This window comes from Psittacula echo (genome assembly GCF_963264785.1).
Source record: "Psittacula echo genome assembly, chromosome: 3".
Taxonomy (NCBI): Eukaryota; Metazoa; Chordata; class Aves; order Psittaciformes; family Psittacidae; genus Psittacula; species Psittacula echo.
In genome coordinates this window covers 18,530,485-18,673,338 of record NC_137736.1, presented here as the reverse complement: position 1 = coordinate 18,673,338, position 142,854 = coordinate 18,530,485, and the positions used below count along the sequence as shown (strand labels likewise).

The window sequence follows — 142,854 nt, the reverse complement described above, 5'->3', positions numbered from 1 at the left end:
CTTACTCCAGATGAACATGCTTTATTTTTCAGAATCAGTTACATACTCTTCAAACAGAATGTAAAAGAATATTTTACTACAGGTTAATATCCTGATGTCATAGACTACATCAGCAATGTTGTTACCACAGTCCATTGTGTTTTCATGACCCTTAAACAACTATTCTCCCAGCCAAAGCTTTTGTAGTGGAGAATAGTAACACACAATTCAACAATATGACTACTATCCATGTAACAAGAACAAAAATACACATTAATTTTGTAATGTGCATGCAAACCCAGGATGACTTTTACCAATGACTGTCTGGACTGAGTGAGCTACCCTAATAAGAGGGCACAAAGTCAGGCCTGACAGAATCTGTTAGATGTCTCTTTCACAAAACCAACTCCTTAGCTCAATTACCTGTAACACCCATATGCAGAGTGTTATGCATATGGTGTTATGGTTATGCACCCATAAGCTGCTGTTACTTTTCACCACATGAAAATTACATGTTTAAAGCTCCCAGACTGCATCACTCAAACTCAGCTCAAGAGCCACTGTGCCTTTACCTGGTTTTACTTCCCCTTGAGAATTTTGTCATGCAAGTGAAGAGAATTCTATTCCAATTTTAACCCACCATTTATGCCTTGCCAGTACTATTCCTTGCACTTAAGAAGTGTGCTAAGGCTGTAAGTCATCATCTTTCCCTCACCTTTACTTTTCTATTAAAGGAGAGAAGCATTACTGCATTGTGCTTCCTAGACAGAAATTATATTTCAGGAGATCAGAGACTCAAACTGCAAGACCACGAGGGAAGCAGAGCTCCAAACCAAATGAATTTTCCATCATCCTGCAACAGTTGTTAGGAATTCCTCTCAATATATACAGAACAATACTATTAAATGAGTTACATCAAGTTAGTGTACTCATTATGTAAGTTTCACAGTTTTCACTGCCGAAACACCACAGGTTTTTGGTTACTAGGGCAAGACAGTTACTGCCCTAGTTAACAGCCCACTGCCTACCTGTAAGACTACCTGTAACTAGGTCTTCCATAGCTTATGTACTATTTTAAGATACTGGTGATAAGGTATAAACATGCCATGGAACTCTAACTCTGTATTTCTCCATTTCTGCTCAGATTCTTCATCTCAGTCTTGAAGATAAACAACATCTTAAACATAATAATAAATGCTCTTTGGTTTGTGTACTCTAAATATGAACAATAATGAATTCTCTTCTTCGCAAGAACTGAAACATGAAACTTTCACTGTAACACCAACCTCTGGAAAGAATTCAAATATACAGTTCTATACGTTCTGAAGTATCAATGCAGCAAGAACTGTCAATTAAGAAACAAACTTTTAACAACTCTATTCCAATGCAGAGAAGCCCTTACGACTAGTAAACCAACATTCTTACTTGTTACAACATTCCCAGATGCTTAATTGATACATCGCAGGCTTAGATGCTTATTGCCCCTTACCTGGTGGAATTTAGCAGGCAGAACAGAAGAACTCAAGCAAATCTAGTGATACAGGTAAACTTAGGTAAGAGGCATGAAAATAGTTCAGTGATCCTGCAATACTGGAAGAAGGGCGTTAACTGGCCTCACAGCAACTGGCCTTTTTTAAATATACTGATCAGCATGCTCAAACTTATTCATAAATGTGCTGACCTCTTATTTTGAGTGTGTTGTGTTTGGGTTTGGCTTTTTTTTCCTGCCCTATCATGCAGAAGAATGAGCTACCTAATCTTCAGTTTCAGTTCCTACAAGGAATGCAATAGCTATCTTCTCACAGTTAGTTGCTATGGAAACAGTATTTTACAACTGGACCTCTGTTGGAACAAAATGTAGAAACAACTAAAAAAAAGTAAGCTCTTGTTTCTGACAATCAGTTGCTTAAAGACACACAGACTAAGGACAAGGCTCAGACAACAGACAACTTTTTGGAACTAGTTCAACACTTATACCTCCATAAAATGAAACAACTAACTTATTAAGGATACTTCAGTCTCCCAGTTTTTATGTGCCCTCAAATAATTTATGACTGGTATCTACCCAGCATGACTAAACTTGTGAAGTTATATCTGCAGATTCATATATCTGCTGGAATTTGATATTCCATTCAAAAATACCCGTAACACCTAAACTTGTCTTCAGTCTCTAAGTTTGAAGGACATACATTGTTTTAAAACAAAAAACTGATGCAAAAGAAAAATAAAATCTATATTGTACTTGCTCCTGATGTATATAACCTGTGCCTCCAAAAGAACATTAGTAAATGGACACATTTGCCACCACATTTCTTCCAAGGCATTTCATAGCAAGTCTCTCTGCCTTGAATGGCCACTCAAATTCTTTGTGGCTAGAACTGGCAGATTACAGCAAACCTTCAAGACTGTTACACCTTTTATTTCCCCTGTTGCAGCCCTTCCTACGTTCAATGCTGCCACCCTACCCTTCCCCTCCCCATCACTTCTTGGGGAATAAACTGTTACGAAATTCTGTCTTCCACATGCAGGAGAGGGCAAGGAGGTTATGAAAAAAATAAAGCACTGGTTTAAAGTCACACAGACCACTAAGAATTCTTCTAAATCCAGTGATATTGACTAATCAATCTTGAATTTGAACTCCATCCAGTAAGAAATAGAACAAGTATGGCATATATTTTTAAAGAGAAGATACAACTATCAGGTCGCTTCAAAGTAAGTCTTCCTGTAGATAATGAGATTTTTGTTGTCTTTAAATCTGGTCAATAGTTTTACCATTCTAACAAGAACTTGAACTGTCAAAGTTTGCACATAAGATGAAACACTACAAACTGGAAAAAACTGCTGGTTATCTTAGGGAAACTGGAAAAGTAGAATTTACAGCTGTCCTGGATGTAAAAAAAGACCTTCAGTTACTGAAAGGCTTGGTTAGATCAGATGCACTTTTCAGCAGTCGAGTAATTCCTCTTCCTCGCATGGTGCTTGTTCCATAAAGGGAACAGGTCTTCACACCACATGGAGAGTCACCTATTAAATTAAATACAGTTTGTAAATCAAATCAACCTTCAAAGCTTGCATAAGTTAATGGACTAGTACTTCATACGCTGCGGAGCTGAACCTATTCAGCAGCTCTAATACGAAAAGTCAGAGACAGGAGTTGTCTCCTCTATGCACACCAAGACCATGAGAAATCATGATTTTCAGTTGCAAGAGTTTGAATTTGAATTAAATTATCTGACACTACAGCGTCTATTTCATATGCAAGGAAATAAGCTACAAGCTTAGAATTGTTATAGTTATTTGTCTTGCAAACTGGATTCTGTCCCTCTGAAGATTAGCTATGAACTACCCAGATGAACTGAGCTCATGTGCCTTCCATTAAGGAAATTTCATCTCTAAAAACAAGACTTTAAATGAGCAGTCTTGATAAACTAAGTTATAGCTGAATACTTGCAACAAATATTAGCTGAGCCTTCACATATAATTATTTGAGAGCAAGGAGAGCATTTTAAAGATGGCCCTGCCTCAAAGCACCTAAGCATATAAGAATGGACATCATATAGCAGAAAAACAAGGGGGTATGAATCAGAGAGTGACATTTATAGGAAAACTACATTTTAAGAGACCTTTTTGACCCTAAGATGGTGTCCGATAAGAAAAGGGTAACTCTTTCTGTCTTCAGAAATTCAGTGAAAGTCATATTCAGGAACAAATGCAGCTTATGCAGAGGTGTTTAAGCTTTATGTCACTTACAGGTAACATCTAAGCCCAGGAACTTGAAAAAACATCAAACGGATTAAGTTTAAATACCTCTTTCCCCTTATAAATGTGAAAGTATCAAACTCACAATTAGAAGGGACAAACTCTTGATGCTGACTTGGAGAAGCAAAATGTTTGTCACATGCAGGACCCTCAGCCTTCATATTCTGTATGAAGAAATAAACATTAATCTATGTGCCTTTTAAAATGCAGCATACACAACTATCCATGAAACCTACCAATTACAGTCAAAACTCACAAATACTGACCCAGCTAGTGATTATTTTAATTTCATTAGTCTTACCAATATATGCCACAAAAGAAGCATCCAAAGAGAAAACAGCTAAGCTAAAATTGGCAAATCTGAACACTTGAGTTAAGTAGGAATAAAACAGGGTATCAGTTTAAAGAATCTGACCTGAAAACGTCCAGCATCCAGTATCACCATCTTGGTATTTGTGCTTTCACCATTATCAAGGTCTTGAAGAGGCAGGTGAGCTGCTGTCAGTGAGACTCCATATGCACCAGCTAAAGATTTACTGATGCAGTAACTTTATGGAGAAAAAAAAAGAAAACAAGAAGAGTTTAGCTAAGAGGGCTGTAATGCTCATGTACAGAAGTACAGCATTTTTAATTCTTCAGCTGGCAAACAAAAGCAACCCCAGATGCACAGAGCAGGAGCTAAACAGTTACCCTGCATCCTTCCAAGGCCACTAGCCTATTCTACAGCTACACGTGAAATTAAAACAATTGCTTCCCCACACTATCAAATGCAGCCAATTAGAAGGGTGAAAAGCAATATTCTTTTCGCAAGACATAGCAGTACATAAAAGGCTTCCAAATGAAAGACTATTCATTATCATTTCCCTCAAACCACTGCCGAGTGTGATCTTAAATTGCATTTCCTTGTGTCCCAACTATTTACTTTCCCTTTCCTCACACCTGAAAAATTTTAGAACCTTATGTATTTGTATTATATGTAAGGCAATATAAAAGTTCCTGAAGTAAAGATATACTAGAAAATACTGAAAATGTCTCACCACATACAGGTATACTAAACCTCTACAGAAACTCAATGAATTCTAATGTAACTGACACTTCTCTCAACTCTCCAATAGTAAGTGGATGTCCTGGGTTCAGCAGTAGCAGTCATTTTTCTCCTTCTTAGTAGCTGCTGCAGTGCTGTGTTTTTGACTTTCAGCCTGGGAACAGCGCTGATAACACCAATGTTTTTAGTTGCTGCTCAGTAATGTTTAGTCTGACCAAGGACTTTGTGAGTCTCATGCTCTGCCAGGGATGAGGGGAAGCCAGGATGAAGCAGAGACAGGACACCTGACCCAAACTAACCAAAGAGGTATTCCATACCACAGCATGTCATGTCCACCATATAAACTGGGGGAAGTTACCTGGAAGGGTTAGATCACTGCTTGAGTTGGGCTGGGTATCAGTCAGCAGGTGGTGAGCAGTTGTATTCTCTTGGTATTTCCCTTATCATTATTGGTGGTAGCAGTAGTGCTTTGTGTTACACCTTAGTTACTGGACTGCTCTTATCTCAACCTGTGGGAGTTACATTCTTTTGATTCTCCTCCCCATCCCTCCAGGAGCCGGGGGGAGGAAGGGGGGGAAGTGACAGACCAGCTGCATGGCTGGGCTTAAACCAGGACAGTGGAGGTAATGAAAAGATGACAAGAGTGATGGATTAGTATCACAGAGGTTACATTACATCTAAGTGCTAAGACTCACAGCATATTGCTAAGCCACATAAACAACAGGTAAAGTTAGAACAAAATCTTGAGAGTGAAGGGAATAAATGAAACTCAAGATCTAGAACTACAGTGCTCCAGGCAGTCAGAGAAGCCAGAACCAAAAAAGTGCCTCTGTACTAGAATAAAAAGTCATCATAGTGGAGATAAGTCCTTAGCAATACTTACACAATCTTCTTACAGGATGCCAAAGCACAGCAGAGTATGTCATTCTCTTCATGCCACTTGCACCTACATGAAATGAAGTTCAGGCTTATTTCAGATGCATCAGTATTTTTAGTCAACATGAATAGCTGGGTCTGGTCAGAAGAAACAGGAACAAATAATTAAGATTTTTGTCTCAGTGACCTTACAGTACCTTTACAACTTCACAGAGGACCAGTACTCAACAAGGAAGCTCTAAGTGGTTTATGAAGAGTTAAAAGGCATGCATAAAGGCAACCTGCTTCATGCTGAGGTGGGAGGAAAGAGAGGAGAGAGAACCCTGTAAGACAAAAGGGATTTAAAGGTAACAATTTGAAGTTTCACATTAATGTGAAACCGTTCCTTTTAGTATAAGCACTTCATTTTCCTCTCCAAATGTGTGTTTTAAAATACATTTTCCCACTCTTGAGGTTTCCCTCCAATGTGAAGATACTCATGGAAATGGAAAACTACCTGTCTATAAAAAGATAGTGTAAGAACTATTATCCCAATGGATCTTAAAATCCACACTGTAAGGAGACTTCAAACAATAGCATTTTCTTATTTTAATGATCTACTACATTTTAAGATCAAATTATTGGTTCTTACAGTAGCAGAGGAAAAGTTAAAGCATATTTCCAAGCCAACTGTGTCCTGACTGAACACTGCCCTGAAACACCACAAGCTACATACCACTTAGTTGTACGATACAGAAGAATCTGAGAGCAGGAAGAGCTTTACTGTCCACGACACATTAAAAAAAAAAAAAAACAAAAAAAAACCAACAAAACAAACCCCAAGAAAAAGCAACACCACAAAAACAAAAAAAAACCCACCAAAAGCAAAACAAGAAAACAAACACACACAGAAAAGTCCTAGAAAGTAAATATGATTCCAGATATGTAACAAAGAACACTCATTCTGAAAGAAAAAAAGATTGAACATTTAGGCTTGAGAACTTGACTTATACCACTAGCAAATATATCTTGTCCCTCATCACAGCAGCAGCATGAGGCATTTGATACATAGTAACAGCCAGGTCTCATCCAAGTTACACTTCTAAGAGTCTCAATCTTACAACTTTCATGATTTCCAGTTAACCACCACAATATATTTTATTTCCATTTTGACCCCCTCCTTTAAATTAGGGCTCAGACTCAGCACTAAAAAACACTTTACACTTCTTTTGGGAAAGAATATTCATTTCCAGTTGTACTCATGATGTAACAAGAAGGATTCAAAGGCTTGCAGAACATTCCACCCTTGCAGTTTACAAGCTGTACCGTAGGGCACCAGGACACACCAGGCTAATAGATGCTTCCACAAAGAAGAACACAACATACCTGGTATTACTGGAGAAATCCCACAGGAAGGCATCCAGTTCTCTACACACCCAAGTCTTGGATGGCTCCTTTTGGTATTTCTTCTGGTGCAGCTGTATTACTAGGTCCTCTACATCAAGGAGCTCCAGGTGGCTCTCAATGCCTATAGCTCAGAGAACACCCAGGTCAAGAGAATAGAAGTCAGTGAAGGTATAGTGGAAGGTGTCCCGGCCCACGGCAAGGGGCTGGAACTAGATCATCTTTAAGGTCCCTTCCAACCCAAACCATTCTGTGATTCTATGAATATTCTTCTTAGCTTCACTGTTCATTGTCCAGCCTCTTACCAAAGCATCAAAGATCTGGTAAAGCTTAAGAAGTTATCCCACCAGTGGTTTCACTAAAACCTGGCTTCTTAGCAAAGTGGGCCATCTTATATTCCCCTAATTTCTCTCCACCTCCATAATAATGTTATCCTGCTTGCAAGCTAGCTCTCCTCAGAAGCTGTTAGCTTTGCCATGTGTTGCTATCTGCTCACATTCACAATAATCTCACTGCCTCTAGTGCTCCTTTAAGTGGCTGAGCAAGAAAAGAGTATATATTCTCCAGATGTGTTCATTTAGCCAGTAAGCTGCTCATGCTGCCCTTTTACTATCACTGATGGGGAGGAAAAGAAGAGGAAGCAGCACACAAAACAGTTCTAGCTATCAGTACCAGCTTCTATGAAACCTTTGAGACCCCAAGACTTTTGACAAATACAGCTATCCATGAGTACATAATCTCTCTTTGGGGACAAGGATAGAAGGGGGAAGCCAAAAATGATTCATTTCCCACCTGTGATGCTAGCCATTCGATTGAGACACCAGCTAATTCGGAACCTGTCATTAGACTAGAGGAAAGAAAATTTCAGCCATGTTGAAGAAGTACAGTACATAATTCTGACATTTGCAAGACTTCTGACTATGTCTGAAAAGGTCCCCTCCAAAACAAAACTCAATGTCTGTGGGGCTGAATGTACACTCTTCCTGAAAATCATCTTGAAGAGGAACCAAATACCACAGAGGCTTTCCAACCAAAGCCCAGGAAAAATTCCAGGAATTAAAGGTTAACCTATAATACATCCCTTAAGTGCTCTATTTTTTTTTTAAATGTGTATTTTTTTCAGAGCCCAAGATCTTGACCCTCCCTGCCTTTTTAAGGATATTAGGCTTAAATAGAAAAGATAATATAGCTACTATGAAGCTTAAAACAGCTCTAAGTCCTAACATTTAATTTTGCTCATTGGCAAATTAAACTTGAGCAAAAATTAACATGTATTCTCATGGCAAAAGGCAAAAACATCCCTTAAAAAAAAAGTAGGACTGTTTGACTATTATTCAGCACAATCAATTTAGTGTTGATCTTACAAGCCTTTAACCCAAGTCAGAACAATGTTAGAGACCAAGTGAAATGCTGATCAGTAAACCAGAGCCAGAAGTGCAGGCTGAAAATAAGGCAGAAAATTAGGTCTCTGCTTTATGGAATTGGGAAGCTTTGGAAAAAGAGTATCCTTTCCCATTCGTGGGCACACTGACTAGGTTTTAGAGGGGTATCTTCTTAGTCATCCAACAAAAGTGAAATTACAGGTTTTGATTTAAAGCATCTTACTTTGACCTTGACCATACCCTGCAGTAAAAGCGAGGCCAAACACCTCTGGCTGGCTGGACAAACTCAAGAAGTTCCCATAAGACAACCGCATAACAAGTACGTGGAAGATGAAATCCAGATATAGGGATCTTGTGAGTGGCATCACCTGGTAGGACAAAAAAAAATTACAAGAAGTCCTGCTTCCTTAAATGATCAGAGCTCCCCCCCCACTTTGTACCTTTTTATATACATACATGTATACACAAAAGCACACCTCCTGTGCCCTACAGGCAGGGTCTCAGATTAAGCTATTAAAATCTGCTTCTTTCAGCAGAAGACTGCTGGGTGTGGGCTGTGAGCAAACACGCACACACTTACCCCTTTTAAAAGTCCACTATCTAAGTGTTTGATATACGAAAACATAGGCCAAGTTTGTTCCCTTTATACACAACAGGAGGAAATGTCCTAATAAAACAAGCTGGAATCTATAAACACTGAAGAGTCACAAGGGAAAGAAGGCAGGCCAAGCCAGACAGAACAAAGTTAAAAATACTTTAACTTCGTCGATACATGTAGAGCTGCAAAACACAAGTTCTATATACAAACAAGTATCTTTGCGTTAACCAATTATGAATTAGCACTTCATGCTGAAGATACACACATGGACTATCAAAGAAAGGATGCTCTGCTCAGATAGCCTTGAAAGCTTTTGAAGCCATACAAGGTTGTCCCATTTAACAACATACTGCAGTTACTATTGAATTAAAATAGAAAGACAGAATACAAGTAGCTGCCATTGATATAACCATTTTGGGTGTGTGCTCTGCCATTTGTGGGTACAAGAAACAGAAAAGGTGAGTGTGACAAGCTGCTCTGTCACTCCATTTTCTTCGAAACTTGCCAAGTTCCCAGCAGGAGAAACTGCAGGCTCAGAAGACATGTGGATACAGATGAGGTAAGCCTGTACACCTCTGCATACCATTCTTTTTCTCCAGTGATACTCACTAGCAGCCTGGCAGTGGTACCGAAACCCACATGGTGGTACTTCTGCAAAAGAGCAGGGGAGACGGAAAAAACAACCACCATCATCCAACATCCACTATGAGAGATCCTTAACTCTGAGCTAGACACCATAGTTTCATGTACAGAAAGGAACAACTTAACCTTCCCTTATGGCCTTGCGAAAGTGCCACAACTATTTTTGGAAAGGGTTATTTTCAATTATATGCATTTAAAAAAACAAGTATATTGTATAGTGCGTGTGTGTTTAGGTCAAATCAAGACAAACATGCATTGCCATGAAATAAAAAGCACAAACATCTGAATGTCCCCCTGGATTTATTCTACACTTTTTGAAGCTTCCTGCATTCCTGATGCTTAAGTCCATCTCTTCAGGAACAATCAGCACAGCTCTGATATTTTAAGACGTCCAACCACTTACAACCAAAGAATAAAGCCTATCTTAATACCAGAAATCTAATCTGGGCAGTAGTAACTGACATTAGAAAACCTCCCTCTCACCCCAAAGCAACATGAACTATGTCTTGTCTCCCTTCCTTGGAACTCACCTGGCTCTATGAAGTGATGGAAATCAGCCATTATGCCATCCTGCAGGGAGTACTTGACACACCCAATCTCACAAGGCAGGAAGCGCTGTTCACAGTGGGATGGCAGCTTGCCATGGCTGTAAATGTTCAGGAAGTAGAAAATGTCTACAAGTACAGCTGAAAGGGAAAAAATAAATTCAAAAGAGCCACCAAAAGTTATAGCAAGCCATTCTGGCCACACCTCATCCAGCAACAGTTTCAGTGTGCTTTCTTACATGAGTGTCTGAAGGAGGGTAATGACCAAGTAAAACACACGAGCTGTGTGTTCCTCTGTATTGCAGGCAACGTAACTAATACTTATGCAAGAGTCAGGCATCTTGATAGCTCTGGTATATCTTCCATAGATGCTCATGTGTGTAGAGACAGGGGCAGAATAAAAATTAAAATAAATAAAAGCACTTAAAATTAGACCCCAAACCCACAAGAACATTGAGAGGCCTGGAATCCAACTATTGCTTTTCATGACAAGTCTTTTCACCCTTTAGGAAAGTAAGGTGGGGGGGACGGGGGATGGGGGGGACAGACCAAAACAAAAACCAAAAAACAACCCAATCAGAAACTACAAAGCAGCCTCACAAGCCCAATTCAGTAATTTACTCAAGTCAAATGAGCTGATAATATTCTGGGGTAGGAGGAGATAAGAAACCTGCCAATTAAAAAGATTGCTTCTGGTCTGCCAAAAAAGCTCCCAAAGAAGGCAGCAAGAACACCCAAGGCAAATGTTAATAAATAAATTTATTATTTACTAATTTAAAGAGCATCCAACTATGAAAAATATTTCACAATACAGCTTAATCCTTCTCTTTAGGAGCATCACCTAGCATTCTCACTGAAATTTAAGGTAGCTGTTTAATCCTTATGCTTAAGCTCTGCCTCTCATCAAAAAATCCTGCATTTCTGTTCCGAGTTCAGCAGTAGCAGTCATTTTAATCCTTCTTAGTGCTGTGTTTTCGACTTTAGCCTGGGAACAGTACTGATAACACACTGAAGTTTTCAGTTGTTGCTAAGTATTGCTTACTCTGATCAAGGACTTTTCAGTCTCATGCTCTGCCAGTGAGGAGGGGCACAAGAAGCCAGGAGGAAGCAGAGACAGGACACCTGACCCAAACTAGCCAAAGGGGTATTCCATACCACAGCACATCACACCCAGTATAGAAACTGAGGGAAGTCACCCAGAAGACCCAGATTACTGCTCAGGTCGGGCTGTGTATCGCTCAGTGGGTGCTGAGCAATTGTATTCTCTCCCTTTGTTATTTCCCTTATTATTATTGGTGGCAGTGGTTTTGTATTATACTTTGGTTACTGTACTTACCTCAACCCATGTGATTTACATTCCTGCGATTCTCCTTCCCATCCCTCTGGGAGTGGGGGGAAGAAGTGGGGGGAGTGAGCAAGTGGCTTGTGTGGTTCTGAGTTACTGGCTGCATTTAAACCACAACAATTTCCTACTGAATAATAGAGATCTGTAACTGATTTTACACAGAAACAATACTTTATAGATGCCTGACTTTATGCCACTGAACACCAGCTATAATAAGCTTGAATGCCGGTGGTCTCTTACATTGGTCTTCAACTTCACAAGCTGTAGGGTCATAGGAAAGATAGCTCTCCTATCATAGGAAAGAGAGTTCTCCAGAGTCTGAACTGCCTTCCTTGTGAAAAAAACTCATATAGCTACAGGGAACCATACAGGAGTTTTACTGAAAAATATTAGGCCGCAGCATCATAAAACACATCTTGGTTACCCTTTATCATTATACCTCTCATTCAGTTTTAAAGATCAATTGTGCCAGCTCAAGCCATGACCAACCCGATCAAATCTGCATCACAGTGACAGGGGAGCATAACCTCTGGCAGGTAGGCTGCTAACAGGTACTACACTTTTTATGGAGCTCTTTCATGCTCCTCCATAACCATAACAGGAATACAGTTCATAGACGTCTCGGGTAAAAGGCTTGAGCTGAGTCTTAACCACACAGCAGATACAGCTTATATGAACTGGCTGTTTGACTTACCTTGTAAGCATTAGCATTTAGCATTTACCATTTTTCAGACTAATGTAACATTAATTGGGGAAAAGACTACAGATATGTTAATTACTCAATTCTAATTAAAACATCCATTTGAAAAGAGGGTAACAGATAAAAAAGGTTTCATTTTCCAGAGTTCTTGCAATAAGGAAGCAAGCCAGGACTGACAAAGTACATATCCCCTCTTCTAGTCTCCCAAAGAGGGCAGGTCATGATTTTATTTAATACCTCTACCATACAAATTTTGAACTTTGATATCTAACAACTCTTCACCCTTTAATACAGTTACAAGTATAGGTACAGGTTGTACAATAGGTACAACTTGGATTAAGCTTCATAAGTAACAAACTTCTATTATGAGTTGAAGAATTATCTTTTTTTAAAAGCTTTTAAATAATTGTAAAGAAACTATTAGTGGCTATACTCCCATCAAGCTAAAAAACAGAGGCTAGAATTATTTCAGAAGTGGGAGGTGGAGCAGGGACAGACACACATTTATTTGCACTGACTTCCCTTGATACTACAAAACGCCTTTTTACAACAGTAGACCATTAGTTTAAAACAAACAGCTGACACAGATGGTTACTGGCAAAATGTAAACAGCCTTTGTATAGGTACCATTGAGAGTATCTACAAAGGGCAAGCTTTAATCCACCAGGATTAACTACTTTAAGATTACTATACCCTGATCATTCTTCCAAGACATAACAGAGGCATCTGGAAAAGTCACACAGGGCATCTTTATGGTGGGGCAAGCAGGAACTGGAGGAGACAGATTACATGTCTGAAAAAGATTGAAAAATAAATAATAAATAATCAAGACTCCTGGCACCCCATAAAGTCCTTCATCTCCTTATATTAGAGAAAAATATAACATCCACTAACAGCTATGATTAAGTGGAATGGTCTGCAGTTTATATATAAGCTGTAGACCAGGAAAGCATGATTTCTCATCTAACAAAAACTGAGATATGTGTCTTAGTACCTCAGTCAACTCACTACAGCTGGAAAGAAAAATGTAATTCCAGGGGGGGCAGGAGGGAAGGGAGATTTTGTTGGTTGAACCACTTGTCACAGGCAAGAGACTTCTCAAATTACAATTTCAAAATTTTTTCTGTAAGGTTTATAAAAAAATTTGGCACATGAAAGTTGCCTTTGCTAGGAATCAAATCAATGGAAAGCTGATAAAACCTGGAGGAAGTAATCAGATTGCTCCAGCACAGAGCAAGTATAAGGGGCACATATGCCCATGAAGCATTGCAAATCCACGTATGAACAATCAGCTTTTAAGAGGACAGAACGGATACATGGCAGGCACAGAGAATTCAATTCAAGACCCCAACTGGGAGTAACATCTACATCTAGGTACACTAATTCCAGATGACCACCTCAAAGTTTGTTGCTTATCAGTTTGAACTATAAAAAAGAAAAAAAAAAAAAAAAAAAAAAAAAAAAGAAAAAGACAAGATTAGTCTCATTCAAGTAAGCTTAAGTCGTCTCAGAAAGATGACCAAGACCTTTCACTGCACAAAATAACTGTGGCTGTCTACATATAAGGGTGTGATTAATACACTGTGATCACATACAATGTTACACATGCACACTTCCCTATTTCCACTGACCAGCAGTAAGGATGATGGTCTTCGTTTTGGTAAAGTAATTATTTCTTTCCATGATTATAGCTTCCTAAAATGCTACAACTTGTGGAAGGAAACACAGAAGCCTCCATTTATGACTTAGTTGTCATTTCATGTATCTCCCATATATGAAAATGGAGCTTCATTAATTACATTCCCCTAGCATGGTAAGTCACACAGCAGCAGTCATGCTTTAAACAACTCTTTTCCAACCAGGCAGGCCTCCAAAATCTGAAAACATTGCCTAACATCTCCCATCTAGTCTAGAATGATTAATTTGACTAATTCAGATTTACTAGTTACTCCAAATGACAATCATCCTGTCATGCTTTTAGCATCATATAAGTGTTTTAAAGTCCCAAACTTTGCCACCACCAGTAATTAGTAGTTCACAATTAGTATTAAGTAACATGGGAGGAAGAAGTAATTGCAATATTATCCATTTACTCAATTGTGGTCTTTCCTTTGACACACAAGGTTTTAGACTGCCAACCAAGACTGGAATAGAGTGAGGTTTCTGACACTTCACATAGTTCAAACCCACACACCTTTTAAAGACAGTAAATAGCAGAAAGGCTCTTCTCACCACAACCTAACATCTTAACTTGTTACTTCTACATTGTAGGACTTTGTCCTCCACCATTGTTTTACTACTCTCTTCATAATCAAACCAACCTTAAAATAATAGAAAGGCATAATCAATCTTTTTGTGCATAGCAACATCTCATTGACCTGATCCACCACAGCGCCAATCAAGAATGCCAAATCCGCACGTGGTTTCAGACTGTCAAACAAGAACAGCCTAAATTAAGGACATCCATGAAGCAAAAGCAACATGATTCATACTGATTTACAGTATTCCAAATCAATTAAGAAACCCCAACACTGCAAGTCAGCGACTGCAAAATATCAAAAAACATAAAACTAAGTTGTTAGAGACTACATTTTACTTTGTAAAAGAGCCCAAAGGAATAAGCTATGCTTGTTTAAAATGGTATAGAACATCCTCACCTTCAGTTCAAACCAGAACATTTTTCTGCATAACCTTCATAACAGCATGGACTACCACAGCATCCATAATCTCCAGAGACTGAAGGCTATGGAGAGCAGGTCTTCTATAGCATCATAGCTGACCAAACCCCAACCCCACTCACTCCCCCTCTTATTTGGCTACGTTGCAGGGTGTTCTTTCTCAGTATTTACCTCTTCCACTGTCTTCTGAGAGCATTTCTTTCCACTCAACTTACGAGCCTTCTCTGCATATGCCATCTTTTCTTCCATAGTCAACATCTTTAAGGAAAACAAATTGGTAAAACACATTTTTACTGTTGCCTCCTAGCAGTCCCACAAACCAAAAAATTCCATGCAAGAAATTAATCGTGCATTTCCAAAGGGCATTATCAATACTTGGCAAGAAATACCAACTACTAACAGACCCAACCAGTGGCATAACAAAGCCATAAGCTTCGGTTTGAAACACCTAGCAAGCATATGCATTTGAAGCATTTTCAGGTGAGGGCAAACTAGCACTCCTCCACCACAAACAAGAGGTCTTCTGAAACACCGCATTCCAGCCAGGGATGCCAGTATCTAGTGTACTCAACACAGAGCTGTGCTTCCTGGCACACCCCTGCCGCTGAGGGGAGGACAGCTAAGCTTACCTCCAAGAAAGGCAATTTTATCCTCCACACAACCTACACAGTAGCACCATCACACAGCTCCACCTTACATGATGGGTGCTGCTTCTGTACCAGCAAGAAGCAAGCGAGCTACTAAACCCACAGTCCCCGCACACCACACCCAGGACAGAACAGCTCTGCAGGCCCTCCCATCGGTGCCATCAAGCCGCATTAACTCAAGGCCGTTCCCCTCACCGCCCAAGCCTGGGAGCAATAGGGAATAGCGTCAATGACACAGGTCACGGGCAGCCTACGCCGCTGCAGCTCGGGCAGCTGTTCGCTCACGAAGAAACAGTACGGGCTCATAAAGCCCTTACGGCGTGGCATGGCGGTGACCCACCGCCGGCCTCCCAGCTGGCCACGCTACAACTGACCCGCAGCCCGCCTCCCGGCAGGGGGACTCTTAAGCAAGCGCCGCCGGGGAGGAGCAGAGGTGTGCCCGCCCTCAGCTTTTGGCGGCAAAGGGAGAGAAACTGTTACATGGAGTTCCTCTCGCCCGCGGCTGGGGGCTTCACTGTCACCTGAAGGTGATGGGGAGAAGGGCGTGGCGGGGTTGCTTGTTTGGGTTTTGGTGTTGGATTTTTGTCGTTGTTGGTTTTGGGTGTGTGTTTTCTTAGTTTTCATTTTTAAATGCTCTTTGGGTGCTGAAGGATGAGAAATACCCAATGGGAGCTTGCATCAAGTTTTCTCAGACATACACAATGCAGGGTCCCTAACCTCACAAAATGGCAGTATACTGATTTTTCAAAGTAAAAGGGTCACGCCCCTCGGTATCCTCTCAATCTGAATAATGCTATGTATTAAATTTAGTAAAATCCTTACAAACAGTGACTAAATTCATTTATGCAGATAGATATGTTCATAAAATCACAGGCTGGTTTGGGTTGGAAGGGACCTTTAAGCGCATCCAGTTTCATCCCAAAGGAGTAGCTGTTGTTCAAACTTATATCTTTGGCTTAGCTGATTATGTTTGTCACTGCTGGAACTGCTGGTAAGGTCAGATCAGATTCCTCTTGCATCTCACTTGCAGCTGGTTCCTCTGAGGGTTAAAAATGCTGGCACTGTCTTATGAAGGCTATTCTGTCTTGCTCAAATCCAGTAAAACAGTTTGTTTTATGTTTGTGAACCACTGACTGAATTTGCCATTAAACATAAAGGAGAGATCAATGGCACAGCTACAGGTTGGGCAGAGAAGAGATTCAGAGCAGCCCTGCAGAGAAGGACTTGGGGGTGTTGGTCAATGAGAAAATGAACATGAGCCGGCTTCAGTGTGCGCTCGCAGCCCAGAAAGCCAACCGTATCCTGGGCTGCATCAAGAGGAGCGTGACCAGCAGGTCGAAGGAGGTGATCCTGCCCCTCTACTCTGCTCTCGTGAGACCTCACTTGGAGTATTGTGCGCAGTTCTGGTGTCCTCAACATGAAAAGGACATGGAACTGTTGGAACAAGTCCAGAGGAGGGCCACGAGGATGATCAGGGGACCGGAGCGCCTTCTGTATGAAGACAGGCTGAGAAAGTTGGGGCTGTTCAGCCTGGAGAAGAGAAGGCTGCGTGGAGACCTCATAGCAGCCTTCCAGTATCTGAAGGGGCCTACAAGGATGTTGGGGAGGAACTCTTCATTAGAGACTGTAGTGACAGGACAAGGGGTAACGGGTTAAAACTTACACAGGGGAAGTTTAGATTGGATATAAGGAGGAAGTCCTTTACTGAGAGGGTGGTGAGGCACTGTAATGGGTTGCCCAAGGAAGTTGTGAATGCTCCATCCCTGGCATTGTTCAAGGCCAGGTTGGACAAAACCTTGGATGACATGATTTAGTGGGAGGTCTTTTTGCCCATGGCAGGGGGGTTGGAACTAGATGATCTTAAGATCCTTTCCAACCCTAACTATTCTATGATTCTATGATTCTGTGACATTGTTGAAAATGTATAAAATCGTTATGTAAACTCAATGAGAACAGGGAAGGATTTTTAAAGTCACTTGTGAAAAATCATTCATATTCTGGTCCAGTTCCTGATACATGAATGCTAAATCTCTTGAGGAGACACTGCAAGAAACAACTTTTATCTTGGCAGCACAAACTTCTGCTCAGAGTCTAGTTTTTCAGGCAGAAAGGCCAGTATTTACTCTTACATTTCTCTAAAAGTTGTTGTGAGGAGTGCATCTGTGCACATTTGTTTTACTTTCCGTCACACCGTGTTCTTTTCTCTCCTTTGCAGCTTTGAGACCCACCCTTCAGCAGCCGTTCCTTTTAAAGAAATTTAGGTAATGTGTTCATCAACTGTTTGAAAAACATAAGGCTCTAGTAATAGCTCTCCTAGGTCTAGAGGTGTGGTTGGAAAATAAAATTCATAAGCAGCAGAGAGAGAAGGGATGTTTCTAGTGGGATGTGGGGGAGAGATAAAACAGGGAACAGATCATCTTCAGATCACCATGTCATCAGCATTCTTCCCCAGGGCCCTGAGGAGAGCCCAGTGCCTCTGAAGGAACTTGTGTTTTAACTCTTTGATTCTCTGCTTCTCAACTTAGGTGGAAAAGGAGATCTCTGTCCCATTTATACCAATCTGTAAATAACTTTTGTAACACTGGGGTCATTCCAGCAGATAAAAGCAGTATTTATATATTACTTTTTTTTTTTTTTTTTAAAGGCACTCTATTAAATTATTTGATATGCCAACACTTAACTCCTAGGTACCCGGCCTTGGTGGAAAACAAGGACATGGCTGTGATAACCGAGATGTATGTGAGCCTTCGACTGGGTGCTTGTTAGATATTTATGTTCTCAGGACTATCTGAGCATGCAAAGAAGGAAAAGTTTAAGTGTGTAGTCAATTCTGACAGTACATGTGAGTTTTCAGTCTCAAGCTGCTGCTGAATGAAGGTTTTTTAAATTGCAGTTCTAAATGTTAGGTACCATTTTTCAAAGTCTTCTTTTGGATCTGGCCCTATGTAGGATGACCTGGGTAATTAGAGACTTTTCAGACTGATAGGAATCCCAGGCAAAAGAATAGAATCACTGATACAGGAGTTGTTTCAATAATGAATTAACGTAATGAATGCCAATAAACATGATTTGCAGAAAATAGATTCTGTTGCATTTGTTTGTAATTGTATCAAAAAGATATTGTGTGGTTACTAAAGGTAATGCATTCAGACACATGAGGCATGTGACTTGACACAATACTGAATCAACTGAGGAATTGTAACAGTGCCTGGGATGCTCTTTCCAGATTAGGTGTTTGCTCAAGAATATAGAAAAATAACAAGTCTGTTGAACTTCCAGAGAGAATGCTAAGGGTGCTTTGATAATAACCTGATGTTAACTCTGTTCAGAAATGCCTTAAGAAGGCCCTTCCATCTAGATTGACAGTACTAGAAAGTGAAGTTAGTTGAAATCGGGCAGGGTGAGGTCCCCTCCAACCCAAAGTATTCTGTGATTCTAGTTGTAACAGATATGCTGTAGCTCAAAAGGGATGTAGTGTGGCAAAGTGATGTGGCCTGTTTTATTAAGAAAGCTGGATATATGACAATAACAAATACCCAGTTTGTGAATTCCAGCTCCCTGAAGGTATTTGTGCTGCCCACAGTTTCTCTACAGCCAAACCCATAGAGGATTTAACAACTCGTTATCTCCTTGGTTATCTGTAGATATGCAGTTTGTCTTATTCCTGTTCTTTGTATTTTTGCTTATGGTGACACACACAAGAGCTGGGATAATTTACTTATGATCTTATGCTTATACGATAACTTCACAAAACATTATTGCTGATGTGCACTTAGTGTTTTACTTAAAATTTCAGGTTCTCTCTAAAAGTGTAGCAAAGGGACTCTGTGATTTTTGGTGTATGAAAAAGAATCAAGAGCAGCACAGGAAATTTATACAGAGGAGTGAACACTACAGAAAGATGCTGGGAGGATTTTTTGTTTGATTGGTTGTTTTGTTTTGTTTTCTGATACTGAATTTATATTACAGGCTCATTGGAATGAGAAAGTAGAATTTCTCCATTAAGTATTCAAAACATTTGGTACAAACATCATGGTTAAGAACAAAAGCAGTTTATGTATCCATATCACTCACTCCCGACATTAATGGTAAGTAAAAACTCTGTATTATTGTGCTATCAAATGTAGCCAGGCATCTCAGAAAAAATAACATGCCCAGAGGGTGCATATATTTCAGCAATATCTTCCTGTGAATCTATCAATGATTAATAAGAGATTTCAGTGTAACAAAGTAAACAAGGAAAAGTTTTAGTTAGTAGCTATTCTGAAGAGACTCACTAAATGCTATGATTTGATGATCATAATAGCTTAATAGCTACTGTAACGTGCTGGTCTCAGTACTAAATCAAACGAGCAGTGTCTAATGGCTGAATGTAGTATGACATCCCAGAAAGCTGTTGAAATCACTGTTTCTATGGAAATTTCTACAAGGGAAATCCAGGGGGCTGAATGGATTTGCAAAAGTAGGCATAAAGAGAAGTATCTTAATGGAGTGTAGAAGGTTTTCAGGGATGTTGCTGAGATGTGTCATTCAGAGTGAGGTGTTGGTGTAAATTATTCTAACTGGTAATTTAAAAAGCTGATTCCACTTATCATGATAAGGTCATTTCCTTATCAACAGAGGAAATGACCACAAAAGACCCATGCTAGTAGATGAAAGGAAGAAGGAGTGAAGTAGTACGCAAGAGTCAGCAGCTGCTACAGCATGAACAAAAAGTGAGTTTGTGTCCATATTGTTCAGCTGAATTTGTTCATGAACGCATTGTTTAGAGGTGAACTGATCCAGATAGAGCCACAGTATCACTTATATCAAACAGTGCTGTAGCGTGGTATGTTTCCAGTTCAGTCTGGGGATAAATTATGCAGGACAGGCACAGGGAATTTGGCTGTTCGGGCTGTCAAGTGACTGAGGGAGGCAAAGGCTGAAGTCTACCAGTGTGCTGTTTTCAAGGGACAGTGAATCCCTGCTGGGCTGTGGCTTGAAGCAATCTGGCTAATTGCACAGAAATTTACCCACCCTTTGAAGGTGAAACTGGGCTAACTGCAGCCCTCCTAACTAGTGAAAAGGAAAGACAACATCCCAGCATTAACTATTAAGCCAGCTCAGATGTTGCAATACTCAGATCAAAGGTCTACAGAGATCTGGAACATCTATTCAGGGCTCAGGTATCCATCATATCTGCATATATACAAATGACAGATCACATCAAGTGAAAAAGAACCATACAGTGAGTTTGAGTATGAAAATTTCAAAGCAGCTATAAATCCAATTTTACAGGCAAAACAATGGTGCTTCCTTCTATTTAAAATCTTTCCTTCCTTTGTTGTGAGTCAAAAGTTTAGCAAAAGTGATGTATGCCAAATTTATTTGCAAAAGCTGGAGTAGAGTAAAAAAACCAACCAAACCACACTAGGAGTAGTTAACAATAGTGACGCACAAGGGATTGTACTGCTCCCAGTCAGATCATATCAACATCAGGACTGTCGCAGGAAACTCTGGATCAGGTCCTGGCCAATTAAGCTGCAGAAGGTCAAGGCACCAAGATTTCACTTGAAGTTTTAAGGGTTATCAGGAAAAGTAGTTATGGGAAAGAGAGAAAAATAGCTTTGTGTTCACCTTTCAGCAGTCAGCCCATACAAATCTTCATGTATTATAGCCTATAGATCTGTAACAGTGGAGAGGCATGCCCTCAACTGATGCAAAGGATCACAGCTCCATCCAAGTTGTGTTTCTGGAAGTTGAAGCTGTGGCCCTGCCATGAGTTTCTGCTGTGTTTTCCACCTGCAAGTACGCACAGAGGCAGTGGGGTGTCAGATCACTATGTGCTGAAGGAGATCAGCTCTCTGTGCTGTTGTGTATGTATATTCTTTAGCATAACAGAGTCTTGGTTCTTAATAGTGGCTTTTTGCCAGTGCTGCAAAACAGTTAAATTCATCATGTATTAGGTCAGAGGAACACCAGGACACTGATCGGGGTGTAGGGTTTTGTTTTCTTTTTTTTTTTTCAAAGCAATGTTGAATAAAAACAAACTTCTATGTGAAAAGTATTTTTAAACGACATTGAGTAGCACTGAATAAAACACTTAAACCCAGACTTGCTGCCTAGGGATTATCTCCTTGCTTAATTCCACTTTAACGCTATTAACAGAGGGACTGCAACTGTTCAAAACCAAGTAAAATGTTTCAACACATCTTTTATCATAGCAAACATGCTGTTTTCCTTTTTCACTCAGAAATTATTGATCTATTTTTATTCACACTTTGGAAATAAGCTTATCTTGCCTGTAGAGAGGTTCAGTCTGAAAGGCAAAATTATGAGAGATCTACAGGCAGTCAGAAAATATTGGCTAGAATGCCAATGGCTTGTTCAGTTTTACCGCCAGCACCCCTGTGCACCCTGCCTTCAGCAGTGGGACACAGCTCTAGGGCCCAGCTTTGCGTTAAAAAACCAGAATCTTAAAATCTAGAATAGTTAGGGTTGGAAGGATGTTAAGGTTGTTCATGTTCTTTGGCAGATGCCAGATGAGAAGTTGAAGACTACTCCCACCTCTCAAGGGGCTCACTGGCGCCTGCAAAATCCAAACACTAGCCAAGTGCCTGAAAAGAAAATGCCAGAAGATGAAAAACATGCAAAGGGAAGCTGTGCTGGATGCTCTGAATGGTGGGTGCCATACTGGAAGGTGCTTCTCTGGTGCTGAGCCACCGAAGAGCATGTTGCTATTTAGCCAGCTCTAGGCCTATGGACAATTCCACTTCCTTATTTTGCTTTCATAGGAAGTTTAGAGGTTTTAAATATAGTGTGTGTGTATACATGTGTCCACTGTGGCCAGGACCATTTTATTTCACCGCCACATCCATCTTTTTAAAAGTGATCTTCCTCAGCTGTATTTCTTGTTGGTTGTGCCCTTCCTCCAAAAATACTTCCACCCCCTTCCAGCATCATGGTGGCATGAAAATTTAACACCCCACAACTTGGCTGTCTGTCGTTAACAGCCAGAATATCTCCTTCTCAATTAAAATTATATCATCATAAATGGGTTGGGTTAGAATCATAGAATCGGTTCGGTTGGAAAGGACCTTAAGATCATCTAGTTCCAGCCCTCCTGCCACAGGCAAGGACACTGTCCACTACACCAGGTTGCTCAAAACTGTATCTTAATCTAAAATTACAGTAATTAGTTGCATCAGTGCCTATGCTGAAAGTGGAATCCCCAGGGAAATTCCGAATTGGAACAGTCTACATTCATTTCCCAAGGCATACATTAGTTAAACTCAGGGAGGACGGATGATCGCAGTGGACATTTCCCGGAGTTCACTAGTGAAGTTGTAAACCGGGACGGGGCAGGAGCGAGGGGCTTGAAGTAGTTGCAGAGAAACGTGCCGGTGTGCCGCCAAGCCGAGGCAAGCTCCGGCCACCCCCCGGCAATCGCAACGAGCCTTTGCTCGGGGAAGCACGCTAGGGAAGCAGTTTCGGGAACCCGCCCCCCGCCCGGCTGAGCCCCGCCGCCGCGCTGTCCCCGCCTGCCGCGGCGCTCGGACAGCGGCGGGGCCGGCCTTGACAAGTGCCCCCCCACCCCGTCGCTGCAGGGGGCGGCAGCAGGGGAGGAGCGGAGGCACACGGCACGACCGCTCGCCGCCAGCCCGGCCGGCTCTGAGGGGAGGTGGCTGCGGGCGCGCCGCCGGGGCCGCCCCCTGGGCCTCTCCCACCGCCCCTCGGCATGGTCGTACCCGCCCTGGTGCGCCCCCGCTCCGCGCTTGCTTGCCGTCCGCCCGTCCGGTCGCCCGCGCCGCTCGGGCCAGCGGGAAGATGGATGGCCACGTCCTGGGCTGGATCGTCCTCCTGTGGCTCGCAGGTAGGGCCGGGGGCTGCCGGCCGCCCGTGTGCGGTGGCCCCGACGTGCCTTGTGCCGTGCCTTGGCCGGCGGACTCTCCGTCTTTCTTTAGGACGAGAACGGGAGGTTTGGGAAGGTGCCGCGGCAGATTGTGGAGGGAGCCGGCCGGGAGGGCTTTTCGGGGGCATCCCGCCGTGCAGTTTGCGGGCACTTCGCGGAGAGCGCTGGATTCGCTGGGGCTGGGGGGGCAGCCGGCGCCTCGTTCCCAGGCGGAGGAGGACGGGTCCGCGGGGCATCGGCGCTGCTGCCCGTGGGGGGTGGTTGGGCCAGTGTTTACCGCGGCGCTAAGGGAGAGCGGAACGCTCTGTGGCTGGGAAGGTGAGAGCCAGCCCGGGAAGGCAGCAGGAGAGCAGGGGGAGGCTGGAGCGTCCTTGGCTGCGGTGCAGGGGGGATGGCGACAGCCCTCGTCTCCCACGCCGGGCCGGGAACAATTGCAGGAACTTTTCCTTTCCCGGTGTTTTGGACGCACACTGCGTCTGACACAGGTGTGAGAGGAGGGGGTGGCGGGAGGGGGTGTGCAGAATCCGGCTGTGCCAGCGATGGTGTAGTGTGCACAGCATAGGCCTTTGAGCGCAGGACTGGACTGCCGCTCGATAGCGCAGCTTGCCGGCCACCTCCTGCCCAGCTTGCTCCCAAAGAGGTCGGGCAAGCGTTTCCTAAGCAAGGAGGAGGGGAGAGGGAACAAGCTGGAAAGGGGCTGGATCTAGAAACTGGATAACAAGGAAAAGGGAGGGTAGGGTTTATGGCAGAGTAAGAGCGGCAGGGCAGGCGGGAATCAGAGAGAAACAGGATTTGCTCACTCCTGTGAGCTAGTGCAGCATCCAGGAGCAGGAAGCTTTAGGAAAAGCTGCAGCAGGCTGGTTTTAGGCAGGCAGGTTACAGACTGAAAGAAGCAGTAGACACACTTGGATTAAGTGGCATTTATTTCCACCACCGCCAGTGTATCCCACAAAACGAAAACCAACCAAACAAAAAAACCCCAGCAAACAAAACCCTCAGCCTTTTCCCTCTTCCTATTCATATTTAGGATTCACAAGCAGTAAATTTGGCTTTTAGTCATAACACCTCTCTCCCACCGCCCACCTACCACTTTCCTTGCGTTTGCACTCTGAGTCATCTTCAACACCACTGCCCGCCTACTGCACCCTTCCAGGGTCTCATGGCCTCATCTGGGGCTTTGGCAGCTCCCAGCTCATTCTCCTTCCTTGCCTCTCTCCCTGCCTCCCTCCCTGCCTTTTGGCTGCTTCCAAACGTATCCCACTTCACTTAGTTGATCTGTAGTCCAACCCATCCACAGCTACCACTCTTTTTCTACTAGCCATAGTGGTATGCTGATAAATAACATAGGGGGACTGGTAGGAGGAGTACAGGGTCAAGATAAACTTGACATTACATTCCTCCCCCTTTTTAACGAGCTTCATTATCTGGACATGTCTGGCTAGATCAGGACTTTTACATCAAGCTGAAAGGCTGCGCTGTTGACACCTTTCTACCTCCATTAAAAGTAGTTAATGATTACTGGCAGCTACCGCTGTTTGGAGCATGCAGAGAGGGGTACCGCTGCAGTAGGAAAACCTTCCAGTTTCCTCTAGTCCTGAGCTTGGAGACAGATGTGCCTGGTGCTGGTGCTGTCAGCCGCAGGCAGGCAAAGGCTTCTGGAAGGCAACAGGTTAGCTGCAGCCGTGTGCTGAGAGATGGAGGCAGCCAATATGTGCTTGCTGCCCTCCAGCCTCTTGCCGCTGCCGCCCAGCGATGGAGCCCGCGCTGCTGTCCTCTTCCGTTGCTGGGAGAAAGCAAACAAGTAAAGGTGTGTGTGTGAGTGTGAGCATCTTTGTGTGTGCACAGAAAAGGGAGAGAGGCAAGCAAACATGGATTCAAGGTTTTCCTCTCCACAGTGGCTGTGTGAAGAAGTGAAAGGTCTGCAGCAAGGTAAAGAGCCCTAATCCAGCCCGAGTGGTACACTCCACTCTGGGAAAGAGAAGTGGGGGTTGGGAAGTGCAGGGGCCAGGCTAAAACACAGAGTAGAAAATGGGGAGGAAGCAGGGAAACAAAAGGCAGCGCGAAAGAGGCTCTCGCCCCCTTCTCTCCCCTCCTCCCTCCTTGAGGTGGACTGAGAAATGTCTAACAAGCACTCATAGTTCCTTTCCTCCCAGCATGAATTCTTCTCAGTTCTTGGTTTGTCTTTAATTTTTGTCTCCTGCATTTATCTTTCGTTCGGTTGTGTGCATTGTGACTTCTTACTGGAATTTCAAAAAATTCTGTGTGAGTTACAGTGGTTTTGGTTTGGCTTCTCATCCTCCTGCCCTGCTTTCCCACATGCCTAAAGCTGGTGCTTGAGTAACAACAGCAAAGGGATGGTCACCCTTTATTCCTTCCTGTGGAGTGACACAGGTTTAAGTATGTGTGGGACTGTGTTCTCATTCTAGAAAAAGAAGGTACAATTTGCCAAGTATCCTTAAGCTCCTGTATAAAGCTGGTTCCTGTAAATCACCAACTGCATCTTGATTTTGGAATGAATCCTCCCCTCGTATTTACCATTATTCATATGAATGCTGCAATTCCTAATGCATTTAAAACTAGAGAGAAGTGAGGACTCCAGTTTTACCTACAGAACAAGCAGAGCACATTTTTTTTTTCTGGTTCATGACTCAGGATAAGCTTGGAAAGATGACCCTTAGAAGACTGTCCACATTAAAATGTGATCTTCTCTTCCTGTTAAGCAGTTTTTCATCAATGCAATGGTATACTACAAAGGTGGGTAGATTTACCTTTGCTTTCCCAGCCACAGTTTAGGAAAGCAGGCAGAAGGGGCATGCTGAGCACAGTTGTGCTTTGCTGTTTCCTGGCCAGCAGAACAGACTCCTTGGGAAGACAGGGAAACGGATGGACTGTTTTATCTGCCTTGAGTTAAAGTGTTCATTTGACTTCCTTGACTGGCTGCACACAGCATGTAACTGGGAAGAAATCTCATACTTTTTTTACTTTTTATTCATTTGAGATCACCTTGAGCAGGACTGCCAGCAGTGGAAGTCCCAGTGCTATCCTGAAGACAGGCTTGGTACTACAAGGCTTGGAGAGACTCTTCCGATTTCTTTCTCAGTAGTGGTGACCAGTTGCTGAGTGATAGTTTTGGGAGTGATTTCTGGGATGCTGAACCAAGTTTGAAACTAGGAGTCACTTGACAATTCTAACAGCTTTTCAGACAAGGTGGATTTGATCTGACGGCCAAAGCTGAGATAATTCACCTGAAAGCATCCAGGGTGACTTTTGTGAATGTGTGAAAGGGGCAGGTGGTTAAAGAGTATAATGAGTGCAGGAAAGCTGGTGTAGGGGCCCCAGTACCTAGGAAAGCCTGTGGAATGTCCTGATCTCTTGGGGAAGCCCTTACACAGTTTATGACATTTCAGGGCTGTGTACTTCCTTGTAGAAGTCAGCAGCATGGAGGACAGCATCACAGAGAATGGGGAGAGCAAGAAAAGCTTGCTGCAGTCAGTTCAAAGAATCTGGGCCATGTCCTACGTGGAGTGTTCTGTTTTGAGGTTCTATGCTGTGAGTACTGGGTGTGCAAGGTTGTGCTTTTCTCTGAGTGCTTTGGTTTTTCCCCTTTCCAGGTTAAGCAGGTAGGGAGCTGAAATTTTTGGTTTTGCTATGGAGCTGTAAAAAGCAGTGCCATGCTTTCACCTCAGCTGCTGCTGACCTAGTTAGGCATTGGTTTCTTGCTAGCTAAAAAAGTTGACAATTAGATGCCAGGTTGCTAAGAACACAAGTCTGATAGGAACCAAACCAAGGCATCCAATTAATTTCCCACAAGCCACTCAACATAATCTGATGGTGATAGCTTTCGTTGATAAATTGCATAGATTGGATTTAGTCCAGCATGAGTAGGCAAGAATCCGTACAACACAATCTCAGTGATCCCACTGGCTCTCCAGTCACCTGTTTACACATCTGTTTATCATCTCTTGACTTTTCGAAGTCCAGATCTTCCATTTCCTGATCCACATTTGAAAAGTGTGGATGGTATGCCTGTATTCAGCAATGGGGGAAAGGACAGTTTTAATTTATGCGTAGTAGCCAAGGTGCAAAAAACAAAGATACAGCATCTCCTAGCTCAACAGTTTTTGTTTGGGGAAGTGATACAAACAACCCTAGGAGCACTACCTCTTACCAATGAATGTATGCTTTTCTGCCAAAGCCGTTAGGTATAGTCTAGGGATAGTTTTCCAGAGGTGTGTGGCTGAGGGCACAAGGACTTCCATTCTTTGTGCACAACTGCCACTCCTATCAAGAAAGTTGCATAAAATTGGGGTGTGTAATTTTTGTGGTTTCACAGCATCAGCTTTAGTGCCTTAGGCAAGTGATAGAATGGGCCAAGTAATAGCAAAGAAAGAGATAGGATGTATCAACAGATATGGACACCCGTGCTGACCTGAAGAATAATGTGTGCTGCCTTCTCTTGGACTCAAACCTTACATGCTAGAAGGATGCAGTCTGAGACTTGTTACAGTGTTTGACCTTGCCATTATTTACAGGGAGTAGTGCTTCTGATCAACTGTATTCTAACTACATCATCTTTAAAGGTTCCTTCCACCCCAAACCATTCCATGATTCTTGATTCTATTGAAAAAGGCTAACTGAAGGTTTTGAAGCTCAATCTTCCTAGGATTCAGCTAGCTTCAGGGAGGCTTCTGCAGAGGGCAACTGAAAAGCAAGAGCCTAAGTTATCACCTCTCAGTTGCCTTCTCTCTTTTGCTTGTGGAAGGCGCTTATGAAGATCATGTTCACAAGGCTCAAATGTGCCCGTACCAATATCCCCTCTATAATCACTTCCTGGAATTCTCTTTAATCACTAGTAGAATGTATTAGTGATAGCTTGTGTGTAATGTTGATTGCATAGTTTGAATGCATAATTTAAGGACAGTTCAGGAAAAGAATCAGAGAAAGGAGACAAATATACCTTGCCAATGAGAAACAGACAAACCCCATGTAATTATGTTTCTGAAGCGTGGTTATTTTTAAGCTCTTTCTCTGGGAGTGTATGCACATGCACAGATACACAAATCGGTGGATCCTTTTATTCTTTGAGAGGAAGTATATCTGTTGTTTTTAAAATGCACTTGATTAATATTTGCAGACCTTTCCCTGGGGATTTAGGAGAACAGAAAAAAGGTAATCAAAATTGTCATGCATTCATGAGACTACTCTCATGATTAGAGTTAGATTTTTCTTGTGAAACTTCAAACATCATGGAATTCACAATGAACAGGTTGCTTCTCTGGAGTGCAGGAAGTACATTTCCATGATGCTTTTGAAATAAGGGCTTATCTTGCTCTGGCTCCATTAGTCAAAACAGCACAGCACAATTCAGTTTCTTTTTAGTCCTTCTTGTATTAAACTAGACAAAGAGGTACCATGGTTGTAAATCCACCATCTTGTCTTCAGGCAGCTGAATATCCTGGTGGCCCTTTTGATGGATGCTGTTGCAGCAATGACGTACTACATGAGTCGATTCTGACAAATTTTTTTTGACAGAGGAAGTAACAGGTGTATAATTTCCCAGTTCAGCCATAATTATATATAATTTGACTTAAATAGCGTTTCCACTGCTCCAGTCTCTCAATCTGAGGCACTGTGCTGCTCCTAAAATACTACATCTGGAAAGAATCTGAAAATAATACTTCAAATGTTAATAAAGAGCTTGGGATAGAATATAGAAGATGCCAGATAATTCACTGCACATTTCCCAAATGATTTTGGGTAGAAAAAGAGTTTCTGTGTTTTCCCAACTGCTTTGCTTTTCTTGAAATAGATATTCACGTGGGGGTGGGTGGGGAAAGTTAGATGAGAATTTGCTAAAGCTCAGCTAATCATTTAGTAAAGCAGTCCCTGGCTTGCCAAACTCATAAATCTCATTAAGATGGAAGGAGGGCTGTGGTGCATAGTTAGCTGAAAGCACTGTGTTTAGTAAGCAGCATACTTTGTTCACAAGGGAAAGATTTAAATATTCACTGTGTCACTCTTTTGTCCCTGAAGCTGCAGTAACGTGATGAGTCACTTGATCAGCTCACATCACAAGCTGGCTTTGGCCACAGACTGCATGGGATCAGGCATGGAGTTGCCAGATGCAGGTCTCACCTGGACCCATTTGTTTTTCAAGGTGCTCGTCATGTGTCTTGCATTCAGATACAACCTGGGAAGCACAGGTCTCTGGAGAGGAGAGAATAAGACAACATCAGTACTTGGTTCACCTTGGGAAGCAAGTGGTGACATTTTCTTAGTGCCGTGTAGCCCCCATGTTTCTGCACCTCTAGTCCCTGGGAAAAGGAGTTATCTCTACGTGTTCCTCGTGAAAGTGGAGGAGCTGCCTAATGCTCCTGTGGGAGCATCTTGTTGGGACCTCAGCTGTGTTTTGTGGTACTCTGGAGAATGCCCACACTTCATGGTGTTTGGATTTGGGTCCAGGCACTTCTGGCAGAAGTAATGCCATCTCTTGTGCAGCTTTCGCACGGCATAAGTACGATGTGCGTAGTGTAATGCATCCCCGTGCAAACGCCATAGCACCCTTCTGCACTGTAAGCCTTCACACAGCAGTCCCCAGGGTCAAATCCTGCCTAGATCGCCAAGTCTTTGTTAGTATCAGTGACTGTCTTGCCTCTCTGAAGTGTGCTTTCCACTAGGTTCTTTCCATACTGTGTTTTTATCCCCTGACTTCATTGTGATTTATGGTTTGGACACTGATAATTTGTTGAAATAAATATTCATTCTTGGTCCAGCCTCTTAACTTTCCTTTGATTTTGACTTCTGATCATGAATCTCTTTCTTGCTTTTGCTTTTCAGGTCTGTGGCTGTCTCCAACTTGATCTTGTCCCTTCATGCTGGCTGTTATACCATTGATACATTTATTGCTCTTTCTCTGCTTTAAGCTCCAGTGCTTGAGTCTACACCTTTTTTTTTTTTTTTCTTTTTCCCATCCCAAATATATCTCCTGTCATATCATTTTCTTTTGCCAACTTCCATCTCCTTTTCATCCGTGCTTTCTGGAGCGGGTGGTTTATTTTTGCTGACTCTATTTCCTCTTCTCTCTACATCACTTCTTAATCTGCAGCCTGGCTCCAGCCCTTCAGAGACAGCCCCTCCAGAGCCCTTCTTCAGCTTCTTCCAGCTGAACATAAGCTTCTTGGTTAAACATGACATTCCATGATTGTCGCCCTGCCTATCCTTCTGCTTCCTATACTTAACCTGATACTTACTCTTCTTTCTCTGCTTTTGCCCTTCTCTGCTACTGCTTCCCAACATCAGGAAGCTTTTCTTTGTCCTGTCTTCTGATTCCTCCCTTAGCTTCCCCTAAAATCCATCAGTCTCTCTTCATGTTGTGTGAACACATTCTTCTGCTTCATTCTCTCGAATGTTTCCTTGTGTCTTGTCCCCTTTTTCACTGTGCGCTGCTCTGGGCCTTGGGGTGTGTGGTAATTGCATGTAGGGAGCTGCCATCATCATTTTCTGTACTGAAACTGGATCCCGTTTCTCCTATGAGCCTCCACCATCAGGTACTGCTGCCCCTCAGCTGCAGAAAATGCCTCTGGTTACAAACTTCCTCTTAGTTGCTCTCTCCTTGCCCCTGGGCTGGGCTGTTTCACAGGCCTGCACATCCCTGCTTGGGGAAGTGTCAGGATGTATTCCAGCATGTGTAAGTGCTCTCAGTCATTGTTGTGCAGCACAAGGAGGAGGGAAGCAATGCAGGGCATGCATGCGAGGTTTTGGCCGTTCCTCTGTGGGAGAATGAAGTACCTCATTCTCCCGAGAGCTCTATGCTGGCCTTGCTCTTGGCTTTTCCCTAAGCTACCCAAGAATGTAGGAGCATTCCCATGCATCTTCTCCAAGGCTTGAATATGTTAGCTCTGGGCAGCAGCTGTCCTGTAGCTGGTAAAGATTGGGTGTTGAGATCCATCTCCTCCTTGGGAATGTGAAAAACTTCAGTGTTTGGGCCATTTTTCTCCGCATCTCCCACATGGAGCAGTTTCTCTCAGTGCTATATGCCAGACCTGGCAGGAGCTGTGCAATTCTGGATCCACTCCTTCATGCACCTCTAGAGTTCGGCAGAGCCAACACCACCAGCTGGGCACCACTGCACCACGGGCCAGGAACTGCATGCTGCCTGACTTTCAGAGAGGAGCTGTGATGCAACCAGAATTGTGAGGGAGGTGACTTATTCTGCATTGGGATTGCTGTGAACTCAGGATCTGGCCCCTTGGCAGACCTGCTGTAGAAGCAGAGTGTGGCCATCCCTAAAATACCTCTTCCTTGTCTGTGTACCTGCCACAGAAGCCATGAGTCGTCATGCCACTGTGCTAGCGTATCTACAGCGCATAAGGATATTTACATTTGAGTGTTTAGCCCCATTGTGCTGTATTTTTCCCTGTGGCTGTAGCTATGAAAAAAGCAAACTTCTGCTGCCAACACCCATGCTTATGTACCTTGAGGAGTTTTTGCACCCTAGCACCTGAAACAGATGGATAGTTTAATTTTATGTACATGGGGAAAATGGTGCTATGATAAAATGCAGTAGCTTCCTCTTCAGGTAATGCCAAGGCATATGACACTCATGCTTTTGTCTTTTAGCTGAAGTGGAAGGCTTGCAGGTTACCATGCCTGAGAAGAAGAAGGTGGCCATGTTGTTTCAGCCTGCTCTGCTTCGCTGCCATTTCTCCACTTCTTCTACCCAACCAGCTGTTGTGCAGTGGAGGTTCAAATCTTACTGCCAGGACCGAGTGGGAGAAGCTTTGGGAATGGCGACTTCTGGTTTACAAACGATGAGCAAGAGGAACCTGGACTGGGATCCCTACTTGGACTGTGTGGACAGCAGGAGGACAGTCCGAGTTGTGGCCTCCAAACAAGGATCTGCTGTCACTATAGGGGACTTCTATAAGGAAAGAGACATCAGCATTGTCCACGGTAACTCTTCCACCCCAATGATGCTTGATGGGAGTTAGAATGGACCCTTGGCAATTTGGGATACTGGAAGCTGGCAGTAAAATTGTTCAGTTCACTCCCTTAGAAAAGCTTGCTGGATGTCAGACGTTTAGGATTTAGCCAACCAACCCTAGACCCAAAGTTCATTTCCTTTGGTGCATCCCTTCATCTGACTTCATGTTGCTCTCCAGCCCTCACACAGTATTCTTTTCCCTTTGAAGAACAGGTTTTTATTTCTGGCTTCTGCATATTGCTCTCTACATAGATTTTCCTTAACAAAGGGGGACCAGCAAGAAAGGTATAGATTCAGTCTCCATGCGCTAGGTTTCTCTTCCTTGCAAATTTCACTGATTTTTTTAACCAGTTCCTAAATAACAAGGTTATTCTACATCTCATATTTGCTTAACTCTGGACTTCACTAGCTCATGCTGTCATGAACTTAAACCCATACAGCCTTCGGCAGTGTGAAAGGAAGAGTTTTTCATGGGGTGAAGTTGGGTTGGGTGGACATGTGGGGTGCAGGGTCCTTTAAACATTTGGTCTCAAAGGATGTGCAGGAAACCATGTCCCTCAAAAGCACAAGGCTTCTGCTTGGCTCAGGAGACCACCAAGCCAAAAGTAGAGGCTCCCTTATGTGCAGAGCATATGATCAGCCTCAGCAAGTGAGAGTGTTTTCCTTTGTCTCCATGTAACCTCTTCAGCAGATGACTGAAGTGCTGTGGAGGAGATATTGTCTAAGCACTTCTTGCATGGCAAGAATACTGTTGGACCCCAAGCTCAAGTGTCAGGAAGGACAGAGAGTGACACTAGTTATCCCTTATGCTCTTTGGACTTGCAGAGTGGGCTGTCTCTTGTGCCGTTACCTGCCTTCCCGCTTTCAGCCACAGAGTCTGGAGCCTGTTGTTTTTTTTCCTGAGTACTGTGATATTCTGGATAAAGTTAACCCCCCTTCTTAGTAAGGAAATGAAACGGATTTGGGACACAGAGACAGACCTGGTGCTTTCAACACTTCACTCTTCCCATAGGTGTTGGAAAGAAAGCCTGACTTTTCTTTTTTGCCTTTCAGATGCAGACCTTCAGATTGGGAAGCTGATGTGGGGAGACAGTGGGCTCTATTACTGCCTTATTATCACACCGGATGATGTGGAGGGCAAGAATGAAGAATCGGTGGAGCTGCTTGTGCTTGGTAAGCCTTCTTGTCAGGTTGGTTTTTCAGCACATAGGTGATATATCTTTCCTTCTGCACTCTTGCTCTCTTTACATATCTGTGCACCATATTACTCTGGGTGTAAGATCTCTGTAAAACAGTACTTTCACCATTGCCTTGCACCCTGTGCAGTCATTCACACCTAGGGTGGCAAATGCTACCAAACCAGAATAGTAATGTTTACACCCACATTGCTCACACATTACACCGGCATAAATGACTACAGCAAAGTGCAGGGCTGTGGAAAATCAGAACCCTTGTTCTTAAGGCATAAAACAATAAACTTGCAGCAAAGTGAACATTTGAGTCAGAGTCTCTTAAAAATAGACACCCAAAAGATATCAAATTGTATGCTTTTTGCAGTCTTTTAACATTTCCGTTGCCCACTCTGCTGACCTGTGAGGATGTCAAGAAGCACTGTGTTTTATCTGCTTGAGTGTGTCAATTTGGGAGTTCTTTGTCTCTCCGTAATTATACTTGTTCAATTAGAGGTGTAGTTTCATAGCCACCTTAATAAGGTCTAAGCTGGTGCTGCCACTAAAAGGACCTGTTCTCCCTGCAGCATGCTTGGCTCCGTTTCTGTTAAGCTCCCTTGAGCAGTATGGTGAGCAGGATCAGTTTCTTTCAGGTTTGCAGGGTTAGCTTTCAGTGATAGCTTGCACAGTTCATCTCACTGTAAAGATCAGAAAAGCATCCATTCCCACTAGGGCAGAAAAGAGGAGTGGAATGGGCCTTTCAGGGACATTGGTTGACACTACCATGAGCCAGCTTTAGTACTTTGCCCCTAGACTGCCCCAGGAGAGTAAGATGAGTTTTTCCCAACTTACCCTAAGTCCTGCTGACACCAGCATTTGTTTGGATGGTTCTTGGGTCTACAGATTCTGTCCATCTGTGAAGGAAAAAGCTTGGGTCTGTAGTGTGTAGGTGATACATAAAGGCATACTACAGAACATGTCTGTCAAGCGCCCTTACTCTCCTGGCTAGGGTCAGAGTTTAATTGGCATTTATGCTTGGAGCTGTAGTTGTCATCTCAAAGTAAACCAGATGGAATGGGTGAGTGACTATGACAGTACCGTCATCACCCCTTATTCTTTCAGATGTCAGTCAAGCTGTGGACAATTGGAGAATGGGTCCCTCCAGAAAAGTGTCACAACCCTGTCTAAATCCACGGTGTGACTGTGAATCATATGCTAGCTAATAACAGCCCCCAAGACTGAACTGTGTTAGTTCAGGTGAGGTTCTGTCTGCCAGGTGGCAGTTGTAGCTGTTCCATAGCATCTCCAGAGGAGCTGTCTGTGATGGCTGCTGAATTTTGTCCCTTCTTCACCTTCCTGTACAGGATTTGGTGTCTTTCTCTTCTGTATGTCTGCAACTCTGCTCAGATACCAGTGATGAAACAATGCCATGGTAACAGGAAGAATCTGTTTTTCAGTGTGTACAGAATACTATGTGGGGGGAAAATAATGACATCGTCTCCTCTCCTTGATGATGTCACTGGCCCCAGTTTGCTGTAGTTACAGTGGGGGAAACATGTAGCTTAGGCTGTAGCTTGACCACATCTGCTTTTCTGTTCAGCTTGTGGGTCTGACCCTGTGCTTCGTGCAGCACTCTGCCAAGTTTGGCAGCAGCGTGAAAGCATACTTTGTTCTGCCTCATGTTGCTTGGTGCAGCTTGTGTGTCTTTTCCTGGGTAGTGTGTATGGAGGCAACATTCCAGCTCTCAGAGTGATTCCAGGTTACCTACCCATTCTCATCCCTTCCTTCATCCCTCCCTTCCTGTTCCCACCTTGATCTTTCCCATTTCCCTTTTCCATTTGCTCTTATTTTTTTCTTTCTTTTCATTTACCTCTCCCCATTGATGGCTAATGGAGGAAGCAGCCAGTGGTGAAAATACCATTTCTTAACATTCTGGCATCTTCTGGGACATTTTTTATTCCATCCAACTGCTTTGAGGGAGGCAGTGAGTACAAATGAAGATTGGAGCAATTCCACAGTCCTAAGGGACATGTGATAAAAGGGTTTTGTTTGATGTTTTGCTGTTTGCTGCTCTTTGGGTGAACCCAAACTCCCTGTTTGAGCAGTTGGAGATGTGGAAGGATAGTGTCTGCAAGATACACTGCAAGATACGACTACAAGGCCCACAGCACATTGCTGTTTGTTCCCTGCTGACAGTGGTCTTTTGAATATAATTGACCTTGCTTGTTTTGGAGCTACTGCATGACTTAAGCATAGATTAGAACATTGAATAGAGCAGAGGTTCATGCTATCAGTGGGGGAAGACAGGAAAATCAGAACAGAAAAGGAAATAGGAAAGCATCCCTTGTGGTTTCATATTAATGCCAAGTTGAAAGGTATGTTTAGGTTAGACAAGATCCTGCTGGACAGGGCAGTTTAGTATCATGTATTAGAAACCTTGAAAGGTCTGAGAAGCAAAAATGGTAGATACCTAATACCATCAACAAATTAGTGGAAATTTGCTTATCTAGAAGTGGAGGATCCTGCTTTTTACAGTGAATTACACTGTTAAAATTGATCAAAAGTCGCTTTATTCACAACTTGAGGCAAAATCTAAAACACAAAAAAATTACAGTATTCTTTTTCTCTGAGGGAAGCAATCACAGAGATTTCCACTGCAGTCTTTTAGTGTCCTTCACTTAAGTTGGCCTGGGTCACGATGGGATTGCATGTTGAATTTTGTTACCTGGATATGTGATGTTGACACACAAAGCCGTTGGACAACATCAGAGAATCCCATGTGCTGTCTTCATTTCAGGCCTATTTCAGAGAAGCATATAAGCATTTATTTATATCCATTTGTGCACAGCAAGGCTGATAGGATTTATAAGGCATAGCTGATATTAAGCATGTGCTTATGTGTTTTGCTGAAAAGACGATTCAGTAGGTTTTGCTTAGTCAGGGATTTTAACCCTCTCTAGTGGAATCAGTGAAGGCAAGGGAAGAGGGGTGGTAACCTCTGTGCCTCAGAAGCACAGAAGGAGGCTGACTGGTAGTGAGCCTCCTGCAGAGTAAGGAAAAAAATTAAACTAAAAACTGTTATCACACTTTTATAAAATATTTGTATTTTGGTGGTATTTGGAATCTCCAAACAGGGTCTAGCATGACTGATAAGAACTCTGCTTCTGCTGCAGCAGGACTAGACTAGTACGCCGCTCAACAATTCCACAGCAAGAGTCAGGTGATGCTCTCTGCATTTGTGTGTTCTACTAGAAATGCAGAACCCTTTACTGACATTACAGCTGGGCCAGTGAATCCATTTGAAACTTTATTAATTTTTATTTTTTAAAACTTAATTAATTGAATCAAAAAGGCTGAATCTTATTTTTAAGGAAGTCTACATTTCCATCTTAGTAGCTAGCAGCTGTGTGTCCTGCTTCTTGAAACACAGTGCTATTAATCAAATTGTTTTCACAGCCCCTGTGTTACTGCTTTTTATCTGAGAATGTCAGTGAGCTTCAGTAAAGTTGTTCATTGCAGCCTTTGTTGAAGGGAACTGCAAGCGTACCAGTGCAGTGGATGCTGGGTGCCTGGAATAACCTCAGAATCAGAAGTACAGGTCAGTGGATACCTCATCCTGGCTTCATGTGACACAGCTCACATCAGGAAGCAGACTATCTTACTTGCATGGGATTGTATATAACTCAGTAAGCCTTCCTGAGGGCCAGAATGTACTAATCAGGTGAGGGTCCTGTGAAACAGCTATACTGCTCCTTCGCAAGCTGGTACAGCTACGGAGCAGTGGCTGTTAGGTAGGCACAGCTGACTATCCTGAAATGCATAGGTCTGTGCAGGGTTGGCATTATGAGATTCTACACAGCTTAGACATGCTTCATGAAACAGGCTTCATTCCCAAGGACACGTCAAATTCCTGGAAGAGGCAGGAAACTGATCTGTTAATCCCAGTTGTTGGTTTGATACTTTGGTTAGGGATCCATGTGCTTTGCTAGATGGCTATTGCCTGCTTGTTTTTTCCATCCAATTTGACAGCTAATACTAACATAAATTATATATTAGTGAAATATTATTTGATAATCTTTTAGAAGCTTCAGCTTCTGCCTTTGTTAGGCTTTAAATAACAGCAGTTAGCACTTGAGGCTTTTGTTAATTTCTGGAGTCAGCTAGCACTTAACCTTGGTAAACCCGCATCTTTGGTAGCTTGTGTTACCAGCTAATATCTACGGAGGCTAAACCCAAAATCTATTAAGTCTAACACCCATAGGTAGGGAAGAATGTAGATACATACACAGCATATTGCACAGTAATTAATGTACTAATAGAGACATGTGTTGGCTTTCAGAGAGGATAAATCTCTAATGGGACGTGTGTGTATGGTGTGCAATGCTAATAAGGCAGTTCTTACTCAGCAAAGTGACTCAATAGCTGGCATAAAAATAGCCAGGTTTGAAGTCTCTTGTGTGCCAGGAGAGCCTGTATTATAAAAGTTGATGTGGTTTTGGAGACGGAAAAGTCCTTGGCAGATTTTTCCCTCACAAGAGGTTGGTTTTAGGATTTTTCTCTGTTTTACTGAAAAGCTGCCAGTAGCATCTGAGCCAGTACTTGGTCACAGCAGTTGGCAGGGATGTCAGTGCTGTTGGCCATGTGTTGGGGATGAGAGGAACAGGTCTCGGCCAGCAAGGTGTGTGTAAGCAACTTCACACTGAGGGCTCTCCAACCTTGAGCTGTGCCTTCGTCACCAAGGTCAGGTAATGCCAGCAAGGGATGGAAGTGGCATGGAAGCCCTCCACTTAAAAATCCAGGAAAGGCTTTTGTGTCCTCCCAGCCCCAAACTGCAATCCTGTCCTCACTGGGCGCCGCTGCCCTGCCCAGGGCCACTGCACTGCTGCCTTTGTAATCCCCCTTGTCCTGGCCCAGCCTATTCCTAGTTATTTATTTCACACCATTTAGGAGTGCTACTTGTTGCCAAGGTTTTTTACCCCCCTTTTCTTGCCGGCAGCAGCCGCATGCTGCTCACAAAGGAGACTGGCATGATTTAAAGACCTCCATTACCAAGGTAGCCATGGCAACAGCCTCCTCGGAGGTCTTTGTTGCCTGCTAAAACTTTGATCTCCAAGATGGGCTGCTGCTGTTTCTCCTTCCAATTGAAGAGAAGGATGGGAAGAAAGGATAAAGTTTACTCCAAGCAGAGGGAGCACAGAGGAACTCATTGCAGAGCCGTGCTCTCCCAATAAATCTCACAGCAGCTTCCGTGAAAAAGTATCTGATTTACAAGGGACACACCTCCTCTGCTGTGCTTTCCAGCCTCCCCTCAGGGCAGCGTCCTGTGCTGGGGCCTCTTGCTGTGGCACAGCTGGCAGTTTTCCGCCACTAAGGAAGAAATAGTTCCCTTTATAGCTGCTGCCTCCTGAGGTCCCAGTGCTGCTGGTATGGCTGTGGAGGCAGCCCTGAGTAGAGAGCCCAATTCAGCAGTTACTCCCATATTAACCCAATATTTATCCCATTTATGCAATTGCCAGTGTTCACCATGTTCCTGTATTTGCCCAGTTGCTGTGTTCCTGACTGCACCTGTGCCATCTTTATGCATGCCATTGTTTCTTTTCAGCTGCACCACTTACATACCCTAATTATTTTTGTGTCTCTTCTCTGCAGACTTTCTGCTAATTGTTTGCTTGACTCCAGGTCCTCCCTTCATCTGCTGCTATTTGCTTCTCACTCTCTCACCCACCCGCCTCCTGTGTATTAATTCCTGTCCTCAGTTGCCTCTTCTGTATCCTTGCACCTCTTGACGGTGCTCTGCACCCCCATAGCTTTTCCTTTTCCGTTCCTCCAGACCTCTGCTGCTGCTCTCTGCCAGGGCAGACTGAGGGCTTGCAGTCTTCCTTGAACTTCAAGGCTGGCCAGGGCCTCGGGTGTGCTTTGGGTGCCCAGTGAGAGGCCACTGTGGATGGGTAAAGCCCCAGAGTGGCATGATAGGAATAGAAATGGGAGCATGTCCCACATCCATGATGGAATGAGGAAAAGCCCCTGGTGCTAACAGAGCTGCCTGGGACAGCTCTGATAAATGGTGCCATTGTCTATTCTGTCTTTCTCCTGGGGGGTGTGACAGCTCTCACAGAGGAAATGTAGCCCTTGCAGGTGGGAGCACAGAGCTGCAGCCTGTGCCCAGCCATGTCTTGGGGTGCCTGCAGTCTTCTTTCTCAGGTGGGCAGGGCCGCTGTGCTGAGGTGGTGAGGTGAGGTGGTCTCTTGACAGGATGTTTTCCTAACTTGTTTTCTCCCACCAAATGCTGTCTAGCCTCAGCCCTCCACCTTAAAGTTTCCTTAAAAAAAATAAAACAACCAAAAGAAAAGTCTGGTGAGCTTAATGCCCATGCAGGGAGCAGCCTGACTATAGAGAGCCACTGGTAGGAGGCTGGCCATGGGCACTGGTGGCGTTTCAGCCATGGCTCCAAGAGGAGGCCTTGCTCACTGAAACCCTGCCCTCTGCCACAGCTTGAGGCACTGTGCAACCCACTATGGTGCCATGCTCTGCTGTACTCCACTGGCTACTGCCTGGCTTTGGGGTGTGCCATACCCATGACGGGCTTGCACAGAGCAGCAGCAACTCTTGTCTCCCCCAGAGCTGCCCTGCCCCTGAACACCTGCTGTGGGCAGACTGGGTGCTTTTTCTCCACTTGTTGCTGGCAGCAGCAGTGGCAGGAAAGTCGCCTTCAATGAGTGTCACTGTTGGGAAGCCTCCTGTTGCTGTGACAACCACAGGGTAGCCGTGGCAGTGTGTGTGCAGCCTGTTGGCTTTACCCACTAAGGATGTGGGGAAGGGTTAGTGAATTAATTGAGGCCAGGATGGAGAGGGGGGAGAGTTGGGGTGTGTTGAAAACTGCTGGGGGCACGCTAGTGCAGGGGCAGGCTTTGTGCTTGCTGGCTGTTGGCTGGGCTAGTCGAGGTGGCAGAGTGCATGCTGAGCCATGGTGGTGTTTACTCTTGCCAAAGGCCCTCCTGGGCTTTGTGCATCCCCTGCAAGTGAGTCTGGGCCCCCCAGTGCTGTGTGAGCCCCTCTGATGGGGCAGGGGGAGCAAATTCCCCAAGCAGATACGCAGCAGAGCTGAGTGAGGCTGCAGAAGCTGGGAAATACTTGACTGCTCTAAGATACCACAGAGGAGCTACTTTGGATGTCTTTGTAATGAGTTACCAAGTTCTCAAGCACTGTTATTTTTGAGGGATGCTTCTTTGCCCTTGAACATGGGGTTCCTAAGATCCAGCACTAGCAAGGGTTGAAGCTTTTTGGGTAAGTTCAAAATAAAGCAGGCACATAATTGGACTTACGAGATAGAGCTTCTGCTCTTTATAGGTGTCACTCCCTTACCTCTCATACCACAAATCCCAGCCTAAATTAGCTATATACCTCCAGCTATTTACCCACTGGCATCTGCCTTCAGGAGAGAGCTGCATGTGAGTTTGTGTGGAGATAATAATGCATCGCGGTCAAGCTGTGTGCCTTATGTCTGCATGAATGTGGTTCATATGTACACTGTTCACATGTACACAGAGGCCTATGAAGAATTGCATGTTTGTTTGTGCATGCTTGGAAAGTAAGGAATGTATTTAATATATGCATGGAATATAATTTAAATCTAGGATTCTCTGACACAAGGCTACATTTGGTGCATGTGTTTGGAGCCCGCTTGTGGCACCTGAGACTTAAGCCACGTGTGTATGTGCCTATATCTTGAGGGCAGAAAGCATACATAAGCATTTTCCCAAGCTGGTTGTGAGCGGTTTGGACACCTGATGTTTCCAGAAAATGGACTGCAAAGAATGTCATGAAACTCTTCATATATGTAGATAAAAATGTAGTAGACTGATGGAAAGAGTTCTCCTTCAAAGTAGTAAATGAGGAGCAATTATCTCAAGGATCACCATTGTATCTTTTGCTAAGGCTTCAGAAGCACTTCATCATGATGGTGTTACTGTGAGTACTGGACAGATTCGATGAGTTGCAATCAGTTGCAGAGCACTCCCTGCATTCAGAGCATGTTTATTGTGGTTCCAGTGGACATCCTTGTGCATTTTTGATCTCTACAGAAGCTCTGCTGAAGCACTGAGTTAAAAAAGGACAGTAGGAATTTGATTATAGTATGCTTCAAGGACAGACTAGATGCCAGAGAGCTTGGGATCCAGTTCATCATTTTGTCTGAGTGCTGCTTAGTGCAGGACCTGGAGGTAGCACTTGACCACTTTTGCACTGGTTTACCCTTAGCTGCTTCTGTTATGTTATACCCACAATGTATGTCTCTCTTAAAAGCGCAGTTCTCCTACCTTTTGCATATCTTTATAAAAGCCTAGCATGATCCTGATGCTATATGTGCTATATATGCACATAGGGCTGTTCTGCTGATACACACCTGAACACTGTGCAGGACATTTGCTGTACGTTAGAAATATCCCAGACATACAGTGCCAAAAGAAACAGGCACCAAGCTGCCTTTGGGCTTGCATTTTGTTTGTGTTCAGTTATAAATTAGGTTTTTTTTTTCTTTCCTTTTGCAAAGCAATTCCACAAATTTCAACATGGATCCTTCCCTGGTTGGTTTGCTTCACTTGTGGCATGGTTTAAGCCAAGCCAGTAACTCAGCACCACGCAGCAGTAAAGCCAAAACACATCATGACACCAGCTACTGGGAAGGGGAAAAATAATTGTTACAGCTGAACCCAGGACAGTTTGAGAGTTAACATTATATCACACAATCTCACCAGGTTGCTTGTGCATCTTGAAATCAGTAGCTCATACTCACAATCATGCTTCAAGACCCCTTTCCTGGAGGTGTTTCTGCAGTTGCAGAGCCCCACGTGGAGAGCATCACCCACAGGTGTTGTATGCATATGGCTGACTTGTCAAGAGCCTTGGGTTAAAGATGTTTCACAGCCATCCAAACTGCATCAGTTCATTTTAAAAGTAAACTAAATCTTTTGGTTTGAGGGCTGTTGTGCATTTCCAGGAGCTTTTTGCATGTGTAGGACGTAACTCCAGGAAGATGTTACTGTGTAATCGTGCTAAGGAGACCTCCCTCTTCTTGTCATTTTGTGCCTAGATCGGAGAAGCTCTGTTCAAGATTCTTTTCCCCCAGCTCTGCTGATAACGATAAAATGCAAGGACACAGAAATGGCAGAAACCAGGCATCAAGCAGGATGACATCTGTGGTTGATAGGATGCACACTTAACAAAGTGCAAGTGGGCTGATGAGGAAGGGGACTGGAGGCTAAGACAGGGGTTGGGGAGTGTGTATTTCTTGCAGTAACCTATCTCCTTGTTCTCCTCCTTCTGTCTTTTCTAGGCAGGACAGGGCTGCTTGCTGATCTCTTGCCCAGTTTTGCTGTGGAGATTATGCCAGGTATTCAGTCATTTCACCCTTCAGTCACCCAGTCCTCTGTCATCTTGTCTGTTTATCCCTCTGCAGCATCTTTATGTGGTGTACATTTCACTCTTACGTGTGTTTTATCTGGGGAGAAAAAGATAAAAGCTTATTGCTTACTGGGAAAGTGTGTTGGGTTTAGATGTGAGGGAGCTGATGCTGGCACTTGGGGGAGGAATGTCCATGCTGGGATCCAACATACAGAGATGGCTGATGTCATGCCAGGATCAGTGCGAGAGCAGAAATGCCAGAGCAGTTGAGGAGAGGTTTTATATCAAGCTCTCTGCTCCCCTGCTAGCACAAGGGTAGTGCTGCTCCAGTCTGCAAGGTCTCGGCAGCCTTGTGTGCCTGTATGGCTTTGTACATGAGCTGCTCCTGTGCAGTGGTACCTTCTGCTTCCCAGATCCTATCCTGCGGGCACTGATGGTGACACACACACTGTGGTGATCCTGCCACAGATGGTGGCACAGGAGGTGTAGAAATAGAGCAACCCATCAGCGGCATAGCCCCTCTTGTGCTGCATGGCCAGAGCATCATCTAGGTAACACTAAGTGGTTGGACCAGCCATGAAAGCTCTGTGGCCATGATAAATCCCTTGCTAGCCAAACTAATGAGAGCCACCAGTTCTGGTACTCTTTGCAGAGGAAACAGTGATTGTGCTTAAAAGGGAAATAATGTCCTTGAAGGGGAAAAGCTGTGAGAACATTTAGCCCTTGAGTCATCAGATCATCCCCTGACAGTGCCCAGAGAGTGCGTCTTTCACAGGTTTGTGCAAAAATGCAACTCCACATAAATGTATGAAGCTATTTTCAAGTCTGTCCCGAGATGCAAATGGAGAGAAAGCAGACACTCACCCATCTCCAGTATAACCCAAAGCTCCCTAGAATTTCAGCATGGCAGGAGAGGGATTGGTCTTTCCAGCATAGGCAGAAGTTGATTATCTGTTGCCTAATACTTCCTTTTTTTTTTCCCCCTCCACTATTTGCAGTTTTATTGAATGGGTATAAAATTCATGCTATTGGCCATGTAGCTTTCTGGTACTCTCACTGCATGGGTATAGACAACAAGAAAGTGGAAAAGGCAGCAGCAAAACAGCGAGGACACTTAGCATTTCAACTTGATCATTATCTGAATCTCAGGGTTACACTGTTGTTTCTGGAGCTGGCTGGATCTCAGTTTTGTGCATGAAGAAGGAGCCAGCAGGCTCTTTTGCTGTTTTCTTAACCTCACCAGAGAAACCAGTGGTCTAATTTCCTGTGAAGCGAAATCCTTCCTGATTCATAGGCCCTTATGAGTGGGACACTTGATTTCAAACATGCACTGCAGTGCTGTGCAAGTATCGTGCAATGCGCAGTGTACGTACTATCCTGACCTTTTGTACTCCTAGAACGTGTTCAGAGAGATCACAGTTACACTTACGATGGATTTGCTGTTTGTGTTTTTTCCTCTGCCAGGCTTTCATCCTTATGGCGTGATTGTGAACTGTTCACTAACAGTTCTGGAGATCTGACGTCTGAGCTTCATTGCATAGCTGTGGCTGGCCACTTCTGTCATGCGATACTATTTCACCACCTTCCTTATATCAGTGATGGTTGTAGAGAACAAGATGAGAACATGACAAAAGAAAAAGCCACCGAGCTGTTGCCCTGCTCAGATTGGTATATATTAGGAAGTGCAGTACAGAATAATATGGCTCGCTATCTTGATTACTATCCCGAGTGTCATTAAATTTATCCTTCCCATAAGCTTAGCAAGCTTAAGGGTAGTTCAGGTTTGGCATTGGATCACTTGCTTTGATGTGCTTCTTGTAGCTTCCACCTACATTACTTGTAGCCTGTTTATGCCCATTTATATAAGACCTTTAATACCTGGTTTTCCTCCTGGTGTTCATCCTCCTAGCATATTAACAGGCATCAGCTACATCTACTCTCAGCCCTCTTTTTAATAGACTAACACAGCAAGCTTTAGCTCTCCTGCTGCCAGGCAGGCTATCAAGTCACTTTATCCTCTCAAATCCCTGCTTTGCATCAGCTCCAACCTGAATTCATCTTTTCTTGTCCAAAGAGCTGTATAATAACATCAGTAACTTCAGATGAAGTTACATGGAGGCCTTGTATGAGGGCATTAGTATTTCCTTACTGCTCCTGGAAATCCTCGTCTGTTGGGTGTAGGAGTACATTTGCTGTTTCTGTGGCTGTATTGCCTAAGTGGTTACAACTGTCCTATGATAGACATTGGGTAATTTCTCTTGGTTTTTATTGTTTCCAACTAACAAAACCATGTTTGGAACACAAATTGTTCTGAATCTTTGAACATGTGACCTTGAAAGTATTGCTGTATGACTTCAGATTCAATATATTGCTGCATTTCATGTTTCTTAGTGTAGGCCTAAGGACAGCTGTCTCTGTAACATATCCCAATCTTCATCTTTAATGACAATGCTTTGCTACCACTTACCCTCAAGATACATTGATACATTCTTATTTTCTGTGTCAAAGTCATTCATGAAGATATTAAGATAGCACCTAGAACCATCACTTGAGGAACTGTATAAGTGATCTCCTCTCAGCTTTTACTTTTCCATTCATGAATGCTTCCCTCCAGCCATTTCCTTATTCAGTAGCTGAACTTTTCTCAATATATAGTAATTTCACCCCAAAAAATTACTCCACAAGGTCCAAAATTATCTGTAAGTTTAAATGAAATTCATCTGTTTCAGCCAAAAAATAAGTAAAATATTCAAAAAATATAAAACATTTCACTTGACATTTCTGAAGTATTTCGATTTGTGAATGCCAGATCTCTCACTGTCTTTTTTTAAGGGGAATTTTAAGTTCTAGATTTAAAATGGCTTTTAAAAAGGGGAGTTGTTTGTAAAAGAGTTAAGGAAAACTCCAACAAAGCAAAGAATTTTACTTTCATTCAGACAGAATGCTGTGGATTAATCAAAATTGACATGTATTATTTTTGCATTTTACTAAGAACTAGAAAAGGAATCTGGTTTGATTGTTCCAAGTGAAACATTTTTCCTTGGCTTTTCAGCTTAGCGGCACAGGTGAGAGGTGCACTATTCTTCCAGCGTGATTCTGTACTCACATTGTAATCCTTGTATCAATACCTCTTCATCTAATGATAATGTACCAGGAAACCCCTTAGTGAATGCTAGACTTCTGTTTGGTATCAGTGTTCTGATGCTTTCTTCCCACTGGGGTGGGTGTGGGGATAAACCCTACCCTAGTTCAAGGCAGCCCCACTACTTTCTTTGCTTTCTCACCATCTTTCCATGGTTCGTTTCTAACCTGGGTACACCTGGAGTTCTCCCTACCAGCCCTCTGACTTCTAGATAGGTTGGTGCATCTTTCTAATGAGTTTAAACCAACTCCGGGCCTCCTGTATGTTCCAGGTCTTGAAGTTCCTTTGCTGGGATGTTTTCACCAACCATTTCGCTTATCCACGGAATTCCCACATGGCAGTAGGCACAGCTCTGCACGCCATCTCCTGCCAAGTGTGGCGGACAGCCATGTGCAGGGTTGGGAGCTGCCCCAGCAGCCTTATCTGCTCCCACTACAGCTGCTGCCCCTTCCCATTCAACCCCATCCTGTTTTTCGTGGACCAGCTCTTCTGTGGTTTCATGCGTTGAGTGTTTTTCAGCTGCTCCCTTTTGGGGCCTGGCAGATAACATCTGAGGCTTCAGCAGGGGATAGAAAACATGGTTGTTAGGCTTGCTGGCTGGCTGCAGCACCTGAATAGGATGTTCGTTTGGCACATTGAAAAGAATAATTGCCTGTGTGAGCCCAGTTGCGAAGAGGCAGGCTTGGCTCATTTACTGGCCTATTTATAGCATGCTTTGCACCAGCGTTTGTCCCATTAAAACTAGGATGTGGGTAAGGAACAAACACACAAGCAGGACATGAACATGGCAAGGAAGAATGAGGCTTTGACGAGATCCAAACACTAATGGATGTAGTGTTTTAGTAATGGAGCATATCCTGCAGTATTTGTGCAGGTCTTCTGTGGGGTGAAGGGTTTCTGTGCTGCGGAAGAGCAGAGCTCCTGCCTCTCAGCCAGCCAGAGACATTGCAAGGGACCATTCTATAGCTCCATTTCTCACTATAGTGTGCCATTTCTGCTTTGACACAGAGGAGGATGTAGTCCTAGACCCACAGGGAGTCAGCTTCTGTTATTCACCTATGTGTTTTGCACTTATGCTCTCCCCTTTCACAGCAATGTGCAATTCTGTAAGTATCTTGTTTCTCCCCTTATTTTCCAGAGTGGGTCTTTGTGGGCCTGGTGATCCTGGGGGCATTCCTGTTCTTCCTCCTGGTGGGGATCTGCTGGTGCCAGTGCTGCCCACACAGCTGCTGCTGTTATGTCCGCTGCCCCTGCTGTCCTGAGTCCTGCTGCTGTCCCCGGGCCTGTGAGTGACCCTGTCCAAGCCTGGTGCAAATCTTCTCCTGTGCTACTTCTGCTCCCTGGCAGAACAGGAGGAGAATCTGCTTAACATTACTTCCTTTGCCCTGAGCACTTTGCTTGACTAAAGAACTAGTTCTTACGGAGTGAAGCATCTGACCTATTGCTTAATTGTTGAGCTCTCAAAGTTAATTACAAATGTAATTCCCCAAGCCCTCTCTGCCTTGCCTGCTGTGCCTGTTTCTCCAAAGTGTCATGCTCCCCTTCCGGAGTTGTTGTCGTGTCAGTGAATGTTGCGGGTCAGAGCTAAAAGCATCCTGGGATGTTTCTTCACAGCAATGCAAAGCAGCTGCCCTCTACAACAGTGCAAAATCCAGATGACCCAGCAAGGTTTCTGGTCAGGCTCAAGCAAATATGTCAATTTTCATAAGCCTCATCCCTGTTGTTTGAGTCATCAGTTGTTTTTAAAGCTGAACTAAATCATGTCAGTGATGATGCCAGCTCTAACACCCTGAATTTCTTTCAATTGCTGGGCATCTTGCAGGGCTCATCTGACCTGCTGTGTGCATTTTTTAAACTCCCCTCAGTGCCTTTTGAGGCTTAGAGAGGTTCAGATTGGTCCTTGTAATTTCATATGTCCAGTTGTCTCCTGCTGGGCTGTCACCAGTGTTGGTGATGCGCAGGTTTCAGCCATATGCTGTGTGGGTCTGTGGTAGGCCAGCGTGGTGCTGACTACTCTTCTTTTTCTTTTTCAGTGTATGTAGCAGGCAAAGCAGCAAAAGCTGGGTACCCTCCTCCAGTCTCTTCCATGCCAGGTGCATACTACATCCCCACTGTTCCTGTGACTGGTGTCCCATCTCCTGCTGTGCTGATGGATAAGTCGCACCCTCCTCCCTTAGCCCCAGGTGACACCAGTGGAGGAAGCCAAAATGGTAATTTGCAGTGCAAGGCATAACATTCAGTCCTCTTACCGGGAGTGGGGCTGGGAAAGGGAGGAATGATTGTCATTGATAGAGTGGTGTGAACAGGAGAAACACAGAGAAACTGCATTTTAATCCCGGCTGTCACAATGACATTTGCATCTCTTAGGGCCACATGGTCCAACTTTTCTAGTGCCATCAGCACAGTGCCAGTTTGTGGGTGCCTAATCAGGTGAGCAGGGAATGGGAGGCTCAAGTTCGTAACTGAAACCCCTCTCATTACTACTGCAAATGTTTACTAGTGGAGGACAAAAAACAATTTCAGGGGAGCAGAGGCAGTGGCTGTTTTCTCTTTAGAGATGATGTTTTGCAGGCTGCTTTCTTTTGGTAAGCTGTTCTTCCTACTCTGCTTGCCCTCTGGCAGCAGATCTTGCTGAAGTGTGTTTTACTGTCCCCATGGCATTTTGGGTGCAGGGATGTGCTCCCTCGGTGTTTCTCCCTAAGAATATTTGCACTGGATCCCCTCCCCTGTCTTACAGAAGTCAGTAGGTCACTTTTTGTTCAGCCTTTGTATTTAGAAAATACGAGTGATAGAAGACTTCTAACTAGAAAGGAGTTGTGGATAAATGTCAGGCGTAGGGTGTAAGTATGACGACTCTCTTGGTGAGGGTCACTTCTCATCAAGGAAAACCAGGGTAGCTGTTTAGCCACACGCTAGTTCTTTAACGCTAGCATTTCAGGATCAGAGTGGCTGTCTAAATTCAAACATGCTACAGCAGAAAGTGACTCTCACCAATGCAGTCACCATACTGACACAGTATGTTTGCCATTCATCCAGCCACATGCTTGGTTTCAAAGCACTACAGTAATTATAGTTTGTTAAATTTTCTCATGACAGTGTGATAAGACACTTCTGGAAAGACAAAATCAAGTAGCATAATCAAATAATTAAGCTTTTGGAACAACCCTGTGTATTATATATACAGTATATGAACCTTCTGGAATTGCAAATAGTATTTTCCTTTAACAGTCATACTTTCCCCCCCCCACTTGAAATCAAAACAGAGCTGTGGAATGGAGCATTTCGAAATAGGAAATAAGTCAATCACTGATACAAAGCACAACGTATCCAACTCAAAAACCTTTGTCAGAAGATGAGAAATGACAGCCCGATGCTTATTTCTTTTTTTCTCCTGTGAAAAATGTCACTGCATGTAGAGTGTGGGGTTGGCCATGGAACTCCAGGGATTTTTTTAAGAGTCAGATCACAGCCCCAGTCTTGTCTGTGCTGTACATTACTAGCAGAGCACAAATGCAGAATAAGAAACTGGATGTGTTTGGTAATCAAATGAAATGGCTCTCAGCATCCCATTACACAGATAGATGCATTTATTATATAGTCCACATCAGCTGGCTGGGCTTAATCACTCAGCTCAGGACTTGACAGGAAATACTATGTATTGCAGAGAAAAAAGCCATTATTATAAAGCTTTATCTCTTGTGGCAAGACATCAGATGTTCTTCAGCTTTTTATTTTTAATTAATAGTTTTTGCAATATTATGGACAAACCCTTCTGGACCACACACCTATTGTTTTAAGGTGTTCCTTGAGCTGTGGAGCTAAGGAAGGGTGATACCCTTCTTAAGGCCCTTTACACCACCAGAATATCCCCTAATTACAGGCTGTAGCAGAGAAAGCATTACGTGGCTTTTCCAAGCTATTTATTTGCTTGTTGGCCAGACAGGAAGCTAAACAAAGCAGGTAGTGACTGGGTTTATAATAAAGGCCTTTTCTCAGGAAGAGCACTAATTATGGTTTCTGTGTCCCCCACATAGCTGATGTAGGTCTGATCTGAAATTTGGCATCTTTGAGACTTCAACCTTTCTGTTAAGTTTATTTAAAAAAATGGGGTCAGAAGTGCTGGAGGACAGAGATTGGATGATTCTCCAATGCCAGGCTACAAAGGACAGCCTTTGCCCTAGATAGTTTCTGTGCTTAGAAATGACCCTTTTGAGGTGATACAGTGAGCAAACATAGGCATGAGGATATTTAGAAGATTTGTCTAGGGTTACATAAAACCCATGTGACAAAGCTCCAGTGAAGCCTAGGAACTCTATCCTAAATTTAGGTCTGAACAGGATAAAAAGAACCAAAAACTTTCATCTTTCTTTAGAAGAGTGTTGGGAACACATAAGCTAGGATGTATGCTCTGTCTATTTTAAATGCAGTAGTTACCTGAAGACTCTTGCGTAGATTCCTTAAAACATGCACGCAGGGAAGCTTTTGATCAAAGAAGTGGACTCCAGACCTTTCATATGGAAAGCGTATAATGATGAGACATCATTTACTTCCTAATCACATTTGTCTGAAAAAAAATAGCAATGCTGTCCTTTCTGGGGAGGGAAGCAGCTCACAGTTTTGGCTGACTTGGTTCCACCCACAGAAGAATAAAGAAAGTGTCTAGTTAAATACAAATTAAACATCAGAAATTTGTGAAGTGTTCAGGAGAAGAAGATATGGTCTAACAGGGAAAAATGTTCCATTCCCTTTGACTTCAGTGAATAGTTCTGGACAAGTGGTTAATGTCTCTGCATCTTTATTCCCTTATAATTAAGATGGGTCTAAAAATATTCAGACCTTATTAAAGGATTCTGGCAATTTACAGATGAAGAAGGATGTGAGGAGGAAGCAATAGTATCTTTGGTTCTCACATAAAGGAGTAATAAAGAGATTTAGGAAGTTGAACATTCAGTTGTGAAAAGTAATAGATAAACGTGGACACAAAATATCCTTCATCTGTCATGGAAAACACTTTTTATGAGCTGTTCGTGGTCATCTTTGCAGATTTAAATTTGAAGTTAATTTCTAGATGCTTACAGAATTAACCAATAAATTTACTTGCCCTTAATACACAGCTGCAATAGCAAGTCGAGCATGAAGCTAGCATGAAACCTAGCTAATTAGAGAAGTCTCCATCAGTTCCAGGAGCTATAGATGCTGCCCCAGTAGATACCTGGCACAGCCTCAGCATGAGTAGCGGCTCTGGGGAGACGGAGTTTGGAAGCTGCCTGTTCAAGTTCCCAAAAGGTTGTTAGTAGGTCAGAGTAATTTCCAGCTGATGCTTGTTTGCACCCCTGGGTATAAAATAGTGGCAGCCTAGGCATCCTAGTAGACACATTAGAAGAAAGGATATTGGGAGGCTCCTTTCCTAGCAAGGTACGAGACAGAGGTCAGCAGTGACGGTGAGGTGCTATTGCTTGCAGAGTGCAGCTGGAGTCATCACTTCTGAAGTCAGTCAGTCCAGCCCCTCTTCATAGCAGCAGCCTCACTCCTAAGAGACTTGATGGTCTTCCACTTTGGAAGGCAGAGGCAGGGTTCCTTGTGTTCTGTAAATCACTGTGTGCATTTGCAGTCATTGTGCACACATTCGTGGGGATAATAAAACATAGCAAAACTCAGACTGCTGTCAGCTAAGCTGTCTGGAGAGACTTTGAAAGCAGGACCCCGACAGACCCATATTATGTTTTAACATCTAATACCTTTCCCAAATACACATAGACAAGGTAGTATTTCAGGATGTAGTTACTTACCTTACACGTGCACAGTCAAAACCCACAGTAATGCAATTTCCTCCTGAAGCAATTTGTAGGATTATTACAGGAATCATTCCATCCATTTCATGGCACAGCCGTTTCTGAAGCAGGGCATGGTTATTTAATAGCACATGCACATGCAGTTTCGTACAGAAGGTGCCTAAAAATACCTCTGCCAAGTCCTTGTTCAGCCCACACAGTGCATACTATGCAACGTACCATCAAACCCATATGTTAGTAGCTTAAAGTATCGGAGTGTGGGATAAAACAGAAAAACCAGGTTGGTTCAAAACCACTGTCCAAGTATTTAAATCGTGCCACAAGAGGAGCACTCATGCAACACTGCAGTATTCACACAAGGGAACATTATAACCCTATGCAAGGCAGACGGGCTCCATTTTGTAGTGCTAAGTGAATTGTCCTCGAGCAGTTTTTTAACGAGGCTGAATCTGAGGCTTGTAGTACTGGTTTGTACTTAGACCTGTGTTTCTGTCAGTCTTAAAATAGCCTCAGGCTGAGATTTTTCTTAAATAATCTGCTATAAAAGCCTTATTTTCTTCAAAATCCTGATAGGTGGGGTTCTGTGCTTGCTGACTATAGACCTGCCCTGAGATAGTCAGGCTCTTCATAGGATTAGCAGGCAAAGTGTGCATGGAGCCAGCCTGCTGGAGTAAGAAAGAGCTGCTGTGGCTCCAGGTGTGTAGGAGCTTCTTTTCTGCACTCAGGAATGTGGGAAAACCAAAAGAGCTGCCCAGACTTCCCTGCAAATGGAGTAATCTCAGGAATCAAGTACTTAATATATGTGCAAAACACACCTTTTCTATTAAATCAAGCATGTAAAGAACACCAGAGTAGGCAGCTTCAGTTACCCAGTGGTCTGGTTGGCCTCATCATTAGGTTCAGCATACATCTCAAAGCACTGTGATGTACTTTATGGGACTTCCTGTGTTTCCTTCTGTATTCTCTGGAGCTTCTCCTACCACATGCTCTTCAACCTGCGTGAGCCGAATTCATAGGGATGGGAGGAGTGGTCTGCCGAGTGATAGCTCCCAAATGCTCAGCCACCTGCTTCCCCTGCAGACTGAGAGCTTACAGCCCCTGATGCGTAGAGGAAGCCTCATCTTCTGGGACTGCTTCTCCCATACCATGACGAATCCTTTCTGGAGTGCTGAGGAAGGGGAAATGAGTGCTTTTCTTTCTGCCATCCTCTGGGGGGGGTGGAATCACTCTGTGGCAGTGACACCACTTGATGCATTTGATTGTACAGATTGGGCATTTCCAAATCATTTTTGCTGTTACTGCAAACTTTATAAATGATGCAGCTGCTCACAGCTACACATCCCACGTTACAGACAGATTTCTTCTGAAGCAAAGACTGACTCAGTCTGTTTTGGAAGATGCAGCCTACCTGCCTGCAGGCATGAGCTCAACTGTAGAAGCAATATTGTCAGAAAGTCTCCTTGGACTTAAACGTGTTTTCCACTAATGCTTTTCTTTGTTCTCTAGCAGTGTGCAAAGGTTACAGGATCCAGGCTGACAAGGAAAGGGACTCAATGAAGGTGCTTTACTATGTGGAGAAAGAACTGGCTCAGTTTGACCCAGCTAGGAGAACGATGCGAGAACGATGTGAGGAACAAGCATGGTTTGATTATTTGTTTTTCTCACTGACCTGAAAAAGTGTGCATACTCATAGTTAAAAGTTCACTGGCTTTGCCTTAGAGCCATCCTCTAGGATATGATGTCCAGCATATGGTACTTGGGGCAGTTGAATAGATGCCTGAATAGATTTCAGGCATCTGCAAGTCCAGTATCTGAAGGGGGGCTAAAGGGATGCTGGGGATGGACTATTCATTAGGAACTGTAGTGATAGGACAAGGGGTAACGGGTTCAAACTTAAGCAGGGGAAGTTTAGATTGGATACAAGGAAGAAGTTCATTACTGTTAGGGCAGTGAGGCACTGGAATGGGTTGCCCAGGGAGATTGTGAATGCTCCATCCCTGGCGATGTGCAGGGCCAGGTTGGACAGAGCCTTGGGTGGCATGGATTAGTGTGAGGTGTCCCTGCCCATGGCAGGGGGGTTGGAACTTGATGATCTTAAGGTCCTTTCCAACCCTAACTATTCTATGATCCTATGGTTCTATGTTCTGATTTTAAAGATTTGCTGCTTACCTAATCATCACAGAACAAATAAGGTGAGAGATACCAAGATGCTCATGAAAATTGTCTACGTGGATAATTAAACTTTTGAATCATCAACATCTGCAATGCCTTCTACATCCTGTGGTGTGATAATAGCTGGGATATTGTCTTCACACCTTCTACGTCCCTTACAGTGTGGTGACTGTAAATTCCTAATATGACAAAATAAGAGAGGGATGATTCTGTTAAAAGCATCTTTTGTGGGCTGCAATAACCATGGTGTGGTTTGGAGGATGCAGAAAGGTTGTTTGGAGTGGCTGTTGCCCTGCAGAAGGAGCAGGCACTACAAGAAAGATCCGAGAAACTAGGGGTTCATCAGATTTTGTGACACTGGTCAACATAAGATCAGAGGTGGCAAACACATCAGTACAACAGCTTGGCAGTCGGACAGGTGCTGGTCAAGGGCAGGAGGGTGGTGAATAGGGACATGATACAAACTCAGAACTTCTGTGTGGACCTCCTCACTGTCTTCTGATAGCCTTTTGCAAGCTTTATTTCCCTAAAGAATGGCTGAGGCTGCACTGAATGGGTGTCAGAGTACAAACCCAAGTGACGATCTTTCCACATTAGGAGGCAGAGGTGCAGTGGTGGGACAAGGTGTGTGCATGAGGAGGGCTTGCACTGCTGATTGTTATCCTCTAGCTGTTCTGTTGGAGGAACAGGCTGGGGGCTCAGTTCCCCCAGCAGCATCCGACTCATGCAGAACTAACCCACATTAGGCACTGGTAGCAGCTCATTTAAAACACGTGTGAGATCCTGCAAATCAATGAAAGTGTGTTAGGGAATGACACTACCTCAAAGCTCTGTACAGATTAGGCATAACTAACAAATTATATATACTTCTAAAACAGTCACTGCTGAGCACACTGTATTCTCCACCCACAAGATCTACTATAAAAAGACCTCTCCAGATTGGTATGTCAGGCCTCCAGATGTCAATGTGCTTGACAGGGTACAGACTGACAGTGATTCAGACAGTCTCTTACTTTTTTGTTCATCTTTTTTTGAGGGGGTTGGGTTTGTTTTAGCTGTGCAAGTCAGGCCAAATCCAGAGCCAGCCTGTTTTATACCAGGAAAGGAAGAGGTGGCACAACTGCTGTGATGATATTCCACCAAGCTCAGTGCCCACCTCACGAGGCGGCACAGCTCTCTTGTTAGTGAAGCAGGGCTAAGGAGGGATTTCTACATGAAGGTTGGACTGTTATCTGGAACACAGCCATCTGATGCGATGTGTGATGATCTTAGAATATCTCACCTGGCTGCCAGCTACCAATTTAGAAGACCTGTAGGTCTAACAGCAGCTCTATGTCCAAACTGAGCCGCAGGAATCTTGGGCAGGAACAGTCAAGGGTTTGGAGGAGGGCCTGGGATTCCATTTTGACTTCTTTCTAACAGGGCAGCTCAGCTTCTTTCTGGAAAAGCTGCATCTGGGCTTACCACAGTGTTCCTGTCCTGTCCTCCCCTCCCTTCTCGCACATGTTATCAGGTAAAACCTATCTCATTTATTTTTTGTAACATCCCCTACAGATAACAACACCATCTCTGAACTCAGCTCTTTGCATGAAGAGGACCTGAACTTCCGTCAGCCCTACCGTCAGTCACGAAGGAAACCTCTGCCTCCTGCCGGGGACCTGGATGGCGATGCTGAATATTGGGCTGGAGTAATGGGTGGGGGCAGCACGTCCAGATCACAGGCTGTCTCTGATTACAGAGATGAGCGGGATACTTTCTGGCACAGGTGAGGAGCACCATGTTGGGAAGCAGCTATATCTGGGTAAGTAGAAAGGAGAAGGGACAGATGGACTGATAGCTCTTCTCAATTTCCTGCTGCTCCAGTTCTGCTCAGCAGGACAGAGGGTTAGAGAGAAACATGAAATCTGGAGATGTCGCTAGATGAGGTCAGAATGAATCTGATTCCCACAAGCCGGCTGAAGCCTACCCAGCTGGGCAAAGCTAGGTACCAACCCCATTCCAGTGGGACGTAAAAGTGAGATCAGTAGGAAACCAAACCACCCTTCCCAAAAATGCTTTCTTGAGATTTGTACCTGATCCTTCCAGCACTTCCTAGTGCTGATGCACTGATTGAGAGTCACACCCTGGTGCTTTGGTGCAGCAGGACCTGTATGCCAGGCCTGAAGGACTGTCACTCTAATGCCTAGAAGAGATACCACATCCTTCGCTCACATACCAGCAGCCCAGTCTTCTGAACAAAGTGTCAGGGATTTCCTTCCCTAAGTACTGGACTATTTTGCTAGTTTGGTTTCTTTAAACCTGCTTCAAAATCACTGTGCTGTGAGCTTTTGTAGCTGGGCTCTTGGGTTTTCCCAGCAGGACATACACCTACAAGCTTTGGGGCCAAGGAGAAATAAGTCCAGCCCTACGTATTGGAGGACAAGGAGGTGCACTCTGGGGTTAATCTTGGGTAACATTAGACATGTACAGTCCGAGCTATCCGCGCCAAGCTGCTTTTACAGTCAGCAGAGAGAAGCAGGGATTTTGAGGATGTGATGCATCTCCCTACAGAAGATGATGAAAACAGGTCAGATGATTCATGCTCCAGGAATGCCTGTTTTCTCTCCATTGCCTGTGAAGGCAGCTGATGAGATGAGCGCCGCTGAATCCTGCCTTCTAACACTATCTCTTCTCTCCACCAGCCAGCAGAGATCCAAGTCTGAGATGTTGTCCCGCAAGAGTTTCTCTGTGGGAGTGCCGGCTGTCTCCATGGACGAGCTGGCAGCCTTTGCAGAGTCCTACAGCCAGCGGATGCGGCGAGCCGACAGCCAGGAAACACGGCGCTTCGAACGCTCGGAGTCACATGGCGGCCGCAGCGGAGGGCTGCCCCACCAGGATGGCTCCATTGAAGAGTACTACACCAAGCGCAGCAGAGGGAACCGGGAGCCGCTGACAGACTCGGATCAGGGCTGGTCATACAGCCCACCCCGGAGACGGGCCCATGAGGAGAAGCACCTGCCCAGGCTGGTGAGCCGGACGCCTGGAGGGAGCCAGAAATATGATCACTCGTACCTCAGCAGCGTGTTGGAGAGGAAATCTCGGAGCTACGATGAGAGCGGTGACTGTAGCGAAACTCCCTCGAAGCTGAGCTCGCAGCCCAGCCAGAGAGGAGGGGGAACATACTATGCCTGGTCACCACCCTCTACCTACAAAGCCGAGAAATCTCAGCAGCAGCCACAGCAGCCGCCATCATCGCCTGAGCAGGAGGATGAAGAGGACACCCTGCCCCCGTACAGTGAGAGGGAGCTGAGCCGAGGCCCTTCATATAGGGCGAGGGAGCAGGCCTACCTCAACGCCTCTGACAAGAAGAGGAAAAAGGACCCCAAGAAAACAGTGAGGCCGTGTCTGGTGCTCCTGATCCAAATAGGCTGAGCAGGGAGCCACCAGGCAGGAGTCACTAACCAGAGTTTATGGGCAAGGGGGTTCTGTAGTCTGAGTGGGGAATCCCAGTTGAGGGGCATCACTGTGGGAAGAGGGCTGTCACTGTGGGTGTAGGAGCCCTACACAGGACTTCATGATGGAGGGGAGAGCCAGATTGCCTGGGTATGGAGAGGTAAGGGATGTTTTTGGCATCTAAGGCCTGGTAATCCAAGGAAGTAGCAGTTCATCTAGTGTTTAGGAGAATCATGGTAGGGAAGGGGACTTACCTGGGGCTTACAGAAATCACAGGGCATTGCTTTGGCCTTGATCCTTATTAAGGAAGAGTTGAGAGGCTCTGTTGTTCTGGACTGGGACAGGGCTAATGGCAAGGCATGGTGTAAGAGACCTTGTCTTTCTGAAAGGGGTGAGATGACAGACTCCTGTGGGCACATACCCATGGGCATGCGTAGGGGCCATGCTTGCTGAAGGCGTTCCTCGCTCAGGATACCAGCAAGATATCCTGCCATAGCCCACGCTAGTGAGGACTGATGAGTTCGTGGTTTTTGGGGAAGGGGAGCTGCCCAAAGTCTGCTCCATGAGTGAGACCTTGTTGCTAGAGCAGCTTGGCTGTTAGGCCTCAGCTTAAGTGACACTTGTGAGAGAGGAAAGGGGTGTGAGAGGACAAAGCTGTTGCTCTTTTGTTGTGTCTCTGTCAAAGCTACGTCTGTGTCTTTGTGTTCCATGGGTGCTTTCCTGCTGACTTTAATCTTCTGTTTTTCCTCTCAGAACGATTTCCCAACAAGGATGTCCCTTGTGGTTTGAAGTTGTTGTGGACATGTCATGTTGATGGGCTGGATACTATGAGGTGACTGCAATGGAAAAGAGAGAGAGCAACAAGCAAGACAAGCCTCCCGTGAACCTGTGCAGCCATTGGCCATGGACTCTGTTTCTATTGTTTGTCTCATCGGGGGAGTAGAGGCTTTCACAAGAGACAGACTCCCATGAACAGTACTCAGTCTCAGAGGCTCTGTGAGTCTGCCAGGGATATGAGGCCAGGGCTGTCTTTGGCACCCTGTTTTCCAGTGCACTCCATTTTGTGCTGGAAGGCAGCCACATCCCCACTGTCCCTGCAGCCCTGAACTACAAGTGAGGCTGCCTGCGTGCCTCTTGCCCTGTCCTGTGTGCAGAGAGAAGCTTTTGCGCTTAGCTCTTGCTCTCTCTGTCTCCTCATTTCTCTGTTTGCATCAAAGTTGTCTCCATACTTGCACTTAGAGCCTTTTCTGTATCATCCCCATGTCGGGAGGAAGCCTTGTTCTTACAGCTGCAGGCTGCCTCCAGCTTGTCTATATTGTGAAAGAAAATGTATATCCTTCCAGACACTATAGATAAGGACTGGTGAGATGTTACTTTGGCAAGGGCTGAACAGAGAGAGAGACAATTATGGGCTGGTTAGTTCAATATATTTAGTTCTGTTCATTGTGTGATGAAAGTTGCAGGTGAGATTGATGTATTATTTTGAAAGTGGATCAAAGTAGCGTTTATTGTGAGAGCATGATGTGGTTTTCCCCCCACCCCCAACTTTGTTTTGTTTTGATACTGTTACATTTCTTTGCAGTCAAGCTATGACCTGTAGAGCTTCAAGCTAGAATATCTACTCTACCATACCATAAGCAGTGCTCTAGCTTTGCTGGCACTCTGCTTCCAGCACCACCAGACATCTCTGCATAGCAAGCTTTTGTTTTAAAGGGCCTTTTTGTTTTAAAGAAGCTAAAAGGAGAAAGTCTCAGAGGGCAGCTGTCTCCATTCTGTCCTACCAGTATTACTTTTTTCTGGTCATTGTTCCCAGACACTTAAAAGAGTAGTAACAGCAGTGAAAAAAGAACTAACACTGTGGATGAACACAAGCTTTAAAAGTCACCTTTTTCACTTACAGCCATTTCATTTACCTCAGTTGTGACTGAGATGTTAGTGGCTGTTGTCTCAGGAACAGCTTAATTTCAAAGTGAAGTACTTCAAACTTGAAGCCTGACGTTCTGATTTACATTCGGTATACTGCAGCCATTTCATTAATTTTTAGCTGCTAACATCATAACGTGAAGGAAGATGATGGGAATATTTTAAGGTCCAGTATCTTGATCCCTATTATATCTAGAAACAACTTAGTGCCCTACTGTGTTACGGACATTGTCAGCCTACGAAATGCCATTTCTGTTCTTACTGTGGAAATCTGGCGAGCTGTCTGGCCTCAGGTGCTCATTCTGGCAACACTGGTTTGAACACAAGATTTACTAACATCATTGCAATTCTCCATTAATTTCTGTATTACTCTGTTGCCAGATCAGTTCACCACGAACAGTCAGGGGAAAGGAAGACTAATCTTCATAGAGTTGATGACAGTGCAGTCTTCATGCTAGAAAGTGAAGTGATGAAAAACTGGCTTGCTTGTCCTGTGCTCCTCTTTACATCCAGTTATAGTGATATAATTGTGAAGTAATTGTGCATCCAATTACACTGATGACTGTAATTTTGGAAATCCTAGTCCTGGGACTTACAGGCCACAGGACTAGAAGTCCCTTCTAAATATAGATAGCTGCTGTATGGTCTCCCCAGAGCCGCCTTCTCTCCAGGCTGAACAAGCCCAACTCTCTCAACAAACCCAACTCCTGTCTCCATAGGAGAGGTTCTCCAGCCCTCTGATCGATTTCTTGGTGTCCTCTGGACCCGCTCAGGCAGGCCCATGTCTGCCTTGTGTTGAGGACACCCAGAACTGCACACAGTACTGCAGGTGGGGTCTCACAAGAGCAGAGTAGAAGGGGTGATTCACCTCCCTCTACCTGCTGGTCACAGTCTTTTTGGTGCAGCCCAGGACATGGTTGACTTTCTGGGCTGCAAGTGCATATTGCCAGCTCATGTCCAGTTTTCATCCACTGGTACCCACAAGTCCTTCTCCATAGCGCTCCCCTCAATCCCTTCATCCCTCAGACTGCACTGATATAGGGGATTGCCCCGACCGAGGTGCAGGATATTGCACTTCACCTTGTTGAACCTCATGAGGTTCACATGGGCTCAGTCCTCAAGGCTGTCAGGCTTCCTCTGAATGGCATCCCTTCCCTGCAGTGAATCAGCTGCACTGCTCAGTGGGGTGTCACTTGTAGACTTGCTGAGGGTGCACTTGGCTCCACTGTCAGTCATTAACAGAGACTGAACAGTACCAGTCTTAATACAGGTCCCCCTTGAGGGACCTTGCCGTTAACTGCAACTCTCTGGATGTGGCCATTCAGCCAATTCCTAATCCATCTAATAATCCATTCATCAAACCCGTCTTTCTCCAGTTTACAGACAAGGATGTTGTGTGGGACTGTGCCAAAGGCCTTACAGAAATCAAGCTGGATGACATCAGTTGCTCTTTCCTTATCCACCAGTGCAGTCACGCCATTGTAGAAGGCCTCCAGATAGAGAAGCACTATTTGTCCTTTGTGAAGGACTGTCTCTGATTGCCTCCCTGCCACCCACATGCCTTGACATAGCTTCCAGGAGGATCTGTTCTATGATTGAGAGGGTGGTGAGGCACTGGAATGGGTTGCCCAGGGAGGTTGTGAATGCTCCATCCCTGGCAGTGTTCAAGGCCAGGTTGGATGAGGCCTTGGGTGGCATGGTTTAGTGTGGGGTGTCCCTGCCCATGGCAGGGGGGTTGGAACTTGATGATCTTAAGGTCCTTTCCAACCCTAACTATTCTATGATTCTATGATTGTACTGGACATGGAGGTGAAGCTGATCAGTCTGTAGATTCCAGGGTCCTCCTTTCTGTCCTTTTTAAAAAGTGAAGTTTTCCTTTTTCCAGGCACTGTGGGCCTGACCGCCTGAGAATGGCATAGCAACTACATTTGCCAGTACATGCCATATATATCTACTTGTATTTTGTCTGGAGAGACTAAATTTTAAGTATTTCATCTTTTCTCATCTTTGATACATGTTCCTAGGAAAATCCCAGCACAGTTAAAAAGAGGTGGTAGCCATCTGAGGTCTCCATGGCCTTGAGAAGCCTACAGAGCTACGCTACACACTATTTTAAATTAAACACTTCATCCCAGACATACGATGATACTAGCAGCAAGAAATGATGGTATTTTGTTAGTCTCAAAACCTTGGGAACCCTATGCCATGAATTTCAAAGGAGCTTAGCGTGCTATCTTTTCCATCAGACATCCAGCAGACCCAGGAGACATTTTACACAGAAATTTGAAAGTGCATCTGCAACAATGACTGTATCAGTAAGGCACCAGAATGGTGATTTAATAGTCTCTAAATACCTGTATCTTTTAAATCACACTGAAAGCCAGAGCGTCACAATCTCCTCATGTCAGTTATGTCTGTCCCTTATCTCAGTCACTGTAGTTTATTTGATCGAGCCCTCAGGAATCAGTTGTGTGTATTAAAAATACAAGCTTTCTCAGTTTTTTGAATCAGTTTTGTTTGCTCAATGCTGGTACTTTAGGGCATTGTGTACACTATGCTTTAGAAGTTGCCATTTATGTATTTAGCTTGTAAATAAGTTGTTGCAAGCTAATTCTCTTCAGAAAACTATTTTAGTTGTAGAACCAAGTGTTCGTAAGAACTTTCTGACATTTCCTTTAAATCCAAGTACGTGGAAAAGTATTGAAGATTTTGGGATGAGTTTTACCAGGTGATAAAAATTTCAGCCTCAAAAAAAAAAAAAGCAGCGCAGGTCTTAATTCCCTGAAGTCAGATGTGGGCACCACCCATTAGTTGGCTGCACCTCGCTCTAACATCACCAATTTCTTATCTCTCTGTGCAAATCTGAAGGACTTTTCAGTTACTGATAGTGTCTCCTCAGGCCATCTTTATTTTTCTTATTAGAAGTGCATCTGCAGCAGCACTGAATGGACCAAATAAAAAAGCGAGGGCTGAGGCAGAGCAGGGCTTCCACCTCTATAGCTACGCAACCCTAATGAGCTGTGTGACTTTGCAGCAGAGGGGAGCCAGAGGGCCAGAGGCTGAAGGAGAGCCTGAGAGAAGCCTCTTTCAGACAAGAAGTGATGGTTTGTGCCCGTGCCATATGGTTCAGAACATCTGCAACAGTGCTGGCACTGGAAGATAATGAGCCTGGTTATTATGGGGACTCATGATAAATTTTCCAGTGATAAGTTTTTATTGCTGGCCTAAAATTAAACCCCTTTTCATACAGGATATGGGTGTCTGGGTCATGTCAAGGACATAAATGGTTTTGTAGCCTTAAATTGAAGCATCGCGACAGTGACTTGCTACTAAGACAACTGAGGTGATGAGTAAATCCCATAAAAAAGAAAAAAAAGAGCCCTTACAGCAACAGCAGGATGAAGCATCAGCCTTAAGTTTGACTGTGCTGTCAAAAGTGGGATCTGGCCTACTGAAAAAGTTTTGACAGAATGGGAAGATAAATACCGATAGTAATGACTCCCCAGCAATCCCATTATTCCTTTGAAGTACACTGTAAAAATTCCAGTGTGTGGCTTCAGTGGAAAATTAACAAAACTATGAATACTTCAAAATGTTGAGAAACTGCAACATCTATCATCTGAGACAGCCAGCCAGAATTATTGAGGTCCTTGTGCTGGCATACAATATAGAGGATTGCAACTGTAAGCGTCTCAGCCTTCATTAAAACAATTAGGTCAGCGAGGGCCACCTCCCCTTCCCCACAGCCAGTGCTGGCAGCAGTGGGTGCCAAATTTCCCTGGGCTCCTGCCCTGATGTCTGGATCTCCCCTTGTAGCTCACTGAATTGGGGTTTTTATTCTGGATTGTGACTTTGGGTGCCCGTTGCCCATGGATCAGCGGTTGCACACCCATTTCCTGACCTTTTACAACCACCCCCTTCTAAATGGGCAATACCAGTTCACCTGCAACATAAGATAAATGGTTTTGCAATCACCAAAGAGGTTTTCATATGCTGATCCTCTCTAGAGCTACCTAAAACTAGCCAGAGAAATCTGTGGGAGGGAGTAGCAAAGAAAGTATCAGGCATTGTAACTGGCCCTTGCAGGGAGGAGAGAAGGGCCATTCTTGGAGCATTTTTCTTCAGGGGATTTCAGTATGGGTAACTACACATGGATGCCACCACTGGGCTGTGACCAGCTTCCTCTGCCAAGAGAGTGATCTGATGCTGCACAGAAGAACTGTGCTTGGTCAAGTTGCCAGTTTTCTCCTACAGTTCCAGGTTGTCTTGAGCAAAGTAACTGCCTACTCTCCACATGCTTGAAAAGGACTCTTGTCTCTTTTGCACCAAGGTCCCTCCCAAAGCTGCTTCCCTGACTGAAGAGAGGCAGGACAGCCTCTGCATCTGTACAAATACAGATCCCTGAGATGAAGCCATCAAATAACATTTTGGAAGCCAAACCTTGCCACAGACTGTTACAGGTAGATAAACGCAACACCACAGTGTTTATCATGCTCTGGCTATTCTGAAAATAGCTTTAATGTCATGGAGATTGTTTGCTGAGAAACTGCTTGGAGCTATGTTTCTTTTTCTTCATGGAGCTTTCACACAAAGATGTGGGTGAGGATTTGTTCTGTGTTGCTAGGTACAGGGTTTGGGACACATGGAGAAGCTAAAGGGGCTTTAGCTCACTTCTTGAATGGGTTGCGGAGCAAAGAAACCTTTGCAATAAGCTGGGTGCTGTAGATGTGACCCTGTGACACTCTGGAAAACTCGGTGATGCAGCATTTCCATTGTGTTTTACTGGCCATACCTGCTTTCTACAGCAGCTGTGACATTGAAACCACCTTCATTGTCACTTGGGGCTCCTAAAATCCCTTTCCCATTGCCTGCAAGACCAGAAGAGAGATCCATTACATATGGTGACAAAGCTATCATTTTGATATGATCTTAAAAATGCCAGCTGGATTACCAGCATTAGAAAAGTAAAAATCTTAAGAATAAAGTTAGCTAATGCTAAAGGAATGCATCTGCCATGATTCCCATATGAATTCTCTTGTGACCTTTATAGTTGCTTTTTGACATCCACACCTGCCTGCATAGAGGACTTTGACAGGAAAGACTTTCCTCTCCCTTTCTGCCTGTTGTTTTTTGTCCTGCTTGTAATCCCTCTCCATCCCCCTGTTCTCCTTGGCTGTTGCCAATTAACCTTCAGTGTTAACACCCAGGGGTTCTGGGCAATTCAGATGTAGAATGAGTGGTGTTTTGTAAAAAGACATTTTTACAAAATGACCCCCCAAGCCTTCTGGATATTCTCTGAAGCCCAAGGAGGGTGTTACTGGAAACATTTTCAAAATTAAAGCTGAACATAATTTCAAAACAAGTATTGTTTTCAAGCCCAGGGCAGCTGCAGTCAGAGCTCTGAAGTGCAAACAACAGCAGCAAATGCATTCAGTTTTCATTGTCCTTGGTGAAAGCAGCAGCAGAGAAGCAGCATTTCATGAGTCATAGAAACAAAGCACATGGAATGCCAGGATGCTATTAGTTACATTTGAGTTTGAAAGTATAAACCAAAAGTTGACAAGCTCATTTGAGAAGCATCGTTCAGTTCAATGAAACAGCAAGGTTTTAATCTCTAATGCCTGGTGGTGGCATTATCCATCTATCTCTACCACACCTCCTCACTTCACATAGAAAAAATAAATCTTTTTTTCTGCAAAGCCTCTACTGCTTTTGAGAACAAAGCATCCTCTGTGCCTCAAGCGCCAAAATGAACTTGGAGGTGAAAGAAGCCTATCATGCACCCCTGTCCCAGGCTGTCTGCAGAGCACCAATGCTGTTCTGATGGTGCATCCCAACAGGGTCACCTTCAGTTTTGTTCGTACAAGCTGCACAGCCCAGAGACTTGAGCTGGGAGCGTGGTTTCCACTGCTGCTCCCTTTTCATAGACCTTGTTTGAAAGCCCTGGCCCAGGGTATAGTCCTCTTGCTGTTTATCAGTGAGCTCTGGGGTTCTTTTTCCTGCTGCTGTTGCTTACCTGCAACAGTCATTTCCACCCATTATGCAGTGAGTGAGTAGTTTTCTTTGATGTACTTAGTTGTTATTTTACTTAGATTGTCCTCTCCTGTAATGAATTATTTTCAAGGGGGAGGGGGGAGGACATAACAATACCCTGTATAATGAAAATGCAACACTTTTATACCTTTTTGGGACACATCCTCAAACCCAATTACCAACCATTATACATTTGCCATGCTTGCAGTTTCGAAGTTGTTTTTGAATGTCACCATGGAGAATAAAAGCAGGAAAACTACTGCCAATCTGCCTTTTTATTACCCTGCAGGCAAATAATTTGTCCACTTTTTGTCAAGACATGAGTGATTTTCAATGTATGATACACCAAATTATGATTAATGTATGATAAACCAAACATTTTCTAGTGGAGCAGCAGACCCTGCATGAATTTCATACCAAGCTCACAGGGTAACATATACAAGCATGTTCTGCCCAGCCTCCTTTCATACAAGAAACCTCTGTGAGTACTCCATGGAGCCACACTACTTCACAGGAAGGATAAACTGATTTTGAAGACCTAAAAATTTTTCCTTGTGGATTTTATTGGGAAACAATCTTTTACTACAGACATGTTCTTTCCTTTTGGCAGCCTGGCCCTTTCATCCTTACGTCTGCTGAGCTCTGGACCAATGTTTTTCGTCTCTCATAAACAATCAACTTCATTTAGATCCTGTCTCCATGTTATAAATAATGCATGTGGGTTCTCACGCTGTTTGCAGACGTAATCTGAAAGGCATTTACCTGTTTAAACCCGTATTTGCCAGGCGTTATCCAGCCAGGCGCAGAAGAGCCACAGGCAGCTCTCCACTGTTTCCCAGGGCGCGTCATGCCTTGGCTCCTCAGCTTCCTCCCTGTGGAAGGGGAAGCAACGCAGGGTCACCTGTTTCCTACAAGAATGCTGGTCAAGCCCCAGCGAGCTCAGCCCTGCTCCGAACTCCTCAGGGACGCATCAGAATTTACTGGAATGTTCTGGCTATGCACTGAACTATTGCATCAGCTTTGTGCCCGTGGTGAATACGGATTCAGACACGAACGCCCCCCCGCCCCGTAACTCGAAACGATACCCCCGCGCCCTTCAGTGCTGACGAGAGGATCGCGGAGCCTCTGCGCGCTTCCCCACACGAGCGCCCGAGCTCAGCCGCCTCCCACCGCTGAGGGGCTTCAACCGCCCCACCACAGGTTGTGGCGCTGCGCCCCCTGGCGGCCAGCCATGATGCCGCGCGGTGCGCAACGGCCGAAGGGAGCGTGGTGGTAAGGATCTGTAACACCCGGCTCTGAAAACTGTTAATTGTAAACAGCTCAACCTCCAGTGCAAACTGGTAACGAGTGGTGTCCCTCAGGGATCGGTGTTGGGACCGGTCTTGTTCAACATCTTTGTCAGTGACATGGACAGTGGGATTGAGTGCACCCTCAGCAAGTCTGCCGATGACACCAAGCTGTGTGGTTCGGTTACCGGAGGGAAGGGATGCCATCCAGAGGGACCTCGACACACTTGTGAGGTGAGCTGATGCCAACCTTGTGAAGTTTAACCATGCCAAGTGCAAGGTCCTACACCTGGGTAGGAGCAATCCCAGGCACAGCTACAGGTTGGGCAGTGAATAAGCCCTGCAGAGAAGCCCTGCGAAGAAGGACTTGGGGGTGTTGGTCTATGAGAAAATGAACATGAGCCGGCTTCAGTGTGTGCTCGCAGCCCAGAAAGCCAATCGTATCCTGGGCTGCATCAGAAGAAGCGTGACCAGCAGGTCGAAGGAGGTGATCCTGCCCCTCTACTCTGCTCTTGTGAGACCTCACCTGCAGTACTGTGTTCAGCTCTGAGGCCCACAACACAAGAGGGATGTGGATCTGCTCAAGGAGGAAGGCCACGGAGATGGCCAGAAGGCTGGAACACTTTTTTTGTGAAGACAGGCTGCGAGAGCTGGGCTTGTTCAGCCTGAAGAAGAGAAGGCTCTGAGGAGACCTTATTGCAGCCTTTCCAGTACCTAAAGGGGCCTACAAGAAATCTGGAGAGGGACTTTTTACAAGGGCGTGTAGTGACAGGAGAATGGGGAATGGCTTTAACTGAAAGAAGGGAGATCTAGATCAGACATTAGGAAGGAATTCTTCCCTGTGGGGGTGGTGAGGCCCTGGCACAGGGTGCCCAGACAACTGTGGCTGCCCCATCGCTGGCAGTGTTCAAGGCCAGGTTGGATGGGGCTTGGAGCAACCTGCTCTAGTTGAAACTAGATTATATTTAAGGTCCCTTCCAACCCAAACCATTCTGTGATTTTATGCTTAATCCTTTTCTTCCCATGTGTGATGGCACTCAGTGTCTCTTTGGGCCTCTTCATTCCTTCTCCTTCCCACAACTCTCTCCACAGTGAAGAAATCTCCAAACCTACAAGAAGAAGGAAGGGTGCTCATACCTTGAAGACAAATGGGTGTGGGAATACATGACCTCAGAAATACTGTGTGGTCACCCAGTTCCCTGGGAAGTCACTTCTGGTTGAGGAAATGTTTATGCTAACAAGGTAGAAGCCCCTCAAGGGCACCCTTGAGGGGTGCCCCTCAGCTCCCACAGTAATTTTTGGTTTCCTTTCGTTACAGGTAAGGCTATTCTGCGTCCAGACCCAGTTGGTCCAGAGCTCTTGGCTATAGGTACAGGTCTATGATTTCTGAATTAGAGAAAGGAGCCTGAAAAAAATTGCCTGAAGTGGCACAGGACCACTTATTGCAGGAGGTGTAGTGCTTTCAGTTAGTCCTCACTGTGGATAGAAATCTTTTCTGGTTATACTTCAAGTATGTTTGCATCAGCCCCTTTAGAGTTGGTGATTTTTGTGTCCCGGCTATCACATTTTCTCTTTGAGAAGCAGATTAGTCAGCACACTTGTCTCTGAATAGGTACTCCAGGGTGGTGGGAGTTTCAGCTCAAACTGGATGCATTTTACACTCAACAGCCTGCTAAATTATTAATTTATTTAAAGTTCTCTCCTTCTTGGCAAAGCCAGAATGTGTATTTCTACAAGCCTCAGTCCTGCTTACCTTGGAACTGCAAGTTTTGGCAGGGACTTTAACATACTGTAAGGTGGAGATCAGGTAAAACTGTAGCATAGTAAGCTGAAAGCTTTATCTCTTACAGATACACTGCCGTGTTCTATGTAAGGAACACTGCATCTATGTGTCATCATTAAATTTATGTACAATCACAGAAAAGACACTTGTCCATACAGGTGGACCTCCAACTGGAGGATGTGGATTTTAAGCAAGTCAGCCAAACGAGAACTGCCCCGAGTCTGACAACACTGTGGGATTGCACTCTGTTGGGGAGGGCATAGCCCAGCACAGCTTGGAGCTGCTGGCTGTGGGGAGCAGCATTCTTGTCAGTGTTACAGACAAGGAGAACTGGAACCCCTCTCTCATCTTCAGGTCAGTAAGATTCTGCAAGAAGGGTGAGGTTGCTAAAATGGAGGCTACCTTAGGTATATGAGCTCTTCTTGCATTTCTTTTTCAAGTTTTTGGCAATCTTAGACTTGAAAGGGTAAGCCTGCACAGTAAAAGTTTGAGGGATACCTGCCTAAAAGGCAGGTCCTACGAATTTTTATGCATGGACTTAACTGCTATCACAAAACGTGTGCAGAGAAGATGTGCAGGCCTGGTATCTGGAACATTTTTCTTCAGAACTCGAAGCTATCACTTGAAACTATCAGCACAGACAAATGGTCAGGACTTCTGAGAAAGTAAAACTATTCAAATCAAAAAGTCACAGCACACTCACATCCCGGTGCAGCCCGGCAGCCAGAACCCACCGGCACACTTTGTAACCTGTATCTCTGCTGAACTGAGTTGCTGAGACCAGGAGGAGAGCAGCTGGTCCCACACACAAACAGGGTTTTATCTGACAACCAGTGACAGAACTTGTGTGGGTAGCAGAATTGGAGCCTAAGGTATGTTTCAAGTAGCACCAGGGGAGTGAGATGTCGTTTGTTTGGTGGTGGTGGTGTGTTTTGTTGGGGTTTTTTTTGGTGTTTTTTGTTTGGGTTTTTTTTTTTTTTAGTAGTAGGAATACATATTTATATATATAATTTTCATCTTCACTTGTCAGGACAGATCTGAGACTTCCTTCTGTTCACTAGTCTGCTGTCTGAGTGGAAAATTTCACTGCCCAGTTTCAGTGATATGCAACTTAGGCTGGTTCTTATGAATAGTTGTAGAAGGCAAGTTACTGCCACAGGGCTCAATAATCAAGAGGTCTCCATGGACAGCCTGTCATCCTGATGAGACACGCTTCTTAATTAAGCAAATATGCTGCATTGTAGCTGAAACAATTCCTAACTGTCCCAACTTTCCTCATCAGATCACTGAGTCTGGAGTTACAGAGCCCCCAGCAACAAGGGGTTTTGAAGGATTTCAAATTAATTCCAAGTCTACAAGTTCAATGCTCAAGCATGTGCAGCATGTATTTCAAAATGCGTTTGAAGAGCAGTAGCCGAGTTTTGTACTACTGCAAAGACCTTTGAAAGGAAGAGAAGGGGTAGTGTCCCAGTATTTCTGGAAAGACCAGAGATGCACCCACTTCTGGATGTGGCACAACTTTACTTGCAGACAAATCAATTCAGAAGCAGCCCTTGCAGCTGATCTTAACTGATTTCCTGTTTGAGTACTTCAGTGACACTGATTCATGGGAAAACCAGAAAGAAGCCATGGTCAAAATATCAGGCAAACTGTTTAAACTAATGAGGGAGGACACTTTTTTGCAAAGCAGTTGGTAGTGAGAGCCTGGAGGAGAAAAGGAAAACAGCTGCCTGTAGATAAGAACTAAATACAAGCACAGGAGCAAAGCGAAGGGGAACACGCTGATGTGCTTCAGCATGTGAAATGTCAAGACAGAAATGGTGTATGAATATTGCTCATCTCACTCAGCTGACTGGTGCTCTTAGGTTATACCTACACTAGTGCATAATATAAGCCCCAGGGATTTAACCTGGGTGCTTGGTCCCTGATCATCTGCTCTGCAAAACGTATTAGCGTACTATATTCTATAGTAAAATCATTTGCAACAGTCCACATTCAGTAAGTCTGATTGCTCCTGAAGGATGAGCAGTTGAACAATGCTGGTCACCAGGACCTGCAGGAGCTATGTGTCTACTGGGCTGCTTGTGAGGCTGTGGCCTAGATTGGATGAATGCAGCTTACAATGAACTCTCCAAAGCCTGCCATTTAAAAAAACTAGATCATCTTACAGATCTGACCTAGGGCACAGCTGTGTCAACAGTTACTTAGCACAGCTGTATTAATTCAGGCTCTAGGGGAGAAGGTGGGAGTAGAGTGACAGCAAATGACTTAAAGCAGATCTACTGCCAATGGAGCATGAAGCTGTGCCCTCTATGACAGCAGCTGGTGGCTAAGGGACATATGGATGTATCCACATTACTCAGCCAGTCATTCCAGTCACATCCCTTCTGTTCACAGCTTGCTTGAAGGAATCTTGTGCTGTTTGAGCTGGTGTGCTCTTTGCCGTTAGTGATTTCCCCCATCCGGGAGCTCACCTCCATGTGAAAGCTCATTGTTAGCATTAGGCCTATGTGGGATGCCAAAAACAAGAACTCCACAGCACAACAGATTTTATCACTTCATTTTCTTGCCTAAAGCATACTGTAATTTCTTCTGTTTGGCTCTGTGGGTGGAACAGGCATTTCAGCATACACTGCCATGTTCATTACATGAAGTTCTTCCGTGCTAGATATATTAACATCTTTGTTATTACTGCCAGCCCTCTCCTCCCCCATACCAAGCAGTTGCCTGAGAGAGGATTTCTTTTAAGGACAGACTCCCAGTAGTAGTATTCTCCTTCTCCCAGTGAAGATCTCTTCAGAGGTCAGTTCCTTCTGCTTTCTTAGAATCCTGACTTCCCCAGATTTCTTAGAAAGTCATTATTTGAAGATGTTGAAACCACTAGCAAAAATATCACCCAAATTCTAGAAATCAGTGTCATAATTACCTCCTCATAATCAGTAACTACACAAAACCATAGTGTTTGAGTTAAAAAGTTCTATGCAGGAAAAAATGTTTAACATTTAGTATAAAATCAAAGTTTGACATAGCTTATTTTTCAAATGTCATCCTTCTGCTTATCAACTGACAATTAGACCACAATTAAAAAAGTAATCCTAAATACTTTTACGAGCCTTATAAAAAACATTCATAAAGTGCCACCCACAAAAGCACCTAAACAAGAATCTGAGAGAAATACCCATAAGGATGTTAATTTACTTAATTACTGCTGAGGAGTAAGCTCTCATTTGTGGAACTGTCAATTTAACAACCATACAACCAGCAAAAATACTGCTCCATAGATGACATCCCAAGAAAGCACATGTATGCTGAGCAGTCTTGTGGGGTTTTAAAATAAATAGGTACTAACATCACCCAAAACCAAGACCACTGGTAAGTGGGAAATGCAGATTCTAAAGGGAGTGATCATCCCAGGCTGTGGCCTTACCATGTGGTAAAACCCAGGCAGCTTCTACAGCAAACCTTGTACAGCAGACAGGTACAGATTTTAGCTTTTTACTGGGATAAAAATCATTCCCTGCTAGAAATAACAGAGAAAGATACTGGTCCTATGTTCTCTTCTCTGGCCTTGAATATACCATACCATATAAGCACCTTTCCTCTCCCCATCCCCAAAAGAGGGGCTCAGAACAACCACTGCACCACAGTGAACGTAGCTTGTTTTGCAGCAGCCTCCCTCTGCTCAACTACCCGAACAGTGCTCAGTTACCCAGAACACAAGGGGACAAGGCTCTGAGGGCTCCCTTCCACAAAACTCATGTCCCATATGAGATGTCTAGGGAGCAGCTGTGCATCTTCCCAACACCAGGTAGCTGCCTGTGGCCCACAAAACCTTCTCCACTCCACCAGCTAGTCCGTGTGGTGCTTCTGGTGGCGCACCAGCTGGGGCTGGAAACGAAAGCTCTCCCCACACTGGATGCAGTGGTACGGTTGCTCCCCAGTGTGGATACGGGTATGCTTGATGAGGTTGGAGTTACCACTGAAGCCCCGGCCACACTGGCTGCATTTGTAAGGCTTCTCACCAGTGTGGGTACGAGTGTGGTTAATGAGATCAGAGCTCTGCCCAAAACGTTTGCCACACTGCCCACAGGCGTAAGGCCGGATGCCGTCGTGGGTTCGCTGGTGCTGAAGGAGGTGGGAGTGCTGGCTGAAGCTTTTCCCACAGGCTAGGCACTTGTAGGGCCGCTCGCCTGTGTGCATGCGCTGGTGCTTGATGCAGGTGGAGCTGTCACTGAAGATCTTGCCACACTCACTGCACATGTAGGGCTTGAGCCCGGTGTGGATGCGCTGGTGCTTGACGAGGTTAGAGCTCTGGCTGAAGCTCTTCCCACACTCAGCACAGGTGTAGGGTTTCTGGCCTGTGTGGACCCGCTGGTGCTGGATGAGATGGGAGCTCTGACTGAAGCCCTTGCCACACTCCCTGCACAAGAACGGGCGCTCCCCAGTGTGCATTCGCTGGTGCTGGATGAGATGGATGCTCCGACTGAAGCCCTTGCCACACTCAGAGCAGATGGTGGGTCGCTCTGCACAAGGAGTGCGCTGTGAGACTGCTGATGTCCTTCTGTCCTGTCTTTTTACCAGGCTGATATTAGAAGAAGGTGGCTTAGTCACCCCTTCTTCCCCACAGCCACCTTGCTGAACCCCTGAGGAATCATGCCCACTTCCACGGCTGTTCCCCAGCTGTTCCTCTCCTCCTCTGGATCCCGCTGCCAACACATCCTGCAGATCTGTGCTTGCAAGGTGATCTGGAAGGGGACCTAGCTCATCATCTGGAAAAAAAGTATAACTGTAACTGTGATTCTTGGTGGGGAGTGGCACAGCAGAGAACGGGCAAGCTGTTACCCTAGGAAGCCTGATCTGCACTGTGTACGAGGAGCAGTAAAAGGAAGACTGACATGCCACAAACAGTAGAGCCAAAGGCTATGCTACAGGTGTCTCCTTGCCCCCAAGAAATCTTCACATCTTGTCTTCCTAATACCCTGTCTTCCTATACATACTCTTAACAGCAGGCTGTCAAAGGCTGTCTGCCTGCCCTGAGGGGAAAAGAGATCTCAATATGAGCTGCATGAAATAAAATGGCTGCTGAAGCAGTTCAAAAAGCATTTTACTTGCTCTGTCTTTATAATCTTATCTAACTTATTCCTCACCCATGTGTGTCTCCTCTGAGACCTCATGATCTTGTTCTTCTCCTTGGTCCATCTGTGCAGTTACATCAGGTTCAGCAATCAGGAATCCTTACAAAAGCAAACAAAAGTAATCTTAGTCGAATATTCAGCAAGAGCTTTTCATGTGTCTGAAAACCTACTGCCCCTTCTGAATATGGACAGCAAGCAGAGTGGTTGCCTGAAAGAAGGAAGTCAACTGAGCAACAACATTTATGGACATTCTGTATGCTACTGAGGTACCAAGAGTTAGAGACTTGCCTTAGAGGAGATTCAAGGTTGCCTCTCTTATGATAAGTGTTAGGACATAGACCAGACGTACTGGACTCAGAACTGGCTGACAGCAATGCTAGATACCAGTGTAAGCAATAAGCAAAACCCAGCCAAGCCATACTTACAGTTCTTTAATGACAGCCAAAAGACTCATTACTCTCCTAAGATTATTTTAAATGGAAATTTTTAAATTTCTTTAGTCACCAGAACCTGATTTTCTTACTTGCTACCTCATCTCTTTCTTCTCTTTCAAGAGTCTCAGGCTGAGGCAGCAAAACCCAACAAAACATGACGGCAATATGATATCTTGTCTACTTTAGCTGGATTCTGTTGGTCTCCAGCCTGGCATCCCTACTGAGCTCCAACAACCGCCATGGTTGCAGCTGTTGGGCAGGGTGCTCTTAAAAACACTGTCAGCACCAAAGATGAGAACTTTTCCTTCAGGATTTCCTATTTTAAGGCCAAAGCCAGCCAAACAGTAAGCAACAGCAGTTAGTATCAAGAGGACAAGCATTAGCAGTTGCTGCAGGAAAAAAAATCATGCAGAACAGAGAAAATAGTCACTTTATATTAAGAAGTAGGAATGAAAGATCGCAGGGAAAGGATACCACGTGGGTGTATGTAGGACCAGAGGCTGATGGCATCACAGCTAAAGCCGAGATCACTTATGGGAATATTTTCAAAGCATTAAAGACAATGCTTTCCCCCACCCCTTTTAATACTTATAGGTTCTTACTAGTTTGTATCACTTCAAAAACACCCCCTGAACTCTGCTTCAAGCTACCAATCTCTCTGGACAACTGATACCTCTGGACAGCTAGCTGAGCTCCAGATGGGATGGACTAACTGGACAGATGGCCACTGGTGCAAACCAATGCTGCAGACTGATGGGTACCTGCTCCTGGACCATTCCATCCTTCACCAACAGCTACTTTACAATAGGTAGTGGGTGATAAGGGATTAGACAGTGCCAGAACCAAGAAGACAACTCAGATGAAGGGAACAGTTTGAGACCTTGGATGCCTACAATTACAAAACCACCACTCTTGAAGTCTTTTATTCTATGTGACAAAGCTGGATAGAAAGAAAGGGAGCACGCAAAAGAGAAAGACTGCAATCTTGCACTGCAGAACCATAAAGGAAAAAAAAAATAATAATCAGACACACAAAAATGAAGCCTTAGCAAAAGAAGAGAGGCCTTAAAAGTTAATAATCTGAGTCCCTACTGTAAATATCTGCTGAATGCTGAAGTGGACCACCTCTGCAGATGGATCATTTCCAGCAGTTTCAAGCCAATACATGAAGGGAGGTTGCTTTCTGCAGCCCTCCAGCTCTCAGGACTTTGCCACTATTGAGACTCCTTGCTGCAACAGCCCAGCACAAGCCAGATCAAGCTGTCTTACGTGGTATGTACCAAGACAGCCCCACTCCAAAGCTGGAGGAGTCAAAATCATGTCCATACACAGACTTTCCCTCCAGGCAGCTGACCTCAAAGAGCAGAGCTTCCCTCCAAAAGCTGTCAGCAAACCTCAACTTTGGGAGAACAAAGCCCTCAGCATTTCAACATCTAACAAATGCCCAACAGCTGCCACCCAGGGAAACATCTATGCAAGCAGACAAGGTAGAAAGAAGAGTTCCTTTGTGACCCTGGAAAGATTTCCTGGCTTGGGTTGCTGCTATGCTCAGGTTTGCTACAGCAGCTCAGCAGAAAGCAGATAACCCCAAATACAATTAACAGGCTGGTCTGGAGCAAGGAAGAGTTTTGTCCTTTTCCCACAATCAGAGTCATGTCCCTGTGAAAGGAAGGGACAAACATTATCAACAGAGGGAACGTTCTTCTTTCAGGGATTTCATCCCTTACTAGCATATCCCTGGGCGTACTGCATTACTGCTTGAATGTGGGAACCAAGATGGGAACAACATCTGTGTATGTGGGTGTGTGGGGCTCCTGCAGGCACCATCCACAACTTTACTAAAACAGCATCAGAAGGGTATCTAATTTGGGCCTCCAGCAAGGCAACTGCAAATCCCCTGTGCTGTTCCTGCAGCCTTGGCTTTAGTATTGCAATAGTATTATCTAGATTTTGTAGCTGGCTCCTACAGTTTATGTTCTTTACCTTGGGTACTTATTTTCTCTTGTGACTACTCAGCTCTACATTCCTGCCATGGCTGTACCAAGCTGTGGAGGTTATGGGACTCATCCTAGTGCAGATCTCCATACTTGCAGCTTCTCATGCTCCTGCAGTGCCCTCGGTGGCTACGCACTCTCTGCACGGTCACTCCAGGCATGATAGCAGAAACCTGCAATCCAGAACAAGGTGTTCAGATCTTCCTCTTCCCAGCTATTATCTGGGATAGATAATGCTTGCAGTAAAAAGCAAAAGGTGAAGATATTATCACAGCCAACAGTTACTTATGTAGCTGCATGCGTTTCTTTTGGGTTTTACGAGAGCCCCTTTCCCTGTACCATACGTACTCATAACCTGCAGTGCTTGCCTGTGCCGGCTCAACCCTGAGCATAGCCAGGGGTGCTGAAGCACAGGCAGGTGAGAGCCTCTGTGGGGTGCCCTGCCGGGGCACTTCCAACGGTGTGTGGGGAGCAAGTGTGGTGTAGTTTTTGGGGAACAAGGCAGTGGCAGGAGTGTAAAGCTTCCTGCCTGTAACAGCCATAAGAAGCACTGGGTGGAAAACGGGGAGGGACCGGCCTCTGCTCGCCGGCAGGAGGATGGAGAGGAGAAGCTGCATAGCAGATAAGGGAAGCGAGCAGACAAGGGTGACCACTACATCAGAGCCTCCCTGAAACAGGGGTGAGCCGGCCCTCCCCTTCTTCGAGCTGCATTTTTGCTTCTCCTCTGGGAGAGGTTCTTTCTGTTCCTTCCTGCACACGGCCAAAGACAAAGACTCTGACGGGGGCCTCACACCCGGCTCCCGGTGCGGCTGGCCTCCTCCAGGAGCTGCGCGGCACAGCCCCGCGTGGGCTAGGGCACCCCATCCCGGCTCCCCGGTGCCGCCCCGTTCCCCAGCGCAGCGGGTGTCGGGAGTCCCGGCCCCGCCGTGCCGTGCCACGCCATGCCATGCCATGCCATGCCATGCCATGCCATGCCATGCCATGCCTACCTGCCGCCGCCGCCCGCTCCCACCCTGCCGTGCGCCGGCAGCAGCTTCCTGCTCCCCGGGCAAAGGGCGCTTCCTGGAGGGAGGGCGTTACCGGGACGGAGGAGGAAGCTGCAGCGCCGCCTTGACCGTTTCCGCTCTGCGCGGGGGGGGCGGGAGAGCTGCACTGCCATGGGCCGCCCGTCTGGGTGTCCAGTTCCTGCTTCCTCGGGGAAGCGAGGCCTGGCAGGAGGTGGCGTAGCTTACTCGCCGTTCCAGCCGCTCCGAAGCCTGATACCCAGTAGCTCACAGCAGGCTGTTGTCCAGAGGTGGGTGCCCGCCCGCCGCAGGGTTTTCGAACAGCACAGTTGTTCTGTAATCCCTATTTAGCTTAACCTAGATCAGGTGGCCAGGTTGGAGGGGGCTTTAATCAAGTTGGTCTAGTGGAAGGTGTTCTGCTTGTGCAGGGGTTGGAACTCGTTGATCTTTTAAGGTTCCTTCCAAACCAAACCGTTCTGTGATTATTGTATTTGCAGTAAGGTTCTTTGACATCACATTGTCAAGGTTAACTTTAGGGCAGAAGGAAAGCAGATGAAGTGGGATGTGTAGGACTTGTCTTTGGTAGGAAACAGGGCCCAGAGCAGCTCCATGTGAGGACATCATGGTGTGTGTGCAAGATGGGAGAGGAGATAGAAGTCACTTTGTTTTGGAATTACTGCCTCATTTGGAGCTTCCGCAGGGGAAAGATATGTACATAGTGCTTTACAACACAGTGCCTGTTCTCCTTAATTTCTCCATGTAATTCATACCTGGATGGAAGAAGGTAGATGAGTACATGTGTTTTTGTGAAATATGGTAGGCAATGTGAGACCTCAGGTGTGTAAATGAGTTCTTCCCTCACTGATGTTAGAGAAGTTCTATGCAGTAGGGGACCTGGATGTTTGCTGTTTTCTTGTCATGGTGACATTTGTGTTTTCCTGCCACCTTATCAAGGAACTGATGGGAGTGGGTTTGAACACAGAGAAGCCATATGGTTACAGATGCAGGGAGGAGACAGCAGATAATGCTGCACGAGGCAACAAATCCCAAGCAGCTTTTCACCTTGGCCCCTCTGTCCCAACTGATAGATGCACTGCCTTTTTGGGTGGTGTTTTTTTCACACCACCACTTACTCCAAGGTGATAAGTTATGCAGCCTTTCTAGGAGCTAAAACACCCAAACATAGTATGTGCTTAGCAGTGGTACAAAACAGGCTGGCTGTGAGATGAGGACCCAGTGAGGGCACAGAAAGGAGTGGGTTTCCAGGAACCTGGAAATCTTTCCTACTAACAAAGTGGAAAAATACCCTCAGAGCCACCTGATTCCCTTTCCGCTTAAAGCCATTGTTAGCAAGGCACAAGTGATTAGCATTAGTCAGAAACCTTAGTGACTGTCCTAAAGGGAATGGGAATTGCAGTAAGAGAAATGAAGGGGGTTTGGTGTGCGATGCTGAGGCTTTGTTTGTTAAGGTTTAAGCATCAACTGGCATTAAAGACTTACTCTGTTGAAGAACTGATGACTGCTAGGGGCTCATTACGTTGGCAGTCTGTAATTTCACTGGCTGTGGACAGATGGGAGAAATGGTCTTTCAAAAAGTAAGATGGGCATGAAAGGGAAGAGAGAGCTCCATCAGTTTATGAAACAGCACAACTGAGAGGCACGATGCTGTGTCCTTGTCATGCCTGTAGCAGACAGCATTTTCTTAGAAGTGTGGTGGGTTGAAGATCAGTATGTTCATGACCAAAGAACAAATGTATGCAGAAGACTGAAAGAGGAAAGTAACCCTGGTTGCTGGATCTTCATCCTTGCAGGTTTTTGAAGAGTGGTGGGGCAAAGCCGTGGGTGACCTGATCTGCTGCTGCAATAGTCATTCTCTGAGGAGGAGGCTGGACTTCAGAGGCCTCTTCCAATCAGCATCTCTGTGGTTGTGTGACCAAGATGTGGGTAATTGCAGTTACCCTGCATGTAGCACCCTGCAGACAATTCAGTAGTTAAAAGTTGGTAATCTGGGAGAAATCTTCAGAAGAGGGTTTGGCTATGTTAATAATGCACAAAGCAACAAAGTGCACAAAATGGGTCATGTGACCCTATTTCAGGAAAAAGGAAAAGAAGCAAAATGTCTCTGGGTTGATAACAATGGTAAGCCAACTGGATCACTATTCAAATACAACTGCCTGAATCTAGATAGATATTATCAACAAAGTTCTTGCATTTCAAAATAGCTGCATTAATTCAGAAACACCACTGTGTCAGGCCTTGGCTCCAGTTTTTTACTACTTCAGAGCAATCTCAGTGTTTGATGACTCTGAACTTCACCTAGCTGAAGTTTTTGTTTTGACAAAGCCAATGTATCAGTTTTAAAAGGTTCTATGCTTTTAGTGTTAAAATTATTTTGTCTTTAAAAAAGCCCACAATGCTTAACTTTCAGCTTTACAGGTATTTTGGTACTTTTGTGCCAAAAGGAACGCTGTGCCTACCCAGCAGCCTTTACAGTAATTCATTTACACTCAGCAGAACTGCCACCTGAAAGGAAGGAAGTTTACTCCAGTTGAAGTATTGTGGCTGCCCACTGAAGATTGTTTCTTAAACTTCTGTATTGATCAACCATTGATTGCTTGCACTGAAAGAGCTTTTGGTGCAGAGTGATAGATGAATCACTCCTATGTAGAGCACTGATATGCCACACAGCTGCTAAAAGAGAAATAAACAGGGAACAGTTTGCTGTCTTACTGTTTTTCAAGCCCATTTGACAGGAAACTCTGTTCCAAGTATTTCAGTTCCATCAACACAGTTTTCTATAGCCTAGATAAGAGTACGTGTTTACACTGCACAGTTAAGTGCAGTGCTTACCAAGAAGATACTGACAGCCCTTGGTTTTAATGTGGGGTATTGAAACACTTCCCCACCCCTCCCCCCAATAGTTTCTGATACAGGAATTACAGAATCATAGAGTGTTGAAGTTGGAAGGCACTCCGCGATATTGTCTAGTCCAACCCCCTGCTCAAGCAGGGTCGGCCAGAGCAGGCTGACCGGGACCATGAATAGTCAGGTTCTGAGTATCTCCATGTCTCCATTACATTTCAGGGAAAAAAAAAGTGAAAGAAGGCAAACTAACACCAGATTGATTGAAAAACTGGAAAGCAAGCAGTTGCTGTATCAACGCTAAAATGCAACTGCCCCAATCTAGGAATGTGCTCATGGGAAAAACAAGCAAACTGCTAAGCAGCTTAGCAGCATCACTCTGTCATGTTCCATTTTTTGGTAGCTCAGGGCAACTTCATTGTGTTTCAAGGATTCTGCAGACTACTATATGTGCCAGTTCTCAGGGAGGATTCCAGCTTAAGGTATTCATGTTGGTGTCTCATTAGTAACTGCTGCTTTGAGCTTCTTGCATTGAATCAAGTCTGTGAGCAGCCTTAAAGATCGATGCAGAAAGAAGAGCTTTCTGCCAGGATACTCAAGAACACCTGGCTGGGACTAAAACAGCCATCAGAGTTGTTGCAAACACATGGCCAAGTTGTGTGGCTAACAGCTCTTGAGGTGTCCTTTGTATTACCAACTTGGAAATTCTCTGTTATTCCCAGATACAAGGGTCGGAGGGGTTGTCAGTTACTCCTTGTCCTTCAATTACAGATATATTAAGGGAAGACTAAGTAAAAGAGCACAGAACTGGCCACGGCCATGAAATGGTGGCTCAAAGGGTCAAATGAGTCCTTGGCACCACCCTGTCAGCACAGAGAAGCATCTGCCTGCCACCATCTTGCGAAAGGCATTCTCCCTTTCTGTGGTATGAGTAAACAGGCTGCACAGGGAAGTTAAAAGATTTAGACTGTCTAACTAGCAAACTATTTAAATCATATGTGTCTTCTAGATTTTGCTCTCATATACTTGGGGATTAAGATGTTTGTGTACTGAAGGGGTCAGTCTTTCCCCATGTTTTCCCTCAGGCAGTTGGTGGTGTTGAATTACTTCATTTTAGGTGATGGCTGATCCAGAAATTGAGCTATATTTATGTGGTTATTTGATTAAATGTGTATTTTATCAGCCTTATCAGGTTAACTGTGTTATGCAAAGTAACAGTGAGCAGCTTCCAGTCCCATTGCAGCTTCATTTCAATTGGAACCAATTGGCTGATGAGTTCTAACTGAAACTGTGTTCGTGAAGTTGCATGCACATGCTTTATCTGCCCAGAGATAATGGTGACCCAGAAATTGAACTGTATTTATGTGGTGCAAGTCAGCATCTTTCCACTTTGAACCGAGGATAAATCTATAGCTAAACCATGAAGTACCACTATTCAGCAAGCCTTGCTGCTGTTTTGGGCTGTGTAAAGACTCAGCCACTTACTACCTAGTATATATGCTGCAATTTTTCTGCATAACAAGGACCATCACCGGTTTGGTGTGGCAGGCAGGAAGAGGGCCTGTGCCATCACTGGTGGATATGCAGTAGGTCAAATGAATGATGTCTTTGGGGACTGCACTGCTTGTGGAGCTCATTTAATCAGTCTAGCTACAGACCACCATGATTGATACTGACGAGGGCACATCTAAGGCAGTGCACTGTCCATCTTTGTTACAGCAGAAGATGGTAACTCTTCGTGTGACTGCTCTCCTTCAGAGATCTTCTGATGCTGAATGATGTTTGGTGTTCTGCACAGACAGACATCTGGCTATGAATCTAGCTTCGTTAAATCACCCTATTCATTTGGATCTTTGAGTTGCTGCAGGGCTGTGCATGCTTTAGGCTTATTTCCTGGATTTTGTGCTTGTTTCTTGCTATTAATTCGAATGCTTTTGTGGTGAAAGAAGCTAGTTTGCAGTTTTTCCTCCCTTTTCTTTAGAATGTGTAATCATAGGTTGGTTTTTTTCAGAATGCTGTTGTTTTTGTAGTCTCCGTATTTGCTGAAACAAGGCAGTAAAAATGACCCACAAAGCCAAATTTTTTAGTCAAACACATATCCAGTGAAGGTAGCAATGAAGATTATAGAGGCTCTCTGGTGAAGTCTGCAGATGAGAGCTTGACTTGTTGACTGTATGGCAGTGCATGTTTTTACTGAGGCTGAGGTCTTTCAGATGGTCACCTTTGAGGTATCTCTCTCGTTTCTATAAAAGTACAAACCACAGCAAGCAGTTATTTGGATAGTCAGTGTGAGTCAGCTGGTAGTAGTTTCATTTTCAGGCTCTTGGATGCTCTTCTATGACCCTGTACTTGCTGAGTTTGGGTCCAAGCTGAATATTTCTCCTCACCTTCTTAATTCAAGCCATATCATTCAGTAGGGATCTCAGTGAGTTTTAAAGGTTTCCTGGTGAACAAGCCCATAAAGAAGTGTGTACATAATAGCAAAAAAAGGTCACTTCTGAAACGTTACCTATTTTCACCTTCCAGGCTGCATTGTATGTCCTTGTTATTCTTGAAGGTAAGAAAATCTATTTAATGCTTAATAATTCCCTAGTAGTAACATGCTCTCATGCTAAACTGGGATGGAAAATCTGTTTTGGTGGGGAAGTATTCTTAGAGGTTTATTAGCTGCAGGACCAGCACAACATTTGAGTGTTGGGCTGAAACAAAATCATGTTCCCAAAGTGTTTCAGTTTGCTGCACTTGCTGCTGTTGAGTAGCTTCTGCTTGAAAGTAATTCCATTGGGAAATAAAAGGCCTCAGTTAATGGAATTATTTCAGTATATTTGGAATATGAAAAAGCCAAGCTATTAAAAATGCAATATTAATTAATTAAGCTTACAGTTTCCTCTTAGTGTTTGAGTGAGTGCTGTAATAAACTCTAGCAAGATAATACTAATAAAACGAATATAATTTGACAGAGTTGGCTTATTAGATATTATTGAGCATCAGTTGTGAGTTGTGTCTTTGTATTTACAAAGAATAAAAATGGCTGATTCATTAGCTGTCAGGAATACTTTTTGACATGTGTCAGGTTGTGACATTTGTGCCTTTATTTCATCAAAAATCTTCTACAGGATTTTAAAGAGATTTCTCACTTGAGCTTTGTGAAACTGCTCAGGAGGAAGACAAGTACAAAACCACCTTTGTGTAATCTATAGCACTTGGACAAGCCAGGGTTTAGTGATTAGTTTGAGATCAAACATTTCAGTTGCTGGATTTGGAAGTGAATCCCAATTTTCACTCTTAACTTGCAGCTCCCAGGTGATGTTCTCAAACCATTGTCATGGCCAGAATTTCAACCTGAAGACTATAATTATGTTGAACTGTTTGGTAGCAACCTTTTTCTGTGTGCACTGTGCTTTCAGATCACAGTGATGTTATAACAACAGATGGGAGAGTGTGTTATTTTTGACATTGACTATCCCAAATTGAAGCAGCCTTTTCAGATCAGCTGGCACAAGAGAAATGCATCCTTGCAGCGCTGGATGCATGGCAACAGTGGGCATGGCCAGCGTATTTGTGGCTATCTTGCAAGTCGTGTTAAGGACAATAGAAAGGGCTTCTTCAAATACATAGCGGATAAAACTAACACAAGAGGCAATATAGGCCCACTGCTGAACGAGGTGGGTGCCCTGGAGACAGAGGATACAAAGAAGGCAGAGGTGTTGAATGCCTTCTTTGCCTCTGTCTTTACTCCTGCAGACTCTCCCCAGGGGCCCCAGATTCCTATAGCCCCAGAAGGAGTCAGGATAAAGGAGCAGTTTGCTTTGGTAGATGAGGATTGGGTTAGGGATCAGTTAAGCAATCTGGACATCTATAAATCGATGGGTCTGGATGGAATACACCCACGGGTGCTGAGGGAGCTGGCGGAGGTCATTGCTAGGCCACTCTCCATCATCTTTAGTAAGTCGTGGGAAACAGGAGAGGTGCCTGAGGATTGGAGGATGGCAAATGTCACGCCAGTCTATAAGAAGGGCAAGAAGGAGGATCCAAGTAATTATAGACCAGTCAGCCTTACCTCCATCCCTGGAAAGGTGATGGAACAACTTATTCTTGACACCATCTCTAGACATATCAAGGATGGGGGGGTCATTAAGAGTAGCCAACATGGTTTTACCAAGGGGAAGTCATGTTTGACCAACCTTATAGCCTTCTATGAGGGAGTAACTAGGTGGATGGATGATGGTAGAGTGGTAGATGTGGTTTTTCTTGATTTCAGTAAGGCATTTGATACTGGCTCCCACAGCATCCTCATAGGTAAGCTAAGGAAGTGTGGGCTTGATGATCAGGTAGTTAGGTGGATCAAGAACTGGTTGAAAGGAAGAAGGCAGAGAGTTGTGGTCAATGGGGCAGAATCTAGCTGGAGGTCTGTGACTAGTGGAGTCCCTCAGGGGTCGCTGCTGGGACCAGTGCTGTTTAATATTTTCATCAACGAGCTGGATGAGGGAACTGAATGTACCCTCAGCAAGTTCGCTGATGACACTAAGCTGGGAGGAGTGGCTGACACACCAGAAGGCTGTGTTGCCATTCAGTGAGACCTGGACAGGCTGGAGAGTTGGGCAGGGAGAAACTTGATGAAATTCAACAAGGGCAAGCGTAGAGTCTTGCATCTGGGGAGGAACAACCCCATGAACCAGTACAGGTTGGGGGTTGACCTGCTCGAAAGTAGTGAAGGGGAAAGGGACCTGGGGGTCCTGGTGGATAGGAGGATGACCATGAGCCAGCACTGTGCCCTTGTGGCCAAGAAGGCCAATGGCATCCTAGGGTGCATTAGAAAGGGTGTGGTTAGTAGGTCAAGAGAGATTCTCCCCCCCTCTACTCTGCCTTGGTGAGGCTGCATCTGGAATATTGTGTCCAGTTCTGGGCCCCTCAGTTCAAGAAGGACAGGGAACTGCTGGAGAGAGTCCAGCGCAGGGCAACTAAGATGATTAAGGGAGTGGAGCATCTCCCTTATGAGGAAAGGCTGATGGAGCTGGGTCTCTTTAGTTTGGAGAAGAGGAGACTGAGGGGTGACCTCATCAATGTTTACAAATATGTAAAGGGTGAGTGTCAGGATGATGGAGCTAGGCTTTTCTCAGTGATGTCCAGTGATAGGACAAGGGGTAATGGGTGTAAACTGGAGCATAGGAGGTTCCATGTGAACATCAGGAAAAACTTCTTTACTGTGAGAGTGACAGAGCACTGGAACAGGTTGCCCAGGGGGGTTGTGGAGTCTCCTACGTTGGAGATATTCAAGGCCCGCCTGGACAAGTTCCTGTGTGATGTACTCTAGGTTACCCTGCTCTTGCAGGGGGGTTGGACTAGATGATCTTTTGAGGTCCCTTCCAACCCTTGGGTTTCTGTGATTCTGTAATGGGACATTGGGGCTCCACGTGGTTGAGAAAGAGGATGCAGGGCAGTACACAGCCGTAGTATGCAACAGCTTTCAGCATTGTCTCTGCCAAAGTAAATTTCAGCTACATGTGCATGGTGGGTGTAAATTCTTACTTTGAAGTCCTTGTCTTTCTGTGTTGGGCTGCCTGGATCAGAAACTTACTCGATTATGTTATGATGCATAGATTATGTATTCACAGTTAGCAGCTTCTGCCTTTCTCTTGGAGTTCATGTGATGATCTAGACGAGAACACTTGCATGTTATACTTTTGATTAAAGGTTTGTTACACTTGCAGTTAGCATCTACACTTGTGTTACAAGTCTAAAACCAAGATGTTAGTTTGACTTTTATACCCAATCATTTAAGCTCCTAAATGTGCTGAGCTCTTACTGAGCTTCCTTGTTTAGTTATTGAGTGCTAATTTTAGACACAGTTTCAAATCTTGTTTTTTCTGTCTCTTCATCCAGTGCTTGAATTTACCAGCTAGGAAAATCAGACCTGTATTTGGGAATCTGTGTTAACATAGCCATTGAAGTCAAACCAGTCCAGCAAGGTTTACTGAAAGTTGGATTTAGCCTTCAGGAAGTCTGACCCACAGTGCTGATGAGGACTTTCCTCCCTGTTCTGGGCATCACGGCCCTAGAGATGTTATAGTTCTTCAGGAGTACCATGGCGCAGAAGGTTAGTCAGAGTTATGCGTTGTTCTGCTTTCCTGCTTTCTTCGCTCTCAACACCACCCTCTGCTTTTCGTTTCAGGGCTACCAGAGCATGCACAGAAATAAGTACTTGCTCTCTCTTCTGAATAACCCCCTGTCGCCTTTCATTCTAGTTCCTTTATTTTGTGGCCTGGAGTAGAGGATGAGAATGAGTTTTCTCCTTACAGTGCTCCCTTGATATTGTCAGTACCCAGCAAAGCACTCTGGCTGCCTGCCTACCTTGCCTTCCCTCAAGCCTTGAATGTTGAAGACAATTTCATCTGTTGTGCTTCAGTGACTTGAACGTGCCAGCTCTGACTTGAGCCAGAGGAATGCAAGAACATGGAATAGAAACCAGGCTCTGATGACACTGCTGTTTGAGGCCACTCATTTTTTGCACCTTTTAGTTAGTGCACGTCTGTCAGGTAGGAAATGAAGATTTTTTTTCCCTTCTTGTCCATTAGAATGGACAAACAAGAGGTTTTAGGCTGTTTGAGATGCATCCTATCTTATTTTGAAATAGCTAGGTGACTGAACTATGTTATGGCAGGTGGTTTCAATGTTGATAGAATCTTTGCTTGTCATGGCAAAACAGTCTTTGCCCAGAAGCAGTTAGCTTTTTAGAAGCAAGCGGTTATAATTTGTGTGGAGTTATTTTCATTCAGACTGCAGTAATTTTCTAACTTGGACATGCCAAATTCAACTTATGACAAAAGACATAGGATTTGTTTCTGCTTCTGACACAGCAGCTGTTTCAAATGTCAGGATCCAGTTTTGTAGGGAAACTGTTAAAACATTCTATTTGGGTTTTGGTTAGCATCAAAGACAATATTCTAGATGTGTCCCTAGGCATTAATATATATGATGAATGCTGATTCTTAATACATTCTTGCTGTGTTGTGTGACCTCCCAGTAGGACTCTCCCTTCCTAAATCAAATCCAAGTAAAATGCTTCCCAGCATGACAAAGAAGTGGACCTTCTCAAGGTTCAGGGACTTAGTTAGGAATCTGCCTTCTTGAAAGTAAACTCTGGCTATATGCAGGTTCCTGGTAGATAACTTGTAAGCCTGTGTGGAAATGCTGCCAAGGTAGTAAGAGATTTCAAAGAGCAAATATGTATGATATCCTGTACATCCCACAAGTAAATACACATACTGTCTTTCAACAGGGCACCTTGTCAGAGGGCTTGTAGGTGACTGTGTTACTTTTGATCTGCACTGCCTGCAATCAGCCAGGTACATCGAGGTCACATGGAGGAAAGGCAACCTGCGAGTGGCCAAGATAAGACAGGAAGCAAACGTCTTTGTCATCTACTGCAGCAGAGCCCATGTGTTCCCCAATGGCAGCTTGAGCCATTGCACCATGCAATGGGAGGATGAGGGAGAGTATGTGGCAGAATGATCAGGATGGCGTGTATTTGCGTCAAGAAACTTTAACCTGAAACTGAACAGTAAGTCAGCGTGCAATGTGTGTGTGATGATATATGTTAAGTAGGTGGCCTTGCAAATGGTGTCTTTTTGGGTTGGGCTAATATTAGTCTTTTTGCTGTGCAAGGGCCACATTTGAGAGAGAAAAACAATTAGTTAAATAAGTCACATTTCCTGCTTGCCTCTTCTTTTAATGACAACAGGTCTTGTGTTCATGGGCCAGCTCAGCTCTGGGTAGTGAAATCATAGCTTCCTAATGAAATGGTGTGAGCACTGCTACCCTGGAACCCAAGGCTGATGTACCCTTTGGATTTTTCTGTAATACAGAGAGGCTTACAAGAGTACCTGAGTATCACACAGTGATAGTAAAATGCGTGAGCATGTCTTCACCGCCTGTTCTTGTCACACCTTACAAGTGTCTCAGTGGTGTAAGGCAGAAAGAGCAGCCAATGAGCCGGGCTGTTGTCTCAGGTCTGTCCCAGTGTCATGTGTTACAGGCTCCGTATTTGCTTTGTGGAAAGAGACCCTTTGGTTGTAAAATCCTTAGAGAAAATGAAGGAGGCAACCTTTAACTTTAGAAGTTGGCTTCTGACAACATCCTACTTACAGGATGTTATAAAAATAAAGATCAGTAAAGCTAACACGGTACAGCAGGATGAAGGCACAGTGTTTTCTTATAACTGAATTTTCCTTGTAGAACAAAAGGAGACGTTCAGAAGAGATGCTGTTTATGTACTGTTCTATATTCTCATAGTATCACTAGGAGTTGTAATTACTACTGTCTCGATTGCACTGATATGGCGTTTTCAGAAGCACAAAGAAAGGTCAGGTAAGATATCCTATTCAACACTTTCAAAATACAGAAAACCTATTTAAATAGCCAGTCACATGTAGATTCAGTTCTTTATCTTTCAGGGAGTATTTGACAGTGCAGCTTCTCTTATGAGTTAGGTTAAGAAGAGCAGGCTTCAGCTTTACGCTGTGGTCAGTGCCGGAGGCAGCATGTGGCTCAGCAGGGACTGGCTGCTTGAGGCTTTTTGACATTGATGTGAGGACTTTCAGCCCTACCTGCTGCCAAGGCCATGTGCTGGGAGTGTCAGAGCTGGTCTTGTCTGTCTGCAGAGTGGACTTGTGGCCTTAGGAGGTCCCAGCAGCTGCCCTTTTCCTTATTTGTGTCATCTGCTGAGAGGTCTTGTCATCTGGAGGTGGGACATAGAAGTGTCTAAAGGAAGGCAGGCAGAAGTCAGCCCAGGAGCTGTCGTCTGAATTCCCTCTTTGTTGTTGCCCACAGTCTGAATTTGTTTTCAATTAAATGTGGGGGATTTTTCCTTCAAGAAAATTATGAAAATCTTGTGCAGGGACTAGGTGGTGCAAACCCTACTGAGCAAAGGAAGAAAGATTTGCTGAGAAGCAACAAAGAAGCTAACCCAGCAACAGCTGACAAGCTGACCTATTTTTCTGTCTCCAAATTCCAAGATAGTCAGAAGCAAAAGCAAGTAAACAAAGCAAAACCTGAATGAGAGTAAACTATCGTAGAATCACAGAGTGGTTTGAGTTGGAAGGGACCTTAAAGTTCATCTAGTTCCACCCCCCTGCCATGACCTTATTTCTATATTCAGCCAATTCAAAATGTATTTGCTTTCATGCTACAGGTCAAAGGGCCTCTTAAAGTCATAAGTAAGCAATTTTTCCAAGATTCCCCAGTACTGTGTTTGCAAGTGCAAGCATGAAATGCTTCACAGGAGGGAGCTCTCTCTTAATAGCTGGAATTGGATGGAGGGAGACTAATAATTTAATCTTTTCCACTTTAGAGATGGCTAAAATGTTAAGAACAATACAGCATTTTTGTATAACATGAAGGGAAGTTAGCTCATAATTTCAGTTTCTATAAAAGCATTAATTAACTGAAAGACAGTAGATTTAGATTAGACATTAGGAAGGAATTCCTGCAGTAAAGAAGAGCTTTAACAGGATTTCCCATTGAGTTGTTCACTGAGTGGTAAGCAAAGTTCAGATTGAGGCAGAGGACGTGATACTGCCCACACAGGGCTTCTGTGCTCAGGCTTAGGGCAGTGTGTTTGTGCTCCCCTATGCTGTGCTCAGGGACTGAGCTGCCAGTGGAGCTAAAGCTCAGACCCTTCCGTACCTCTGGTCATGCAGAGCCGCATTTAGCTCTACCCAGAATGCTTGGGTGGCTCTGCCCAGTGTTCCTGGCAGATGCCAGCACAGGAGTGAGCTGTTGGCCTGAAGCCCTGCTCCCACCAGCTGAACACAGAGGAGAAAGAGTGGCAGTGATGCCCTGGTGTCCCAAAGTGCTTGGCTGTCCAGGTAGAAGCATTCCCTGTTGTGCCACTTCCTACAAGAGGCTGCTCAGGCTGTACTTGTGGGTGCCACCATGTCCTTCACACTTAGACCCACATCTTTCCCCAGGGGCTGTGGGAAAGGCCTGAGCTCTGGAGCTGTGAAGCTCTGAGCAAGAGCCAGCATCTGCTGGGGCTGTGCTCCTCTGCCCATGGGGGTGGTGGGGGCTGAAGGAGGTCCTGCAGGTCTGTGGGCAGCTTGTGCTGTGCTTGAGCCCTGCTGTGACTACACGCATCCTGCTTTGTGCAGGCAAGAGGCAGGAAGGGGTGGCTGATATGGAGGAGTTGCTGCAAGCACTCACATCCATTGATGCTGTTCTGCAGGCCAGCGCTCGCCCAGGGTTCTGTCATCTCCCCCATTTCCATATACCTCTTGAAGACCTGGCCATGAGTAAACCAGCCCTGTGTGTATGCAATGACATAGTGGGACTGGGGCTTAGGGTGAGCGCCTCCCTTCTCTCTCAGCTGGCTTTGAGATAGTATTGCAATTCTGCTGTTCCTCACATAAATCTGATTCTTTGTTCACTTTGAAGGATTGGTGGAATCCTGAAGACAAACCTCTCTGTGGATCAGTTTGTTTTCCAGAGCTGATGCCCTTCTCTTTTCTCTGCTGAAGGTCTTCTAGGAGAACCCATGAGGAACTCCTTGGAAAGCAGATATTGTAGTTAACCCTGAAGAGAGTTCACCCCCGGCTTCTCTTTGCTTCCACTAAGAGATGTCATTGTGTAAAGAAAAGAACCTCATGGATTTCTGGAGGCCAGATCAGGGCTCTGGCCTCAGTCCCCACCTCTCCTTGGGCGATCCATACTTCTGACTGAATGGACAGGGGAATGGGGCAAACAGCTTAACAGCTCAGTGGACATGGGTAGTTTGTGTCACCCTTCATTTAACGCATATGGTGTGAATAAAAACAGTTTAAATTGGTATGTTTAAGCATGATTTTACTTCTGTTGTTTGCTTAGGTAGAAGTTATTTCAAACTGTATTAGGGAGTGGGAACATGCAGCGGTTTAATTTCAGAACTGTTGTTTTAGAAGGAAGAAAGAAAAGGAAAGAAAACAGAACATTGCTAGCATATGGGTATAGCCATATATGTAATTGCCATTAATGAACAGCCTTGGTAATTAGACATATTTTCTGTGATGCCTGTGCTAAATTTTATCTTAAATGGTGTGTTAGTAAATTTTAAGATGGCTTTATCTTGGTTATAAGATGATGCTTGTATGTTTCATAAAATATCTTTTTTACAGATTGTAGAATAAAAGGGTGGTGTTATTACTAAAAAGGTGTTCCTTGATGTCATTATGAACTAGGGTTGTTTATGTAACCTCTTTTGCTGTTTGACTATATCTTAGTACATGTTCTTTCTCTTGGTAAAATCTGTGGCTTTGTATTCTAACCCTGCTTTGGGCAAGACACATTGTGGGTGTCTCTTCAGAGCCAACAGATGACTGTGATTACAGTCCCACTTTCTGATGGCCCTTCTTCATTGGGAAAAAAACCCAAACCCAGCCCCTTTCTCATCTTGTTCTTGCAGGGTCATTCTTGCTTTGCTGTGGAGTCTACAGTGTCCCATCCTTCTTTTGGTTTTCAAAACTGACCACAATATTCTTGTTGAATTTCAAAGTAGTCGGGGTAGTAACTCCCTGTCTTCATAGCTCTTGCTCCTCCTACTTTGCTCAGAAAGGAAATGTGTTTTATTGAAGGGAATCACCTGCTATCTCACATTGAGGCTTATAACAGAAATAATCTGTCTGAAGGCAAAATCCAGGTTTACCTTCTAGTCTATGGCGTAAGCTTATGAGTCTTCAAGGTGAGAGAGCTCTTTAAACCGTTATTGGGTATTTGGGGGGGGGAAGGAGCTGGTTGTGCTGTTTATCTATGAGAATTCAGTGAGGATAGGCTTTGACTGAGAAACAGTCAAATCCCTGACTACTACTTCAGATTTGCTTCACTTCAGAAAGTGCTGAGTTGTGCGAACTGTAGATGTGTGTTGCACTAACCAGGTGACTTGGATTAGGAAAGAAAGGCTTACAGGTGTCTGTTGTTCAAGATGATACAACTGGTGTAAGTAAATGGAAACCATGCCTCTGATGGAAAGTGTTTGTTAATGGTTGAAATTCCTCACCTTTCCATGTGTGTCATTACTCTAAAATGATAATTTTACATGTTTATCATTAAAACATTCTATGTTCTGGGTTTGCAACTGACTTCTTCATGCTTTTCAGAGCAATCAACAAGAAGCATGCAAGCTTCCTTAGGGCTTCAGTTGCATCCTTTCTCTTGCAGTTGAACACCAGCCCTGCAACTGGAGCTGCACACAAGGGTATGTGGTGTGGGGCAGCAAAGCTATGTCTTGGTTTGACAGGGAGCATTGCTCTTTCTTGGTTGATGTCCAGGTGGTCTTGCACACTGGCCTGCGTAGATATGCTTACTCTGTCTACGTGGGGGTAGATGCTTTTGATGGTTTCTGTGATTAAAGGGGTAGGTGCTGAGCTTAGTGTGCCAGATAACAGTTGTGAGAAGGAACGTTAGAGGTTGCCGAAAGGAGAAGAGTAATGCACAATAACTTGTTTGACAATCAGAGGGGAGCATCAGAATACCCTGTTGTCCTGAGTTCAGCAGTAGCAGTCGTTTTTCTCCTTCTTAGTAGCTGGTGCAGTGCTGTGTTTTTGACTTTCAGCCTGGGAACAGTGCTGATAACACCAATGTTTTTAGTTACTGCTCAAATGTTTACTCTGACCAAGGACTTTGTGAGTCTCATGCTCTGCCAGGGAGGAGGGGAAGCTAGGAGGAAGTAGAGACAGGACACCTGACCCAAACTAACCAAACAGGTATTCCATACCACAGCACATCATGCCCACTATATAAACTGGGGGCAGTTACCTGGAAGGGTTAGATCACTGCTCAGGTCAGGCTGGGTATCGGTTGGAGGTTGGTGAGCGGTTGTATTCTCTTCCCGTGTTATTTCCCTTATCGTTATTATTATTGGTGGTAGCAGTAGTGGTTTGTGTTATACCTTAGTTACTGGACTGTTCTTATCTCAACCTGTGGGAGTTACATTCTTTTGATTCTCTTCCCCATCCCTCCAGGAGCTGAGGGGAGGAAGAGGGGGAGTGAACGAGCAGCTGCATGTCTGACTGGGCTTAAACCACAGCAGTTCCTTTTGGCGCCCAATGTGGGGCACGAAGGGTTGAGATCTGACCAGAGTGTGTCTAATTGTATTTGTGATAAGCATTCGTTGTTTCGGATTAATAGTCATTCATCACAATGCTGTTTTATTGGCTCTCAAAGTTGTTGCTCTTGATCTCATAGTTACAGCATGTCTTACCTTATTTACAGCCGGTATTTGCTGTGTTAATGTTTATCAGCTAGGGGCCTTGGGCTAAGGTTCTTGTTTCATTGTTCTTTATGATAATGACTTGTAATTCAATAGAATCATTGATCATGAAACTGATCTGGCTTGCGTTCCCAGTGTGGTCATCAGCTCTATACTTTGAAAAGTATATAATAGAAGTGTTTAGCAATTACACATCTTTTTTTTCCTCCTCAGGTGGTCGACCCGTGAAGGAGACATTCCCTTATGTTCCCAGCCCCCCCACCAGGCCGTTTACAGCATCATTTGAAGAGTTCTGAAGGTTTTGACTGGCCTTTAGGTACCCTTGAGACCTGCTTGCTGATTGTGATGGGAATCACCATGTTGGCAGGCATACGGAGTGTGTTTTACCCATGACCATTTCGTCTGATCTAGAAGGTTAAGCAGAGTCAGGTTTGGATCTTGTCTAGGGTTAGATGATGATATAGGAGGACCAAGAAATTTCCCTTGAGGCTGGACAGCCATGAGTGGCAGGGTGTGTGGGATAGTATGGGCAAGTATCTAGGCCAGTGGGCCCCTCCAGTGCTTTGTAACTTCACCACTGAACAAGTTCAAAATCCCAAAAAATTAGTAAAACACTTAAATGAGGTGTGTTGTCATGCTGGTCATACCAGAGAGGGACAAATCATGGCAACGTGCTGGGGCTTGGCCTATGCTTACAGAGTTCAACACTATCCAGCACCTTCAAAAGTGAAAAAAGGTCCCTGGATCTGAGGGCAAAGCAACAGACAGCGCAGCTATTCCAGCTCCAAGAACAGCAGCTACACCAGCGACAAGTACAGCAGCTACCCAAACTCCGATAACAGACACTGCAGCCACTCCAACCACAGTGATAATCACTGCAGCTAAACCAGAGGACCAATTAGTGCGAATATCAGTTGCCCCTGTACGCAAGGGGAAAAGCAAAAAAAAGACAGATGAAGAAACAAGATGAAGAAGCAATGGAAGTGCACTTTCTTCCCAGGACAGCGTCTGATCAGGAGTCATCATCACATGAATCACAGGAAAAAGAAGAAGAGGTGACTTCTTGACCTCAGACCTCAACCGAGCTACGGATTATGCAAAAAGACTTCACCCATCAACCAGGGGAGCACATCGTCACCTGGTTGCTCCGATGCTGGGACAATGAGGCCGACGGTCACGAACTAGAAGGTAGGGAAGCCAAGCAGCTGGGATCACATGCTAGGAAAGGGGGAAATGACAAAGCAATTGCAAGAAAGAAACAGTCCCTGAGCCTTTGGAGGTGGCTCTTGGCATCTGTGAAAGAAAGGTTTCCATACAAAGACGATGTTACGAGTCGTTCGGCCAAGTGGACTACTCTACAGAAAGGCGTCCAGTCTCTGAGGGAATCAGCCATTGTAGAGATGATCTATCACATCAAGCTGAATGCTGGGGATGCACCCATAAATCCAGATGAAGTCGAATGTACATGACCCATGTGGCAGAAATTTACATGGAATGCACCGTCATCATATGCCCATTCATTGGCAACAGTAACCTGGAATGACGTACCACTAACAGTGGATGAAATGATTCATAAACTCTTGAGAGTTTGAAGACAATCTCACCCCTTCCATCATTTCAGCTGTGGAAAAACTGTCCCAGGAGTTCAAACAATTGAGAGACGATCTATCTGATCTATCCAGCTCCCCACATGTACCAACCCACATCTCAGCTATTAACAAAAGGTGTCCTACTGCTCAAGAGAGAAGATATAGGAGGTACACGCCACAAGCCACCCAATGGTTTTACCTGCGGGATCACGGAGAAGACATGAGCAAGTGGGATGGAAAACCTACCTCAGCTCTGGAGGAACGGGTGCGTGAATTGAAGAGGAGAACAAAGGTCAAGGATGATTGTCCAATGAAAGCTGCAGCTTCAATCTCTGGTGAGCAGGTTCCCAGATGGAGTGGAAGAGCTGATTTTACTCCAGCTCCTGTGATAAAGAAGAATAATCCCTTTCTACAAGATGTAAGTGACCAATATTGTGATCACTACTAGAAGAGCCTTGCCTCCAGCCAGGTGGAGGAGAGGGACAATCGGATTTACTGGACTGTCTGGATCAGATGGCCTGTCACATCGGTCCCTCAGAAGTCTAAGGCTCTAGCAAATACCAGTGCACAGTGTACCCTGATGCCATCAAGCTGTCAAGGGGTGGAACCCATCTATATTTCTGGAGTGAAAAGAGGATCCCAAGAATTGACTGTACTGGAGGCTGAAGTCAGCCTGACTGGGAGGAAATGGCAAAAGCACCCCATTGTGACTGATCCAGAGGCTCCATGCATCCTTGGCGTAGACTACCTCAGGAGAGGATACTTCAAAGACCCAAAAGGGTACCGATGGGCTTTTGGTATTGCTGCTTTGGAGACTGAGGAAATTGAGCAGCTGTCCACCTTGCCTGGTCTCTCAGAGGATCCTTCTGTTGCAGGGCTGCTGAAGGTTGAAGAGCAGCAAGTGCCAGTCACGACCACAACAGCGCACCGGTGGCAATATTGCACCAACCGAGACTCCCTGATTCCCATCCATAAGCTGATCCGTAGACTGGAGATTCAAGGAGTGATCAGTAGGACCTGCTCACCCTTTAATAGCCCCATATGGCCAGTGCGAAAGTCTAATGGAGAGTGAAGACTAACAGTAGACTATCGTGGCCTGAATGAAGTCACACCACCCTTGAGTGCTGCCATACCGGACATGCTAGAACTTCAGTATGAGCTGCAGTCAAAGGCAGCCAAGTGGTATGCCACGATTGATATTGCCAATGCATTCTTCTCAATTCCTTTGGCAGCAGAGTGCAGGCCACAGTTTGCTTTTACTTGGAGGGGCGTCCAGTACACTTGGAACCAACTGCCCCAGGGGTGGAAACATAGCCCTACCACCTGCCATGGACTGATCCAGACTGCACTGGAACAGGGGCAAGCTCCAGAACACCTGCAGTGCATTGATGACATTATTGTGTGGGGTGATACAACGGAAGAAGTCTTTGAGAAAGGGAGGAAAATAATCCAAATCCTGCTGAAAGCTGGTTTTGCCATAAAATAGAGTAAGGTCAAGGGACCTGCACAGGAGATTCAATTTTTGGGAATAAAATGGCAAGATGGATGTTGCCAGATCCCCAGAGATGTGATCAACAAGATAACAGCCATGTCTCCACCAACTAATAAGAAAGAAACACAAGCTTTCTTGGGTGCTGTGGGGTTCTGGAGAATGCACATCCCAAATTACAGTTCGATTGTAAGCCCTCTCTATCACGTGACCCGGAAGAAGAATGATTTTAAATGGGGCCCTGAGCAACAACAAGCCTTTGAGCAAATTAAACGTGAGATAGTTCATGCAGGAGCCCTTGGACCAGTCCAAACTGGACCAGATGTAAAAAATGCACTGTACACGGCAGCTGGGGAGAATGGTCCTACCTGGAGCCTCTGGCAGAAAGCACCAGGGGAGACTCGAGGTCGACCCCTCGGCTTTTGGAGTCAGGGGTACAGAGGATCTGAGGCCAGCTATACCCCAACTGAGAAAGAGATACCAGCAGCCTATGAAAGCATTTGAGCTGCTTCGGAGGTGATTGGCACTGAAGCACAGCTCCTCCTGGCACCCCGGTTGCCCGTTCTGGGCTGGATGTTCAAAGGCAGGGTCTCCTCTACACATCATGCAACCGATGCGACATGGAGTAAATGGGCTGCACTAATTACACAACGAGCTCGAATAGGAAATCCCAGTCGTCCAGGCATTCTAGAAGTCATCATGGACTGGCCAGAGGGCAAAGATTTTGGAATGTCACCAGAGGAGGAGGTGATGTGTGCTGAAGAGGCCCCACCATATAATAAACTGTCAGAAAGTGAAAAGCAGTATGCCTTGTTTACTGATGGGTCCTGCCGTATTGTGGGAAAGCATCGGAGATGGAAGGCAGCCGTATGGAGTCCCTGACAACAAGTTGCAGAAACTGCTGAAGGAGAGGGTGAATCGAGTCAGTTTGCTGAGGTGAAAGTCATCCAGCTGGCCCTGGACATTGCTGAAAAAGTGGCCAGTACTTTATACTGACTCATGGAGGGTAGCAAATGCCCTGTGGGGGTGGTTGCAGCAATGGAAGCAGAGCAACTGGCAACACAGAGGTAAACCCATCTGGGCTGCTGGACTGTGGCAAGATATCGCTGCCCGGGTGCAGAACCTGGTGGTGAAGGGTTGTCATGCAGATGCTCATTTACCCAAGATTCGGGCCACTGAGGAACACCAGAACAACCAACAAGTGGATAAAGCTGCTAAGATTGAAGTGGCTCAGATGGACTTAGATTGGCAACATAAGGGTGAATTATTTTTGGCCCGGTGGGCCCATGACACTTCAGGCTGTCAGAGCAGAGATGCAACATATAGATGGGCCCGTGATCGAGGGGTGGACTTAACAATGGACACTATTGCCCAGGTTATTCATGAGTGTGAAACATGTGCTGCAATTAAACAAGCTAAACCGTTAAAGCCTCTTTGGTATGGAGGACGATGGCTGAAGTACAAATATGGGGAGGCCTGGCAGATTGATTATATCACACTCCCACCAACCCGCCAAGGCAAGCGCCATGTGCTTACCATGGTAGAAGCAACCACCGGATGGCTGGAAACATACGCTGTGCCCCACGCCACTGCCCGGAACACTATCCTGGGCCTTAAGAAACAGATTTTGTGGTGACACAGCACCCCAGAGAGAATTGAGTCAGACAATGGGATTCATTTCTGGAACAACCTTATAGACACTTGGGCCAAAGAGCATGGCATTGAGTGGGTATATCACATCCCCTGCCACGCACCAGCCTCTGGGAAAATCGAATGGTAGAATGGGCTGTTAGAAACTACACTGAGAGCAATGGGTGGTGAGACTTTCAAACATTGGGATACACACTTACCAAAGGCCACCTGGTTGGTCAACACCAGAGGATCTGCCAACAAGGCTGGCCCAGCCCATTCAGAACTTTTACATACTGTAGAAGGGGATAAAGTTCCTGTGGTGCACATGAAGAATTTGCTGGGGAAGACAGTCTGGGTTATTTCTGCTTCAGGTAAAGGCAAATCCACTTATGGGATTGCTTTTGCTCAGGGACCCAGATATACTTGGTGGGTAATGCAGAAAGCTGGGGAAGTCAAATGTGTACCTCAAGGGGATTTGATTTTAGGGGAAAACAGCCAATGAACTCAATTGTATGCCGTTGCGTGCTATGTAGCACTTTTATAGCCTACCAACTAGATGTCTTCAGGTCACCAGCAACTGGCCCTGACTTTGACCATTATCCCAAGAAAGAATGAACTTTGATGAAACCAGACAAGTTCTGCAGTAAAGGAACGATCAGCATCAGCAGGCAACGATCCAACACTGCACAGAGCCTCTCCTGCTCTGGAAGACTGTTACAAGAGATGGAGCCTGACATCAGGGACCAGATGGACTCAGCAGCTTTATGGGTATTGTTCCATGCACTAAGGAATGATATCTGTGTGTGTGTGTGTGTATGTATATATATGTATATATATATGAGATAAAAGTGATGGTATATTGAAAATGTGGGATCTGAGCATGTCGTGAATGGTATGGAATAAGGGGTGGATACTGTCTTGACAGCAGCAGCAGTCATTTTTCTCTTTCTTAGTAGCTGGTGCAGTGCTGTGTTTTTGACTTTCAGCCTGGGAACAGTGCTGATAACACCAATGTTTTTAGTTACTGCTCAAATGTTTACTCTGACCAAGGACTTTGTGAGTCTCATGCTCTGCCAGGGAGGAGGGGAAGCTGGGAGGAAGTAGAGACAGGACACCTGACCCAAACTAACCAAAGAGGTATTCCATACCACAGCACGTCATGCCCACTATATAAACTGGGGGCAGTTACCTGGAAGGGTTAGATCACTGCTTGGGTCAGGCTGGGTATTGGTTGGTGGGTGGTGAGCAGTTGTATTCTCTTCCCGTGTTATTTCCCTTATCGTTATTATTATTGGTGGTAGCAGTAGTGGTTTGTGTTATACCTTAGTTACTGGACTGTTCTTATCTCAACCTGTGGGAGTTACATTCTTTAGATTCTCTTCCCCATCCCTCCAGGAGCTGAGGGGAGGAAGGGGGCGGAGTGAGCAAGTGGCTTCATGGCTGACTGGGCTTAAACCACGATACCTGTGTTAATGGCCAGGTGACAGAAGCAGCACAATATTGGATGTCTGAGAGTACTTCAGAGGTCCTGAACATGGTGGGAGAGGGCAGATGTGTGTCTGTGTGTTATTGGATGATTATGCTTAGCCTTTCATTTCAAGTTGTATATAAACTCCTTGAAAATTCCTTTGGACACCTTCCTTCTCTATGGAGGAGGTGTCTTAGGATCATGAAATAAACCTTTTGTAGTTTTACCACCGTCCCTTTCTTCTTTGGTTGATAAACATCCCAAATCACTTTTACAACTGAATTTGTAGCCCAGATGAGACCCTCACATCTACTGGTCAACTCCGGTGCTTCTTTGGGATGTTCTGATCCACAGACTGGCTGACCTAATTTATTTCTGTCAGGAGGAGTACCCTGGGACCAACCAGAAAGAGGTGAGGTGGTGGTGAGTTGGATTTCTGTAATTGAACGTAATTCCTTTAATTTGGAAATGGGACATTCCATTCTGCCCCCGTGCAGACCTGACCCCATCCTTCTTGCCATGAACAGTGTCTTCAGACCAGGAGACCACATCTGCTCCCAGTGAGTGTGGGAGAAACAGTTATCAGCATTCTGGCATTGCCAAACACATAGGAGAAGCACATAGAATAAAAGCTTATTTCAGATTTTCATGGTATGCAGGTGTTTAGTCTGAAAAAGCCATATTGATCTGTTGCCTTGGCCTCAGCCAGGGCTACTTGTTAAAGAGTGTTGTGACCAAGGACTTTTCAACCTGCCTTTTAAGTTCTAGCTGGCATGTTGAAGCCGTGTTTCCATTTTTGATCCCATAAAACACTGCTTTTCAGCCTTTTCCAGTTTGTGGACCTCTATTTTTTTTTTTTTTCCAGTGGAGTTATGATCTCTGTACAATGAATGTCTTGTCTGCTGACAAGACAACTGGTTTTCTGAATACCTTAGTTGTGTTTGCTTAGCACTTCTAGTAAGCAATACAAAGTTAGATGAGCTGTTTTTTTTTTTTTCTTTTCTTGCTGATCAAAGAATATGTCTGTGCTCCTTAAAAGAAACTTCTTAAAGCTCTTCAGTGCTCTAATTTGCTGCAGGAACCAGCAGTTGCAGTTTCTTGTCTCTGGTAACAAAGCTTCAGCAAAAGGAAATGTGTTTTTTGCTGCTTTTTCAAGTCTTCTGACTGTTGCATTAGGTTATCCATGGTGCTAAATTGTGACAAGGGGGATTTTGCCAAGCTGATTTTCCCTCACCAAAGGCATAGCAAGGACAAACCACAAGATGAACAAGATGGTTTGGTGCTTGAAGAGTGGGTAGGTGGGTGGCTGCAGAAAAATCCTGGTTGGAAGGAGCTGAAAATCTCTGACAATTTTGGCTGTTTGTGTCTCAGTTTTGGCAGGCTAGGCCAAGGACAGTGAGCTGGGGGCACTGGTGGCAGAGTTACATGGTGGCAGGCTCTGAGGTGAAACTGATTGGGGCTGAAATTAATTTGAGATATTCATTAGAAACGAAAGCAAAAAAGCGTGGTTGACCTGCACCAACCTGTGGCTCATTGGATCTTAACTTGGCTTCTCCTTGCATTGTCCACTCACACAAGCAGATTTTCCTAGCCAAAGCCTATAGGCTGTAGGCATTGTGCTTGCTGTCCTTGATGTAGTCCTTCAGTTAAGCTCTGCTCAGGTGACAGCATGATTTAACCCATAAATCTGAATAGCTCTGTATTAATAAGGCAGTTTTGGTTTTGTTTTTTTTTTTTTTCAAAAGCAAATGCAAAGCATTTCACAGTGGTGCAAAATATAAGTTGCGTGGTTTCTAGCAGTTATTCCATATATGGACTCTTCTTTTTCTCTTGTCATCATGGGCCAAAGTAGGAGAGCTATGTCACAGAAACTGTATGTGTTTGGTGTGCTTGCCTGGACAGCTGGGATCTTTACGTTCTTGTCCTCTGGACTTGCTTCAACAGTGTTATGTTGGGGGCCCCAGAGCTGCAAACAGTACTACAGGTAGGGAACAGCAGCATCTGGTCCTGGATAGCTTCAGCATCACACAGCAAAACCAAGGGCTGGGGCAGGAAGCATGAGTGTGTGTGTCTCACCAGAGAGGTGTCTGAGGCACAGCATACCTCATCTGGGAGGTCTCCTGGGTTCTGCTTTGTCTGCATCAGAGTGGGTATCCACAGGTTTTCCTTGTATCAGCTCTGTTGCTAGGCCCCCAACATAACTCATCCATGTCCTCATCCGTGTTTGAAGGATCTCAGATGTTCCTTCCACCTCTTGGCGAGAGAAAGCTTAAAATATCCATGGATGTTCTGGAGAAAGAGAGAGCATACCCATGGGCCCTGTCACAGGAGCTCCAGAAATCCTGGCCCTGACTTCTGCAAGTGTTGGATCGTTCCATCCCTGAGGTACTACAGGCTGGAGGAACCACAGGTACGTTGTCCATAACTGGGCCCAGAGCCTTTCTGTAGCACTTCCTGATCTCAGCATGTTTCTGCAACATGCTTTTTATAATTTGTGGGTTACTTTAAATGTCTTTGTCACAGAGATAGCATCTCTCATTGAGGCTCTGACATCAGCTATGTTTGGAGAAAGGCTAATGGCTGAGGTGAACAAGTTAGAACAGTCTTTTTTATGGTCTCTTTGTACTGGAATCTGGAAAAACAGTGTGGCAATGTGTCTCCTTCACTCTCTCCTTCACTCACAGTGGCCTGATTAAATCTCATGTTGTGCAGTTGGTTAGTAGGTGCGGGGTGTCTTGGGGAAGATGACCAGCCCCGTGGAAGTTGGATGGATTGAGCTGGAAGAGGGGGATCACCTGCAGGTTATCTCTTGAGGCAAAGGTAAGAGGAATGAGAACAAAAATCCAGTTCCCTTCTCTCTTCCTGATTTGCCTTATTCAGCATCCATATGAGAGCTGGTCAGGAGAAATGCCCCACGTGCAACTTTCTGTGGAAACCATAGCAAACGGGAGATTTCAGGAGGTAGAGAGAAACATCCATGACTTGTGTCTGGCCTTTCTGCTTTCTTAAGACTTGACAGGAGACCTCTCTGCTCTGGTCCTTGTGGTGAGGAATAGCCTCTCCTCTGTCAGACATGCTGGTAGACAGTGTCATGTGCATCCATTGAGGTGAGTGGCAAGTGTACTTAGGGTGTAGGTTAGCTTGGAAAATGGACTGCTGTTGTTAAAATTATGTCTATCCACAGCTGAAATGCAGCCTCTTGCTTTTTCTGCCCCTCTAGGGCCATGCAAGCCACCTGCAGCTGGCTGGACATCCAGACTGACAGGCTATTCTTGGTGTGTTGGGTCCCAGGCAGCAGTGCTGCCATGCTGTATCACAAACATATGAACTGAAATTGCTACAGGACAGCTTATGGGACAAGGGCCAGTGGAGCAGGTCTCGTGCAGAGCATACTGTATTTGGCAGGCCTGTACTGTGGGGCTACCTGCAAAATCTGTTTATGTTCATGTCCTTGTTGTCTGTAGCTGGGAGTCTGCAGGTTTGTTTCCATTTTACAAATCTATATGGGGCTGTAGAGTCCCTGACACAATAGGGCCTTCATCTATGACCAGAAGTCCTGGTCACTCTTCTTACTATGCCAGTACAACCTATTTTGTCCAAAAGTTACTTGCTCTGAACATGATTTACATGAACATGATTTACAGGAGTACTCTGATTATGTGTGTCTGATTCCTAAGTAAGCTGTAAAGTAACTGTAATTTCCTAGCTTTGCTGTTAGAGAAAAAAAGTGCATGACAATCTCTTTATCAGCATGTAAGTGTATACATTTTTATGTATACTTTTCTATTTTTTGCTTGTTATTACTGTTTCTTTGATCAAGAAAGAGTTCAGAGTTCAAGAATAGCTCTCTGCCTAGTTCCATTTAGCAAAGAATTCATATTCTTATGAACATAAATCTCTATCAGCCTCTGCAAGTTCATCAGCCTCTGGGATCCTGCTGCCCCCACACAGAAGCATCTTGAAGGCTTGACCCTCATTCCTGCTTTGTGGCTGCACAGCTAAACCCTCCTAAGAGCCACTCAAAACATGTTTAATTAAAAACAGTTTCATGCATGAATAGCTGTAGGCATGGATTGAACAGGTAAGTTAACATGACTGCAAGCCTCTCCCTCCTCCCAGTGCTGCAGAAACCAGGTTCTACCTGCCCTGGCAGCCTGTGGTGTAGCCATGGCCATGCTGTGGTCAGGAGCTGGTGCTGGGGCAGGGAGGCCTCAGCAGCCTGCAGAGCTGGCTCCGTGCATTGCTGGAACTGTGGGCTCATTGTCTGTTTGCACACATTGAGTTTCTAGCGTCTGGCTCTGCCGCCTTCCTCCATGTTAAGCCAGGCCTATGTACTTCCCCAGTTAACGCTGACATGCATTAATGACAGTAAAAACAGGTACGCTGCTAACACCAGCCTATTTAAAGGAAGATGTGTAGAGTTAGTGTGTACAAATTTCTCTGTAATACTTCACAGCTTAGTTCCTGCTTTACTTGCTAGCTCAGGTTTTCCAATCTCCTGTGTTCTATCAATGCCTCATGTCTTGTAAGGAATGAATCTCTATTCTCCTTTTGTGATGCTGTTGGAGGCTAAATGAACAAAATAATCCTGTGAGCTTGCAACTCACCATGTAAAAAGATTTTTAGTTCACCTTCCAGCTACAAGTTCTGATAGAAACATAGAATGGATTAGATTGGAAGGGACCTTAAAGCTTATTCAGTTTCAACCCTCTGCCATGGGCAGGGCCACCTTCCTCTATACCAGGTCACTCAAAGCCCTGTCCAACCTGGTCTTGAACACTGCCAGGGATGGGGCAGCCACAGCTTCTCTGGGCACCTGTGCCAGCGCTTCACCACCCTCACAGGGAAGAATTCCTTCTTAATGTCTGATCTAAATTTCCTCTCTTTCAGTTTGAAGCCATTCACCTTTCTCCTGTCACTACATGCCCTTGTAAAAAGTCCCTCTCCAGATTTCTTGTAGCCCCCCTTTAGATACTGGAAGGCTGCTATGAAGTCTCTTCTTCAGGCAGAACAACCCCAACTCTCTCAGCCTGTATCCATAGATAAGTGCTCTAGCTTTGTGGCCCTCCTCTGGACTCAATCAAGCAGCAGCACATCCCTCTTGTGCTGGGGGCTCCAGAGCTGGATGCAGTACTGCAGGTGGGGTCTTAGAGAGCAGAGTAGAGGGGCAGGATCACCTTCCTCTACCATGCCTTTCTTATTTTCCCCCCCCCTTCTACTTGTAGTTTCTGTTAAGCCTCACAAGGTGTTTTCTATCTGCAACAATCACACAAAACTTTGTCTTTATATAAAAAAGGGAAGTGCATTTTCTAGCTAGCCAAGGGTGTTGTGAGCATTCATTATCCAATGTTAGAAATTAGTGTCTAATCTCATCAAAGAAATTCATTATACATGTAATTTGAGAGGATTGCTCTTAATAGGAGGCTGCTGATGGATGACAACACAGGCTGTGCATGTGCTGTCATCTTCATCCTGGCTGTGATTTTTTCTGTCTTAGCTAGTGAGGCTGTGAGGGACAGAAGGAACTTAATGGGACTTCACATACCATGTGATGTATGGGGCACTTGCAGTCAAGAAATATTGAACTCATAAATGTACTCATTTGTTCTGGAGTTGCTGAGAGGGAGACTAAATACAGGACACCGCAATGTCACAGTCATGCAGTCACTTCTGGAACAACAGAGCTACAGTAGGAAGGCCATATTTCCCTTAGATTTTACTGCAAATCTTTAAATGAGCTCTGTGATGCTGCTGTCATTGGCTGGAGAAGTGAACTTTTGCTGGATGTGGGTGTATGCAGACCCCTTTTGCATTTTGTTGTTTTTCTGTGACTCTGAACATCTTGGGGTGCTATTTTGAAGCGACCCTGCACATACTGTCTGTTCTGTCTTGTGCCTCCACCACAGCACTGCAACCCTAAGCTCTACCAGCTTGCCCTTCATGCATGAAGGTGAAATGAAGTTGAATGTGCACATCCAAGGCAGGTGGTTAGCCCCAGTCTTGCAGCGATATTTGAGAGAGATTTTCTTCATGTCATTTCAGCAGCACAGAAGGAAATGAAAGTGTTTCTTACTTACTGTAAATCCTTTTCTTTCTACCCCTTCCTCTACACTGTTGCGTCTGAAGACTTGCTTCACTGCTTTTCTCAGAGAAAGCTATTTCTGGCACATCTTAGATCAATTTAGACCTGTCCTATGCATGTATGATAAAGACAGGATGATGCTGTGGTAGCCTTGAACAAACCTGTAAATTTTGGACCCTGGCTGTAGGAGATGAGATGTAATTGTCATTACTGAGAAGTCAGAGGCAAGCCAGTGGCTGAAATGTGGAATTAGCAAGCAGAGCCAAATTCTTTGAAAAATAGTGTGGGCCACAACACAAGGGGTTTAACCATTTCTCAGAAATGGTTATATATATAATTCCACAGTATGGAGCTTCCTTAACAGGCTGTGTTTGTGCTGTTTTTCTGGACACAGACATAAAAGTGTAAGATTGCCAGCTGCATTCTGAACAGTTGTTCCCTAGTACATCTACTAAGTGCATCTAAAAAAATCCAGACGTTGGCTCTAGTGTTATGGCAGTTTGCTTCCTCCAGTGAGTGAGATGGTTTCTGATGTGTTGCTTGTGTAATCCACCTTGGTACTCAGTGCAAAATGCCAGTGTGCTTTAAGCAATCTCAATGAATGTGAGCAAAGTGTCTGGGCCTGTATGGCCTTGTAGATAACTGATTCACTGTGGTTCTTAAAAGACTGGCTTTTTGGTCTCGTCTCTAGGATCTGCACTCCAAACAGAGCCAGGGTGGCTTCTGGGTGCATTCTGTCCAGTTTTGCAATGCAACTTCCCATAACCTTTATTCTGTGCCTGAGGTGGATGTATGGAGCCCTTTCCTGCATGGCAGATACTATTCGGGCACTAGAAGAGCCCAGCAAAGTTCAGGCTGGCAGAGTACCTTTGTGTACAGAGGAAAAGTCTTCTCTCACGTGTGCTGCTGGTAAGACTCTCTGTGACTGATTGTTGTTGGTGTCTCAGCTGGTCTGCATGTGCAATGCTTTATCTGACTGGACTGATTTTTCTCCCTGGGTGGGGATGCAGTACTTCAAAAACTAGAAAAAGATTAAAGAAGAAAGTGTTTCGCCTTTGCCTGCTCTTGCTGTTGGCATCTTCCTAAACAGGGTGAGCTGACCAGGAGATATTTTTGCCTCTCCTTACCTCTCAGCCCTAATTCTCACACTTGCAGCTGGCACCAAGGTGCAGGACTTTGCAGAGCACATTGTGGCTTGCATTTGTTCAGCCTGAGTTCAGTCACCCAAAACCTTGCAGGTCTATTTTGAAACATTATTCAATCTGTGGAGTTTCTTTTTTTTTTTTTTCTGTTACTTCTGACATCATTTCCTGAGTGCTATATTCACTGAGCTCTGTAGCCAGATCGTCTTCTCAGCATACGGTGCAAGGAGCTCTTTAAAATGGATTTCAGCTCTCCTTTTACTCTGCAGTGCTTGCTGGTGATAATAACTGTTACTCATGGTAAGTGGGATTTTTCTTTATGAAGTTGGCACAGATTGCCTAAATTGACAGACACCTTAATTTTGCTCCAAGATCTTTTAATGACTCTACAAGGTTTGGGGAGACATCAAATAGCGTAAGTGCTAATGTATGAAAGGGGCAGTCAGACCAAAGCAAGATAGATTTTTTTTTTTTTTAGTAAATGAATGATAATTAACAATAGAATACTTTCTCAGTGTACTGCATCTGTCAAAGCATTTCAGAGAACATAAGGTCCTTGTAGGCAAAACGCTGGCTGGAGGGGCTAGAGAGGATGTGCTCCCACTCCTAATGCTTGGTGTGACCTTGGGTTAGTCCCCGAGCTGCTGCTGCCCTGCCATTTACCCACCTCTGATTTGTGTACAGCAACTTCATAGCATGCAGGATTACTGTGAGACTTGCTAAAGTTAAAGCTGCCACCCTACTCTTCGTGTAAAAGTAGCTGTGCAGGCAGCAGTTGGTTTTGCTATCCTCTGTAAAAGATCCATGGCATCGATGCTCAGAGTATCTGTCTGCAGTCTTGCAGCTCTGAGGGTGGGGCGGGAGATGTTCATGTCAAATTTGAGGAGAGAAAAGATAAGGTGCTCAGCCTTTTGTCATGTGTGCATGGTGTGCACACCACTCCCGTGTCACAGGGTAGGGGGAAGTTGGCCTTTATGCAAGGCTTCCCACTCCTCTGACTTCCAATTCAGCCTCACTAGGTCTGTGCCCCTTGAGGTCTCACCTGTGCATTTGCCTGTCTGGGAGGCAGCTGAGAGGGGATTTATGGACACCGCTAGTTTGCTGCCCACACTCTGCATCTCTCCTTTAGGCTCTGTCACCTGGATCAGTGTGCTCAGTGGCAGCTCAGCAATCTTCTCTGTGGGAATTCAGAGCCTGCAGAACCTCTCCAGTATGAGCAAGAGGGACATGAGATGCTTGACAACTGTTTCGAGTGATACTTTGTTGGCCAAGTGTGGCACTTCTGCCCACAGATGCCTGAACTTCCAGAATGGCTCTCTAGTGCTGAAGACTGTGGAGAAAGAGGACGAAGGAAAATATGAGTTTGTTTTTTACAACACCACCAGAGTTTTTACACTGCAAGTATTTGGTAAGTAGCCTACTTATCAACAAATAACTTTTGAACTTGTGAGCCTGGCTGGAAACTGGTGCCTTGAAATTCTTCCTAAGAGACCGCTTCAGCTTGCAGGAGCTATAGGTGCCTCTGGAACAGCTTTGTAAGATTCTGACACCTCAGGGAGTAGTAATGGTGAGTGTAAAGTAAAGGATGCTTGTTGCATCTGTGTTGTCAGTCTCTCCTGGCTGTTGAGCCTTGAAGTAGCCAGTCATTTGAGCAATGTGCTGGTTTTCCTTCTGTGAGAGGTAACAGCACGAATTGTTTGTGAAGTTGAGCCTACAGTATGTAGACCTGTAGCTGGAAATGGACTTCAGTCCATTTCTAGAGTACTCTTCCTGATGGCTCTCACAAAGTCTCTCACTGACCCACCAGCATTTTTGTTGCCTGTGCACACGCTTCCTTAAGGAGTTAACTCTACCTGTCTTGGCTCTGGAAACTGAACTGGTTGGTGTGGGTCTGGGTTGAGATGTGCTGAGTTATTCTCCTGCTTCGTGCAGCTGAGGGAAGGTGATAAACAAATCCGGGTATGACTTTCTGATTTTTAGGTGCTCCTGAGCAGCTTGGAGGTCAGTATCTTCTGGGTCTATTTAGAGACCAGCTATAGGTTTCTTGCCATGACAGTCTCCCTGCTGCCCTCCCCATGGCCTCAGAATTGCTGCTTCCCTTTGTGTGCCTGCTCATCCATCTCTGGGGTGAGAAGACAGATGCAAAATCACTTCTGTACCAGATCCAGCTCATTGCTTGTGTTAATATGGAGAAGGCTTAAATGGATTTGCCCCCTGCTGAATAGTGCTCCAGAAAGCCAGCGAACATTGTTCTGGTCCTCATCTCCACCATTACTTTTGCAGGGCTTTCACTTAAAAAAGCTTCTAAAGGAGACTGAAGCGTATGAAATTGTAATGAAAATGTCTGAGCAAACTGGTCTTAGTGAAGACAAATGAATCTTTAAACCTTTTGGGCGCAAACAGGCGGAACCGCCATGGAGAGTAGGTCAAAGATGTGACTCCTTGGCATGAAGATCAGGGGCTTTGACTGGAAGTAGGCAAAGACTGCGGAAGTGTCCTGGATTTAACCTCCATTTCAGTGAATTTGCTTTGGGAACTTCTGTCTCCTCCTGTTCTGTTGCCACACCTAAGTCAAGGAAACAATTTCACAGCAAAGGTAGTCCTGAGGGCAGTGAATTTTAGCTGAAGGTAATGTCCTAGTTGAACAAAGTGATTTCTGAGCTTATTTACATGGATGTTTACATCAACATTCTCAGAGTTACTCTTACTGTCTTAAAACCATACTATTTCTCTGTCTAGTCTGTATTTGCAAAGTGGCAAATTTAGGGAAACAGGCTGGCTCCTTGTAGTAGACAGGAAGAGAGAAATTCAGGAAAATGTAATAAGATCGATGAATCATAACTTTATTTCAAACTGGCCTAATCTCGGATCATCCTATCTAACTGCAGGTGTCTGGTACCTATGTTGGACATGATTTGTACCAATTGCTTTCTAAAATAGAAGAAGAGGCACAGTAACAACAAAACCTTTGGGGGAGGAGAGGGCTGAGTCTCCTCTGAAGCTACTTACCTGTTGATTACAGAGGAAGCCTCTGGATGGCAGATGCTTTGGGTGTTTGCACCATCCTTTCAGATCAGGGGCTTTTATATATCATGTTTTCAATTTCAGTAAGGAAAATAAAGGAACACCGGATTTCCATGGCATCCCCAAAATAGGTACCGGGAGTCACCAGCAGAGTTGGGTGGGCACTGCTAGGCATTTCAGGGCTGGGGGCAGGCGCTTAGGGGTCTGGTTGGTTACTTCTGTGCTCCCTGGCAGTAAATGTGGTGGTAGTAAGGGAAGCTCCTGTCCAGCTCCTGTTCAGTGCTGAGTTGGTTCCTTACCTCTTTTTTATCTTCCTGTTCCCATTGCCCTGTGCTGTGTGTGACCAGAGCCAGCCATTGGTATCCAGTGCTTTCCTAATGGAACTGGAGAGTTGTCTTGCAACGTGAACAGCAACGAGAGCACCAACTTTCGGTGGCTGCTGAATGGCACCGTGATGAGTGCCCCTGAAGCTTGTGTTAAGGATGGTGGGAAGAAGGTTCGCCTGGACAAAACTGTGCCCGGGGAGTTTGTATGTGAGGTTTACCATGGGAACAGTGTCACCAGGACCAGGCCTGTTTTGCTCTCTTGCAGCTATGGTGAGTAATGGTGTGTCCAGAAAACTTCTCTTTTGGTCTCTTGCAGCAGAAAACTAAGGAGTTGTTGCTGTCAGAATAATACCGAACTCTTCTATCATCTGTCAGCTGCCTTCCAGGCTTGCCACATACTCCCTTTTAGGAAATTTCCCCTTGACTTCCTGCTTCCTCCTGTGTCTTGGAATGACATAGCCTACAACCACAGAAAGGATGAAAATTTGTTCAGGAGGTCCTTTTACCCAACCCTACAGCAAGGATGGATTGCCATCTGTTTGTTTTCCTACTTCCCAGTGATGGAGCCCTTGCACCCCTCCTGTGCACCAATCCTCTATGCCAGTTTAGAAACATGAGCTGCTATCTACCTGACTTTCATCCGTTACACAGACAGCTTTCCAGTTTCTACAACATCCCTGTAAAAACATGTCCACTAGTTCAGCCCTGTTGTTGCTGGACTCAGCTGAGTTTTTTTTGCCTTGTCTTTTTTCTCCTTATTTAGGCCAGCTGCACAAAAATTTACCAGTCCATACAAATGTCTCTTCATCAGCCCTACGCCATCAGAGGTGCAGTAGAGACACAGTTCATTTAGTTATGAAATGTAGTGGATTTTCTCTCCATGTCTCTGCTCAGATATGTAGTTCTGTAGGCTATGACTTCATCCATTGACAAGCTATCCATATATGCTGAGTACTCTCCTGGAATGAGGCCATGATTTAATGGGACAGAAAATCAAGATCCTAGGATTGATCAAAACCGCCAGAACTGCATGATGCATTTGTGGTTAGCTCACATTCAAACAAACAAACAAACAAACAAAATTATTAGATAACCTTTGGTGTGCACACCAGTATTGATGATTTTTCTCCTCTCTGGCAGTGAAGATGATCAACAAAACTACATCAAAATGGCATAATTCTTTATCTATAAGGTTTTGACAAATTTAGGTGTAATTAATTTGTTCATCTTTGCTACTAAAGAAATTGTCCTGTACAATAGCACTTAGCATTTTAGAAACTGAGGCATTCCAGCTCCATAGCAGCTACTGTCTTTTTTTTTTTTTTTCCCTATGGTTGGCATACAGTTGGTGTGAAAGCAAAATTACTGACATAAACCCTGTTTCATGTGTACTGGCATTCAGTGGAAATGCTGGGGGCTCTTCAAGCCTGATCACATTGGCACCACTGGCCAGTCTGTGCAGGTTTGGCACTTGTGATTGTGGAAAATGACCATGAAAATGGTCAGAGGTAGTGTAGTCAGACCCAAGTGGGTTGCGGCACTGGGGAATGAGGATGTGAACATCCATAAGCTGTTCTGTCAAGCCCTGTGATAAAACATGCAAGTGCTGGCAATTACCATTGTTTATTCTGGGTGGCTGCACAGTCCCCCGAGTGTGATATCAGTTCCCCATTTTCTTTTGAAAAGCCCACAGGGGAAATTAGTGATAGGTCTGTTGGGATGGACACATGCATGAACACAGATTTAGAAGGGTCTGAGAGCAAGAACATAGCAGAGATTCTAGTTTTTAGTCACTAGATGCAACTACATTCGTAAAAAGTAAACTAAAGCAATTCTGAATACTAGTAAAGTGACTTGAAGAGAGAAACAAGTTCAGTTAAAGATTAACTGATTATTTTTGTTGGTTACTATTTGCTCCAGGCGAAGTGCTGAATATAGTTTTGCACTGTAGGTATGAAATGTATGTAAAAACAGTTATTTAGGCAATCTCTTGGCTGCTGAAATCGATTTTGAATAACAGCTTAAAATAATTTGGCACAAATCCTGTAACCTGATCAGGCACCAAAGAACTCTGACCACAGGGATCTAAAGCAGAGGTTTCAGAATTTAACAAGTCAACATACATAAAAGGCTTTTATCAGTTCATTACTTTTTTTATTACTTGTTTATTATAGATTTTTAACAGGATATTTTATCTCAAAAAGACCTTTTTAACAAATGGTAATTTTTTAGGAAAAAATAGTTAGGGAAAAAAAAATCCAACATATATTTATACTTCTGACAATATTCTCTAAGCTTTTATCAAAAAGGAAATGAAATTGTTAGGGAACTTATTTTTCATTTGCTGGAAGTTTAATTTTAAGTATAGATTTTTTTTGAACTTGGTAACTGTTCCTAAAGAGACTGGAACAAGCACTCCAAAAATACTGAGTATGTGTAATTTCACACACAGGAGGAGATGTGTACCCTTGTTTTTTTACTGTTCTGGTGAGTGTGTGGACTATAAGAGCGTGTAGTATGTCCTGGAACATTTGAAACACTTTCCAGCCTCTGGGGATATGCAGCAATTTGTGCATATGGGGTCTCGTAAACAGGCTCTATGTGAGCCTGTTGGTTTCTGCAGTGTGGTGCTATGCAGGCATGCATGCAGCCAAAAAGGAGCCAAATGATTAAAAGGAGATTGTGTAAGCTCATCTAAGAAGTTTTAAGGAATCTGCATTATGGTGATAGTTGAGCTGTATGGGGTTGTTTTTATTTTTTTTCATGTGGGAAGAAGAGTATCCCTTCTGGCTGCCCCAGGTTGGAATAAATTGTCTTAGAGAGGGAGCCAGTCTGGATGAATCTCTTTTCTGCAAGTCTGTGATGCCCTCTACCTGGTTCCTTACTCAGCGGCAACATATGTGCAAGCCTGACCCACCAAAGCAACCCTGAGCAGCGGACTCTGAGCTGGGCAGTAATTACCACTGACTTGTGTGTGGCCTTCTGCTCAGCCATCTGTAGCCTTCACCTCCTGCTAGGTGTTTTGAATGATCTCGGTTGGGAAGGGGAATAAAGAGAAATCCTTCCCCAGGCAGCAGTGAAGCTGGTTTATTGCAGCTCTGACTCAGGTGGCTGAAGTCTGTGGTAGCTGAGAAAGTAATCTTTTATCAGACTTGCTTTGAGGTTGGTGTTAGTTGTTACATGGTTGTTATAAGTGGGTTCTCTGGGCCCTAGCACAAGCTCTGAAGGTAGACTGCAGCTTTTCTTTCAGCAGATGCTACCTTAGGTATCTGTCCTTTTCTCAGCTGTCAGTTTTCATAAACCTTGTTGAAATGTAGTATTTTTCAAACCACCACCTTTCTTGTTAGATTTGTTTAAAACTTATGAATTATCTTAGATATTACTGGTCAGAGTAGGTAGAAACAAATGTGCATAGCTTAACCAAGCAAGTCTCTTCTCTTAGCAAACAATCCCATACTATAATTAAATTATGTGACATAAGACACGATGTGCCACAGGATCAGCTCCCTTCATCCGAACCAAAGCAACACTAATGTCCACATGCTCTAAACTGGCTGCAGGATTTCTCCCCTTTGGAGAAAGTAGCTTGTCCACCCTGGTACCTAAGAGTGCCATGTTCTTCTTGCAGGAGACCTGCTGCAGTATCCGTGGTTCATCTACATCCTTGCAGGGTGTGCAGGGGGTGCAGTTATCCTGGTGGTGCTTGTGTCCTCAGTCATATGTTGCTGCATGAAAAGGAAACACAAGTTCATCCCAGTGCCTTCAGGTGAGTGGAGAATGCTGCTTCCCCCTGGGGTGAGCCTCAGTGTAGGCTGAGGTTAAAATAGCCTCAGCATAAACTGGTCTCAGCCGGGTCACTACTTGTCTTCTAGCCAGTCCTCCCTTGTCCTGGTGGAGCAGAAAGCTGCATGCTGATGGGCAAATATTGTGACCAGCAGTGTGTGGAATTAAACCTTGCTTTTCCTTTTTTCACCTCACACTTGCTACCATGTGCTCCTGAAAAGAAAGAAACAACAAAATCTCTTCTATGGGCAAGAAAACTGAGCCTCATTCATATCTAATCCTGAAACGACCTGTAGGCTTCTGATGGCAGTCCTTTGTCAACACCAGTCCCTGACTGCAATCTGCCTGTGCCCAGTGACGTCACCTCAAGCTGTGATCTTGCCAGCATGCCCAAGCTGGTCTCTGACAGGTTGCCATTGGCCCACCGTACACGGTATCTGTCTGCTCTGGGAATGGAGCCAGTGCCACATGAGGAGGAGATACAAGCATATGTTGGTGGTCTGGCCTTGCAATGTATGTGCTGAGGCTGCTGGGATGTGCGGGACCTCTTTGTTTCAAGTTTCCGGTTTTGGTTTTGCAGAGGAGGAGAAGGATGACAGACTAACAATGTCCATGATCTCCAGTGAAAGTGTGAAGAGCCCCCCCAGTGGAGACTATGTCGAGGCTCAAGCTGCCCAAACTGACTGTCCTCCAAAGCCTGGTGGGTCCAGTGACTTGATTTAAGTTGGACAGATAGCTTGTTTAGGAGGGTAAAGGACAAAACGGATGTGTGTGGCTGATAGGGTAGGAGCCGGCTATAGAGAGGGGCCTGGGACTCACTTGGTGAGTACATGCTTGGAAGGTGCGACATTTTGTGCAGACAACAGGAGTTGCAGCAGGTCATTTATCAGGACGTTACTCGTGCTTGGCTTCTACACAGGAGTGACTCTTGCCCTCACCCAGCCATGAGGTGTAATGACAGCCATCCCACAAGCATCCCACACAGGGTACACCGGCAGCCTTGCAGACTGTTCCGGTACCTCATGTGCTAGAATACACATCTCAAAAACAGCACCCTCCTCAAAACTTAGCACATTTCCTGCAAATTTATCATGCCTCCTTCCCTTTCCTTTTCATCAGTAACATTTTATAAGACTCAGCATTGTTTTTGTAAGCAGTCATCTTCAGGAAAGCGTCCACCAATATGCTGATCTGTAAACACAGCTAAATCCCATTAAAGTTGGAGGTTCGTGTATTTCATGGAATCATAGAATGGATTGGGTTGGAGAGGACCTTAAAGCTCATCCAGTTCCAACCCCCTGCCATAGGCAGGGACACCTTCCACTAGAGCAGGTTGCTCCAAGCCCATCCAACCTGGCCTTGAACACTGCCAGGGATGGGGCAGCCACAGCTTCTCTGGACACCCTGTGCCACCACCCTCACAGGGAAGAATTCCTTCCTAATATCTAACCTAAATCTACCTTCTTTCAGTTAAAGCCATTTCACCTTGTTCTGTCACTACATGCTGTTGTAAAAAGCCCCTCTCCAGATTTCTTGTAAGCCCCCTTTAGGTACTGGAAGGCTGCTGTAAGGTCTCCCCTGAGTCTTTTTTTCAGACTGAACAACCCCAGCTTTCTCAGCCTGTCTCCATAAGAGAGGTGCTCCAGCTCTCAGATCATCTTCATGGCGCTCTTGTGGACTCACAGGTTCATGTTCTTGTCCTGGAGGCCGCAGAGCTGAATGCAGGACTGTGGGTGGGACATCACAAGAGTGGCATAGAGGGAAAATCACTTTGACCTGCTGCTCACGCTCCTCTTGATGTGGCACAGACCATGCTTGGTTTCTGGGCTGTGAGCGCACACTGAAGCTGACTCATGTTGAACTTTTCATCAGCCAACACCACCAAGTCCTTCTCCTTAGGCTGCTCTCAACCATTCTCCTCCCAGCCTGTGTTAGTGCCTGGGATTGCTCTGACCCAGCTGCAGGACCTTGCACTTGGCCTTGTTGAACCTCATGAGGTTCGTTAATTTTGGACTAAAGTGGGAATACAGTCATATTTTATATCCTTCAAAGGAATTAAAACTAAAATCCCACGACTTTAGAATGTGTATGGTCAAGAGAGTGCAGTGGTAAAACCTGTCAGAAATCTCCTGTTCTATAAGTGCTTGATGTTAATAACCCACTTTTTGCATTACGTTTCCCTCAATTTTTTTCACAAATGTGCATGCTGGCAACACCTTGCCCAGAAATGCACTATCATCACCTGAAGTAGGTCTAGCAGAGACATCATGAACTGGAGGTCATAGCATTGTCTCAGTACTGCTGTCTCCAATTCTGGTGTCTTTCACCAGCTATGTTTTATGTCTAACCTTGGATGCTGCTTTCCTGTGCTTTCAAAATATTAAATACTACTCATGCATATATTGCAAGAAAGAAAAAAAAGTAATTCAGGTCATTGTTTAATATTATACTTAAACTGTAGAACTTTTTTTTTAATAAAAGATTTACACATTGTCAGTGTGACTGACAGAGTATCTCATATTCAAATTTTCTACCAATAAGTAAAAAGCAGAAGTGTGTATTTAAAGTGTTCAGGTGAGAATATATTAAATGTATGCTGTTTCCCAGCTTTAATTACTCAGATGTAACTGAGTAGATTTGGCATTAGTATTTTTATATATTTGGGACACCGAAGTGTCTAAAGCTATAACGGACAACTCAATAAAGGAGTAGTTACAAAGAAGACTAAAATTTTGCTTGCAGACACCTGGGTAGAGGGGACTGAGCGGGTTAGGCAGCCGGCAGCGTCAGGGGCTGGGGAAGGGTTTCCACAAGGGTGAGCATAGTGCAGGCATTTAAACCACCTCTCCCTTCTTCTCCAGATGCTGCCCAGACTGATCAAGATGTTGAGCCTCAGCCATTTGTGGAAGAAAACTTGGCAGTGGAGATTGAGGCTGAGGAAATGCCAGATCCAGAGGTCATAGTTGATGTGGAAAGCCAGGAAAATCCCTCAGACTGTTTCCCGGATCCAACTGATGACTGATCTGGCATGCTTGCTGTTCCACCCTGCCTTGAAGCCTACAACACCCGTCCTTTGCATCCCATAGTCCCACTATGTGTAAGAATTAGTCCAGGAAATTTCAGCAGGGGAAAGGCTTGAGGTGTTAGGCCTGCTAACTTCATTAAAAAAAAATATATATGTGTACAAGGAAAAGCAGATGCTTGGCTTGAAGGACACACTGCTGTGGGCTGACAGGTTCTCTAACAAACAAAACTGGGCAGCTCGTTGGTGCTTTGCCTCTTAATAGACCTGCAGCTAAACTGTGGAGCCCTAGAGGACAGCCTGAAATGAGACGGGCAGCTCCTCTGCTTCCTGCCACCTTATGCCTTGCCATGCCTCTGACAGCCAGCAGCTCCTGCAAGGAGCAGGCATGGCAGGCAGGTTGGGATGGCCTTCCAGTCCTAGACAGAAACAAGAACTTGCCAGAGATTTCCTGAGAAAGCCCCTCCTTCAGAGATTTCAAGGCCTTTTTCACAGGCCCTCAGAAAAAAGCTCAGTGGAGGTCTCAGCTAGGTATCTGCTGTGCTCGGTGTCTATCTGAATCACTCCTCTGAGCTCCAGCCCCTTTATGATTTGGTCACCACTTGCTGTTTGGGATCAGGAGTGGTGGTAGTGGCAGGGACTGCTGTGTGCAGACTCTAGGAGGTGATGTTGGCTTGCTTGCCTTTTGACGCCCTGTAATGGCTTTCACCAGAACCTCACTACTCAGGTTGTGAGTTAAAACAGCTCCATCACTAGCTTGCTTGCTTGCAGCAGGAGGGGGCCTGGGGTGTGTAATTTTGTCAGAAATGTTGATTATGACGCTGAGATTGTTCATCAGTGCAAGCATTAGTGCCTTTAGTGTAATGGTTTAGCTACTGCAAGCTGATAAAGCAGGCCATCCGCCTGTACATGTAGGCTTTCAGTGCTGTGTTACTTGAACAGGCAGGAGCCATTCATAGACTGTCTTAGGCAAGTCTTACTGCTACGCACGAACTGTTCTGCTCAGGGGAGGTTTGCAAGTAGAGCAGCTGGGGTAGACTTGCAGGGACGAAGGATGAGGTAAGGAGAGGGCAAAGACTCGGTCCCAGGCAACAGGTAGCTGAGTCCCTGGCAAGCTGCCTGGGGCTGCAGGGTTCTTGGGGCACAAGGAGTACTGCAGATGCACTGCCAGAGCAAGGTATTTACTGTATGGGTGCATTTTGGTAGCTGGAAGTGAGACATGTTGGTGTTAACCTAGCCCTGCGGGCTAGAAAGGCATGGTAGAATAAAAGGAGAGATGGTACAGGTTGAGGCTGAAAGGACTGGGGAAGTGTGTGTTGCATTCCTCTCTTCCCTTCTTGCATCACTCTCTTTCCTTTTGTTCTTCTTTTATATTGTGCTGATATTATGTGCCATGAATCCCTTGGAAACAGATTTGAGGTATGCCTTATAAATGTCACCCAACAAGGTCTGCAAGTACCCCAGCAAAGTCAAAACCAAGCTGAAGACACTTCTCTCCCAGGCGGGCGAGCTGGTGGGACTGCTGCATGCTCACCTGAAGTCTGCATGTCTGTGTACATGGCAAAGCTCTGCACCTGTGACGCCCAGCCATAGGTGATTGTTCTTGTTGTTTCCTTGTCTTGTGACTCTGTTTAGAAGATGTTTGGATCTCGTGTGCTGTGTTGGTGGTGATTCAGCCTCTCTGCTTTTGAAGGCTGCCATAGGAATCAGATTTTCCACAGTAAGAGGAAGATAGTATTTCTTTTCCTCATGGTGATGTTCTAGCTCCCTTCAGTGCAAACATTCCTCAAAGGCTGTGAGTTGAATGACAAAAATGTGACGCCAAGTGCTTGTGGTGGCGACTGCCTGTAGGCAGCACAGTGGCAGTGAGCGATGCTGGGTGAACAGGAACTGCTCTTCCAAAATGGAAGGACAGTCAGCTTTGTATCTCTTCTGCACTTTCTGCCAGGGGCAGGCAGGGGACAGTCGACTCCAGTACGTGCTTTGAAGGGGGAACGTTTCTTTGGGCTGCTCTGAAGTAAAAGCCAGCAGCATTCTGGGTGCTGAGGGTGGCAGAGTAGGCCCACCCTTGTCTTGCTGGGCTGGTGCATGCTGGCTTAAGCTTGTCCTAGTGCTGCCTTGCTTCTGTCAGCCCTGGGAGGACTGGGGTGCCCTATTAGCACCACCACTTCACCACCATTAGTGTAACTGCAGTCCAGGAAGCATTTTTCCCATTTAGACAGGAATCTGAGACTCAAGATGGCTTTATGGGGCACATGGCTTTATGAGGCATATGTCTATGAGGACATGGCTGGTTTCTGTCCTTCTTTGCTGAAGATGCAGGGCAAAGGTTTCTGTTACTGTGAGGTGAGAAGTGCAGCCTGTGCTCTTCCTTTAACTGTATGTGTTCATGTCCAGCTATTGTTCTTTTTTGATGGTTTTCTTTTCCCCATTATGATTTTGTTCCTAATAAAGAGATCTGTTTTCTAACTTCTTTTGGAAATGTCGAAGTTCTGTTATTTAATAATTGTTTCTTCATGGGTTTCACTGAAAGTACAGTCTAGTTTCCAAAGTTTCACCCAGCCAACTGAAGGAAAGGTGGTAACAAGTTACTGCTGCCTTGGGTAGCGTGGAGAACAGAGATCACAAGGACATTTGTCAGAAAGAGATCACAAGAAGAGGCTGTAGGACAGTAGCATGCAACTAGTCCCTGATGGAGTGTGTGTGCTAATGTGTCTGCACATCTGAGTGCATCGGCAGCTCACCAAACCCTGCTCTGGTGCCTTGCCCAAGCTGTGAGGTGCAGGGAAGGGACACAGGGAAATGGTCTTATTTTACCCATCTTTATCCACCCGTGTTTGCAACACCTAAGACATCTTAGCTGTGAGAGAGGATGCTTGACTGCATACCTCCTTTTGAAAGGAGAGTGTCGTGGTTTAAGCCCAGCCGGTAATCTAGAACCACGCAGCTGCTCGCTCACTCCCCCTCTTCCTCCCTCTGCTCCCAGAAGGATGGGGAGGAGAATTGAAAGAATGTAACCCCCACAGGTTGGGATAAGAACAGTCCAGGAACTAAGGTATAACACAAACCACTACTGCTACCACCAATAATAATAATAATGACAAGGGAAGAGAATACAACTGCTCACCAATACCCAGCCCAACCTGAGCAGTGATCTAGCCCTTCCGGGTAACTGCCCTCAATTTATATAGTGGGCATGATGTGCTGTGGTATGGAATACCTCTTTGGTTAGTTTGGGTCAGGTGTCCTGTCTCTGCTTCCTCCCGGCTTCCCCTCCTCTCTGGCAGAGCATGAGACTCACAAAGTCCTTGGTCAGAGTAAACGTTACTGAGCAACAACTAAAAACATTGGTGTTATCAGTGCTGTTCCCAGGCTGAAAGTCAAAACCACAGCGCTGCACCAGCTACTAAGAAAGATAAGAATGAATGCTACTGCTGAACCCAAGACAGAGAGGTAACTCTCTCATGCTCATGCATGAGACAAGTTTGCCCAGATGGTACATAAAAACAATGTCCTGGTGGTTTGTGATCATATAAATCCCTTGACTTTACCAATACAGGGTTAGCCCTGGAACAGTGGTGGGACTGGACATGGGTGATTGTGTTTTGCAGCCCGCTAACCCAGCACCTCAAGGAACTTCCTGCCTGAATTTGCAGTTGTTTTCCAGCCTGACTATGGTGCTGTATCACCGAAGGCAATAGTCAGATACTTCCGTCAGAAAGCATCTGGCAGAATAATGGGTATGGACATATGCAGGGCTGTCAGGAATTTGACCAGAAACAGATGTCTGTGCTGATTTTTGGGACTTCTGGTGGCCCAGATGATGCTGTGCCATGCCAGCCCTACACTTGCTGGATTGCTGAGGGAGCCCTTGGTGCTAGGGTGTCCCCAGGGACCTGTGGCCTCCTGTGGGGAACTGGTTCCACAGACAGGTGACAGTCATGCTGTCCTCTCCAGCCTGGTCCTGGTTGGGAAGACTGGGAGTAGGGCAGAGCCCATCCTTCTGCTCAGAGGTCTGGCAGGAGAAGGGGAGCTCCATTCTGTGGGAAATGAGGATGATTTGGGATATGGTTTTTTACCAGCTGGAAAAAAACACCAGTGGTTTATAGTACTGTGCAGAATGGATGTTTAGCTTTGTATCCATGTCACTGTTTTGTGGTGGGAAGAGAAAAATTTCCCACTGCATGCAGCAAATGCTCAGCAACAAATGACACAAAATGTAATTCATAGTGTTTTCATAATGGAATTCATGCAGTTTGTGAATATAAAAAGAGACAGAGGATGATCTTATTTGACATAAGACATAGGTGAAAGCAAAAGCAGAAAAAAAAGTGGTGTATAACAGTAGCAGAGAGAGGGAAATGATCCCTTCAGGGTTTTTTAGCATTCAGGATGAATTTCTCCCAACAAAATTCTCATGTCAGTAAAGCTCCCCATCCTAGTTATGAAACAGTTTGCGCCCTTCTTTCCAGCCTTGACCCCAGGCTGCTGTGCCTGATGTCCTGGTGGCTGTGTATGTAGCCCTTGGAGTCCTATCTCCAGGCAGGGTGGAGTGAGGTGCCCCGTAGACTTCCATAGGTAAACACGCAGAACCAGTAACAGAAGTGGGCAGGAAGAGCAGCATCACCCACGTCTGTCTGAGATGGAAGCAGAATTTGGTGATGTGTCATTGCAGAGGCTTGGATTAGCATTTGGGTATTGTTTGTGCCTTCGTCCAGGTTGCTTAGTGCTGGGGCACAATTAAACCCTGCTTGTAAAAGGCTAGCGATGGTGAAGTTCCTCGAGCATATGCGATGTTCCCCTCTCGTCCTCTGGTGTAAAACAGGCTGAGAAACAACATCATTGACCAGTGGCGACCCTATGACCTTTGACAACCAGTGACTGCCTCAGTTTTTTTCACAATGAGCACTGTGTTTCCTTTCTGCAAAGGTAGGTGACTCATCCCTTAGGCAGGGGATGTGGCTGGAGACAGTAGCGGAGGCTTTACCAAGAACCTAGAAGGTTGTTAGATGAAGCCCTTCTAAATATTTGTACTTTTGCAGCAAGAAAATGGAGGCAGGCATTGTGTTAATTATATCAAAATTAATTTAACTTTGGTATGATCAGTTAAGACATCTCTTTGGGCTATGCAGGACTACTGGGAAATGTGGGGTCTTTCTCTCTGGCCTCCCTCAGACACCACTTATGTGGCTCCAGGCTGGCTGATGGGCTCAAGTGGAGCTCTTGGCCAGCTCTGGGACTGAGAGTCTCTTACTTCCAGCCATCCTGATAACCAGCAAGAAACGTGGCTGAATCACACAGCCATCCACTGTTGGTAGGGACTAAAGAAACTGCCTGTATCAAAGCAGACTGACTGCAGAGTAACAGATGTTGAATGACAAGGCAGATGGGGTGTGGGGGAGGAGGGATGCAGAGACACCCCCCCTAAAGTGTTCAAATATTGATAAACCCCTCAGAAGCTGGACAGCAATTGCATTCAAATATCATGTGAAGAGCCCGGGGCAGTTCTGCCCATGCATGCCAATAGCATCATGGGCACTTCCATGAAGGAGTTTCTCACCTCAGCCATGAGGTGGGATTTCAGCCCCAACAGCTCCTTGTCCCTGGGGTTCCTCCACCCTCCCATCAGCCATGAGGGCATGAAAGGCCTGACTTCATAAAATCATACATTATGCTTGCAAGTTTAGGCACCTGACTATGTCCCTCTCCTCTCAACACACCCACAGATGTGTGCCTGGCATATTGGTTCCTGCTCCAGGAGCTAACGTTGCCATCTTCTTCGGTCTGCATTTTCCATTGTCTTCAAGCTTTGCTCAGAGAAGAGACCATTGGCCAGCACCATGTCTCCCCTTTGCCGAGGGAGCTGGGTTTGGACTCCCCGGGCTGCCACCCAGTGATATGCCTGATATCCCAGCTGCAGCTGGCTGTGAAGCTGCAGGCAGTGAGTGGGGTGATTCATGGTTTTCCCTTCACTCTTTGTGTGGTCCCTGGGGGCTGGAGGGGTGGGTGTTGTGAGGATAAGTGAGTCTCTGCCTCCTGGGAGATGGGAATCCTTGGCCTGTGTCCACTATTTTATGGGCATTTTGGGGCAGGGACTGGTGCTGGTGCATGGAGAGACATCTCTAGCCTGCTCATCGTGTTGCTGTACCAAACACTGATGGTAAGGACAGGTTCCCATCTGTAGAGGTAGCAAATATGGGTGGCTATTTTCCTTTTATTTTTAATTGACTTATTTTTCTGGTTAGCATATTCCATGTCACATTTAGTCAACATACATGATGAAATACTGGATGGGGCTATAGTATAAGCTGTGTATTTAATATTGTATATTAATATTAACTGTGTAGTTAATATTAGAGATGAGGGGAAAAAGCAAAACTTGGAACCTGAATTCCACGCAGAATTTTTAAAACCCACCTAAATTGATAACAACAATTGATAGTTTTAGTATTGACTAATGCTGTAGAAGCTAATGTATTGCAGACCAATGATTACTTGGAGGCAATTTTCTGCAAATCTTTTGCAATTGTAAATACAGTGCATTAAAGAGAATTATTATCTGCTCCTGTACCATATGCAAAAGTATAATGAAATACTGTTCAGTGGCTATCCTCTCACCAGCATTGCTATCTCAGCTTTGGTTTATACAAGTTCTCTTTGGAGAGAAAAATGTATTTTCCCAAAACTAGGGACAGAAGCAGGTTCTTTGATACTGAAAGTCACATAATAAGAAATCTTTAAACAACAAAAGAAAAAAGAGTTTATGTTGCATTCCTGGGAAAGCTTTCTGTCACAGAGCAATGGGCATTAGAGATTTCTCCTCTGAAACACAGACAAACCTATAGTTAGGGGATTTGGGACAGCAGGGATGTGACCTATACGAATGGCACAGTCAACTGCCTGTCAGTCTTCACTCACCTCAAGCAGAATAGAGAAGGTGGGGTGCGTGAAGGCTTTTCCAAGGTGTGACATGGAGCCTGGAGCAGGAGCTGCCTGCTGGGTGGATGTCTCTCTTGTCACAGGACAAACAGTGACAGCACTGAGAGCAGGAGGAGGATGCAGAGAGTAGAGTCACCACTGTGGGAGATCCACAAGGAAGAAAGGGCACAGGGGTGAATGCCTGAGGGTACAGAAGTGATGCTGAATAATGGCAGTCACAGATGCTGTTTCTTCACTTAAATGGGTGGGGAGGCTGCAGGGGTCTCAAGCAAGGTCTGTCCTCTATCATCCTGCCAACTCTTTAGGCAGTATAAGGTGTTGCTCTTCGGAAAACTGTAGTCACTGCTGCTTCCTCCTTGCTCCCACTCTCATTGACATTTGGCATGAATTGCGTTCTCTAGATGAATGTGCTTCTCTCCAGGTGGTAGATTACAGCTCCCCAAGCCTCTCTGGTGATGCTTAGCCTGAGAAACTGGGGTGTCCTCTCTGCCTTTCTCGTGAAGCATGTGCTGTGCTAGTTTTGATAAGGCCAAGAAAGGAGTAAACAGAAATCTTCCCATAGCAGCAAGCGGGAGATACCTTTTCTTTTTTTATTCTGTCTCCCAGTCCTTCTCTAGTTCTAGCCAGCTCTTTCAGGATTTTTCTCCTGACTTCACTTTCTTGTATGGGTTTTGCCAAATGAGATGGGAGAAGAGTGGTAGGCAGGCAGGAGCCCCACCAGCTTTTTAGGTACCCTGAATACAGGTAAGAACATGCCTGTTGCCTTCCCTTGCTGTGCACAATCTGGGTACGGATTTCTGTTGTTGCCATAGGAGGCCACGGTGAAAAGCTGTGCAACTTAAACTTCTGTTTGTACATATTCCAGCCAAGCTGTGGAGGGTTTGGAGTTATTTTTCTTCAGGTGATTCAGTTTCTGATAAAGAGTTTTGTTTCCTTTCGTTGAGAGTTTAAGGCTTTGTAATTTGGAAAATACAAAAGCCTGTTGACAGCTTTCTCAGGAGAACCAGAGAAGAGAGAGGCTCTTCTTTGCTGGAGAGAAGATCTGTAGGAGTCAACGTTGCCATGAATTTGATATCTATCTTGAAAAAATCCCAATGGTTAAACAGCCTCAGTGAGAAAGGAAAGTAGATGTCTGTGTTTATACTGCATTACCAATACTGTAGAGCTTAAAAGAACTTCCAAGATAACACAAATAACCACTATAGCTGCAGTTCCAACCCAGTGCATCTTATCTGTGTGGGCAAAAGGCATGTACAGTAACTTTCCATTGAGGCTGCGCTGCAAAGCAGCCACTGAAAGTGGTGTATGTATAGGACATGAGAAAAACATTGTCAAGAAAAAGCTCACTTTTCCATGATGTAAACAAAAAGGGTGGCTGAAAAGAATGGTGACACCATCCTATACCTGACCAGTGAGACCTTTTTTTTGGCAATAGAGGGTCTGAATGGAAGGTGCTTTTAGATGGTGCTTTGTAGGCAGGTGGTTGGGAGTCTGGGGTTTGGGTCACAGGAGCATCTGGTTTCCTTTGTTGTCCTTCTTTGGACTGTTTGGCTGACGTTAGCAAATCATTTACCCCTCTGCCTCATTTCCCCACCTGTAATACTGTGATGATCACATAGGACTCCTCTGTAAAATGGGTTTAAGCCTTGCTGATACACAGCAGCACCTCATATCTGTGTGTTGGTGTGGCTGAGAGCTGGGAAGCCCTGTGGGGTGCTGCATGCAGAGGTCTTGCATGTGAGCGATACGGTCCGGCTGCCACAGGATGTCTGACTGCTCAGGATGTGAGGGAGGAGGTTTACCAAAGCTGCTATGGTGCACAGCATCTCTCTTGTTAGCTTTGCTGGCTTGTGAGGTGCTGGCTTCCTTCTGTCCTTCAGGAGTGTGACAGAGGCAGCTGGTAGATGTATTGCTTTTGTGGAAATACTGTGAAAAGCCACAGCTTGTGTCCACTCCCCCTGTGCTTGGATGCGTTACATAGACCATCCCTTGCCTGCCTTACTGAGCTCTTAAACCCAAGAAATACTCAGAAGCACAATGACACAGCACATCAGCCACTACCCTTCCCGGCTGACAAGAAGAGCCATGGGCTGTAAATGTTTAGAAACATGGGCAGCTTTGTGCCTGTATTTTCCTCTGCTGTGCAAAGGCCCACTCTTTGCTGACACTTGCTTAGCTCTCTGCTGTAGCCACCCAGCATTTCCTGTGCATGTTGGCAGCAGAGCCCAGCATGGTCGGGACGGGGTGAGCCTGTCCTGCTGCCCTGTTGTCCCTGCACACTGAGGAGCTGCCCACCTGGGTCTGCTGCTGCTTCTCAGCCCCCGTGTGTGGCTGAGCCACACTAACGAGAAATATGTGTGCCTGGTCTGGCCAGACCAGGGTCTGGTACTGGTATGCCATGTGTACTTGCTCAGGCCTGCCAGGCAGAGCAGGGTGTCCTGCCACACCAACTGGACAAAACCTCACTGTCTTGCCATAGAAAGGGTCTTGGCTCCTGTTTTCTGCCCCACATGCTGTCTTCACAGTTTGCTAGATGAGCTGATGTATTGAAATAGCCATATGTAGGAACAGACAGACATCAGAGCAGTCAAAACAAGTTCACAGGGAACAGGAAACTTGTGGGACCAGAGAAGAAGCAAGGGAAACTGAGCTGCCAAGCTGGGGTCCACACTGAGCAGCAAAAGGGCTTGTATGCTGCACTGGACCTCATGGCCCCGGGTGTACCTGGTGCAAAGAGCATCTGTATAAGTTATGTGAAAGACACCAGGGTGCTATTTCTTGCTTCAGTGTGCAGCAGCAAGTCTGGGCTTACAGGTCACTCAGGTGTTTATGGGAAGTTTACCTCCTAATTTTCTGGTGATAAGGGCCAAACCTCCTTATGTATATGTACAGTGCCACATAATGGGCTTTTGTTTGCTATCATAGATCCACTATCTAATAAATAAATTACAGTCACAGACGACAGCAATTTTGGGATCCACAGTGACACTTCAGAGAGGCTTATCCAAGCTCTTCTAGGAGAAAGGACATTCTATGGCTGCCTACATGCATCCCAGGGCTGCACTGGTAGGACAAATCCCTACAGTGACTTTGTAAGGTATTAAGAGAGTTGTGCTGATGGCTTGCAGTTGAAATTAAGACCTTCCTTTGTGTGTGGGAACTGTATAAAGGCCATTCAGGGACCCTCCTAGGAATAAATGCTTTTAATACTGAAATGTATTACCCAGTTGTCTGTACTCAGTCTCTCGAATCAGTTCTCATCCTCCCATCTGCCCATTTTGGACTGTCCCTCACTCCTCTCTGGTGTTATAATAGTATAATAGGTATAACATTGTACAAGACCTGGGTTATTAGTGCACTTCTTAAGCTGATGATTTCTGAAGAGTGTCAGATCTTGACCAAAACATTTCTTAGATGGTAGTAGCAAGTTGTCTTTCCTGGATATATTTCAAAGAGAAGCTGTTATCTTCCTTGGATAGCTAGTCCATCCCCTCTCTGGTGATGAAGGGTCATATTGTAGCTAACACAGGTCTCCATGTATTTATCACTGTTAAGACTGGAAGAGGCTGTTCTGTTCATCTGTCTGGCTTCTTGTGTAAGACAGATTAATTGCTTCATGCCAACGAACTTTTGCGTGGACTGCAGTATGTTATGCAGTAGTAGTAATGTCACTGAAATTACTAGAATAAGATGCTGAAAGTTACATTCTAGATCTAGGATCATTATAGATGATGGAAATCAATGTCAGATAAGCAAGACTGAAATGCACCATCTACAGGAATAAGTGTCTGATGGGATGCTGACAGCTGCTGTAGCCTCAGTCATTTTGAACCACATATTGTCAGACTGTTCTGTCTAAGGAGGTTACATTCCTTCAGACCGTACTGAAGCCTTCAACTGGGTGCTTTTTTGTGAGGTTTGGTTGTTGACTCATGCTTACAGGTGGAAAAGAAGAAAACAAGTCTGAGGGAGACAACACCTGGGGCTGATGATATGTTGTTATAGACATCACAAGGGAACAATTTCTCTTTGAATTGTCATCTGAGGGCTATCCTGCACTAGTTGCGGTTTGTAAGCTTCCATTTACCTTTTTTTAGAGAAGGATAAAAAAGCTTCTGCAGCAGCCATTGCATTACTGACAGGGTGTCTCACTTTTTTTGGAATATTTCCACTGCATATAGGCAAAGCAGTGTTTTCAGTTTGCATGCAACTGGCTCCAAGCCACCAAGTCAGCATCCCCTTGGCCAAAGCTTTCTGTTTGAGTTCTTAGTTTTCGTATTTGTAGTGCTTCATTCAAGCTGAATTTCTTCTTTTCTTGGCTTTGCAGAAGGCAGAAGTGAAGAGGAGGTTGTATATGGCCTTCATCAGCCAAACGGCTGAAACTGTGTATGAAAGCCAGCAGTTCCTTGGCATTTCACAGTACAGGGGCAACTCCCACTGCCAGAGCTGACTTTGCTGCTTCCCCACTCCAGTCATTGCCCACATTCCCCCTGTCCTCCAAAAAGCTACAGTAGAGGGGAAGGGAATGTGCCGTCACAAAACCCACAGTTACCATCCAGGGCAGCCCAGATGGAGCCCAGGCTAGGGTGCAGACCCAGGAGAGCTCCCAGGAATAAGGCTAGCCTTAGCCAAAGCTTCCTCCGCACATGGTATTGCCTGTCTGGTGTTCCAGTCAATATCACATTCGCTCTTCTCCTCACAAACTGAGCCTGTCATTGTGAGAAGTTGAGAGATACAAATCTGTAGTACTCTTGTCATTTTTCATGGTGAGGGTTCCGGTGTGGTGGTGAGTGCAGGGTGTCTGACTTTTTCCAGGGAAGAGTATTACATGCAAATACCAGTTAATACAACCTAAGCTTCATACCAAAGGAGATGGTGCAAGTTAGCAGGTGGACTACAAACCCACCCTGGCTTATTGCACCCTTACTTTCCTGAGAACATGCTAAGTGTACTTGTACTCTTCCTTCACAAGAGTACAAGTACACTTCTACTTTAGCAGATCTAATAAAATTATATCTCTTTTTTAAAATTTATTTATTTTAATAAGCCTCAGGCATGAATGTTTATTGGCTCATCATTAAGTTGAAGACTTAGAGGTGGGAACATCTACATATTGTCTCTTGAGATGTTGCCTTCAGGTGTGTGGGAGTCTGCCACCTTTACATGTAAATGTAAGTATGATACTTACATTCCCTGTGAGGAAACATCTTAGTGTAACACAGTGAACGGAAGAGTAAATGAGAGCAAGCAACAAAAGCAAATGCATATGACTACAGTACTTTGTGGCTTTTGCAGTGGAAACAATACTACAGAGATAGCAATGACTGCAAAGAAACAGCCCATCATCACAGCTGCACTCACTCCTCTGCTCTGCTGTCTGTCATAAGATGGAGATATTTAGCAATCTGATGGGCCAAGCATCCTTAGCCTAAGTGAAAGAACCTTAAGCATCACAGGCCTAACTGAAGACAGGTCCAGCACCACCATACTGGGAGACATTTACTTTTCTAGAGGTGCCCTATTTTTCTCCTTGGCTTGTGTTTAGCCCAGAAGTGTTACTTCCTGTGTAACGGGTATGAGAGAGGGTGGATGCAGCAAGCAGGAGAGCATGAGGGCATAGTTATCTGCAGGCCTGGCAGATCTCACCTCATCCTGCCCAGCTGGGGGTTGGTGTTTGGGCTGTGGCAAGACCCAGCTACCAGCAATAGCTCTTGCTATATCCTTGGGGGGCATTGCCAGTCAGTGTGGGGCTGCTTTACCAGTGTTCTCTGCTGTAGCTGTTTTCATGGCATGCGTCCCATGCCACACCGTTGAAGGTACATGCTGGCCTCCAGAGCTCCTCTGTGGCAGTAGCCCAAAGCTGCTGTGCTTCCCAGTGGTACCTTCAGGTACCCTCTCCTTAATGCCTTACTTGCAGGAAACTGGAGACATCAGTGCAGGAACTTCCAGTGCTTCCTCCCAGTAACATGCAGAAAATCCCTTTCCTCTAAACTAGGGGTAGCCAAGACTGCAACACAACATTGTCTTGCTCATCAGGAGAGGGAGAGTAAAGCTGCAAGATTATTGCCATTTCTCCACTTCTCATCTGGCAGGAAGGCTGAGTTTAGAGATACGGGTTGCTTTCTCCCTGTCCAGCTGGGTGTGATGGTGCAGGACTTTTCTGATGCTGGTTGGGAAAGGGGCCGCTTGGTGGGATGGACCATGCACACATCAGAATCTCATGGGGAATCCTTGCTACAGGTGGGTGGTGTCCCCCTTTGCTGGATCAGCTGTGCTTCTGTTACACAAAATCTCTAAGGAAGTTGATTTTGTGCACACACTCCAAGTACTCAAATACAAAGGCTTGGGGTGATGTTTGTGATGAACAGTGGACAGGGGACATCAGCTACGGTGTCCTCACCACCTCTCTCGAGGGCCTCTTCACTGTTCACAGCAAACTCATTTTTGAACAGAGTTTTTATGTCCTTAACACCAGTTTCTTTTCCTGTCTACCTGTTGCTCTAAGAGGAAAAATGGATGCCACGCTTGATGTGCTATATAACTCATCAGATGCAGCATAGGGGCTTCCAGTCTGAGTCATTTCAGCTGTGCTATTACAAATGCATGGGCATCTCTGCATGGCAGGTTTGATTAACTGGAAGTAGTGGCCTTACTAGTACAGGGCATCCTTTGTAAGCCTTGTTCTGCTGCTATCAATCTTTGACTCTCTTTCATCTTCCCACACGTACGTGTCTTTCCATTTCTACTTCATTTGTACCAATCCTCATTTCTGTCTGCAGCTCTGCAGCATCCAGTGAGCAGGATGGCACTGAGCAGGCTCGGTGTGTGTATGGAGCAGGATGATAGTCTCTGCCCCAGTGTGTTTGCAATCTGACAAACATAGTGCAGAGGTATGCTCAGGGCAGGCGATGGCTTTGAGGGATTTTGCCTTGAGAAATAACCAAGACAAGGATGAGCAGAGTGTGGGGAGCGGTTTCAGTGTGTCAGGGGCCTCCCGCTCCTCTCTGCTTCATGGACCTAGCAGGAGAAATTGGGGTTGCTGCCTTTGCCCAAAGCCCTGTAGGAGCTGAGGCTGGGGCTCGAAGCTGATGTGTCCAAGTGTGCAGACCTTGCATGTCCTTGCCAGTGTGGCTGGGGAAAGATGTCCCCAAATCCCCTGGGGCTGGTGCTGCTGACACAGTGTGCCTGGCTGGAGAGATGCCTGGGAGCAGTAGCCTCTGCCCTTGGCTTGCTCTTCTCCACAAAGTGAGGTTGGACACAGAAATGTTATCTTGCTGCTGCTGCTGCTTCTCTCCTTTTGTGTGTGCCTCTCTTATGTAAGGAAAATGATAATGATAAACGATCTCTCTTTGTAAGGAAACGATAACAAAAAGAAGGAAGAAAAGCTAGGTTTTCCTGTGCTGTGCAGAGGAACCGATACTGTGACCACAGCATGTTTCACCTCAGGTAACTTTTTCTCCTTTTGTGCCAAAAGGGGTAGTTTTTACCAGCGTTAGTACCAGTTAAAAGATGATAAAGCCAGAGAAGGGGAGGTGTCTTACCAGGTCTTCTTATAACTTCAAGGAAGAATAATGGCATGAACAAATGAAAAAGGTTCATCTGATATTGCACATCTCCTGTGACACAGCTTTTTTTTTCTGTTATCTTTCTTGATCTACATCAGCGACAAAATGTTGGAAGATTTCAGTGGCCAGTGTAAGCAGAGGGATTGTGCTGGGATGATATGATTTCAAATCCTCACCAACCAATCTATTTGATATTGGAATCAAGAATAAAGATTTTATAAGCTTCTCACGTGTTTTTAGAGCTAACTGCCATGCCTCCTCCCAGCTTCTTCTATCAACTCCTTTCCCACACCAACCAGCTTCAGGGCTGGTTTCTGCTCAGACACAAGGCAGTGTTTTCATCCTGATTTCTCAGCTTGCTCAAACTGTGTCTGCAGGGCACCTTTGTGTGGCACCAGCCAGCCTTTCATAGATCAGACATTGATGTGAAGCTGATCCTGACGGTTTCCAAGGTAAGTGTACCTCCTTTCTACACATTGTCCAACAGCCACTGGCTACCTGCTCCCCACTGGGGGTCTTGGGCTTGCTGTCCCCTTGCTGCTGCTGAGGCTGTGGGGGGAGCAGAAGGATTCCCTTCACCCCTGCCACAAAAATAAATCCATCCCACTAGGATGGATGTAGGTGCTGGACTTGAACTCTTTGGGTAAACACTGAAGAGGATGAGGGCCTCCAGCTGGGTAGATGGGCTTCAAGGGTGTTCCTGCATTTTAGTGTGCATTTTCCTTGTTGCTGCATGTTGTCCCCATCCTGATAAAATGCTGCGTTGAGAGGTGCTTCTGCCCGTGGTTTTTGTGCCTGTGCTAGAAATGAGAAGTGCTGGGGTGAGCGCAGGAGGAGGGGAGGAGTGCACGAGGGCTGTGCTGACACGTCCCACCACTGCCTGCTCACAGCAGAAAATCTTTCCACCTTCCAGGAGCTATCATTAGACAAGGGGACATCGGATTTTTTTTGACCTGAAAATGAACTTTAGAAGGATTTGCCTAGTCAAGATCCTCCTGCTTTTGTTTCCGAGTGCAACATGTGAGTTTTTCTTACCCTTTTTTTGCATTTCCAGGCTAGCATTGTAAAACTTGCATTTTAAACTATTTACAATGGTGGGATGTTAGTGATAAGAAAACAGTTCCGCTTTCCCAGTGAGTGAAGACCTTTGGGTTATTATTTGATCTAATTTTCAGCTGGGGGAGAGCAGGATCTGAGTTTCCTATTCCAGTTATAATAATAAGCTCTAAACAGTTTTGGTTTTAAGTTAATGAGTCTTAATTTGACACGTGTATAATGAGAAATGTCATCATGTAGTTTTCTCTCTGCCTTCGAGGTAGCTTGTACTACATTAGAGAGCCAGTTCACTGTGCATTATCGCAAGTAATTTCATTTTCTTATCAAAGATGAGTGAACCTTTTGAAAGTGCAAATTATATTCTTCCATAAATATTAACAGAAAGTCATATATCTCAGTGTCTTCAGTGGAGTTGAAGAAGTCTAAGATGTGAAAACAGCAAGTAAATACATACATCTTTTATATTTTCCATATTATTGCTCTCATTTTTTAAAGTATTAATCTAAAAACTTAATTAAGGTGTTAACTCATAGACTAGAGAAATGTAGAAGAGATGGGGACAATACAATCATACACGGATGTTGTTTTTCTCTGTTCATTCCACTACGGATTGCATGTATGGCTGTTTAATGCTCTTTTCCTCCAGAACAAAATTAATAGTTAAATATTTTTGTTTGTTTGGTATGTGATATATGAAACATCTTCCCCAGCAGAAACGATGATTATTTCTTTGAATGGAAAACTCTTTTCAAAGACTTCTTTAGTTCTCTAAAGTTACTAAGGGAGCTTTTCATTTTAACTCTTTCTTGTGACTCCAAGTGAGCTGACAGTTGGATCTTTCTGCCCCTTGGAGCAATTTCAGTTGGCATTAGCAGAAATGCTGTTACTTTAGCTAAAGGGATTTCTAGTATCATATGTGTAGAATACTCAGCTTTCTATTAGCAAGACTATGGAGATCAAATAAACGTGCAGAGATACGTCCAGGTGGTCTATCCATAGAGATACCATTAAGTTATCCTTGAAAACTTTTTTCTGTACTTCCAGAAAGAATAAATGATAGTATCTGTTCTTCAAAGAAGTCCTATTACTAACTCTAAGTACCAGCACATGACTGAGCAGAAACAACTATCATAACTCAGATATTTGGGTGTAATCTGCAGTGACATCTGTGTGGAGGATAGCTGCTTCCAAGCTGGTTGATAGCTTTATTTCAGAACTTTCATTAGATGTGTCAAATATGTTGTAAGAAATGCCATAGTGAAATAACAGCCCCTCCTTAGATGGGGGTCAATTCCTGGAAGCACTTCAGTATTAATGTTCTTGTTGCAGAGGTGCACTGTTTTAGTTCTTTGACTATCTGTAGTATTGAGGATTTCATGAAAAGGCAACTGGGTTTTAGTTTCCTCTCTGTGACATGGTTTAGCATTGTCCTAGATAGCAGGAATGAAGGACTGTAATGAAAATATCCATAACCATAGTTTCTCTATGTGGGGAAAAAAGTGCTTAAAATATGTAAAATTAGAGCAGAATCAGCTCTATCTGGTGATGTGAAGGGAAATCCCCTCGTGCCGACTGGCTTTATCCTGTAAATTGAAGAGAAATGAACGTAAGAAAATGACAAATGAAATGAGCAGTGGCTCTGAGAGCCCATTCGGTTGTCAGTGAGTTTATCCCACCTGACACTTGTGAACACTCCTTTACATCCTCCTGCGAAGGAAGCATGGAGACAGTTCCTTGAAGTGCCCTCCCAGCAAACTGTGTACTCCAAAAGAACTGGCTCACTGGAGATGGGCCTTGCAAAGGCTGAGAAGGAGCCTGGAGGGGAGAGGGCAGGCCGCCCAGGCACAGCCCCAAGAGTACATCATCTCCATGGGTAGTAACATCAAGTTTGGCAGCCTTGGCTTTCCTGAGTATGCCCTTCAGCAGCCACATGCCAGGTGCTGCCCAGTAGCACTTTTGGGAAGCACCTACTCTTACCTATGTTGGGGAAGGGACCTGTCATCAAAGAACATCTGCAAAGAGAAAAAATTTGTTTGGCCTTTACTTCTCTCGTAATGTCTCCAGTGCCTGATCAGTTCACAGGATACAGTTAGCTGTCTATTGCTATTTGCCTTACTTGCCACATTGTGATTCTGTGCTAGAAAAATCAAGTGGATATATTCCACTGGAGCAGGGTGTTCATGATAGGTGAGGCGGGGGCACTGCAACCTAGCAGCACTGTGTCTGCCTCTGGTTCTGTGCCTTACACTCGCTCGCTGCTTGACAAGGGCTATGATGATGATTATTACCATCACTGTCATTGCTGAACTGATCCTAATGTCTATGGCCACTACTAGTTTGTGTTCTTGCTGTCCACAGTAATGTTTGCAGTGATAGGTGCTCTGAGTACCAGCCTGTGCCATGTGCAAAACCAAAATGACTTTATTTTCAGGAAGAGTTAAGGCTGGGGTTAAGTTCATGGGTAGCCATTAATTTTAGCATCCAAAATCATGCCAAATAAGTCGGCCAGAGTATAAAGCCAGCTTTTGAAAGCTGGACTCAGCTGACATTTATCTAATGAATGATGAAGAGGTGCTTTAGACCAGGGGAAGAAGACAGCATCAGTAATGCGAAGAGACTGAGGCAACTTGGGGTGTGTGTGTGGGGGCTGGGTAGCAAGTGAAGACCTTTTGGGTCACTACTGTGGCTGCTGAGCACTAGAGTGAATGCTGCTGGAGACACATTAACAGGCTGGTTGTGCTTCCCTTTACAGGCTCTGTCACCAGCTGGTTTTATGTGGCGCTGAATGAGTCGGCTCTTCTCAGCATCACTGCTGCTGGGAGTGTATATGATGCAACATGGATGAAAGACAGAAAAAGGTTGCTTCAGATAAAAGACAGGAAAGTTAAGTACTACGTCAACAAGGAGCAGTGCAGGTGCAAGATATTCCTAAATGGGACTCTGCAGATAGAGCAGGCAGTGAAAGAGGACAGTGGAAATTACACAGTGACTGTTTATGAGCAGGATGGAAAACGGAAGGCAGAAGAACATACAATGTTCATTGTTCAGGGTGAGTTTTTGCTCTTCCCATACAATTCTTATAATAGCTGAATAAAACTTGGTATTTTAGCTGAATAAAACTTGGTATTTCTGCTCTCTCCTACAGACTTTCCTGTTCATTGTCATCCTTTCTGCTTTTTTTTTTTGGGGGGGACAGACTTCTGTGAGATGCACCTCCTTCCTCCTGCCACTGACAGCAATCTGGATCTCTTCCTCCTTTCCTTGCTTCTGTTGATGCCCTCTGGTCCCCTGCTTCTTTCTGGCTTCCCTCCTTGTTGGCCACCATGTTTTCACATGTGCCCAAGCAAGCAACCATGAGCACATCAGGGTGAGTGTGGACAACCCCACTAGACCATCTCAGGCAGTGCCTCGATGGGGCCTGAGCTGGGATATCACCATGCATGTGTGGCTGTCCTCCCAACAGCATCCTGCTTCCAGAAACCTTTTGTGGGAGCACAGCAAGCACTTCTGGTGTTATTTGATGGGTACTGAGCTATGACTTTTGGTGTCCAGCCAGTGCTCCAGGAAGGTGAGCACCTTGCATTGCATCTGCCAGTTCCTGAGAAGAGCTCAGGAGCCCAGGTGGCACTAAATGCCTGTATTTATCCCACTGAATTTTTGCTCTAACATAAAAAATAGCCAGCAATCACTTCCTCTGACAAACAGCACAATGGTTGAATTTCCAGAGACAGAAGACTTCGGTACCCTATCCTTGCATAACGTAACATAACACAACACCACAAATATAAAGATTTCTCTGTTTGAAGCACACTTAAGCACCTGCCTGGGGATTTCAGCTATGTGGGTTCCAAGCATGAAGGCATCCTCCAATCCTGTGCTGTATCTTGTCCTGAGTGATAGAACAGTAGCAGTCCAAGGCTTTTGGGATGAGTAAGAAAGGTGGGATGGCTGTTCTGCTCGCTTATGGATGCTGTCACCTTTCCAGACCTCTAAAATGTGGGGCAACATGGGGGTTTTTTTCCCAGTATTGGAATGATTTTGCTCTTCCTTCTTCAGCCAGGGTGCACACCTCTGCCAGCCTCTAGCGTTTGCGGGCACCAGCTGGCACTCTGGAAGTGTTGACTTGATAAGGCAACAATGATATCTGGAATAGTTTTAGCAGGGTTTCTACAGTGGGAAGCTCTGTGGCTAATGGACTGCTGAGCAGCGAGGGTGTCTCACTGCTTTGGGAATTACTATTGCAGTAATTCCCAAATTACAGATTATTATTGCAGTAATTCCCAAATTACAGATTATTATTGCAGTAATTCCCAAATTACAGGCCTGCAGATTCAGGAAGTCATCAGGGCCTCATGATATTTACTCATGCTTTAAGCCACTGAGCTGTCATTGGGGTGTCCTGGGTTCAATTTCAGGTTAAGGTTCCAACCCAGGTATGTGATGCATCATTTCATCATTTTCATCCGCTGTGCAGCAGAGAGGTTTCCTTACCTCCAACACACAGCTTTAGAAGTAAAGTCCTTTAGTAACTGTTGGGTGATAGAGCCATTTGTCAGTCAGGTTATACTTTGATACAAACCTAATAGCCCTTATTGGCTTTAAAATGTTTGATCTCAATAACTTACACTGCCTGTAACTAGAGGTGGCCCTGGCATGGATTTGTTTACCTGGTCTAAAAGGTAGAAATTAACATTTTTCCTGTCTGATATCCCTGCTAGTTTGCTTTTCTGTCTCTTTCAGTGCCACCAGTGATAGAGAATCTGGAAACAAAATGTAGTTAGCTGTTTGTGGGATGTAAAAAGATACAGAAATCAGTTCTTTCTGTCATAGCCTCATTGAGAGCTAAGAAGTGTCTCTGTTTTGTGTTTTCTATTCTGTTTTGATGGGTTTTCATGTTGTTGCTATTGTGCTAGTTGGGTGCTGTTGGTAGTACATAAAGCATCACAAGCAGTTTTTAGTCCTGCCTTAGAACTCTCTCCTGATGGCCACAGGCAGATTAGCACCAACTCCATTTGCATTAAAACACTGGGGTGTTGGAGGGGGCTGTGACTCAGAGTCCCTACCATTCACTGCCTCCCCTGAAACACAACTTCCTCCCTTTGCCTGTCTGCCTTGCTGGCTGTGGGCCATGCTCAGCCTGAAAGTAGTCCAGCCATGGTGGCACAGCTCTGCTTTGCCAGGCTAAAATATGTAGGCTAATATCCTGTATTTTCTTTATTACGGCCATGTTACTTCTCTAGTAGAGGTCTAATTTGCTTTATATTCTTCTCTGGTCTCATTAGCTGGTGTTACTTGCTGCTTATTGGGCGCTAATACTCTCTTCTGCTTAATAATGGAGGTTTTCAAAAGGAGAAACCATCTCAGATGTGCCTGTCCTTTCTCTTCTTTTTCAGGGCCTGTCCCTCAGCCAATCCTCAGTGCTGAATGCATGAACAAAACTATATTTGTCAAGTGTGAAGTGAAGCAGAAGACTAAAGATGAAACATTTACAATAGAACTGACTCAAGATAAAAGCAAAAAGATACAAAAGAATGCAACAAGTTTGGAATTGCACACGCGGCATTCTGGGACGTTCAGATGTGTTGTTAAGAACCAAGTCAGTGAAAAAATGGTTGAAAAAGTAACTAAGTGCTCAGGTAAAAACTCTGGTTTTGCCAGAATCTGCTAAAGTAGACCCACAAAGCCTGTCCCAGTTGTGTGTATCTGTAGGACTGGTCTAGGTGTCATGAGCATCGATGGTTCCAGGCACCCAGTAGTGCAAGTCTAACACTGCTGCAGTTACTGGCAGCACAGTTACTGCTGTGGTAGCAGTGATGTGAGTCATGCTTCCTGCTTGGCATTCCCCTGCCCTGTTGCATTCCACCTTCTCCACCCTGCTGCTGCCAACCTCACTGCTACCCCTATGGCATCCCTGCTTTAACAGCAGAAAGCCCAACCTGGGGGCAGTGGGATGTGAGGTGGGCTATGCTCCTCCTCTTCTCCTGTGGCTAGTGGTGTTTTTCCCAATCCTCTGAGAGGTCTGGGGATCACTGGAAGAGGGATATAGGTTTTTCTGGAGTCAAGAGCCTTGTGGATGGCAGAGAGGCTCTCAGAGCGCACTGCAATGCTGTTTTCCACTGGAGGTGGTCTCCTGGGTAAATCAGCCCAAACATGTTGTCTTAATGAGGAAACGCTGTCTAATGCTGGCCATCCCAGGGCACAAGACAAGCAAGCATGGGCCTGTCTGTATTGCTGGTATAGCCAGACATTAGCCATCAGCTAAATACTTGATTTCACTTCTCCTTACCCTTGAGAAATGCTCTTTCTTCACAGGGTGAGTTGGGTGGAAGAGCTTGTTTTTTCTCACATAATTAACAGAGAAATAAAAGGTTTGCCACACTGATCTTCAAAATACAAATATAGCATTTCTAAGACACGCACACACACACAAAAAAAAAACCCACAGGAAAACTTGTAGCACTGCCCTTCCTACTCAAACAAAAACCCCTCAAACCTTTCTGTGTGGTGGCAGGATTCTGCCACCTCCATAGTAGATTACAAATCCCTTGGCTTGCAACTAAACCTCTTTCCAACCCTACTGCCCTTCATGAACTTCTGGTCCTGCATTCGGGGCCTATCACCTTGAATTTTGACCTTTAGCAGGCAAGGCATATTTCAGATGGGCTTCAGCTCAGTTGACTGCATTTAAGCATTAAGCATGTGTGAATCTGCCAGGGCTCAACTTAGAGTCAGCTGGGAGAAACAGGCACGGAAATTGCAAAATACACTCTGTGTAACACTGGCAGCTAAAAAAGGTGAAAACAACCACATTAGTGAGGGTACTTGTCTTTTTTTTTTCCACTGGGGCAGCCCAGGCTGATGGTGGCCTTTATACTGTAGACATAGAATCATAGACTCATAGATTCATTGCATGGTTTGGGTTGGAAAGGACCTTCAAGGTCATCCAGTTCCAACCTCCTTGCCATGGGTGGGGATGCCTCACCCTATACCATGTTGCCTAAGATTCTGTCCAATCTGGCCTTGAACACTGCCAGGGATGGAGCATTCACAGCTTCCTTGGGCAACCTGTTCCAGTGTCTGACCACCCTCACAGTAAAGAACTTCTTCCTTAAATTGTTTGTGCCATCACTCTCTGCCCTCCATATGCATGCCCAGTGAATATTAAGAGTGGTACCAGTGGTGCTGCCCTCTTTGGAACTTTGTCCCCCAAGGAAGATGCACTTCTGCTGAGTTCATTCCACGTGCTTGAGCATAAGCACTGGATGCCAGAAGGACAGCCCAAGCAGGAAATGGTGGAGGAAGGCCAGCACCCAGCATACCTCACTGGCGACAATAAAGAACTCTCATATAAATTTTCGCTCACTGGGCAAACTGAACTCTCTTTTTGAGACTGGGATACTTGGTTATGTTCTTTTCACGATGTTTTAAAATTTGCCTGCAGCCAAAAATTGAAGAGGAAGTAGCAAAGTACCCTGAAGAGAGCTAGTCTCAGTGTTTCCAGCTCAGTAGGAAGTACTTTGAAAGTCTAGTTTTGTTAGATGCTGTGCACTGCCTGCATGCTCATTGTCCCTAGAAGTATCCATTGCTAGCAGGAACAGGGCATTTGTGGTAATTTAAATCAAATGAGCAGGCTCACATGAATGTTTTCAATTTTCTGCAGAACTTAGATCCATCAGGGAGCAATCAAAATTTTCCACAATGATGACCAGCAACTTTATGCTGTCTACAGAGAAAAGACAAAGGATGGGCTCTCTCACTGGGGCTTCCTTTACTGTTGATGGAAGAAAAATAGAGAATTCTAGGCATATGTTGTGCAAGTTATTTCTTTCTCTTTAACATCCTCTTTCATTCCCTTAACTAGGCCAGTTGGACCTTTATCTCATCTTAAGCATAGCAGGAGGTGCAGTCTTCTTTGTCATCTTCATGATTTTGCTTATTTATTGTATCAGGAGGAAGAAAGCAGAAAGGCTGGAAGATGATGGTAAGTGTTTAAGAGGTTTTATGTTGCTAACCAGCCACCTAAAATCTTAGAGCTTCATGCTGACAGTGAGCCCTGTGGGCAGGAGTATGCTCTCTACTTTGGCATGAGCAACAGCAGGGTTTTGGCATATGGTGAATCTCAGTAGATCAGCTGGCATTGCCAGTCTTGTTTTCTGATGCACTGCTTTGAACAAAAGACTTCTTGTTGTCAAGCCCTTTTTTTAGTCGTGGTGAAAGAATTGCTCCTCTAAAGCTTGGCTAAGGCCACCAGTCATGAGCATCTGTGGGGCTAAAATATACAGTTAGGCATCCCATCAGCAGATTTTTGACAAATTTCTATGGTGTAAAATTAGGATCTTTGAAATCATTAGTCACTTTTGGAAATACTGCAGACAGTGAAAAGGGGAAAGAAGAGATCAGCTTTTCTGTGAATTTCCTCAGGTACCTCACAGAACTTGTTCTCTCTACAGAACAATGTCCTTGGAGGCCTGTCAGCAGTGGAGGCCTCACCGGGGGCACTTTAAAGAGTTGAGGTTTTCAGGATGGGCAGATATTTCAAGTGTTGCCCAAAATTCATGGCTCCTTAAGACCATGGGAAATACCCTGCCAGTGTTCTCTGAGAGTGAGCTCTTCGTCTTAACAGAGAGGTTGCCTTGAATTTACAACCTGGGCATTGCTGCTAGTTTCGGTGGACAGAAGACACTAAGCTGCCACACAAGAAGAGTTGTCTGGCCCACTTCTAGGCTGGGAGGCTAAAGCAGGAGGGAGGTTGCCTGGCAGGGCTTGTTCAAAGGCTTGTTTCCCAGTCCTGCCCCCACACTGTGTATCAAGCTTCCTGTGCGGTCTCAAACAACAGCTACTCTCTGTGTGAGTCAGTTCATGAGTTACAAAATGGGAGTAAAAGCTCCTTTGTACACCACAACAGGCATCTCTGTCAAGATAGAGCAATGCCTGAAAGAAACCTCAGCTGCTGTCTCAAAGGTGCCCATGGCCAGGCTGACAAGAAGGGTGAGCATGACCAGTCCTGTGGCTGAGATGAGTGCAACCTGACTACACCTGAGTGTAGGTAACTTGCCATTACCCTCCTGCTTCCCCCGAAGTTATGATGATGAAGAATAGGCAAGAGTTTTCCCCATTCACTGAGAGAGCTCACCACATTGCAACCACAGGATGTCATCTCAGAAGGCTTGCCATAGCTCACAAGCACAATGATGGTGTGAGCATAGCCATCCGAGTGTTACTCTACATTATAGCTGTTCTTATTTGAGTGAGATACATTACTTCCTCATCTGTGCATTGATAGCATACCCTCAGTTCTTGGGTCTGGATTCAGCAAGAATGAAGAAAAAGAGAAGTCCGGGAAAATGAGAACTAATATAAGAGAGTGACTAGCCTCTTTGAAACAGTTTTGTGTGTTCTTAAGGCCATTTCAGTGTCCCAAGTGACTCAACCCCTAAACTAAGCTGACTGATGTTACAGAAATGATGAGGCAGTGATCAAGAGTCAGCTGGCATGAATTTACCTCTGCACATGGGGAAATAAGTGCTGTCAAAATGGGCCTCTGGCTTCCAGCACTGATACTGGCAGGGCAGAGTGCTTTGATACTGATTGCTTCCTGTGATTGCATCTCACTTTGCTTTCAGTGTCCTGTTTCCAACACAGTTCAGAGCAGCTCAGGCTGGGGCTGTACACTGGTGACTGGTGGTTCCTCCAGCACAGAGAGGGGATAGCTGTCCCAAATGCCCCCAGGTACCTTGACCTCAGCCAAAAAAAGCTTTTGGGTTTGCCTGGGATGTGCAAGCAGAGGTGATTTTGGTTGTTGACTGGAGTAGCAGGAACACCTGAGAGTGACAGCAGTCTTAGGTAAGACCAACACTGGCTTTTTCTTGCTTGGGCCCATTACTTTTTACTGTCTGTCCCACTTCTGCTCAGGCTGTGCCTGACCGCGGGGTGCTCGTGTCGTTGCAGGAGAGGAGCACGTGACACAGGCTCGCCCCACGGACAGTGAGATGGCGGTGAGGGAGCTTCGGCAGCCGCCGTGTAATCCCACTCCGAGGCAGCAGCGTGTGCAGAGGCGGCCGCTGCCGCAGCCCCAGGTACAGCAGCGAGCACTGCCCCCACGGCCCCGGCCCCGCACTCAGCAGCGGACTCCAAACCACCCCAGAGAGAGACCTTGAACGTCTGCCCCGGCAGGGACAGTGGTCTCTCTGCTCCATGGTGCACTAGGAAAAGAAAGCTTCCAATAGTCAGGAATCCCTCCCTCCCAGCCTTGCGTAACGCTCAGCTATGAAATGGCAGCTTTTGTTGCAGAAAATTAGAGAGAACCTCAAATGGACATGAAGAGACCCAGTGGAGGAGATTCAAGGTGATGAGCATTCATCCCTGTGGCCATTTTTCTTCAAGCATCTCCATGTTAGGGTATGGAGCATTGAGCCTTGAAACCTGTGTCTTTCTGTGGTTCACTTGTTTTTACCGCACCTTGTTGTCTTCGTGCCCCTTGGATGGAT

At 44.9% G+C, this 142,854-nt stretch overlaps 5 protein-coding genes across 17 annotated transcripts; 3 read left to right on the top strand and 2 right to left on the bottom strand.

The window, feature by feature from the left end:
- Window positions 1-2,884: 2,884 nt before the first annotated feature.
- MAEL (maelstrom spermatogenic transposon silencer) lies at window positions 2,885-15,906 on the bottom strand (the record flags this gene model as incomplete). Its single annotated transcript, XM_080613487.1, has 12 exons — window positions 2,885-3,003; window positions 3,824-3,902; window positions 4,154-4,286; window positions 5,667-5,729; window positions 7,025-7,166; window positions 7,835-7,889; window positions 8,665-8,792; window positions 9,632-9,673; window positions 10,195-10,350; window positions 12,948-13,047; window positions 15,104-15,190; window positions 15,775-15,906. 12 exons carry the CDS (start codon window positions 15,904-15,906, stop codon window positions 2,885-2,887), a joined length of 1,236 nt encoding a protein of 411 aa, XP_080469613.1.
- A 7,479-nt stretch (window positions 15,907-23,385) lies between these two features.
- ILDR2 (immunoglobulin like domain containing receptor 2) lies at window positions 23,386-58,348 on the top strand (the record flags this gene model as incomplete). The annotated part of the gene is made up of 10 exons (XM_080614233.1): window positions 23,386-23,431; window positions 32,090-32,422; window positions 33,507-33,626; window positions 42,954-43,010; window positions 47,302-47,448; window positions 48,197-48,373; window positions 53,462-53,581; window positions 55,682-55,892; window positions 56,809-57,499; window positions 58,313-58,348. The coding sequence occupies 10 exons, from the start codon at window positions 23,386-23,388 to the stop codon at window positions 58,346-58,348; spliced, it is 1,938 nt and encodes a 645-aa protein (XP_080470359.1).
- A 12,555-nt stretch (window positions 58,349-70,903) lies between these two features.
- On the bottom strand, window positions 70,904-91,566 carry LOC308218947 (uncharacterized protein; the record flags this gene model as incomplete). The annotated part of the gene is made up of 4 exons (XM_080613486.1): window positions 70,904-73,353; window positions 73,732-73,818; window positions 77,137-77,355; window positions 91,512-91,566. The coding sequence occupies 4 exons, from the start codon at window positions 91,564-91,566 to the stop codon at window positions 72,434-72,436; spliced, it is 1,281 nt and encodes a 426-aa protein (XP_080469612.1). The 3' UTR covers window positions 70,904-72,433.
- Window positions 77,308-119,276, top strand: LOC308219433 (uncharacterized protein). 13 transcript variants are annotated; one of them, XM_080614372.1, is made up of 16 exons: window positions 77,359-77,441; window positions 78,963-79,290; window positions 85,897-86,110; window positions 86,313-86,549; window positions 87,293-87,574; window positions 93,464-93,566; window positions 98,494-98,728; window positions 99,718-99,840; window positions 101,659-101,838; window positions 102,141-102,248; window positions 106,202-106,419; window positions 107,782-108,060; window positions 110,024-110,272; window positions 113,631-113,768; window positions 114,366-114,485; window positions 116,647-119,276. In XM_080614372.1, the coding sequence occupies exons 11-16, from the start codon at window positions 106,260-106,262 to the stop codon at window positions 116,805-116,807; spliced, it is 1,107 nt and encodes a 368-aa protein (XP_080470498.1). In that variant the 5' UTR covers window positions 77,359-77,441; window positions 78,963-79,290; window positions 85,897-86,110; window positions 86,313-86,549; window positions 87,293-87,574; window positions 93,464-93,566; window positions 98,494-98,728; window positions 99,718-99,840; window positions 101,659-101,838; window positions 102,141-102,248; window positions 106,202-106,259; the 3' UTR covers window positions 116,808-119,276. The 13 variants fall into 13 exon arrangements, 12 of the variants coding, with proteins under 12 accessions (XP_080470503.1, XP_080470498.1, XP_080470501.1 ...); XM_080614375.1 differs by having other exon boundaries at window positions 102,649-106,419; XM_080614373.1 differs by adding an exon at window positions 88,249-88,380 and having other exon boundaries at window positions 102,141-106,419.
- Window positions 119,277-132,270: 12,994 nt separating this feature from the next.
- On the top strand, window positions 132,271-142,587 carry CD2 (CD2 molecule; the record flags this gene model as incomplete). The annotated part of the gene is made up of 5 exons (XM_080612310.1): window positions 132,271-132,331; window positions 135,120-135,416; window positions 137,761-138,003; window positions 140,229-140,348; window positions 142,316-142,587. 5 exons carry the CDS (start codon window positions 132,271-132,273, stop codon window positions 142,522-142,524), a joined length of 930 nt encoding a protein of 309 aa, XP_080468436.1. The 3' UTR covers window positions 142,525-142,587.
- Window positions 142,588-142,854: the final 267 nt, after the last annotated feature.

Coding starts and splice junctions, on each gene's coding strand:
- LOC308219433 (XM_080614366.1), top strand. CDS start 107,457: ATGGCATCGATGCTCAGAGTATCTGTCTGCAGTCTTGCAGCTCTGAGG. Junction 110,273..113,630: donor TTTGCTCTCTTGCAGCTATG/GTGAGTAATGGT, acceptor TTCTTCTTGCAG/GAGACCTGCTGCAGTATCCG. Junction 114,486..116,646: donor TGACTGTCCTCCAAAGCCTG/GTGGGTCCAGTG, acceptor CTTCTTCTCCAG/ATGCTGCCCAGACTGATCAA.